Raw genomic sequence first — 108,027 nt, forward strand, 5'->3', positions numbered from 1 at the left:
AGGATTCGTCCCCATTCCCTGGAATAAGCAGGATACTACGACGAACTTCAAACTCAGGACGCACAGCGCCCCGAACCCGGTAGTGGAGCAGGAATAATGCGCGCGCGCTCAGCACCCGGGGCTCGCGGATCCCGGGAACGCGCCTCCCCCGCCCCGCCCGGTGCGCGCGCCGCCCGAGGCTCACGTGACCCCCGGCGCGTCGACAGCGAGAGAGGGCGGGGGCTGGGGCTGGCTCCGCAGCGCCGCGCAGGCGTCCCAGGGACGCGCGGAGCGGAGCCCCTCCTGCTCTCTCTAGGCGTCAAAATGGCGGCGAGGGGAACCTGGAGCAGTCCCGGAGCCTGAGCCACTGACAGGAGCGCAGAAGGCGGCAGCGGCGGCGGCAGGAGGAGGAGGAGGATGGCTGGGGGTGCTGGCGCCGGTGCGGACCGCGGTGCTGGTGGCGGCGGCGGCGGGGGCGACGGCCGCGGTTCCAGCGGCGGTAGCAGCAGCAGCGGCGGGAGGAGCCTCCGGGGTGAGTGTCCCTCGGTGTCTCTGAGGCTGTGAGCCGAGGCTGTGCCGGGCGCGGCGCTGGGCGTCCCGGCGAGGAAGGGGCTGTGCCTGGGTGGTGAGGGGGCCGTGCCTTGGTCGGGCCGCCGCGGGAGGCGCCGGACCGCCGCCGGGGAAGGAACAGTCGTCTGTCCGGGGGTGAGGCGACGGCGGCGTCGGCAGACTGGCCGGTCCCCGTGCCCTCCGAGGGGCGGGCTTGGCGGCGCGCCGCTGTCCCGGGGGCAGAGGCTCGAGGTGTGGCGCTCGGGGCGCGGGGAGCGGCCCTAGGTGGCCGCGGCGGCCGCCCCGCCAGCTCTTCTCGGAGGGGCTGGACCCGCCGCTCCCAGGACGCCGGGAAACCGCTCCGAAGGCTCGGGGGCGTGTTTACCCGGCTGCGGGGCTGCGACCGCCCGGGGTGGACTTGAGAGCGGCCGGCCGGAATTGAAGAGGGACCAGGCCTGTCGACGGCTGCTCCCAGGGGGAGAAGTTAGCTCGTACGGGTAAGTTTCTGTTTCGGGATCAGACTGGAATCGCGCTTTGACAGGTTGGAAGGGAGACAATGCTGAGTGTTTGATAAAGGAGTCTGTGCCTGGAGTACTCGAGTGGCTAAAAGCGTACCTTTTTCAGTGTGTTATCATTTGCACAATTGTTTATTATCCTTACTCCAACGATGAGAACTTTCACGCCGGTTTTGGGGTTGTTTTTTTTTTTTTTTTTTTTTGGTTTTGTGTTTGCTTTTTGAGAAGCTTTGAGTGTTGCTTCTGCTTTGAACTACAATAGCACGTCTTCACATTCCAGCACACATAATAAGTACTGTGCATTAGGCCTAATTTACAGAAGCAGCTTTGGTTATCTTTACCAGAGCACCATTCCCTCTGCTGAAACATCTTACCGTAACGAGGCCATAGGCATTTTTTCAGAATTACTTAGTTTTTTCAGCAAACACAGACATTTGTCTTTGAATAGCATCCATTTCTTTTAGATTGCTGAAATAAATTACTTTTTTCCGGAAATGTGGAAGAAATATTTGCAATTGTAAGAATCACTTTTTTTTTTTAATCCTCACCAGAGGATATTTTTCCATTGCTTTTTCAGAGAGAGTGGAAGGGGGAGAGAGAGAGAAACATCAATGTGAATGAGAGACATACAGTGGTTGCCTCCCGCTTAGGGGCACAGGGATGGAGCCTGCAGTTGAGGAACGTGCCTTTGGCCGGAATGGAAGGGACTCTTCAGTCCCAGGGCGGACGCTCTAACCATTGAGCCAAACCGGCTAGGGCAAGAATCACACTTTAATGGCAGCTGTGGTTAAACTTATCTTGGGATTTTGGAGTCAGGAAAACCTTTAGAGATCTGGTGCGACTTGTTTTAGAGCTGGGAAACTGGCACAGGTAGATGAGTGGGTCCTACAGCTCCTCAGGGATTGGACCAAAACTAGAATGTAGGCCTGTCTACACCCCATTTAAAGAACTCTTTTCACTACACTCCTGATCCTCTTGTTCATATTGCAACCTTCACCATTAGTACCCATCCCTAGGTCTTTGTGCAGCAAAGTTGAAAGCAGAAAAGAAAGAACCTTGCTCTGATTCTGACGGTTACCATCAGTTACCATAAGTAACTGATGATTTTTTTTCCTAACCTGAATTTAATAAAAACTGACAGTTCATTTAGAGTTTTCATAGGCCTGTGACTGCATTTTGCCCAGTTATAGCATGCATAGCTCATTCTTGCATGCATTTAGTAAAACCCAAAGGTGAATATTTTGTCCTATAACCTAACTACTGTACTGTTCTGTGCCCCAACACCAGCATTTAAACAAGTTTTTTGTATCAGATTCTAATTTTAGGATTTAAAACACCTGTTCTATGTTTGCTGCATTGTACCACCTAGTTTCCATGTGTCTTGTGTCACGGCAATTTCTTTGTCGTGTCAGAGGTTAACTTTCAGAAATACAGTAATGTCGAATGATTCTGACTTCATAATTTAGTCAATGAAATGCACACATCCAAAATTGCACCTTGTGTCCAATTAAACAGGTGGTCTGCTTTGTGTTTTGCATTATACTACAGGAAGAAAACAGAAAGTGTAATATATAGACTTTACTCTCAGGAAAGATAAGATATGTATCTGTGAGTCTAGAAGACAGTCTAGTAAGTTCTACCAATGCAAAGAATGCTGTTGGTGTTCTGGTTAGAGGGAGATGAATGAGGTGTCAGGAGTCTAAAGAACTTCCTGGAACACTTGGGACTTGAGCTAGCCTCTGAGGGTTTAGATTTACAGAGAGATTGGAGCAGTTACTTTGTGAGGTAAAAGCAAGAGTATAATGTGGAGATTAGTTTGGGAGGAGGGGTGTGAAGGGAAACTAGGATGAGCTGACTAAATTTCTTTGGGGAACTAAAAGGAAAACATGAGACAGTTGGAAGATTTCTGTCTGCATGAGTTTGAATATTGGATTGAGATTTAGATTTTTACCCTCTTTTGCAAGATCCGGGGAGCCTTTGAAAGTTTGGAGGCCAGACATTAATGTGATAAACCAACAAGATGGACCTCTCAGTTATCTACAGATTAAGTTAGAGTGAGAAGAGACTGGACTGAACCAGGGACGACGGTAGCTATTGCGATTACCTGGATGTGAGATGAGATCTTAGACTAGGATAGAGTCGATAGGAAGGATATATAGCAGATGTTGTTTTTGTTTTTATTGTAGTAAATATACATAATATAAAATTCCAGTTGTGCAATTGCCCTCACCAGTGTGGCTCAGTAGGTTGGGCATTGTCCTGTGCACCAAGTGATTGCCGGTTCTATTGGCTGGTTGACTCCTGGTCAAGGGCACATGCCCAGTTGCTGGCTCGATCCCTGGTAGGGGGCATGCAGAAGGCAGCCGATAGATGTTGCACTCTCACATCAATGGTTTCTCTCCCCTCCCCCATCCCTTCCTCTCTCTCTAAAAATCAATATTTTTTTTAAAAAAGAAAAAGATTGTTGCACAACCATCACCACCATCCATCTCCTATACTCTCTTCATCTTCCCCAACTGAAATTTTCTATCTGTGAAACACTAACTTACCATTTCCCTTTACCCAGTCTCTGGCAATCACCATTCTACTTTCTGTCTCTGAATTTGACTACACTGGGAACCTCATATAAGTGGAATCATACAATATTTATACTTATGTGACTGGCTTATTTCACTTAGCATAATATCTTCATGGTTCATCTATCTTGTAGCATTTGTCAGAATTTCTTTCCTTTTTAAGGCTGAATAGTACTCCATTGTACGTATATAATACACTCTTTATTCACACATTTATCTGTCTGTGGGTACTTGGTTTGCCCCCATTTTGAGACTGTTGTGAATAATGTTGCTATGAGCATAGGTGTACAAATATCTGAGCACGTGCTTTCAATTCTTTTTGGTGTAAACCCAGAAAGTTTTGCTTTTCCATCAGCACTGTATAAGGGTTCCAATTTCTCCACACCTTCCTCAACAATTGCTATTTTATTTTTATAATAGTCATACTAATGGGTGTAAAGTGGCATCTGATTCTGATTTGCATATCTTCTTTGGAGAAATACCTATTTAAATTATTTACCCATTTTTAAATTAAATTTCTTTGTTATTGTTGGTAGTTATTTATGTGTTCTGGATATCAGTCTCTTATCACATATATGATTTGCAGATATTTTCTGCCATTCTGTGCATTGCCTTTTCACTCTGTTGAGTGTCCTTTGATGCATAAAAGTTTAAAAATTTTTTTGTTTTTTTAAAATTTTATTTATTTATTATTGATTTTAGAGAGGGAAGAAGGGGAGGGAGAGAGAGAGAAAGAAAGAGAAGCATCAGTGTGAGAGAGAGACATGGATTGGTTGCCTCCTGTACACGTCCTGACCGGGAGTCGAACCCATGACCCTTTAGTGCCACCCAACTGAGCCACACCAGTCAGGGCCAAAAGTTTTTAATTTTGATGAAATTCAACTTACCAAACTTCACTCTAAAAAGAAACAGGCAAGTGAGTTTTTAAAAAAGAGGTATCTTAAAAAATGAGGTAATATTTTTCTTTTTAAGTTGATATTAGTGGAAGCAAGTTAATTATCAGAGTCCAAAATTTCAGAGTCATAATTAACTTTAGGTTTATATTGAAATTCAAACATTCAGTCCCTAGCTTATTTGCAAGAGAAATTGAAAAAATATTCAATGCAAATTGCAGTATTTTTTTTTTTAATGCAGCATTTTTTAAAATGTTTTTTATTTGTTTTAGATGGCGGGAAGGAGAGAGAGAGAGAGAAACATCATCAATTGGCTGCTTCCTGCACCCACCCGGATCAGAGATGGGACCTGAAACCCAGGCATGTGATCTGAGTGGACATCAAACCAGCAACCTTCCGGTGCATGGGATGACACTCCAACCAATTGAGCCACACCAGCCAGGGCTGCAGTGACTTTTAATTTTTTTTTAATTATTAAAATTTTGACAGTCTGTAAATTTGGCATTACAAATTGAGTTTTTTTTACATCCTTACTGTCTTAAATAATATAGAAACTTCAAAAACATATAATGTACTAAATTTTATAATTCACATTAAATCCATGTAATGTATATTATGTTAAGGTTGGAATAAATAGGAATGATCATAATGCAATACACACAATACCCTTTAGATCACAGAATTCAGGCCCTGGCCGTTGTGCTTAGTTGGTTGAGTGTCGTCCCTGTACCAAAAGGTCGCTGGTTCGATTCCTGGCCAGGGCTGGCTCTACCTGACAGCTGATCTGTGTTTCTCTCCCTCTCCCTTCCTCTCTCTCTAAAATCAATTAAAAATATATATATTTTTTAATCACAAAATTCAAAACAAGTCCCTCTTTTTGAGCATTGTTGGAGTGTTTTTAGATATAGTTGTGATGGGACACTGGGCTGGGATTCAAACCCCCACTCAGACTGTGACTACTGTTTATATGATTTTAAGCAAGCCATTTAACCTGTCTGAGGCTTAATTTTCCTCATCTGTAAAACAAAAAAAAGTGTGTGTGTGTGTGTGTTACGTATGTATATATGTATGTATAAGCAGTGTCTTGCATAGCTGCTTTGCCACCTTGCAAGCATTTATTCCATCCTTTCCCTCGCTGTTTCCACTTCATTATTAGTCTGGACTATTTATTGAACAGCCTACCAACCAAGTCTTGGCCAGTTAGTCTTCTGTTCTCCCTCTTTTCTCTGGCAGTTCTCTATATTGCTACCATACTTAACGTTTCTAAAAAACACTATTGGAGCATATTACTTCCCTACCTAAACATTTGTTAATTTTCCATTGTCTATAGGATAAAGTCCAAATTCACAAGAGTTTGAGACTGTTCAACCTTAGATTTCCCATCACTCCAGCCATACCAGCCAAACAAGCTGCTACTTGTTTTCTTCTGTTTTTCATGTGTTTATCCCAGTTTTTGGAGTTTTTATTCTTTGTCATCCAGGAGACTGAGAAAATGATTCATCACCTACTCCAGGGCTAGATTTTGATTATTCCAAGCCAGTCAACTCAAGGCATTTCCCTATAAACTGTTATTTGTCCCAGTCAGATTGAAGGGAAGGAGACATTCTGTTTCTGGGGGAGAGGATTTTTCCCTTTTTGTATATGAACATGTGATCCAAATTGCCACTGGAATGATGAAGCATGCCCTGAGGATGGCAGAGCAGTGAGGTAGCATGTACTTGGGTCATGATAACATTATTTTAGACATATATTGTACTGGGCCTGGAGCTTTCCCTACCCAAGGATTTCTCCTCATGACAGATATATTTGTTATTGGTTAAGCCAATTCTTTGGAGTTATTTGCCATCAAAAAATCTCTTGATTGATACAATCCTCTTTATTTTTCTAGACTCAGTTTAAACATGACCTTTACCAGTAGTTATAGTACTCATTCCATTAGTACTTTGGACCTGTCTTCCAGCCCTTACTGCAGTGTACTAGAATCACTTGCTTGTATGTATGCCTTCTCCACAGAACTCTGTGTACTTTGAGCCAAAGCCTATAGTATGTAGCACAATGTCTGGTACATTATAGATACTCAGTGAGTGAGTTGTTAGGATGAAATAACAACATGAAAAAGTACTTTGTAAATAATTTTTAAATAAACATAAGGTATGGTATTGTCTTTAAACTAAAGTGAAATGGAAAAATCAATTAGACAAGACATGCAAAGTGGTTTTTGCTTGCCCTTATTTTCTGAAAGTGTTCGCTTAGATAAAAAGTTTGACAGTCTCTTAAATGTTATGGAAAAATCTTACCTGCTAAAGAGGAATCCTGAAAGGAGCAATAAATGAATTGTGTTAATATACAATTCCCTCCCTTTCCCCCTCCCCTCCCCTCCCCTCCCCTCCCCTCCCCTCCCCTCCCCTCCCCTCCCCTCCCCTCCCCTCCCCTCCCCTCCCCTCCCCTCCCCTCCCCTCCCCTCCCCTCCCCTCCCCTCCCCTCCCCTCCCCTCCCCTCCCCTCCCCTCCCCTCCCCTCCCCTCCCCTCCCCTCCCCTCCCCTCCCCTCCCCTCCCCTCCCCTCCCCTCCCCTCCCCTCCCCTCCCCTCCCCTCAGAGGGAGACTTGAATGCCAGAACTAACTTCAAGGATAATATGTGTCTTTTTTCCCTATATTTTGAAATTATATTAAGCCTGTTTTATCTGTGGATTTTTTTTAGAGAAAAATTTCATAATTTGCTTCATAAGGCCTAGTTATTCTTGTCTTCAGACTTTCCCAAAATATTTTTTGCTTGCTTGAGACTAGACATGAGAAATTTTCTGGTAAGCAAAAAAGCTTTTGTGGCAGAACAGAATGAGTTTGTAGCAAATGTTAGTAATAGCTTATGACAGAGAAATCTCACTTAAACCTTAATTACTAAGTCAGAGTTCTGTCACATGCTTCAACAATAAAGTCTGACAAAGGAGAATTAAAATTCCCAGTTCCAAGGATTGAAACCCATCAAATATGGTTAAATCCACAAATACAAATACATAAAATTGTTTTTAAAAAGCTCTCTCCTCATACTTAGAGGATGATGGGAAGTTAATTGTTTTCAAAATTGGTAAATCTAAAAATTTATTTGACCTTTTCTGTGCAAAGTGTACATCAAACAATTGAATAGTTGAGTTTTTTTTTACAGAAGCATTCCAACTAATGCATAAAGAAGGAATAATAGAATATTTCCATGTTCCAACCCTTAATGAATTAATGACTGTAGTTGGTGATCATTGATAATTGTTAATATCAGACTGAGAAATAGACATTTTGTACCTATTTGTTTGTTTGTTTTGTTTTTTTGTTAATTCTCATCCAAGGATATTTTTTCCATTGATATTTTAGAGAAAGTGGAAGGGACAGAGGGGTGTGGGGAGAGAGAGAAACATCGATGCAAGAGGGACACACCCAGTTGGTTGGGTACCACACGCATCTCCGCCAGAGTCAGGGAATGAACCTGCAACCCAGATATATGCCCTTGACCAGAATTGAACCCGCAACCCTTTGGTCCACAGGCCAACACTCTTAACCACTGAGCCATGCCAGCCAGAGTTGTATCTGTTGTTGGAAGTACACACCACCACCTATGAAGCAGTCTTGGCAAAATAAACTTTAAAATACAACAATAATTCTGAATCTAATAAAGTCACTGGGTCTAATTATCAATTACAGGAAATACAGGAATCAGAAGAACATATTAAACTGCATCATGGTGATGTATTTGGCAAAATCCAGAAGCTACCAGATAACCTGACTTTTTCAAAAAGAAAATTACCAGGAGGAAAAGTATGGGTGCAGGGAGGAACCTGTTTAAAGAAGATTTAAGAACCCTGACCGTTGTGGTTTGAACATCAAATTACCGGGGGGAAAAGGATGGGTGCAGGGAGGAACCTGTTAAAGAAGATTTAAGAGCCCTGACCGTTGTGGTTAGAACTTTGGCCTGGGCATTGAAGGGTCACAGGTTCCGTTTCCAGTCAAGGGCACGCGCCTAGTTTGCAAGTTTGATCCCCATCCCTGATGTTGCATGCGGGAGGCAACCAGTTGATGTGGCTCTCTCACAGCGATGTCTCTCTCCCTCTTTTCCTCCCTCCCTGCCTTCCACTCTCTCTAAAAAAAAATCAGTGGAAAAAATATCCTTGTGTAAGGATTAACAAACAAAAAAAGATTTAAATGACATAGTTATCCAGTCACAATGTTTTTTGGAATCAGAACCTTATTTGAGTTCTGATTTTAAAAAGCTAAGAAAAAAAATGAAAGGGGAAATGTGAACACTGCCTGGGAGGTTCTTATTGAGAAATTATTGTTTGTTATTTTAGTTGTGATAATGGTATTGTAGTTCTTTTAGATTCTTTCTTTTAGAGATGCATAAGGAAATGTTGACGGATGGAATAATATGCTATCTGGGACTTGGCATCAAAATAATCCAGAGGGATTGGGTAGAGAGTGGATTGGGATATAGTGATACAAGACTACCACAAATTGGTAATTGTTGAAATTTGGTGATGGGTGGAGGTTTGTTTTACTGTTCTCTCTACTTTTGTGTATATTTTTTTCTTTTTTTACAGAAATTACAAAAATATCTCCTGCAAAGGAGGAAAAAACAAGTAATAGGAAGGAGTGAAAATAAAGAAGTATAGTCATAATTGCCTTTTCTGTTTGAATGCTAGGAGGCTGAATATAATTCACAGTCCAGAAACTTTTTATTGTTCATCAACAATGCAGAGCATTGGAGATTAAGATCTATTTCCTAACCTTAAATGGGGGTGGTAGAGGGGAAACTTTAGCAGTTTAAGACTTGAGTAACAAAAGCAGCAGTGCAGTAGACATAGAGTAGCAGAAGGAAGACATGGCTGTTTTCTTCAGAAAGATTGGTATGGAACTGGATGCTTTTGAGATGCTTTCTTGTTTAGGGAAGAAAACACTAAATTAGGGATCAAAATGCTTAGGATTTAGTTTTGAAGCTTTGCCATTTTACCACATATATTTTACTTCAGGTAAATCACTTCACATTCTACCTTAACTGCCTCATTCAGACATAAGAAAATGAAGCCTGTCCTACATCAAAGACTTAATGTAAGAATAAAAGGACTTAATGTGTAAAAAAGCACTTGTAAACTAAATATCCCTATAAGATACTTGCCTTACAATCATTAAAAGAACATACAAAACAGAAAACATGTCATTGCTTTTCTACCTATATTAGTGGGGATTTTAAATTATGGTTAAAAATATGTAACAAAATTTACAATTTTAACCAGTTTTAATTGTATAGTTCTATGGCTTTAAGTACATTCGTATTGTTGTGCACCCATCACCACCATCTATCCCCAGAACGTTTTCTATGTTCTTCAACTGAAGCTCTGTGCCCAATGAATACTAACTCTCCAGCCCCTAGGAACTGTCATTCCACTCTCTTTCTCTGATTCTGACTACTCTCGGTACCTCATATAAATAAACTCATATGATATTTGTCCTTCTGTGACTTGCTTTTTTCACTTAACATAATATCCTCGGGACTTATCTATGATGTAACGTGTCAGAATTTCCTTCCTTTTTAAGGCCTAAAAATATTCCATTATGTGTATAGTTAATGTTTTGTTCACCCATTCATCTGTTGATGGGCACTTAGTTTTTGTTTCTACCTTTAAGCTATTGTGAATAATGTTGCTGTGAACGTGTGTGTACAAATATCTGTTCAAGTTCTTGTTTTTATTTTTGGGAGGTATATAGCCAGAGTGGAATTGCTAGATTGTGGGATAATTCTGTGTTCAGTTTTTTGAGGAATTAGTGTTTTTTTAAAAATAATTACTTTATTGCATATGTATTTTTATTATTATTGATTTTAGAGAGAGAGAAAGAGAGAGAAACATCGATTGGTTGCCTACTGTACTCATCCTGACTGGGGATTGAACCCACAACCTGGGTATGTGCACTGACCAGGAATCAAACCTACAACCTTTCATTGTACAGAATGATGCTCCAACCAGCTGAGCCACACCAGCCAGGGCTATTGCTTATGTATTTTGAAACATCCCAACAGAGTCATATTTGAGGCTCTGATTTGTGATCCATGAGTCCCTTTTTTCTTTTCTTTTGGGAAACGTTTTCCCCACTCCCACCCCAAGTACTAGTGTAATTTTTAAATCATACTTTTCTAATAGGCTTTGACTATATACAAGGAATATGGATCCTGGGAAACAGTTTTTGGACTGAAAAGTTTAAAGAATGGTTACAAACAAGTCTTATTAAATGTGTATTTTTTAAAAACTGATTTCATTCAGCAGTTTTCAACTCAATTCCTCCTATGCATGAGGCACTGTTCTATGTTCTGAAGATTTAGTGTTGGATAAATGAAATTCTGGCTCTCATAGAGCTTACATTGTAGTGTGAGTCAGTTAGCAAGCAAACAGGAAGGAATATAATTTTAAGTGCTGAAAAGTGCTGTAAAGAAGAATTAGCTAAAGAAACGGAATAGAGAATTGTGGATGGGATGGAATAGGATAAAAAATTTTTTTTAATATACAGGATGATTAGGAAAAGCCTCTTTGAGGGTAGGACATTTGAGCAAAGACCTGAATAAAATGAGAGAGCGAACCATGTGAAGAATTTGTGAAAAGTCCAGGAGAAGGGAATAGCAGGCCCCAAGGTAGGAGCAGGATGCTTTTTAAAGACACAACTCAGGAGTGAAATGAAGACCTGTCTCAACTAGCACGTAGTACTCTCATAAGGATGATTTATCTCAGTAGAAAGAAAGGTAAGGGAAAAACTAAAGATTGGAAAAAATGTTAGGGAATTTTATTCATATATTTATCCTGTTAATGACTTTAGAAAACATTGTACATCTATTCATTTGTGGGGTGGGAGATGCTGGCAAGGTATTACTGCTGCCAAGATGATATTCCAACAATGATACCACATAGAACATACCCTCTTCCTGTGAGATGTTATTTTTCTTGGCACAGTGAACCCAAAACATATTTATCTTCTGTTCAGAAAAGACAGATATGAGACAACTGATGAAGAGAATCTTGGTTTCAAGAAGTGATCTCTAAAAATCTTAGTTAATAAAATACTTTAATATATATGATATCTTACTGATAGTATCTAGATGACAATACAAATACTGTTGGGTGAACACATGGACTCAGACATGTTAAATATTCGAGGAGAACTGTGATAGCACCTTTGTTTTGCCAGGCACTGTGCAGTAATGCAGAATTATGCCTAAATGGCTTTGTGCCTTGAGGAATGAACAGTATCCCTTCTTAGATCCTCCATTTGTCTTTTGCAAACATTGATAGGACATTTGTAAATAAAATCCTCAATCAGAAGTAGATGAATTATCATATTGAAAGAATGCTGTATTGTAATACATGTCTCTTCAGAACTGAAAATACTAGTATTAGGAAACTTGTTTTTAGATTTCTTCCTATGCTGTGTTTGCATTATTTCTTCCTTGGTATGTCTTTCTGAAACCTCAAACCCATTATCTTTATTATTCCCAGTTTACCTTCACATTGCATCCCATGTTTCTTCTTGGTTCACAGCATTTCTAACTACCCAGTCATGCAAGGTAGAGACCTCATCACCATTCCCTTCTCCCTCTCTATCACCCCCTCACTAATTTGTTGAACATTTACTAGTTGTTCTATGATAAGGGCTTCATATGAATTATCTTAATTTTTTACTATAGATATCCTCAACAAATGCAAAATGGTGTTTTAGGAGATGCAGACTTTCATTGCATAAACATGACCTAGAATATCTGTTCCACTGTCATATATTTTTACTGTAATATCCACTTCCTGTGTTTCTGCTACAGCAAGTAGGTAACACAGGATGAACAGTGGGGCTCAGGAAAATTTTTTTTATCATAGTTCCAAGAAAGGCCTCTAAAAATTCTTACTAGGTTAAGAGTTTTGTCTGATTTTCTACTTGTTTTGTGTGTGTGTGTGTCTCTGTGTTTTAAATATATCTTTATTGATTTCAGAGAGAGGGAGGGAAAGGGAGGGAGAGAGAGAGTTGAAACATGAATGGTGAGAGAGTTGTCATTGATCAGCTGCCTCCTGCACGCCCCCAACTGGGGATCGAGCCTGCAACCCGGGCATGTGCCCTGACTGGGAATTGAACCACGATCTCCTGGATTCTAGGCCGATGCTCAACCACTGAGCCACGCCCGGCCGGGCTACTTCTTGTTTTATGTAAGGTTTCATTGATGTCTCTGCAAGAGGGTTCTTCATAGTTTCTCAAAACTTGCTCATCATCAAACCTATCATTGCTTCCTTTACTAGGACCGCTGTATACAAAATTTTTCTAATTATAGACTTAAGAAATTTAGGAACACATCTTCATTTGATACGCTTACAAAGATTCTGTAGATATCTGCGGGTACTCTAATGGGCAGAAGCCCATCAGAATGGAATGTATGGCCATTATTAAAGCTAATGCCCCACTGGCCAGGTAGCTTATTTGGTTAGTGCACCCTCCCAATACACCAAGGTTGCAGATTGGGTCCCCTGGTCAGGGTGCATACAAGAAACCAGTGAATGCATAAGTAAGTGGAACAACAAATCATTTCTCCCCTCTCACTCTCTAAAATCAATAAAAAATAATTAAATAAAGCCAATGCCTCATTATATATAGCTTGTTCTTTTTACTGAAAATTTAAAGTACTGGGTTTTCCTCCCATGTTTGTCTGAACTCTCTTAGTCTGGGGGATGTGAGGGAAAATAGAATTTTAATACAGAGTTATCTCTAGCTCCCAAACCATTATATCTTCCCATTTATAAGAACTTGAATAATTCATGGGACCATTCACATGACTATTCCCTTGATCCAATACTTTGGAATTGGATGTCTTTATGAAAACTGCCTTGGATAAGGGTACTGTTGAGTGTTTGTATTCATGGTTCTGTTTTGTGCTTTATTTTTCTCTTCCCCACGTGCAGCCATAGTCTCAGGCTTACTATCAGATTCACTCAGCATGGTTTTTTTTCCTCTCCAACTCTGCCATGGAACCCTCAAAAACTCATCAACAAGAAATAAGCCCTTATATATTTTTTAACATTTGCTAAATAAGTTTGTATGAGAAAATGGGAATTTTTTGGTTTTGAATGGTTTATGAGAAATTTTGTTTTCTAAATTCAGTTTCTTTTAATGTATTCTTTGCTTTCAGTTCTCTGCAAATCCTCTGTAAATGCTAACCTAGACTGAGATTTCTCATTCACTTCTCTAAAACACCCAGAGTCACTTTTCTATATATCACTAAGCTAACAGTAGAAACAGTTGTCCCAGTTAAAAACAAGGATTTCATTTATTCATTCAAATAGTGTGTGTCTGACTTAAAGCTAGTCTTTCTATCATGAACCAAATGGCACAGTTGATTGGACAGGTTCTACCATCTGTCTTGAGCCTCATAGTCATTTCCACCTTCTGATTGTAGGCCCTTTTTCCTAGCTGTTGGAGAAAAAAATTTTGACCCTTTTAGAGCTGCCTCAGTTTTGGGGAATATACCTGTTGGAGAAGACAACAAACATTTTGGTGTTGGGGATGGCAGGGCCAAGCAGCTTCTGTTTTGGCTGCTGTGTTGGTCACTGTTCTGGCCCGGGCTTCCTTCCCCATCGGGTCTCAGCACTGCCAAAGGCTCAGACGGGGATAAGCAAGGCCCAGGGGCTAAGATTCAGGCTTCTGGACCTTTTCAGCCCTCTGTTTCCATTTTCTCCTGTTACTTCAGGAGGATCTTATTTTGAGGTTTTAAGTCTGGACAAAGCATTTTGAGTATGAGCTCTGTGGTAAAAGTGGCAGAGTAAGAGGTCTGTTCATGTCTCTCTAGTGTAGCTGCATAGGTCATTTATCCATCACTTTCTAGTAACTGGTCCTCAGCTTTAAGTGTCTAGAAACTGAGTTTTTCAGAATATCTGAACATCTCTAATAATGTATTTCATCCAGGCCAGGTCAGAGCTGGCACAGGACCAGGTCCCTCATGAAAACCCTTCTCTTGTGATGAGCTACTTCTGCTTTCCAGTGTCAATCCATATTTATTATCTTATTTAACTCTTAAGTAAAATCCTCAAATAGGTCTTGCATCAAGTATCTTCTGCCTTGAGGCCAGTTAGTAATTGTTCTAAAACACAAATATAGTTGGTGTTTCTCTCCTATTTTATACTTTGTTCCAGTAGTTCTTCCTTGTGTTGTTTTTTTAAAAAACTTATTGGGGTGACATTTGTTAATAAAATTATATAGGTTTCAAGTGTATAATTCTATAATACATCATCTATATATTGTATTGTGTGTTCACTCCATTGTGTTCTGAATAAAGACCCAATACCTTAGTGTGGGATTTGAGGCTTTTTGATCCAGCTCTTACCCATACATTCAAACATATGTACTCTTTAGGCCTTAGACACATTATTTGTCAACATTCATGATAATAGCTCGCATTTATTTACTCAAATAATTGTGTCTACTTTGTGTTCTGTGGTGATGGTGAGGATTCTAAGGTAAATAGGCTGAGTACCTACCCTCAGGAAACTTAACAGTTTAGTGGAAATGTAAGTAACTGTGCTGCAACATTAGTAGATAATAGAGGTATAGGGTTATGAGAACTGGAAGTGGGACACTGACTAGGACGAGAGGTATTCCTATTTATTCATCCTGTTTCTAATGCCTTAAATGGTCTTTCCTTTTATACTCAGTGCCCTCTTATCTTGAAGGTCTGGCTCTAAACTAGGAAGCCAGAACAGTCTTTTTCTTAATTTCATAAGAGATCCTGTTCAGCATGCAGTCACTGCTGTATCCCAGGGCCTAAGTGCCTACCAGATGTAAATCCTCAGAATTGGATGGATGGCGGGTGGGTACATGGGTGGATGATCAAGCATAAAAAAGTGTCATCCTGCCATCAGGGAGTGTACAGTCTACTGTAAACATTTGGAAAGGCACTTTTGCTTTGATTTCATGAGTTATCCTTTCAGTTAAGTCATTTTTGCTTAACATGATAGATCCTTTTAAGTAACAAAAGTCACACTGTCGGGTGTATACTCACTTCCCATTTTTGGAATGGAACTGTATTTGTCTGCTCTGGAAATTTTTTCTTCAAACATTTAGGAGGAAAACAATTGCAAAGATAATATTGTTCATCAGAGCCTGAATGCTAAGCCTGGTTTTGCAATTTACCAGCTCTGTGACCTTGGTTAAGTAACTAAGCCTTTCATGCCTCATTTTCCTAACTTTGCAGTCTCTCCTTGTGTAAAATGGGAATAAGCCATGGCTGGGTAGCTTAGTTGGTTAAAACGTTGTTCCAATATGGCAAGGTTGTGGTTTTGATCCCTGATTAGGGCACATACAAGAATCAACCAATGAATGCATAAATTAAGTGAAACAACAAATCAAAGTCTCTGTCTGTCTTTCAAATTAATAAATTTTAAAAAAGGCTTTCTTTAAAAAAATAAAGTGGGAATAACAGACCTACACCTCATGTTATTGAGAAAATTATAGGAGTTAATTCATGTAAACTGCTTAAGAATGGATGTCTCATATAGTACTCAATAACTGATGAGCATTGTAATTATTGTAATCACAGATTTTTATTTCTGTGAGAAGCTGGTAACAAACATTTAAATGCTAGCTATAAGCTTTACACATCAAATTTAAGCATTATTATGTAAGCCAAAGCAATTTTGATAATTCTGGAATCTGGATGATGGAGGTTTGAGGGCTCAGTATACTATTCTTTTTTGCATATTTTTGAAAATTTTCATAATACAATTTATTTTTTAATCCTCACCCGAGGATATTTTTCCATTGCTTTTCAGAGAGAGTAGAAGGGGGGCAGGGAGAGAGAGAGACTGGTTGGTTGCCTCCCACAAGCACCCTAATTGGGACTGGGGACGAGCCTGCAACCTAGGTACGAGCCCTTGGCCAGAATCACCCAGGACCCTTCAGTCTGCAGCCAACACTCTAACCACTGAGCAGAACCGGCTGGGACTCATGATAAAATTTAAAATCAGAAATATGGGGCAAAGGTGGGGGCTCCATTAGATCATGCTGAGTACTTCCTTTTGGAGATTTATAATGACCTTAGCACGTGAAGATAATGCTAACCCGTCCTGAAGTAAAGAAACCTATTAGGCTGTATTTAATCCTGCATTTTTCAAATTTTGGGAAGACTTTGGAAATGCTGGCCTAGGGTTTTTTTGAGGGGAGAGGTTTTTTGTATTTTAAAAAATTCTTTGCATTCAACATGATTTTCCTCCCTCAGGTCTGCTACAATCACTTATTTAAGCCGGTTAGATCATCTGATTGAGATTGGCCATGTCAGCTGTTAACAGAGGGAGCTCTCCCAGAATGGTGAATCTAAAAAAGGATTTACCAGCTTTCTAGGGCCATTGTATCCTGTAGGCCTTTCCTAGTGCCATAGGCCCTTCCCTTTCCTTTCCTGTCATATCATCCAAAAATTGGATTTCTTAATGCTTCATGTAGGAGACAGACGAAGCTTGCCTGGAATGAAAACATCCCTGGAGAGATTAGACTGTGACTAACTCTCATTTCCAGCATGTAAAGGCAGCGGATTAGATTAAGAAATAAATAACATAATACTGTGCTTCGTTTGGCATAGGGTTTTGGTTTGGTTGCCTAAGAAATAAATGAATTTGTTCCCTGAGAACTTGGAGAAATATGGCTTTAGTACTAGAACTGCACAGTCAAGGTTATCCCCAGGATTTGGAACTAGGGACAGAGGGTACTCTTTTTTTTTTTTTTTTTTTTAAATATATCTTTATTGATTTCAGAGAGAGGAAAGGAGAGGGGGAGAGAGAGAGAGATAGAAACATCAATGATGAGAGAGTCATTGATCAGCTGTCTAGCCCACAACCCAGGCATGTGCCCTGACCAGGAATCGAACTCCCATCTCCTGGATCCTAGGTCGATGCTCAACCACTGAACCATGCCCTACCGGGCGAGGGTACTCTTAATGGTTATATCTGATCCAGAAAAATCCCTCCTTTGTTTATTTTGGCGTTAGAGCTCCAGTAGTATGTATGAATGCCACCCAGATCAGTTCATCTGAAGGGGATTCCCATTGACTAGGAGCTACCAGGAAAAGACTCTGTCCCTAAGTCCCAAAGACACTTTTATTTCAAGCCACCCCTCCATGATAAGACCCCAGCTGTTCCTGTGGTGCTCATTATTGTGGCAAATGGCCAAAGCATCTTTATCTCAGCCTGTGACTTCCCTAATGCTTGTTGGCTGTTCTTTGTCTCCAGTGGGACTGATGATGTCTTGTAACCCTTATGTGGTTGTTTTAGATTCTCTAATTGTGCTCATCATAAAATTGAGTGCTTTTTGAAGGCATTTTTGATGAGGTTTAAATCTCAAAAGGACCAATGTAAAAGTGTTTTGTTTGTTAGTGAGTTTTTTCTGCAGTCATTAGAAATTACAAAGAAAAACAGGAAGCAGTATGGAACTTAAAGAGTGGGGAAAGAAGCAGGTGAGAAAAGGACTGCCATAGGAGTGACACTTGAGAAACACCAGCACTTTTCACCATCCACCATTCCTTCCAGAGTCAAAGGGCATCTTTTAAATCTTTTTTTTTTTTTTTTAATATATTCTTTGTAAATAACTTTATTTTTCATGTTTTTATTCTGGATCTTAATATTTTTCATATTTGAGAAGGTATTGTCTCTGCCATTTTTATGGTTTTAAATACAAATCTTTAGTGGCTGAGAATAGGATTTGACTTGTAAATGAGGCCACAGACTAGGCTTCCCAGGACCCTAATTTCTTTTTTTCTTTTTCAATTTATTGAGGTGACATTGGTTAATATGATCATATAGGTTTCAGGTGTGGATTTCTCTGTTACAAGATCTGTATATTGCACTGCATGCCCACCATCCAAAGTCAAATCTCCCGTCACTATATATTAGCCTAATTTATTTTAAAGAACCACTAAAAATGCCTGAAAAAACCTTGAAACTTTTAAGGAGCTCAATTTGAAAACAAAAATTTATTAGACTTACTTTTAAAAAAGGTTTGGACCGATATTAACACAGGCAGATTTAGTTTCTCTTTTATAAGAATTGACATTCAAAATGAGTTACAAAAGAAGGCAGCCTTTCCTACATTTCTGATATTTAAGAATAGAAGATTGAATTTACTTATACTAAGCGTCAGACTTTAAGAAAACTGACTGCTGGAAGAAGTAATTTTCTTGACCATTTTACATTTACAAAATAGTATATTAAACTGTCTGGATTCCTTGCTGGGTAGTTCTTGCAGAACGCACTGTCACATCTCTGGCTGCCCATAACCTTTTTTGACATCAGTGGCATGCACTAAAGTAAAAAGTCTAACGTGCTGTGTTTTCCTTTGTGGGCAGGTACATTTCAAATAGGAAATTTGCTTGATTGAAGTTACTGCTACTTTGCATAATACATAATTAGTGGAAAGTTTCCTAGCCTTCTCTTGGACACTATAGGTAGATAATTCTATGCTTAAATAAATTTTCATATGTATGGTGGAAAAGGATTGAAAGAAAGCATAATGTTAACAGTGATTTTCTTAAACTTGAATTCCTAAGGTTATGATGTGTCAGTAACAGAGATGAAAATAAATTCCAAGAATCTTGACAGTGTTCTGTTTTCCAGCAGGCTTTTTGTGATTATGTTTGTGTTTAACTGTATTTGTTAAGCTCTTTGTCCTTCATTATGAAACTAGATTAACTGCCTCCTGGTTAGTTTCCTAACAATTCCAATAATAAATTTTAAATTGTGTTTCTCTTAAACCGTTAACCCTTTTAGTCAGATAAATTTTATATATCTAGATGCTCTAAAGATTTAGAAGTATTCCTGTTAACCCTGTTCTCTCTTAGAGTTTTTTCTCTGTGGATATGTAGATCTCCTGCTAGCAGCTCTGAAAGTTAGGGTTCCAGAGTGTGGAAATTATTCTATAATTGTTAAAATTATCTCTTATTGGTACTGCCCTGTCCGTGTTAAGTCAAAATATCAGGTAGTAGAAAGCAGTGTTTTTATTTCAGGGCTTTATGGGGAGAATAGTTAAAGTTTTTATTTTTTTCTTGTGTCTCACTGTATTTATAATAACTTCTCTTAAAACTACTATGGAACAAGTAACCTAAAGATACTTAGTTTCAACTGCTCACCAGTTTCAACTGTTCACCACTGTTCCTTCCCCCTCTTTCAGTAAAATGCCCAATTTTACAGATTAAAGATCAATTTAAGCAGTTTTGTCTAAGGTAGAAAAACAACAAACTGATCACTTATCTGCTCTTTGTATGTGTACTGGTATCAACCTTAATTGTTTTGAGTGTCAGATTATAATAACTAGTGACTGCTTCTAAGGATTAAAAAATCAAAATTTTTTTTCTAGTCTAAATAACCTTTTCCTGTGATTTGCCCCTCCCCGCCGTGATTTGAATTGCTCTTTCTATAACTATTTATTTACATTAGTCTGATATGTTGCTTTTTACTGTCATAGAAAATATATAATTGGTATATTTTATGGCTCAAAATTGCAGCTAACACCGATTCATAATTAAAGTTTAACTATTTACATCTTCTGAAATTTTTACATATGAATTTGACATGTCATTATTTGCAAATAAAAGCAGTTTTCAATAGCTTGCTTTTTTTTTACTGTGCAATTTGAGGTACATTTGAAAATATGATTAAAATTATTTTTGTTTTATATCAAGAAATGGATGAAAAGAGGCTGCTGGATCCAGGGTTGAAAGTTCGTAAAGGCCTCTGGGATTATACTCTGAAGAGCCAGCAGATGGAATGCCTGAGTGACTGAAGAAAATGGGTGCTAATGCATCTAACTATCCTCATTCATGTTCCCCGAGGGTAGGGGGAAATTCTCAAGCCCAACAGACTTTTATAGGTAACTGTTTTAGTTTTTCTAACTTCATTTTCTTTTGTGAATATAAGTAGAATTGTGTTTTCAGTGGTCTTTTAACATGAAAAAAGATAATTGAGCTGTGAAAAAGTTATAGATAATAATTCTGCAGCATCCAAGATTTTTTCCCCAACAAATGTAAATCTTCTCTGTCCTATTCCTTATTTAATATAAAAAAAGTTATTTGAACTTTCTATCTTTATAAAAACAAAATCAGGGTTTTTTTAACGTTTCAGGAATGTCTATAAAAATTTTTTCATGAAATATGTGTTAATGCTGAAAATAAATGTTAAAAAAGAAAGACATTTTCATTTGTTTAATTTCCTTCTTAGGAACATCATCCTATTCTCAGCAAGGCTATGGTTGTGAATCAAAACTATATAGCCTTGACCATGGCCATGAGAAACCACAAGACAAAAAAAAGAGAACCTCTGGCCTTGCCACCCTCAAAAAGAAGTTTATTAAACGTCGAAAATCTAATAGGTCTGCTGATCACGCCAAACAGATGCGAGAACTCCTCTCTGGGTGGGATGTTAGAGATGTCAATGCATTAGTGGAGGAATACGAGGGAACTTCAGCCTTAAAGGAGCTTTCTCTACAAGCCAGTTTGGCTAGACCAGAAGCCCGGACATTGCAGAAAGATATGGCCGATCTTTATGAGTATAAATATTGTACTGATGTGGACTTAATATTTCAAGAAACTTGTTTTCCTGTTCATCGTGCCATTTTGGCAGCAAGGTGTCCATTTTTTAAAACACTGCTTTCCTCCTCACCTGAGTATGGGGCAGAGATCATAATGGACATCAATACAGCTGGTATAGATATGCCTATGTTTTCTGCTTTGTTACACTACCTTTATACGGGAGAGTTTGGAATGGAGGACTCAAGGTTTCAAAATGTCGATATCCTGGTTCAGCTTAGTGAAGAATTTGGAACACCAAATTCCCTTGATGTAGATATGCGTGGACTTTTTGATTACATGTGTTATTATGATGTCGTCCTTAGTTTTTCTTCAGACTCCGAACTGGTTGAAGCTTTTGGTGGAAATCAGAACTGTTTAGAGGAAGAGCTCAAAGCTCACAAGGCTGTTATCTCAGCACGGTCCCCATTTTTTCGAAATCTGTTGCAAAGGAGGATACGAACTGGTGAAGAAATCACAGACCGAACTTTGAGGACTCCCACAAGAATTATATTAGATGAGTCCATTATACCAAAAAAATATGCAAAAGTTATATTACACTGTATGTATACCGACGTGGTGGACCTCTCCGTTTTGCACTGTAGCCCCTCTGTGGGGAGTCTCAGTGAAGTTCAGGCTCTCGTCGCAGGGAAACCAAACATGACCAGGGCAGAAGAAGCCATGGAACTTTACCACATAGCACTGTTCTTGGAGTTTAACATGCTTGCACAAGGTATGAAATTCTGATTTTTAATTTTGCTTTCTAAAATTACACATTTGTCTCCCAGATTGAAAACACAACCAGTATTTTCCGTGATTTCAGTGTTTGGCATGTGAAAGGGTCAGTTTATTTTTAATGTGTAGTTATGACAGCTAAGACAGAATTTACAGTTAGTATTAATGTGGCACTTCATTTAGTATTAAAACCAAGCATTCAAAACTGGTGACTAAGAGCAACAGATAAGACTTAAGGCTCTTTCTTTCCTAATGTAAGACCATAGGTATAGGAATGTATAATTACCTAGCTACTACCCACCTACACCCTGTCTGCACCCAAGCTTTGAACTAGCCCTGTTTCCCATATTTCAAGGTTATACTTAATCTCGGACTTCTTGGATAATTTAGATTTTCTTACTTATACTCAGTGCCTTGTTGATGCTGATGTGTTTAGAATAAGAATGAAAGTTCATAATAACAATAAAGATAGTTATATTTGGATACAAATTTATTTGATTCAAAGAATTGGGCAGGGTTTCGGATTTAAAATTTAAAATATTCTGTATTTTTTCAAGCTCAACTTGTATATCAAAGCTGAAAAGAGATCCTCCACAGGAGAGCAGGGGGTAATTGCTGTCTTGACAGAGTGCATTTTTAGTTTTCTATGACCATATATTAAAAGAAAACAAGTTATATGACATAAAATTACATGAGAAGTTTAGCTAATGAGTATTTGCTAAAGGAACATTAGAAGTTGCCAGTTAGAAGAGAGTGTTAATGATTTGGGTAAAAGAGAAATTTATAAAGGAAAGCTAAGCACATTTTTCTAACTTGAAAATAATATATATTGTATGGCTAAATCAACAAATTAATAGGACTTTGAGAAAGAAAAAATAAAATGAAAGCCCCAGTTAGGATAACAGTGTCAACAATAAAATGAGAGGAATTGTACAGAAGAAGACTGATAAACATGAGTGAAAAAGTTATTTCTGTTACGTAAAAAAATTTTTTAAGTCTTATTTTACCATTATCTTTTTAGTAATAGTACTAATTCTGTTTAATGATCACAGTCAAAATGTAATTAAAATATTTTTCTATTAATCATTATACTAATAATAGACTATTTAGATGTCAGACAGTAGGAAAATACGTTATCAAAAATAACCTAGCCCTGGCGGGCATTGCTCAATAGTTAGAGCATCACCCTGTGCACCGGAGGTCTCGGGTTCAATTCCTGGTGAAGGGCACGTACCTAGTTGCAGGCTTGATCCCCGCCACCAGTCAGGGTGCACGTGGGAGGCAACCAATCGATGTCTCTCTCTCACATCGATGTTCTCATTCTCTCTCCCCCCTCCTCCCTTCCACTCTCTCTAAAAATCAATGGAAAAATATCCTTACTTCTTGGGTGAGGATTAAAATAAATAACTGGCAGCTTGACCTTTTATTCTATAAAACCAAATTTTTCAGAAAATGCCTCTACAGAAAAATTTGAAGGTTGCAACATTACCAAAAAGGTATAATCTCTCTCCTCAAATTGGTTTTATTTTTGACATGTTTAAAAAATAAGAAACTAAAGTATATCATATATACTTTGCTGTTTTAAAAAATGAGAAAGCATTCCTTCATACAGGATATACCATAAAGCATTCCTACAGTTTTTTTGTTTGTTTTTTAAATATGTTTTTATTGATTTCAAAGAGAGGAAGAGAGAGGTAGAAACATCAATGATGAGAGAGAATCATCAGCTGCCTCTTATACACCTCCCACTAGGGACTGAGCCCACAACCCGGGTATGTGCCCTGACAGAATCGAACCATGACCTCCTGGTTCATGGGTCAGCTCAACCACTGAACCACACTGGCCAGGCTGTTTTAAATTTTGAATGTAAAGTAAAATTATGAGCCAGCTCTTAGATCTTAGGTAATACTTGATCTAGAGTTCTTTTATATTAAGTGAGATAATTTTTTAAATCATTTAGCTAGAAATTGTATTGTTTTGTACCTTTAAGATAGAAAACAACATTCCCTATATTACCTAAATCTCAGTTACTTAAAAATTTTCCCTTAAAGTTTTGTGTTTATGTGGCTCTGTTTCCTTTCATTATTCAAAATACCGAGTTTGGGTTACTTGGCCATTTGTTTCTTGCACTCCATGTAGGCCTTATCCTTTCTCCATACCCGTGATACTGTTGTTAAGGTTTATAACAGACCATACTTCAACATAATTTTTACCTCATTTCCATGGGAAGGAGAATATTTGGTCACTTAGGAAGGTATTTTATACCATAAAACTTAAAAGCTCAGGTGCTGGAACCAGACAAACTGGATTTCAGTCCTCCAGTACCATGTTTTAACTTGTATAATACTCTGAGGCATCTATTGTGTGTAATGAATTAGCATCTCTCCTATGCATCCAGCATGATACTACTTATGAATCCTTTTGGAGAGAATCAAGAAAATAGTCACCAAAATTATTTTCTGTGATTCATACAGTCTCCCAGTTAAGAAAGGCTGTAAGACTAGCCCATTGGGCAATTTGAGGGTGGGACCATATTGTTCTCATCTTTGCATTCCCAATACCTGGCACATAGTAGGCACTCAGTAAGTGGTTTGGATGAATTAATGAAAGTTTAAAGCCCATTTTTTAAAAGGAGACAAATTCTATTAAGGGAGGCTGGGACCTTAAAACTAAATATGCCCTTCAAGGTGGAGAGGTGATTTAATAGTTTCAAGAGCATCATAAAAAGAGGCGTTATAGGCAGACAGCAAGAGGGGTTTGGCAAGTGGATAAAAGGGAGGCTTCCTGGCCTACACCGAGAATGCGCTTTATTCATACAAGTAGGCAGTTACTATTAGGTGAATTAACAGGTAATGGGGCTGGCATTTTCGGACCAGATTTAACTTCACGTGATTTCCTACATAACAGATGGAATATACATTTATTTCTTTTCCCTCCAAAGCCCTAATGTTACAGTACAGGAATAAAACAAGTGTAAACCCTCAAGGACAAAGATAACTGAGAAGAAAACAACAGTGGAAAAAAGGGTATAGAAATGATTAGAAGCTGGAAAGCAGATAAATAACTGATTACTTCTTTGTTACTTAACAAAGAAGAGAGATATATAACTCTATAGCCTATAAAGGGTCTACTGAAAAGAAAGGCAATTCACAGAGGGTACTAAGTACTCTGAAAATCAGGAATAAGCATGGCGTAGAACTAAAAAGAGACATTTAATTTTAAGTCACCTTTATGTATGGTGTTAGAAAGGGATGGGGTTTTGTTTCACTCCATGTGATGTAGTTTCTGAGTACTCTATTAAACAATGCATTTCCCCTCCCTAATTTGTACCACTTCTTATTAAGTTCCCATGTATATGTATGGGTCAGTACTTTCATTTTGTTTCAGTGGCTCCTTTGTCTGTTCTTAACCAGTATCACTTGTAGCCAGGTGGCAAATCCTGACCTGTCCTTTCATTTCCCTTCTCCACCCCCATGTCCCCAACTAAACACAAGAGGCCTGAGATTTGTTTTCTAAGGAAATTGAACTAGAAAGATTCCAAATCTGGAAATAGCTACAAAGGGGTGGGGTGGAGTAGGGTGGTGAGGTACAAGGTTGAAGTCTGGAATTATGTGAACACCTACAAACTAAGTAGTAAAATCATCCCCTTGCCTTCCCCTGTCTAGTCCAAGCCAGGCAGATACAAGACAATAAATTAGAGCTCTAGAAATGGTAATAGCCCATAGGTACTGGTGTTTTGGAGCTCCACAATAAAGTTATGTTCAGGAGTTACACAATGAAAAAGCCAGTTAGCCTCCTGTTCTACAAAGAAGAATACAGTAGTTCCCCCTTATCCACCATTTCAGTGCCATTCTGAGTAGTATAAAATACTGTTCTGTCCTGCTCCGTCCCATCCAGGACATGAATCATTCCTTTGTCCAGTGGCTCCACGCTGTGTATGCTATCCACCCATTAGTCACTTAGTAGCCACTTTGGTTATCAGATTGACGGTCTTAGTGCACAGAGCTTACATTCAAGTAATCCTTATCAGAGCCCAGTGCTGTCACAGAGCCTATGTCATTCACCTCACTTCATCTCATCACGTAAGCATTGTATCATTTCACATCACAGAAAGGGTGAGTATAGTATAATAAAATATTTTGAGAGAAACCACATTCACATAACTTTTATTACAGTATTCTGTATTATACTATACAGAATATTGTTCTATATTATTATAACTTGTTAATCTCTTACTGTGCCTAATATATAAATTAAATTTTATTACAGGGATGTATATATAGGAAAAAACATAGTATATATAGTGTTCGGTACTGTCTGGTTTCAGATATCAATTGGGGGCATCCCCCATGGATAAACGGGGGACTACTACAGTCAGCAATCCTGCTTGTGCAGCAGAGCTTCCAAATAACTGTTTACTGCGTCACTCTTAAATATGAAAACCCATATAAGGCTCACTGGACATTTGAGAAAGACTTCCCAACTGAGACAGATTAGAACAAAAAGAGCAAAGTACTAGAACTAAGAATCAGACCGTGACTGAAGCAGAAAAAGTATTCAATAGAATAAAAATATTGTTATGTAAAAAAACATTATACTGACTTGAGACATAAATAGAATGCTATAAAAGTAAAAATGGGAACTCTTAGAAATAAGGCAGCAAATATGAAGTATATAATAGGATTGAAAGGTAGAATTAAAGTAGGAAAGTAAAACAGATGGACAGCAGTGGGGGCAAATAAGAAAACTATAGTATTTATCTAGAAGGTATAACATCTTAACAGATAGTGGTTTTAGAAACGTACACCAGAGAAAATGGAAGAGAAGACAGTATTTAGCCCAGCCGGGCATGGCTCAGCGGTTGAGCATTGACCTGGGATCCAGGCAATCGTGGTTCAATTCCTGGTCAGGGCACATGCCCGGGTAATGGGGCTCGATCCCCAGTCGGGGGCATGCAGGAGGCAGCCGATCAATGACTCTCTCCCTCTCCTTTCCTCTCTGAAATCAATAAAGATATATATATTTTTTAAAAAGACAGTATCTGAAGAAGAATTCAAGAAATAATGCCCAAACTAAAAGAATATATTAAAAAGTGTCTTCCCTTTCGCTCGTGAACACCAGAAAAAAAGAAGATTCTGAAATGTTGCAAAGAGTAAAAAATTAGGTTCCTTACAAAGAAATGGGAATCAGAATGGTATTGAAATTTTCAATAGCAGCAACTGAATACTACAGTACAGTGGTATAGTGCCTTCAAAAAGCTGTTGGAAAATTATTTTAAACACAAAATTCTGTACTCAGCCAAACTGTCAGTCAAGTGTATGTCTAAATAAAGGCATTTTTCAGTCTTGCCTCAAAAAACTTGCCTTCCCTGCACCCCTACTCAGGAAGTTACTGAGGATGCATTTCACTAAGTGATGAAGTAAACCAGTTAACACAGAAGTACGGGATCCAGAAAATGGTGTCTAACACAGGAAAGAAGAAAGGGAAATCCTGCTTACTAGCTGTGCAGTAGGTCTAGTGGGTATCCAGTCTAGACTGCACTAGGGGTGTAAAAGGCTCCCTGTGGAAGAAATCAATTACCTGAATGCTGTTTGAATACTAAGTGACAAGTGACATTGAAAGATTTCATGGATCTTTTGGTGCCTTTATGAAGAATTAGCAGTAGATGTATAGAAAACAAAGTGGAAAAAGAAGAAATTAATATCTCCAAATTTTTTTAAAAATTACATATGGAAGAAAATGTAATTCTAGTAAATTGCTTGACTCAGCTGTAAGCAATATTTAAATAGTCGTCATAATGTTAACACTGAATATTGATTTAATAAAAATTATATGCAGAGAGGTAGATACCAAAGGAGGTAAAAAATTGACAGTAGTGCCTCTAGGGAGCAGGAATGGGACTGGAAAAGAGATAGGGGCAGGGAGTTTTGTTTTAAGATAAGCTTTTTATTACTACTAGGTATGAGACTTTAAATTATGAATCATATACTGCTTTGATCACAAATTAATTTTTAAAAAATATATCTTTATTGATTTCAGAGAGAGGAAGGGAGGGGGGGGAGAGAGTTGAAACATCAGTGATGAGAGAGTCTTCATTGATTGGCTGCCTCTTGCATGTCCCGGACTGGGGATCGAGCCCGCAACCAGGCCATGTGACCTGACTGGGAATCAAACCTCGATCTTCTAGATCCTAGGTCGATGCTCAACCACTAAGCCACGCCCGATTGGGCGACAAATTAATTTTTATGATAAACATAGGACATCGGGACTCAGAAGAACCAGAGAGACCTAGATAGGCCACAGTCTTAAAGAACTAGGGAATGGAATCATATCCATCAAGAATGTTAACTAATGAGATCATGCTTATAATTTTAATTTACAAAAGGGCTTTTACTTTCTCTCATTTGGTCATCCAGACAACCTATGAGTATGATAGGGCTCAGAGATTAATAACTAGCCTTTTCCCAAGCTTTTAAGTGATGAAGTTGTTACTCATACCAGCTCTTCTGACTCCAAGCCCAGGGATTGAGGCAAAGTGAAAAAGGAGAGCAGTATGAGAACCAGTTTCCAGGGATGAGGGTGGGAGACCACTATGGCCTCGTTGTAGAAACAAAACAGCAGGCTAGTGATTGAAGTGTGAACTCAGGAATCTCAGCCAGGAGGCTAATTTGTGCTAAACCACTTGGGGTGGTGGGGCTAAGCACTTCCGGGAGGGAAATGCGTGTCTAGCTAGGACCAGGAATCTAACCTTAGATCATAGTTCGATGCTCAACCGCTGAGCCACGCCAGCCAGGCTCAGCTGCAGATTTTAATTTTTCATCTTAATCTAAAGTATTTTTCATTCTAGAATAAGGAATTTATAACTTTAATTCCAAAATGAATTCTAATGCCTTGCCCATATTTTTAGTCATAATGCGTGTGATGTTTTATTTTATTGAATTGAAAATCTAACAGAGAACTGAAAGCAATAACCTCAGAGATTGAGGTTAGCAACTTTTTTCCGTTAGCAACTTGGTCAGATTCCAAGTGTGTGACTTGAAACAAATAGGAAAGACTAAGTGTCTTCACTCACTAATCCATTATGTCTTCCCATCCTCTCCATTATCCCCATGTTGACAACTCTTCCTTCTATCTTAGTTCATTGAACTGGCAGTTCATTTTACTTCTGTCTGTAACTGTTTCCTCTTCAGCAAATTCTGACTGTATATACTCCCCAGAGACTAATGGAGCTAAGTTAAAGACAATTATCAACAGATCAGAGTAGTAAATGTAGGTTTCAGTTAAACATGCAACATAGATGAAGAATTAATCTCAGTTTCAGGAATGGCATTTCAAATGACTCAAGTTATACATCTCAAATAATGAAATTTAGCACTTAATTATTTTTACTCAAAATTATGATGTTGTAAAGTATAATGTTTAATTGCATGTTTTATTTTAGAATTGGAATTATGTTTTATATAGACTACACTCCACCTCTGACCCCCTGCTCACACTTTTATGTTGGAATATCTTTGCCTTTGATCACTAAATGTCCAAATTCTACCCTACCCTTTAAAACTAAACTCATATATGACTTCCTTTGTGGTGTCGTAGGCATTCCAAATTATTTTCTTCTTCCTGCAAACTTCTGAAACACTTATTTTATTTTAGGTTTTTACGTCTTCTAACTTGTTTTGGAATGACCTGTGAACCTGTCTCATTTTCTCTCTCAACTAGTGTATTATATACTCCCTAAAGACAAGATAAAAATTTTGGTCATGTTTGAATCACCCTAAGAACCTAATACAGTGCTTTGCTCTTAGTAGACTCTCAGTTACATATTTTGAATTATCTTTAATACCTATGAAAACCAAGTAACATTTCTTTTTTTAGAATGGGAGGGGGTAATTAATGTTTAACCCTAGAAGTTGCAATATAATGAAAACACTGAGCCTAAATCTAGGAGATAAATATGAAGTATTATTTATAAAAGTAAGTTTAGATGTCGTCTAAATGGTGTATAACTCTCTATCTTTAAACTCAATTTTAAGTTAAGTTTAAAATAAAAGTGTCTCATCAACTCTTTACTTTGTTGATCCATTGATATGAAATAGAGTATCAATTGGATTTAAAATATTCGTCGAAGTCAGTCAAGGCTGTTTATCTTTGAAGCCAAAAAGGTTTAATCCAAGGACAATCCTTTCGTACTCATTTATAATTTAGATTTTAAAAACTAATTATGTATTTAAAATTTCAATAATAAAAATGTATTTATAGTAAAACATAATTTAGAATGTTAAAGTAACTTGGAAACTTTTATTCTAAATCAGGCATTTTTTTTTACTTCATTTTTGTCCTGTTTGATTGATCAAGGAAAAATGAAATTGTAAAAGGTTGCTGCCATTGTTTGTTTCTTGTCTATTGAAGGTACTGTATTTATTTACCCTTATTTGAAAATGTAAAAGTGAGTATAAATTAGTGTTACGGCTTGTTATATGACTTTGTAAATGTAAATGTTTATTAGGCACTTTGTAGCCATAGCAAGAAGTGTTATCTCTAAAATAGGTACAGTTCATTTAAAGTAGAGTCTATTAAACGTCTTTTATTTCTTTTTATTTAATTAGAAATCTCTCCACAATAAGCAAAACCTTTTCCTTGTTGTACTGAAATTCTAAGGATGGCAAAGGAGGAAAATAATGAAATAGAGGAAGACTTGTTCTATTTTGTTTTTCCCCCAGCCCAAATTGTGTTTATTATAGTTAAGGCCTGAGAAATTGGATTTAATTTGAACATGACAGACATTAATATAATCAGATAAAAGATGAAATACTATACAGTACTCAGGTCAGTATGGATATGAATACAAAACTTTGAACAACATAGTACTACTAATTTTAAAAAGTACATTGAGCACTGGTTATTTTCCATTGCTTTCTAGGGAGAGTGGGGGGGGCGGGGAAGGGAAAGGGAAAGAAACATCAGTGTGAGAGACACATCAATTGGTTGCCTTCTGCATGGGCCCCAACTGGGGCCGGGGATTGATCCTTCAACCGAGGTACCTGCCCTTGGCCAACATCAAATCCGGGACCACATAGTCCATAGGCATAGGCCAATGCTCTAACCACTGAGCCAAACGGGCTAGGGCAACAGTGCCCAAATTTAATGATGTTTTTATAAATACGAACTTTGGGGTCATATCTGTGTTTCAGTCCTGGCTCTGCCACATACTAACCATATAAATTCTACCTGGGTTCCACAACTTGGAGCTCATTTCTTCTTCATAGAAATGCAAGCAGCAGACATTATGCCTGGCTTATAGTTGGCAGGGCCTTAATAAGTGTTTTAAAAACTGAATTGCGTTAACTCCTTAGTAAAAAAATTCTATAAAGATAAGAACTGATTTATTTTCTTTATACATCATTTGAAAGCATGGATCAAAATTTCCAAAGTCTAAAAAAAATTAACCAGATTCAGGCTTTTTTTGTGTCTTTTTTTAAATCCTCATCCAAAGATATCTTTTCCATTGCTTTCCAGAGAGAGTGGAAGGGGGGAGAGGGAGAAACATTGTTGTGAAAGAGACACATTGATTGGTTGCCTCCCACACATACCCTTGGCTAGAATTGAACCTGGGACCTTTCAGTTCACAGTCTCACACTCTAACCACTTAGCCAAACCGGCTAGGGCAGGCCTTTTAACAACAAGAATGCAGGCCCTGGCTGGTGTGATTCAGTTGGTTGAGCGTAGTCCCATGCATCAAAAGGTTGCAGGTTCCATTCCCAGTCAGGGCATATGCCTGTGTTGTGGGCTCAATCTCCAGTAGGGGGCGTGAAGGAGGCAGCCAATCGGAGTTTCTTACGTTGATTTTTCTCTCCCTTTCCCTTCTCTAAAATCAATTAAAAAAATTTTTTAAAAGCAATGATACCTATAATTATAATTTCAGGGAACATTCAGTTTTAGATGGCAAAACAGGGCCATAAATAATCGTCCATAGACCCCTGGCTGGTGTGGCTCAGTTGAGCATTGTCCTGTGCACCAAAAGGCTGCTGGTTTGATTTCTGGTCAGGGCACATGCCCAAGTTGTAGGCTCAGTCCCTGGTAGAGCATGTGCAGGAGGCAGTCGTTCGCACATCAGTATTTTTCTCTCTCCCCCTTTCCGTTCCTTTTTCTCTAAAAATCAATAAAAAAATTTTTAAAAATATCCATAGAGCTTTTTTCCATGGTAGTGGACTATTTGGTCTAAACTCCCATTTTGATTCAATTATAGTCCCTTTTCTCTTAGAAACACTGACAAATGGCCTTACTGTTGCCTTTTCCTAAAGCCCAACTTATTTATATTTTTCTGACTCTACCATAGTCAAATTTTATATGTTATACCTTTCATCGCCAAGAAGTACAAAAGCTATGTAATCTAAGATGCAGGTTATTTGGTATAAGAAAAACAGGATTGGGGGAGGGTATTAGTGACTGAGGAGGGAAAATGGAAGACAGAGGGAAGACCTCTGGATTACAGAAGTAGCCAGGCTTTTCAAACTCAGTATTGAGTTTGAAGTTAAAGTTTCTGCCTTAAAACCAGATATTACACTTATCTCTTAAAATATCCAAAGTAGAAGGACTGATCAGACAAAAACATTTTGTCTACTTTTGGTTTAGGAGGTGGCTGGAATAAATTATTCTAAGAATTTAGATAGATTAGTAATGATATTATTTAGTTATTGCTGTGTGCAAGACACTGGGTTACTCTCTTTTCGTGGAATACGTCACTTAATCTTTACAGTAACCTATATGGTAGCTGCTATCATTTTTTCCATATTAGAGATGAGGAAACAATATCCTTAAGTTGTTACTTCCCCGAGGTGACTTCTGGTGATCCAAAGATGGACTTCAAAACAAGAATTTATACTCAGTAGCTAAGTTTTCTATATACTTTTTGCACTATAAAAGACTTTAGATAGTATGTTCGGTAGAATTCATAAACCATCTCCCATAGCAACTTTAAATTTGGATGAATTTATTTCAAAAAGCTGTTTATGTGCATTGAAAAAAGAGAATGATACAGAAACACAGCCCAAGGTGTATTTTCACCTCCTACCATTCCTTTCCCCAAATCCTTATTGATGATATACTTTGAATAGTTTGCGTTTCCTTACAAACCTTTATATGTGCCGAATGTGTGTGTATTTCACATGCATATCTTGTTCTTTTGTAGTATAAAGAGCACCACACTGTACACTTTATTCTGTGGGTCTTTTTCATACTTAATGAAAATATTGTCACCTGGGATTACATCCAGAAAGTGTTAAGGCCAAGATTTGAATCTCCTGTCTCTGACTCCCCCCCATTTGACAGGGGAGAGAATATGATCTTGGGGAAGAAATCATCTGTGAGATGCATTGTTTTGAAGGGAGCATATGATCACGTGTAAGAGATAACCAGTAGATACCAAAAAGTTTTCTGAAAACCGTAATATGTCTCTACCCACAAAAGCTTTGCATTTTTCTTTTATTATTATAATGGAATTAAGGATGCTAACTTAACTGTTTTTTCACTAGTGGGAAAGTGGTTTTAGGGTAGTAAACAGGCAGAGGTGTAAATGGATATTTTTTATTTTTAGATAAAGAGCTGTGAACCTCTGAGTTTTTCACATGCTAAGTACTAGGATCGTTTTTTATTGTACAATTTAATAAATTTTCTGTGAGAGGCAAGTGCACAATACATTTAGGTTGTCACTGACTGTTTCCTTTATGATCTTTGATTTGCTTTGCTCTCTTGACTACTCCCTTCCTGCCCTCTTCCATCTCCTGCAAATCCCAGTGCTTGCTTTTGAATCGAAATACACCAGTACAGTGGGTACCTCATTAAGGAAGCAATTATAGAATTAGCTGCTGCTTATTTACTGTTTATCATAAGTCAAAACAGTGTACTAATGTTATGTGTATATATATATATTTTTACCCTCAAAATGAACTGATGAAGTAAATTTTGAGGATTAGGAAACATTCTTCAGGTGAGGAAACAGGCAAAGTTATATACGTCACTCAGCTAAAAGGAATTGGACTTGGGCCTCTGGTCAGTTTGACTCTAGAGGTGTATTTTGCATGTCTTACAGGAGGGTGCCTGCACATAAGAACCTGTGTTCACTTTCAAGGAATTCAGGCATCCTGTAGGTTTCAGATCCCCTGAGTTACACTGTAGTGGAGGCTTATTTATGATGCCTGTGCCAGAGAACTGTCATCCCCATGAATGCTTCTCCTTTTCATTAAGCTGCTCTCACCTCCCAAAACGCTCAAGCATAAATATTAAAAATTCTGTGTTAGGGAACATTAATTTATAAAGTAAACATTAAAGAAATATAAATCTGTATTCAATTAAGAATCTTAAGGGTTCTTAAACTTAGTGTTTTTGTTTCCTTTCATGGCTTAAGAGAAATCTTCATCTTTATCAATGGTTGTCTTTGCACTTTGGCCTCCTCCTTTGTCTGCTAAGTTAAAAGTTATTCCCTAGAAGTTTCCAGCTTCTCTCTCATCTTTATCTGCTTTTCCCTCTCACACAGCTTGGGAAAAGCTCTAAGGATAAAGAGTGCAAGCAATCAGTGTAGATTTTCACACACAGGCAGAGTAAATCTCACTGATTGCTACTTTCCCATCAGAAGGGAGCAGTGTTCTCAAAGTAGAGAAACTTCTCACTTTCCAGTATTTGCTGGATTTTCTGGTCAGTGATTGATTTTATACTGAGCCCTGAGGGAAGGAACTCAACAGCAACTTCCATAGTCTGTTGTTTGTTTGTTTTTATTATTATTTGACTTTCTGACCAGTTAGTATATTCACATAGAACAGTATTCAAAAGGTATAAAAGGGTACTCAGCAAAGTCTCCTGTCCTCCCAACTTTTTGTCCTCCAACCACTCAGATCCTCTTCACATAGGCAACCAGTGTTATCAGTGTCTTTTATATTCATCTATCCAGAGAATTTCTCAGAACATAACTTTTAAAATATATTGAAAGGGAGCATAGAAAGATACTTGGAACAGATCTATCATATTAGTAATGCCTTCTGGCATTTCTCTGTTGCAAGGAAATCTTATAAGACTATTTAAAGGGGCAGAAATTTAAAAGATATACTTCCATGTAGATAAAACTGTGTTACACTTTGACTCTACCTCTGTATTATACCTCTCTACCCAACAGGGACAACCGAATTGTGAACATAATCCAAAAGGTATGAGAACTAAAACCCAGGAAAACTCAGCCTACTTTTTTTTCGTAGTAAAAACAGATTTAATCTAGGTTTCTTTTTTTCCAGCTTTATTGAGATATAATTAACATAATATTGTGTAAGTTTACAGTGTACAATGTAACTATATGATACATGTATGGATTGTGAAATGTTTACCATAATAAGGTTAGTTAACACATGCTTTAACTCATATAATATTTTGTTGTTACAGTGAGAACATAAAAGCTATACGCTCATAGTGACACTCAAGTGTACAATACAGTATTGTTAACTATAGTCACCATGCTGTACATTAGATCCCTGGACTTTTTACCACTTGTAACTGGAAGTTTGTACCCTTTTGACAATGTCTCCCATTTTCTCCACCCCTCAGCTCCTGTAAACCACCATGCTACTCTATTCTATGAGTTTGATGTTTTTAGATTTCACATATAAATGAGACCATGCAGTATTTGTCTTCCTCTATCTGACTTATTTCACTTAAAATAATGCAGTCGGGTCCATCCATGTTGTCACAAATGGCAGGATTTTCATTTTATGGCTGAATAATACTACATTTTATATATACAGGGTGGGACAAAAGTGGGTTTACAGTTCACATGAAAAATAATACAATAATAAATAATACAAAAATAAACACTATTTTGCGTGCTCATAACTGTTAACCTACTTTTGCCCCACCTAGTATAACACATTTTCTTTATCTGTTCGTCTGTTGATGGACACTGGGGTTGTTTCCATGTGTTGGCTACTATGAATAATGGTGCAGTGAATGTGGGAGTGCAGATATCTCTTTGAGATAGTGATTTTATCATCTTCTGATATATATATACACCTGGAAGAGGGATTGCTAGATCATATTGTAGTTCTATTTTTAATTTGAGGAACCGTCATACTGTTTTCTGTAGTGACTATCAATTTACATTTCCACTAACAGTGCACCAGGGTTCCCTTTTCTCCATATCCTCAACAACACTATCCCTTGGCTCTTTGATGATAGCCATTCTGACAGGTGAGATTATATCTCATTGTAGTTTTGATTTACATTTCCCTGATGAGTAGTGATGTTGAGCACCTTTTCATGTACTTGTTGGCCATTTGTATGTCTTTGGAAAAATGTCTTTTCAAGTCTTCCGCCCATGTTTTCAGATTGTTTGCTATTGAGTTGTATCAGTTTCTTATATATTTTGGATATTAATCCCTTATTTGATATGTGGCTTGCAAATATTTCTCCCATTCTGTAAAGTTGCCTTTCATTTTGCTGATTGTTTCTTTTTCTCTACAGAAGCATTTTTAGCTTGCTGTCCCATTGGTTGATTTTTGCTTTTAGTATCCTATCCAATAAGTCACTGTCAAAACCAACTTCAGGAAGCTTTTTTCTGAAGTTTTCTTCTAAGAGTTTTATAGTTTCGAGTCTTGCATTAAGTTCATAATCCATTTTGAGTTAATTTTTATGCGTGATATAACGATTCAATTTCAGTGGAGGGGATGGATTTGAAATAAGAATAGAGTGGTCAGCAATTGATGGTAGCTTGGATATGGGCTTTGGGAGAAGGAATCAATAATAGTGCTCAGGTTTCTGGCTTTGGTGACTAGGAAGAGAGATAACCAGTCTTTATTTTTATTTATTTACTTATTTTATTGACTTGAGAGAGAGAAATATCAGTTTGTTTTTCCACTTACTTATGCTTTCATTGGTTGCTTTTTGTATGTGCCCTGACCAGGGATTGAACGTGCAATCTTGGCATATCCAGATGACACTCTAACCAACTGAGCTACCTGGCCAGGGCTAGATATCCTTCTTTAAAACCAGGATTAGCCCTAGTTGGTTTTGCTCAGTGGTTACAGCATCGGCCTGTGGACTGAAGGGTCCCAGGTTCGATTCTGGCCAAGTGCACGTACCTTGGTTGCAGACTCAGTTGACAGCCCTGGTCGGCCCACGAGTGGGAGGCAACCAATTGATGTGTCTCTCTCACATCAATGTTTCTCTCTCTCTCTCCCTTCCACTCTCTCTGAAAAGCAATGGCAAAAATATCCTCAGGTGAGGATTTAAAAACACACACCCAGATGCTGTTTTTACATAGGTGGTAGTTAAGCTAACTCTCCCCTGTCATCTACTTGATTTTTTCCCTTACTTTTTTTATATAATTTTTTAAAAAATTCTCACCGAGGATATTTTTTCCATTGCTTTTCAGAGACAGTGGAAGGGAGGCTGGGGGGAGGGGACATCCGTGTGAGAGAGGCACATCAATTGGTTGCTTCCTGACCATGGAGAGAGCCTGTAACCAAGGTGTGTGCCCTTGGGCGGAATCGAACCTGGGACCCTTTAGCCCACAAGCCGACACTCTATCCACTGACCCAAACTGGCCAGGGCTAGCTGATTTTCTTTAAATATAGAACGGGGGGAAAGGGGGACTCCGAAAAAATGAAAAATAAATAAATAAATAAAGAACTTACTAATTTTCCTAGTTATATTTCATCTTCATTTTGACCCGTCATTTTAGGCAATTATAATCATGTTATCCAGTGTGGTGTTGACTGTTTCCCAGTTTTAGGGTATCTGGAGATTTTGAAGCATTCTTTCCACATCTTCCAAGTTCTTGATAAACATCACAAAAGCGGAGACTCTCCAGTCCATCCCCCAGCTTAATCAGTGCTACTTACAAATGGTTCTGTTAACCATTGTTCTGTCATCCATCTGCATCTCTTCTTCATATCTGCAAAGATCTCATTTTTACATTCAACAGATTTTTATTCAGCACCGACCATGTGCAAGCAGGTGCTAGAGATAGAGTGAAGACAGCAGTCCCTGTTTTGTGGAGCTAACAATCTAGAGATAGCAGTAAATATTTTGTTAAATGTTCTGAAGAAATTGGGTTACACGATTCTCTGTGTTATTCTCCTAAACTGGTATCATATCAGAAAAGGGAATAATGAAGCATTACTTTTTGCAGACTTTATATTGGCTGCTAATGAACTAGCATCTGAAAATGGGATTCATTACCTTTCTCTTTTCCCCTTTCATGATTTCACAGTAATTTTGAGCTTTGGAAGTTTTTGGAGTTCATTGATGTACTTTCTTTTGGCTGTATCTTTTACAACTCTGAGCTCATTAGAGAGCAGCCTTTTTAGCCACATTTTTGTTGGTGGTGGTATAAACACCACCCCCACATACAGACACACATTATCAGGGTCCTTTTTTATTTTTTAGTAAACTTAGTTATGAAGAATTTCTGTCCAAGTTTAGCCATTTTCTCTTCCACAATCTTTGTTGCTCAGATTTTATTTATATTTTATCTTTGTATTTTGAAATGATCTTTCCTAAGGAAAATGGCTGACTAGCCTCAGATTTTCTTTCCTTTGAGTTCTTAAGGTGCCATTGTCACTTTCTCCAGGATCCTGGTCCTTCTCACTTAAACTACTTATTTCCCTTTAATTCACCAGAATTAATCCCAGAGGAGCATAAAACTGCAAAATTTTAACGGTATTCTGAGGGATTAAACTATCAGAGTACAAATTGTTTTTTTATTAGAATGATACAAAGAGCAGATGTCCTCATAGGTCATAGGAGATAGCTCACCTGTCGCCTTTGCAAGTGTGGATTCTTATTATCAGTCATTTGTCATCCATGTCCTTCCTCTGACCAATTCCCACAACTGTATCATTTCTACCTACTTTTCTTTCCCCTTTGGTTCAATGGCCTCCACTATAGTGTCATATTCATATTGTGGGATTTTCACATAGATATTCATTTTCTTAAACAGTTGTGAGGATTCCCTATCTTTTTCTGTGGATCTGTCTCTGTGGAACAGCAGATTTCCTATAGAAGTCATAGTCTGTTGTTACTTATTATTACCCCATCCCACCAAATCTTGGTGATTTCCATGAGATTTTATTTATCTTCTTGTTCTTTTTTACTATTGCTACTTTTAAGTATAGTGTCTAACACACTAATGTTCATTAAGTAATTTTTATGATTAATCTCAAGAAGTATTTGCCTTCTCTTTTAGGCTGTGAGGATATCATTGCTGAGAGCATCTCATTAGATACCTTAATTGCCATCCTCAAGTGGAGTTCTCATCCATATGGCTCTAAATGGGTGCACCGACAAGCTTTACATTTCCTCTGTGAGGAATTTTCCCAGGTCATGACTTCGGATGTTTTTTATGAGCTCAGCAAAGACCATCTGCTTACTGCTATCCAGTCTGACTACCTACAGGTAATCATTTATACACCTCTCAGATTCATTGTCATTCATATGTGCACCAAGAAACCCATCTGTACTCTATTATTGTCCCATCTAGGGATATCAACCCACCCAGGAATGCCCTCTTCACGTTTGTACAACAAAGCCTTCTGCTCTCTGGCCCTTCTTGCATTCTGCTGCTGACTCAACATTGTGAACTATTCCTGGGTCCTGGCCAACCACACCAAAGGGATTGAGGCAGTAGGCAGGGTCAGAAGCATATCCCAACAGTGATTTTCTTGGTTTCTACTAATAGTAAATTCACTATACCAGTTTCTTATTTTTGGTGGAGTATGAGATACTTAGACTGTAGCTTAAGCAGCACAAAGTAGAATAATAATTTCTGATCTACTCCAGTGCTCATAAAAACTCTATATATGTGTACTGCCAGAGTACAATAATGTTTTCAACTACTTATTTTTAATCAGAAGCAGTTTTAGCAGATTCTGTGTTCTTGACTTACATATCCGTCTAATTTGGTAATTAAAACTAACAGTAGATTTAAAATAGGGCAAAAATATTTTTAGGTGAGATATGTTCAAGCTTAATTTTCTTTTGTATTGGTTGTATGAATTTTATACTGAAAATTATATAACAGTTTTTATGTTACGGAGACAAAAATCCATTGAGCCATTTCCTATTTTTTTTCATACTTGTACTAGGGAAGTTATAAAATGCTTTCATCTTAGTCAGAAGTGCAGTGAAGAGTTAAATAATCCACTTAGTATCTGTGCTTTGATTGCAGTATAAATGTTGTCACATTGGATTTGATTTATTTAGGATCTGTGTTTATTAACCTTATTTTACTGTCCTGATCCAGACTGCGTGCATTATGGGAGTTAGAATTTGTTACTGCTCTCAGATTATTGTCTTTAGAAGCTTTGTATTTCTTCTTAGAAAGTAAAAACCTTGGAGAGCAGCCTAGATTTGCTTTAATATTTTAGATAATATATGAAGAAATGAGCGGGCATGTTGGCATTTCTCAAATTGTGCTTAAAGGGTCTTTGACCAATCAGTAGAATACCTTGTGGGAATTGTTCCTGCAGGAGATAGTAGCCACTCTGCATCCGTATACTTTGACTTTTATTTATCTCCATCTTGTCCCCAAAAGAATGTAAGGTAGCTGTATAAAGACCATATAGTAAGATAAAATACATTTAAAATAGGTGAAGAGAACAAGATAAAGAAAAAAATAAAGATGGAAGTAAGAATAGAAAATATAGTTGGAGCCAAGAGTGCAGTTACTGGACAAAACCCATGTAATACAATCTTGTGTATTTGCTATTGATGGACAGAAAGTTTAACTTGAACATTTCAGCCAGCCAGTGTAAAGAGTGAAATGTGGTAAGTTGCATGTTGTATTTACTTTATGATATAGGAGAAGCCATTAATGAAATTAACCGTTTACCTAATTTCACCAAAATAAGTATAAACATTTTTTATTATAGGCAAGTGAACAAGATATCCTTAAATATCTGATTAAATGGGGTGAGCACCAGCTGATGAAAAGAATAGCAGACAGAGGTAAGCTCAGAAAACTAGCTGCACTGTTTTTCCCTGAAGCTTACTGGCATGATGCTACATGTCAGGCTTGACAATGGCCATTGTTGCCTGTTGAAAATAAAAATTTTTACAGTTGGCAAAATCCTTTGGCAGAGAGGGTATACTTTGTTAGAAATAAATATGTCACAAGCTTATATTTTGCAGCTTTAAAAGGATACTTTTTTAAAAAATGGATTTTTAGAGTGGAAGAGAGAAAGAAACAACGATTTGTTGTTTCACTCATCTGTGCATTCATTGGTTGATTCCTTTTAAAAAAAAAATGTTTTTACTGATTTCAGAGAGAGGGAAGAAGGGAGGGAGGGAGGGAGGGAGAGGGAGAGAGAAAGATCAGTAATGAGAGAGGATCATCTGTCAGTTGCCTCCTGCACACCCCCTAATGGGGATGGAGCCCGCAACTTGGGCATGTGCCCTGATCGGGAATTGATCTCCTGGTCCATGGGTCAATGCTCAATCACTGAGCCACACCGGCTGGGCTGATTCTTTTATTTATATCTAGGGTTGTCCACCCCCCCTGTACTCCTTTCATCATAGAATATTGTATTCCTATATAATGAGCCCAAAACAAAAAACTTTAATTAGAAAAATTAAATACAGATTTTCCTTCCCTGTTACTTTTCAACAGTTTTATTTAGATATAACTTACATACCGCAAAGTTCAACTCTTCAAAGCGTTCAGGTCAGTGGTTCTTAGTAATAAGTTTATAGAGTTGTTCTGCCACATTTTTAAATATGTAAAAATATCCAGCATGCTGCCTTCTTTTTCGTCCTCACCCGAGGATGTTTCCATGCTTTTCAGAGAGAGTCATGGGGAGGGGGAGACATCAGTGCGAGAGACACATACGTTGGCTGCCTCCCTCACAGGCCCGACCATGGCCAGGCCCTGAGCCTGCAACCGAGAGGTACGTGCCCTTGGCCAGAATCAAACCCGGGACCCTCAGTCCACGGATTGATGCTCTAACCACTGAGCACAACCGGCTGGGGCACTATACTGCCTTCAGACCTTTCTGTATATCCCTTTAATACACTACTACTCAAGTGCTAGGGAACAAAAGCAGTCTTCCTGTTTGATTTCTCTTAATTTATTTCTCTGTGGCCTGCAGAAGCCTTTAGCAAGTCTCAGATTTGAATTTTTTTTAACATAAACCATTACTATTAATTTGGGACATTTTTGAAATGCCAGTATACAGTCTGTCCCCCTTACTTGCAGATGGTTTATTTGCAGATTCATCTACTTGCTAAAATGTATTTGCAATTTACAAGTCTGTGCTCTTGGGACTTTCATGGGCATTTGCAGACATGTACAGAGTGACAAAAAATTTGAGTCCCCTGATGCGTATGTTTCCAGCTTAAGGTTAAGCAAGGTGATGCTGTACTTTCTTGTTACTGCTTATATTGTAAACGTGTCCTTTCACAGTGTATTTAGTGCCATGTTTTTCACATTCTTATGGGGTTTGGAGGTCATCTCTGTTTAAAATGGTCTCCAAGTGTAGTACTCAGTGCTTTCTAATGTTCCTAAGCACAAGAAGGCTGTCATGTGCCTCACAGAGAAAATGTGTGTTAGATAAGCTTTGTTTTCAGGTATGAGTTACCTGTTGGTAGTGAGTTCGGTGTTAATGAGTCAACATATATATTAATAAGGTGTCTTTAAACAGAAACACACATAAGACAAAGTTATGTCTGGCTAGTTGGCAAAAGTGTTGTGACTAGAGGCTCACTGTAACCTACCCCTGTGTTTCCCTTAGAAGCGGTGATTCAGTGTTCACAGTCACTTTATAGAATATAGCTGCCCAAGTAACAAGAATTGGGTGTATGTCATGTTACATAATCATTATAGGCCATAGGTTTTTTCATTGACATAGGTTCGTAATGTCATAATTATTTGGGACAGATAATAACCGTAATTGATAAAATTTCCCTTAAAATAGTGGCTCAGTTGGTTGGAGCATCACCCCATACACAAAGGTTGTGGGTTCTATTGGGGCACATACAGGTGGCAGCCTATTGATGTTTCTCTCTCATTGATGTTTTTCTCTCTAAAATCAATAAAAAATCATATCCTTGGCTGAGGATTAGAAAGAAAAATTAGTAGTTTCCAGACTGGCTTAGAATGTCAGGCTCTTTTACAGGGATGAGAATGAGGCTAAGCAAACAGGTTTCCCTTTGTTTCAGTCAGCCTCGTTAGATGAGCGTCCTGCCCTTACCTCTTACATGTTTGGGAGTTTAATGTAACATTTCACTTGAAAACAGGATGCCACTACTAAAGAAAAAAAATTTTGAAAGCAGTGCCTTGTGTAAGTGTGAAGCCAAATCATAGCGAGGCGAGGACAAACTCTCTTTCACACACTTGCAGTGATTTTATTTCAGACGACTGCAGTAAAAGCTTAGCTTCTCAAAAACAACCTCTTTACTTGTCTATCACATGATTTAAGGGAAATACCAGTTTGCCTACAGACTTTGCAAAATATCTAGCATTTATATTTGTAAATTATAAGGGTCTTTAAAAAAAAATACAGCCCCCCCTAGATTAAAGAAATGATTAAAGATTCCCAAAATTTATGTAAATTTTTCCCACTTCAGTATCATAAACATAAGTACCTCAGATCTTCCCCTTTTACTAATACCCAATAAGGAAAACCTTTATTCTCTGCCCTGGACAATGGAAATATATTATACATGTCAGAGATCAAAGGGTTCACTCATGTGCAGTAACATTCTCATTATGGAAATTTGGGAGACTAGCATAAAAGTCTTCGTGTGTACCTTATTTTGCTGCCAGGAGATTAATATCTTGTTAAGTTGCTGTTAAACAAATGGTAGCCTAATGAGTGCCATTAACCTACAGTGACTAGAAATAGCACTTGCCCTACAATGTCCTTATTGTACTAAAAACTGGTCACAGAAGTGAGAAAGCTTAAGAAAAAGCCCTGGGTCAAACTAGATTTTAATAGATTGTCATCTTTTTTCCTTTGAGTTAGTATATAGAAAAGAATCCTATTCTTCAGTGCAGAAAAAATCATAAAAGAGTATTATTGTACTGTTGACACTATGCTTTTCTCTGTCAGAGCATCTTTATTAACTAACCTTCCTAAGACATAAATATAATGTATAAACCATTTTAAAATAGATGTACTTAAGCCAGACTGGTGTGGCTCAGTGCTTGAGCATCGAGTTATGAACCAGAAGGTCAAGGTTCAGTTCCTGGTCAGGGCACATGCCCAGGTTGCAGACTCGATCCCCAGTAGAGGGCGTGCAGGAGGCAGCCAATCAGTGACTCTCATCGATGTTTCTCTCTCCTTCTCCCTTCCTCTCTCTGAAATCAATAAAAATATATTTAAAAAAAATTGATGTACTTAAGTATAAAGAATGAGACTGAAAGTGTACTAGAGAAGAAAGAAAGCCTTTCTCTGAAAATTTGGATTTGGTTGGAGACTTTTCATTTTCTGTCTCATAGAGCCAAACTTACTGAGTGGCACTGCTCATAGTGTGAACAAAAGAGGTGTAAAAAGACGAGACCTGGACATTGAAGAGCTTCGAGAGATCCTTTCTTCTCTCTTACCTTTTGTTCGAATTGAACACATCTTACCTATAAACAGTGAAGTCCTAAGTGATGCAGTAAGTGTCTGTCTTCATTTATCCCTTTCATGAAAAGAAGTGCCCTAAAATGTACAGGTATATCTTTATCATTGTAAATAATTTCTACTACTAATGGAGTATTGTGAAGTCAGAGACAGATGTCTGTTTTGAACTAACTATATTGTATGTCCCGTGTCTGGCGCACAGCACAAATAAATGTTTGGAAATGAGAGTTGAGTGGGTATATCATTGTTACTTTTGCAAGAGGATAGTTTCTTAGGGTTTAATTCAGCATTTGTCAGTGTAGATCAAGTATATCCTTATTAAAAAGGGAAAGGGTAGAAATTACCTTTGGAGACTCTTCAAGAACAGCAGTAAATCAGGAAACAGGAGGAAAGGAGAATGAATGGTTCAGTGTAAAAAGGATGAATGACTCTTTCAGTGGTATTTCAGTTAAAAATTAATGGAATGGATCATGTTAATTTTATAATTTTTTTAAGTGAATTTTTAAACTAATAGAATTGTTCAAATTAATGGATGGGAAGATAAGTATTAGTTCCTCATACATTGGTTTATAACTTCAGTGTAATGCTGTAAACATACAGTTTTTAAAAGTTCTCTAAAAAGAACGTAATTAAGGATGGATAACTCTTCCAGAATGTAAAGTATATTTTAAAACCCTAATATTTAATCTGTGATGCTAGCATTACAGGCCAGACAAAATAGCCTAGAAAAAGATCCTAATTAACAAAAGAATTAAACATAATAAATGAGCTATCACAAATCAGTGTGGTGCTAGACTGATGAATGGGGAAGGAAGGAAATTTGTTTAAAGTTAAACCCTTATTTCATTTGCACACAAAATTAATTCCTGTTAGATTGAAGAATTAAATATTAAATTGAAACATGGAAAACTAGAAGAAAACAATTAAATATTTATGGAATCTCTGATTAGAAAAATGTTCAGTCTCATTTGTAATCACACACCCCAAAGAAAGCAAACTAAAACCGTAAGTTCTCATCTTTTCACCTATTAGGTCAGTAATTTTTGAAATAATATTACTATCACATAGGAGGAGTATAGCTGGTACATTGGTAATGTTGTCATTAAATATTTGGAAATAGCCTAAATATCTAAGAATAGGGAAATAAGTGAATTATAGTACAACCACTCAACAGAATATTTTGCTGTCCCGAACAATGCTTATATCACTACTATAGCGACATGGAAAATGCTGACAATGGAATATAATTTTAGAAAGAAGGGTATAAAATGTGTATTTTATGTATTCTAGAATGCAGTTATATTAAAATTCATTTGAGAAAAAGAAGGAAATAAAGCAACATTATTACAGTTGTAATAGATTAGAGTTTTTCTCTAAATACATCTAATGTTATCTTTTATTAAAAATAATTTTAACTAATATAGCAATTAGACATTTATTATGTTTAACAAGAATAATATTGAATAAACAGTGTTTGGTTTTGTTTAAAATCTGGCACTCAAACCAAGTTGAACCCTGAATTTGATTTAGAAAAATATTTTAGAACTTGAGTTTAGTAGACTTAGAAAAAATATATCGATACTCTTAATTCCATGGCTACCACATAATAAGTCTCCAGTAAAAGTTTGTTAATAATAGCTGTTAACCAGAAGGGCTAAGCACTGTACCAAACCTCATTTAATCCTCACAGCCACTTTATGAGCTGTGGGTACTTGTTTTATATTCTCTTAGCAGCAATGAGGGAATAACAGGGCCACCACATTTAGTAAGTTGTGTGGTGTCCCCATCTCCAGGGCCATCTAAGGCCCAGATGAAAGGAGCTGTCCACTAGGGTTCCCTTTTCTCCACATCCTTCCGAGCACTTGTTATTTGTTAATTTGTTGATGGTAGCTAGTCTGACATGTGTGAAGTACACTGCTGCTGGGAATGCACACTGGTGCAGCCACTATGGAAAACAATATAGAGGTTCCTCAAAAAATTAAAAATGGAAGTGCCATTTGGCCCAGTGATCCCACTTCTAGGAATATATCCTAAGAATCCTGAAACACTAATCAGAAAGAATATATGCACCCCTATGTTCATAGCAGTGCAATTTACAGTGGCTAAGAAGATCTGGAAATGGCTCAAGTGCCCATCAGTAAATGAGTAGATAAAAAAGCCATGGGATATTTATACCATGGAATACTATGCAGCTATAAAAAAGAAGGGTCTCTTACCCTTTGAGACAGCCTGGAGGGACCTGGAGAGGATTATGCTAAGTAAAATAAGCCAGGCAGCGAAAGACAAATATCACATGATCTCACTCATATGTGGAATCTAATGAACAAAATTAACTGATGAACAAAACAGATCCAGAGATGAAGAAGCATGGATCAGACTAAGGAATCTCGGGGGGGGGGGGGGGGGAGATTAACCAAAGAACTTATATGCATATATGCATAACCCATGGGCACATGCAATAGTGTGATGAAGGCCAGGGGGAGGAACAAAGGAGTGGAGGGGGTCAATGGAGGGAAAAAGGGAGACATCTGTAATACTTTCAACAATGAAGATAAATTTTTAAAAAAGATGTTTACAGCCACAAGGCTGTTAAATGAGGAGCCAAGTCTCCCTTCCCCTAGAGTCACTGCCCCTAAGCACTATATACACCACCTATATCCTTGTACTGTAGATACAAGGCCCTCTAGTTCTTGTTTTGTCTTGGCAAGGAGGGGGCTGGGTTGGGGATGGAATCAGTTCTGGATGAGTAAGAAAAAAAACTAAGATTGGTTTTTCATTAAGAGTTCTGAAATTTAGTCCAATTCATTACATTTTTAATTAATACAGCTCTTGTTTAAAAACACCATTCCTCTATATAGAGAAAAAATAGGAAATTATACTACCTTTTATTTCCGAGTCCTTTAAATATTATTAAACATTTGAAGTATTTTTAAATTTCCATGTATTTCTAAATATTTATACAAATGGTAAAGTTTGGATATTTTGATTTATAGGTATAATTACTTTTATCTTAGTATTGTAGTGCTACACAAATCTCTTTATAAAAAATAATTTTTTTCCAAGATGAAAAGAGGCTTGATTAGTACTCCTCCATCAGATATGCTTCCTACATCAGAAGGTGGAAAGTCAAATGCCTGGTTACGGCAAAAAAATGCTGGAATATATGTTCGTCCTCGACTCTTCTCTCCCTATGTGGAGGAAGCAAAGGTAATGAAAAACATTTTCAGATATTAGACCACTTTTTTATAAACTGTAAGCACAAAGATATTTATTGTCATTATATAAATATTTGGAAATGGCGTACATGTCCAGTAATTGGGAAAGTGAACATAAATTCTAGTTTGACTACTCAGCAGAATACTTTTCTGTTTAATTATGAAGCATGTTTTTATAACTTAGGCCATGTTAAATTGCATTTTACATTTTTCTCATCATAGTCGGTCTTGCAAAATGTTAACCTGAAAGAAAGTTTTATTTTATTGAAATGGTTGTCAGTATTTTGTGATCTTCAGCATGGGAAAATGTCCTGAAAGGTGGTAGCACACATTTTGTCTTCCTTCATAAACTAAAGAAATGCTGCCATTTCTTGTAACACATTTCTGTGATGGCTGGCTTTTGGAAGTTGTGTTTAGTTTTGTAATAGTTCACACAGTAAGAAAAAATTTCTAGTCTATTAAGCAAATCAGCATTATGAATATTATAACAATTCTTCTAGAAAATATGGTAATGTGAAAATGAAATACTGGCCCGGCCAGGCGTGGCTCAGCGGTTAAGCATTGACCTAGGATCCAGGCAATCGGGGTTCGATTCCCGGTCAGGGCACATGCCCGGGCTTGATCCCCAGTGGGCATGCAGGAGGCAGTCGATCAATAACTCTCTTAATCATTGATGTTTCTATCTCTCTCTCCCTCTCCTTTCCTCTTTCTCAAATCAATAAAGATATATTTTTTAAAATAAATTAGTTAAAATAAAATGAAATACTGTAATTTTTATTAGATGTATTCAGCCTTAAGAACTTTGGGGTGGCCTTTTGAGGAATAGTCTTTGAAAGTCAGAAATCACAATTAAGCTTTATGAAATAAATTAACAGGCGAAACTGTGTGTTTGGGTATAGAATTACTATATTTTGTTACATGAAAGCATTTGTGAGTTTATTTTGTTGACTAGGTTGATAATCCTCCTCTTATTGACTGGTTGACATTTTAAATAGTTCTAAAACTGAGGGAAAAAGCAGAATGGTTGTGCCTGGTCTTTTTAAAATAAGTTCCATACTCAGACTCACTGAAGCAGCTGAGGCCTTTACAAAAGGTTGAGTCTGGTGATAAAAGGTCTGTGATAAACTAGACCTACCTCCATTCTGCTCTGTTTCAAAAAGTAAGCTCATCAGTAGTCCTCCTGGAACGTCCTGTTTCTCAGATGGCTGTACCCATACATAAGTAGATAATTGCCCCAGTAAACATGGAAAATGTTTATATATTATATCATTTTGACCGTTCTGCAGTTTAGTGAAATAGATTAAAACTGATTTTTAACAATTGGATTTACTTATAGGTCTGTTCAGTTTAATATCAGTTTTTAATACTTTGTCTTTTGAGCACTTTTTTTTAAATTGATTTTTAGAGAGAAAGGGAGGGAGAGAAACATTGATTTAGAGCAGAACATTGATTGGCAGCCTCCTGCACGCCCCCTACCAGGTAATCAAGCCTGCAACCCAGGCATGTGCCCTCACCAGAAGTCAAACCAGCAACCTTTTGGTCACTGGATGACTCCCAGCCAACTGAGCCACACCAGCCAGGGCCTCTTTTTGATCTGATGTTTAGCCCATGTAAACATGTTTTTTTTATAGTAACTTTATGCGTAATTTACTTCTGATTAATTTTCTATCCTTCCTTTAAATTTCAAATACTTCAATTAAAAGGAAACTTTTCAGAAGATGGTTATTTTTTTCCAAAGATACTCCAAAAGAACCTTTAAAAATTAAAGAGGTAGGGGCACTTTCTCCTTTCACCACTAATTATAAACTTCATACACTGAAAACAGTAAAGTAATTCCCTTTTTATACGATGAAAGTAATAATCTTTTTTCAAATGTGATTTAACAGAGATGAAGGGTTGACTAATTCTGTTAATACTGAATTGTTATTTCAGTCAGTGCTAGACGAGATGATGGTGGAACAAACAGATCTTGTGCGTTTGCGAATGGTTAGAATGTCCAATGTGCCTGACACTCTTTACATGGTCAGTAATGCCGTACCACAGTGCTGTCACATGATCAGCCACCAGCAGATCAGCAGTAACCAGTCAAGCCCTCCTTCGGTGGTAGCCAATGAAATTCCAGGTAAGGCAGTACCCTTGTTTTAGGCATTCATACTCACATAAGTAATCCAATCTTTTTGGAATCCCTTTATATGTGCAGCTCTCTCCGTTTACTATGCCTATGCATTGTTCTCATTAAAGAGTAAATACTTATAAGCTGAGCTTTTTGTTTTGAATTTTATTTTATAGTAACAGGTATATACAATTTTCAGTCTCACCCAGGGTTTCTCAACACTGGCCCGGTGCCCGGCCGGGCGTGGCTCAGCGGTTGAGCATCGACCCTAGGATCCAGGCGATTGGGGTTCGATTCCTGGTCAGGGCACATGCCCAGGTTGTGGGCTCAATCAATGACTCTCTCATCATTGATGTTTCTCTCTCTCTCCCTCTCCTTTCTTCTCTCTGAAATCAATAAAGATATATTTTTAAAAAACACTGGCCCGGTAGACAGTTAGGGCCGGATAATTCTTTGTTGTGGGTGCTGTCCTGGGCGTGTGGGGTGTTTAGCAGCATCCCTGCCCTGGACTCACTAGATACCAGTAGCATACATGCACACACATCCCTTTGTAACCTTTCAGAAACATTTTTATGTTTCTAGACATTGCCATAGGGTATTTCTCACATTATAAGACCCATTAGGGAGAGTATGTCCCCCAAAAATGTGATTACCATTGGTTTCCTGAAGATCCAGTTTCCCAAGATCTGGTCTGTGAATTTTATTGTAGTGTAGTCTTAAAACTCTGAGGAAAGCTGCCATAGGTAGGGGTATAGCTGTCAATGTTCAAAAACTTATGAACATTGATTGATGTTTACTTTAACCAAAGGGCCCTAATGTCATTTTCTAAGGTAAGGAAATTAACAGCACAGATTTTTTATAAATGTCTGGGGTCAGAAATTTATAGCTCTTGCTAGTTACTATTGCAAGATTTATTTTTTTAATCAGCAAACTATATAGCATTATTGGAAATGGAAAATTATTCATTTTCTGCTTTCGGTTTCAAGTAAGGATAAGTAAAAGACATAATGACAGTTTTTAATTCAACACGTACATTTTGTTCTGGGACTAAAATCTGATCTGTTGTTGCCTTATCAGGTTTGTCAGCTACGTGTTTGTTTAAAGTATACATTGGATTACAGTATGAAGAGAAGTATTTCTGTAGCAATTAGTGCAGATTTTAAAGCTTTCATAATTAGCACTGTTTTTATCGGCTTGAGTTAATACTTGAATAGCAACACAATTTAATCTTAGAACTGAATCTAAAAAGCCCAAACGTACTCACAGTTAAGTATGCTCACAAAAATAAGACTTGTCTTGTTTAATTATTTTCTGTTGTTTAACCCTGTTCTGGTGTCATCCTGATTCTAACGTGCTCACCATGCTCTAATGAAAGGCCGTTTATCTTATTGGCTCATATTCTGGCTCTGCCCCTTCATTTATATGACTTTGGACAAGCTGTCTACTTCCCTGCACATTAATTTCCTTATCTGCAAAATGGGGATATCTCCTTTCTAGGGTTATTGTGAAGACATAAGCAAGTACCATGAGTAATATGCTTAGGAGTTTGCCTGGCACAAAGCAAGCACTCAGTAATAGCTCCCGTTGCCCTCCAAATAATAGCCAGTTTGGCTCATAATGTTTATGGGCCTCAGTCCTTCTTTCCCAGCCCTCTACTGCAGCCTTACTCCAGGTTCCTAACCCATGTTCCTGCCTCTAACCTTGCTCACTCCCCTTCTGGACTTTACACCAGGGCTCAGCAAAGTTTTTCTATGAAGTGCCAGATGGTAAATATAGGCCTATGGGTTATGCAGTTTCTGTCACAGCTACTCAACTCTGCTGTTGTAGGCCAAAAGCAGCCATAGACAGTACCTGAACAGATGGGTATGACTGTGCCAGTAAAACTTTAATTTTTAATTTTCTTAAATGTTTTCTTAATTGATTTTAGAGCAAGAGGAAAGAAGAGGGAGAAAAAGGTAGAAACACTGATGACAGAGAAACATCAGCATTGATCGACTGCCTCCTACACACCCCCTACTGGGGATTGAGCCTGCAACCTGGGCATGTGCCCTGACTGGGAATTGAACTGGTGCATGGGTCAGTGCTCAACCTTTGAGCCACACCAGCTGGGCAGTAAAACTTTATTTACAAAAACAGCCAACAGGCTTGATGTAGCCTACAGTCCCTAGTTTGCCGACCCCTGCTTGATACTACTCTCAGAGTGCACTTACCACATCATGGTTCTGTTCCCCTCATTCCCCTGCATAGGTGACTACCTGTCGTACACAAAATACAATTTAAATCCCTTTTTGTGACATGCAGGATCGTTCATGATCTGCTCCACCCATCTTTCTAGCCTTCTCTCTTAATGCTCTTCTTCTCTCTTAATGCTTGTACTTTTGAATCCTAAGTTCTAGCCATGCCAGCTTCTTGTGCCACACTGTCTTTCGTTTGCATATTTCACACATGCCTGGTCCTTCTGCTCAGAAAGCCTTCACTCCATATTCTTTGTCTGCCTGGTTTTCTCTCATTATTCATGGCTGCACTCAGGGTTCACCTTGTCTAGGAAGCCTTCCCTGCCTGCCTTCAGTCTAGGTTGAGGGCCGCTTCCTTCAAATCCCTTAGGTATTCTTTGCAATATTTCTCTCCATGACCATTTGTGGCTCTATACTGTACTGTCTTACTTGGTTTACTTCACTAAAACTAGAGTTCTTTAAGGACAGGGATCACACCTTTGTTCTGTGCATCCTAATACTTGAGTCCAATCCCTAGTGCATAGTCAGGACTCAAAAGTTATGTGAATAAAAGAATGAATACATTTTAAAAACTTAGGAAATAGCCCTGGCTGGTGGGCTCAGTGGTTAGAATGTTGACCTGTGCACCAAAGGGTGGAGGGTTGAATTCCTGGTCAAGGGCACCTGTAACGGTTGCAGGTTCGATCCTGGGCCCGAGTTGGGGCACATGCGGGAAGCAGCCAATCGATGTCTCTCTCTCACATCAGTGTCTCCCCCTCCCCCCCCACCCCATTCTCTCTAAAAATCAGTGGGGGGAAATCCTCGGGTGAGGTTTAACAACGAAAAAACTTAGGGAATATCCTGAAATTTAGAAGAAAATTATGCAAGTGAAATTTTATTAGGGCATGAATTAATAATACAGCTCAGGAGCTGTTTGGTATTATTAAAAGTTTTGGGCACAGTGAAATTTTAAATCCTTAAAAGATAACTAGAAGTAGCCCTGGCTAGGTAGCTCAGTTGGTTAGAGAGTCGTCTCCATACGTCAAGGTTGTGGGTTCAATTCCCAGTCAGGGCACATACAAGTATCAACCAGTGAACTCGTAAATAAGTGAACAACAAATCAGTGTTTCTCCCCCTGTCTTCCTCCTCTCCTCTCCCTCTCCCCCTTCCCCTTCCTCTCCCTCTCCTTCCCTTTCTCTCTAAAACCAATAAATAAGTTTAAAATTAGAAGTGTATACAGCACTAAGTTGCTAGGAAATTAAAATAAGATTCTGATGTAAAACACATGCTTTTTTTCTTGTGCTTAATGGTTGGTCTTTTGTGTAGCTCAGGTATTTGCCTACAAACAGTTTTCCTTCTTCCAGTTCCTCGTCTCCTCATTTTGAAAGACATGGTCAGGCGTCTGCAGGAGCTCCGACACACTGAGCAGGTGCAGAGAGCCTATGCGCTGAACTGCGGGGAAGGCGCCACAGTCAGCTATGAAATCCAGATTCGGGTACTGAGAGAGTTTGGCCTTGCTGATGCTGCTGCAGAGCTCTTGCAGGTGGGGAACTGCATTACACTGTTTCAAATCGGGAGCCTGGATCCTTCTTCAGGCAGTATTGTAGATGTGGCGGGAGCTCTCACAGCACGGGTCTTTTTCCTAACCCTCTCACTGCCTCTAGTGTGTTAACTTGCCTTGAGGCAGTGGAAGCATGGATGTAGCAAGGGCTCTGGAATAAGAACTGGGTTATATCCTGGCTCTGCTGCTTACCAACCAGTTAATTAACCACTCCAAGCAGTTACTTAACCACTCCGAGCATCAGTTTCCTTATGTGTCATATGGATTGTTGGGAAGATAAGAGTTGCATTATTATAAAGCAGCTTGTCTCTTGTATTGTAATAAACATATAAATGGTGACTACTAAAAGTTCGTGGTATGTATGTCGAACAGAAATGAAAGATGAAGTAGAAAATTCTGGCCCTCCGCTGCTCTCCCTCCGGTCTGGTCACTAGATTTCAGGTTTTGGCCCCTGCTGTACTTGGAGGCCTTCCAGATGCCCCCTTTTTCTCTCCTCCCCTTCCTGCAAGAAATCTTTTGCATGATGGTTCACACCTATAAGCACTGGAATCAAGAAATGAGTTGTGTTTTTAACGAGCAGGAAAAACTCATTTCTAGTAATTATTGCAATGGCATTGGTTTTGCAATGAAGATAGAATTTGTAAAGTACAATAGTGTTCCCCCCCAATCTTATCTACAGGGATACATTCCAAGTGCGTGCCTGAAACTGGATAATATTGAAGAAATCCTATGTATACTATGTTTTTTCCTATACATATACATTGCTGTGATAAAGTTAGGCACTGTAAGAAATTAAAACAATAAGTAATAATGAAATAAAACAATTATAACAATATATAATACTGTAATACAAGTTATGTGAGTGTGGTTTCTCTCAAAATATCGTGCTGTATGTACAGCATGGAGACCCTGGACAAGGATGATTCACATCCTAGGCAGGACAGGGTGGGATGATACCAGATTTCATCATTCTGCTCAAGATCGCTCACAATTTAAAACTTGCAAATTGTTTTTCTAGAATTTTCCACATAGTTTTTTTGGACCTTGGTTTACTGAGGGTAACTGAAACTGAGGAAAGCAAAACCTCTGACAAGGTGGGACTACTGTAGTCTGCTCAGAGCCACTAAATCAGAACCTAAAATAAAATTTAATTTCATCTGATCGAGTTGATTGAATTGTTTTCTTGCCACAGACTCCAAACCCCTTTAGCCTAAGTCTTCAAAGGGGAACATGGTATGTTGTTCTTAGGCAAGACAGTCGGCCATTTGTGGATTCCTGATTTTCATTATTTGTTATGGTTTCCATCCCTACAAAGAGAGTCTTATTTTATATTAATTTCTCTTTCTTTTGCCATTCTAAATGGTATCTTAATTTTACATCTTAAATTATATAAAAGTTTTATAATTTAAGTATTCCCTTACAGTGTTTATCAAAATAGTAGTCCATCTTATTTCCATATACTAGGTAAGGAGTAGTATTTTGTAGTTTTAATTTTAGACTGAGAGTGTACATGTGTTGTCAGAAAATTCTAGCAGGATCCTCACCTCGGTCTTTTTTTCCTTTGGTGTTTATTGGTCATTTTATTTTCTTAGCAAAGACAAATTTGAATAAGATTTTATTTCCTGTTTTTTCATTATTACATAATCTTGCGAGAGATTACTGCCCTGCTTGCTGGAATCATCAGTGAAGCAGCTCTTTTTGATAGCTGTATGGTAGGCTACAGAGGCTACACTCTCTCCTTTTGTACTATTATTAAGGTAATTTTTTCTTGGAAGCTTGTGGCCTAGAAAAATATGTTATGCCTTTTATTGTTGCTGAATGTGGTTTTCTTAGGTCTTCACTTAACTCAGCCTGTGAATTTTCATCTATGAAATCTGCTAATCTCTTGGTTTTTTTCTCTTTAATCTTTCTTAGAATCCTCACAAGTTCTTTCCTGATGAACGTTTTGGGGATGAAAGTCCACTCTTGACGATGAGACAGTCTGGGAGATGTCGTGTTAACAGCACCCCCACTGCAGAAACCATGTTTACAGATCTAGACTCTTATGTGGCCTTCCATCCACCCTTGCCCCCTCCACCACCTCCGTACCACCCCCCAGCTACCCCCATCCATAACCAACTCAAAGCAGGCTGGAAGCAAAGACCTCCCAGTCAGCATCCTTCACGTTCGTTTTCTTATCCCTGTAATCATTCGCTGTTTCACTCCCGAACGGCTCCTAAAGCCGGCCCCCCTCCAGTCTACCTGCCAGGTGTTAAAGCAGCGGCACCTGACTGTACCAACACCGCGGGACTGGGGAGACAGACGGTAGCTGCTGCCGCCGCCGCCGCCGCCGCCACCGCCACCGCCACCGCCACCTCAGCAGCATCTGAGAAACAAGTGGTAAGTTAGCACTCCAGGAACCTACCTAAAAATAACAGTTTGTGGAATATTGGAAAGTAATTCCCTTGGCCCCAAGAGCCCTACTGGAACTCAGCAATGCCCAGAAGTGCTACTGACAAGCTGAAAGCATGGACTGAGCAGTATAGAAAAGAGAGACAATGTAGATGAGTGAGAAAAGACAGAGGAGAGACCTCAGATGTGTATGGTGGGCATCGCCAGGTACTGCCAGTTTCTTAGTGCTCTCTTCAAGCACGTGTCTAGAGTCTGTCCCTAACGTCTGCTCTGTAGAATCTATTATTCTACCAAATTCTTTGATGGGGCAGAAAGTATCCCATCAGGAACAATGTGACAGAAGACTTCCCATTAAGGAAAGCAGTCCTTCTGCCTGTCTCTGCCTCTAGAGGGCTGTCATCAGAACCCTCATTTGGGAACCACAGTAGCCAGCGCTAGTAGGTAGTAAACTCATCAAGAAGATTTTGCTTGATTTTTCTCTGCATTAGAGGTTGAATTTGTTTTATATATTTGAAAAAGCAAACAATAATGCTTTTTAAGTCTTCCTGCTCAGTCACACACTGTCAGTAGCATTTAATATAGAGAGAAATAAAAGACACATGTATTAGTCCAGGAAATCTTCATTAAAATGGGGCTTTCTGGAATCTAGGGGCTAGTGTACACCTTGGGTCACATTGTGATCGTTCCTCACCTTATGCCCTTCTACACACTCTCCTTGCTGTGCCTTCCCCCCAGAAAAGAAGAAATCACAAAGGTGGATCGTGTTTGATAAACCAAATTCCCATCCTGTTGGCCTGGCTCTCAGTTCTACAATTACAAAAGTTCTACTACTTTATGTTTTAAATAAAACTCCCCTTGAGGGTAGAAGAGGGTAAAGGGGGGATAAATGGTGATGGAAGGAGACTTGCCTTGGGGTACAGATGATGTATTGTAGAATTATATACACTGAAACCTATATAATTTTATTAACCAATGTCACCCTAATAAATTCAGTTAAAAAAACTCCCCCTAAAGGTAATTTGTTTGTATGTTCATTATCGTTTTAATTATAATAATGAAAAATTGAAAACAACCTTAATGTCCAACAGTGGGAAAATGATTAAATAAGTCATCAGGACATGGAATATTACACAGTAATTTAAATAGTAATCTCAGAGAAAATTTGGTGACAGAATTATATATACACTAAATCTTGTTATAATTACTATATATGCAAAGAAAAAAAGGTGAAGGAAATACCTCAAAATGCCAACAGGTGGTTATCTTGGGGAAGGTTAGGGTTATTACTATTTTTTGCCTTTAGTTGTCTGTATTTTTATCATTCTTAAAAACAAGCATGTATTAGTTTTACAATGAGGAAACAAAACAAAATCAGTGAACATCATTTTTACAAAGGAGTCCTGGGCTGTATTCTTTTAACCCTCCCCTCTTTGTTTCTGTTTGCAGTGTACACAACCTGTGCTAAATGATCTAATGCCAGATATCGCCATGGGTGTGTCCACACTGTCACTCAAGGACAGGAGGCTTCCAGAACTTGCTGTAGACACAGAATTAAGCCAGTCAGTTTCTGAAGTAGGACCAGGGCCTCCCCAGCATCTGTCGTGTGCCCCACAGAGGCATATACACACGTCTCGAAAGAAACACACACTAGAGCAAAAAACAGATGCTCGAGAAAATCAGGAATATCCAGATTTCTATGACTTCTCAAATGCTGCTTGCAGACCTTCTACTCCCGCTCCTGGCAAACGTACCCCTTCCCCTTCACAAGGTGGATATTTTGGTCCTGATTTGTATAGCCACAATAAGGCATCACCAAGTGGCTTAAAGTCAGCCTACCTACCTGGCCAGACCTCTCCTAAAAAGCAGGAAGAAGCTAGGAGAGAATATCCACTTTCCCCTGATGGGCATCTACATAAACAGAAGAATGAGCCGATACACCTCGATGTCATTGAGCAACCTCCCCAGCGGTCAGACTTTCCTCTGGCAGCCCCAGAAAATGCTGGCAGTGGTCTAGCACATGTCAGGGGACGGACAGCGGTAGAAACTGACTTGACTTTTGGGCTGACTCCTAACAGACCTTCACATTCTGCATGTAGCTCTGAAGCTCCAGAAGAGCGATCCAATAGAAGGCTAGCAGACAGTGAGTCCCTGGGCCACGGAGCTCAGCGCAATACAGATTTGGAAAGGGAGGATTCAGTAAGCAGAGGAAGGAGGTCACCAAGCAAACCAGACTTCCTCTACAAAAAGTCTGCCCTTTGAGAGCAACCTCCAAGTCGCCTGTGCCTGAGATGTGAAACATCCCATTTTATGATGTAACCCAGCAACTTAGAGACCAGTTGATTGATGCCAGCTGATAACTCAGTTTCACGTTATTTTATTCCAGTTTTTGTACATACATGTTTATTAGACATGGCATGCTAAGAGGGTTATTTTGAATGCTGCATCTGTCTATTTTGTGTTTGAACAATTGTGTGGGGAAGCATTTTTAAGAGCAAGCAAGCTGGCACTTTTTTTTCTCTCTTTACAGATGATGAAATTTTTTGCACTTGTACATTTATTTTATCTGTATTGATTTTATATCAGTATGTTAAACTTTATCGCCACATTTAAAGGACTATTTTCATACTTTTTGCATTTTACCATTCATCTACCAATTTCCACGTGCATTGGATTGCACACGAAGATGTATTTTCTTATGAAATAGTTCTGTGTTTATTTTTTAATTATAGAAATTCCAAAGAACAGCACATCAAAATGCTCCTCTCTTTTCAATAATTGTTTTGGTTCAGAAATCTTCCTGCTCAGTTCCTATTAATCTGTTGTCATTTTTTTAATAAGCCTTGGGAGCTGGTCTTCGTTTCTTCAGTGGTAATCCAATCAGGATCCTGGAGTTTTCTAGTTCAGTAGAGAACAGGAAGGAAAAAAGCCTTTTGTACCCAGGCTGAAAAGCTCTTGCTGTGTTCACAGTGTGGACTCTGTCCGAACCACTGCAGGTTCTGGTATATGGATTAGAGGATCTGAGACGAGATTCCAAAGAGATCAGAGTTTTTGGAATCCTAAAGCCGTGGAGATAGTAAAATAACTTACAGGTTGCACTACGGGATTTCTGGTTCTGAGTGTCATCGGCTCTCCAGCTGACATGGGGAAATGACTGCTTGCTGCCTTCAGTTGTCTTGCGCTCTGTGAGAAAACAAAAAACAAAAGGGCTTCAGTCTTACGGATGTCACTTGGTGTTTGTAAGCATATGTTTTCTTTTAAATGTTTTTTAAAGTGTGTCTGAATTTTGGTGTCCTATAAAAAGTTGTATGATGCATAATGCTTCATCACCAAAAGAGAAAAACCATATTTTTCAGTGAAACACTACATGTCCTACTTGAACTCCACCGGGGACGCTGGTTTGGGATTTTACTGAACCACTGAGCACATGGGATCTTTTAAGATCCTCTCCCTTGGAAGGGCAATGTGTGAGCTAAGGACTTTCTTTTTACTCTCCAATGTAAATATATTAGTATTTGAGTTTTTAAATCACTTCAACATTATTTGAGCTTTCACTTTGTATTTTTACACACACAGCCGTAGCACTTAGAAGAAAAGAGACTTTCTGCACATTCCCTCATGTGAAGGATGTTTGGGAGCCTCTTTTATGTGTATGTGTGTGTGTGTGTGTGTGTATATATATATATATATATATAACTATGAATCACTGACACTCACTCTAAAACTATGCAGGGCTAGGGAGCCTTTACAAGCTACCATATAAATGAATTACATGCACTTTTAAGTCAATAGGTTTCTATTGGGTGTAAACAACTCTGATTTCTCCCAAAACTGTAGATTCCCTTACAGTCTTTTCCTACTTTACCCTGTGGTATACACTCAGGAATAATCTGACATTTTAAAAAACCCGAGCAGTAGGTCATCTCAGAGACAGGAAACATCAGTCTGCCTGTGTATGCTGGCACGCTGCTGCCTCCGTCTGTTCCCGACTTGTTAGCTGCTGCTGGTGCGTCGTCCTGTCGTGATGTTGCGTACTGAGTGCCAGAGTTAACACTAACCTACTGTAAGGTCGGCCGTGCATCGCCTTTGAGGCTCCCTTTTTTAAAGATAGACAAACAGGACTGACTCTGTTCTCATTTTTAGGAGGTTTGACTCTATAATAGATGATGGTGTCTTTTGAAGCCAATCTCAGTCTGTCTCTCAGAAATGAAAATTGTTAATTCCATTATATTCCTTAATGTGTGTTTATATACCTGTGCTGACATGAATTATTTTGATGTAGTTTTAAATGTCTATTCTGAATTCAGACTGTACTTCAGATAAGAGTAAGTAGAGTTAATTTGGATGGGAAAAACTTTATCTCTTTTTTTTTTTTTTTTAAAGACAAGAAGTATTGGTGGCACACATGTATTTTTCTGAAAATTCATTGAATATTCTTTCATATCCCCAAAGTGTAATTATAAAAATAAGTGGCCGCTGTTCATAGTTTTAATTTATGAAGTTTGCTTTGAATCCTTTAGTAGCTTACCTGGGTAAAGTACATGTATAAAGAGAACTTGCTTTAACTAACCTATGGGATTGTGGACTGATGTGACTTGCAGAAGGTAAACAGATGTGGCTGTTGTGTGCGCTCCGGTAGGTGTTAGTGGACTTTCAGTGTGTCTTGTGAAGTGTGTTAATAGGGTAGGTTGAACAGCTCTGTGCCTCTGGCTTTTGAACCCATGTAGTCAATCTTTTTTAATGCCTACTAAGCATAAAATCTTTTCATGCAGCCCTAGCCAGTTTTGCTCAGTGGTTAAAGCATCGGCCTGCGGACTGAAAGGTCCCAGGTTTGATTCTGGCCAAGGGCACGCACATCGGTTGCAGGCTCAATCCCCCGCCTGACTGGGCACATGTGGGAGGCAACCAATCGATGTTTCTCTCTCACATTGATGTTTTGCTCTCTCTCCCTCCCCCCTTCCACTTTCTCTGAAAAGCAATGGAAAAAAATATCCTCAGGTGAGGATTAAATAAATAAAATCTTTTAATGCTGTACTAAGATAAATGTGAAGCCTGAGTAGGATTGCTCTCAGAAAAAAAGAACATGTATAATATAAAGTTTGGCCACAGGACCTGGCATTTTAGTCGGTGTAGAAACTTCATAAGAACCAAATCTCAGAATAACAGATCTTATCTGGAGGCCCCGGACAATCAGGCCGTCAGACAATCGGCACCTTGGGTGCCCACTTTGTTTAGGTTAGAGAACTACCATTTGGTCCCAGATCAGAAAGAGAACATCGGCTTTTCTTCAGGATACTGTTGGTCTTCTTATATTTTTCTTAGTTTTGTGATTTTGATGAATAATTTAAGTTCAAGGGCACCTGTTACCCCTAAGGGAAAAAAGCAGGAAAGGCAAAAATTATTCCTGAAAAATGATTGTTTGAATTTTCCACATACCATACACTTTCTCACATGCCCTTCAGCCTTTTCTAGGTACATGTCCCTAGACCTAAGCTCTCCTGACATTTTGATAACCGGTTAGATTTTAAGGATTTTTAACGAGGTCCTTTTTATTTGAATAGCTTTTGTATAACTCTCTAAAACTTCACCTAATTCTTGGTTTTGCTCCCTCAAAAACTCTGCTTTTATTATAATTGCTATCCTTCATTGGGTTTTCTTTTGTTCAAGTTTTAGCAATGGGCAATACTCGTCCACTGAATTAAGGTAATGATGCAAGTGTGAGGGAAATAGCATGTGCGGCAGCTGGGCCTGCATGTGTTGGTCTCTAGAGGGGAAGGGGTAACATTTCTCAGTAACTACTCAGCAAAATACGTATTTTTGTAATGTTTAATCTGCCTTTTAGGGGAAATGTGTTCCATGAAACACTTGTAAGATACTTGTTTTGCAATTCTAAGGCATTCATGTTTATATCTTAGGACTGAACTCAAAGGGAAGTGTTTATTTGACTTTTTAAAAATTATTTGATTGATTTTCAACTTTCTGTTGAAAGTTGTTATTAAAGCAGCAGTGATGGGTGCTATTCCCAATTCTGCAATGGTTTACTTCGTCTACTAAGCAATTTACTTTCAAACCTCATTACAGATAACCTTACTGAAAGAGTTACCATCACACCCTAAAAGGTATTTTTTTTTTACTGTTTTCTATCAACACTGTTGTATGAGCAACGTTTTATGAATGTTCAGTTGTCTTTTTGTCCGATAAATTGTAATAGGTGTTATGTAATTGTTGTATTGGCAAGCCTTTTGATTTTTTTTCCTCTAGAAAACTCAGACCGTATGGCAATCTTTCATATTCTGAATATTATAATGCTGTGGCCGTTTTCTATAGAAAGATTACTTGCAAGTGTGTGTCTTGAAAATAACTTCTTGTGTCTGTGTGTTTACGTGGGTTCTAAGAGATGAGATGAGCTCTGGAAGCTTCGTCGCGTACCTGCACATGACTGTGTTCCATGGGCAGGTGTCTGGAATCCTGCTCTTAGATGGGGTGGCTGAAAGGTAAAGGTTCCTGAACTTCACTTGCTGTTTATGTGCCACGCCTGAACTTCAGAGAGGTGGTACTTCTACAACACTGCATTTCTTGTGGTTGTGCTGTTACTGGTATAAAGTCAAGTGCCTTCAATGCTAAAGGCTCAGAAATTTTTCTTAAACTGATTTCATGTCCTATGCAAGTGTTTTCTACAACCTGCATAACCAGTACTTTGTAAAACTTGTTTACGCTTCAATTGTACATAGTGTTTTTTAAGGAAATATATAGTATTTTTATTTAGGTACCTCCAAACTTGAATTTGTCTGTGTGAAGCATTGTAAAACGATACATCTCTCTTTTGAGTATCATTACCGTTGTACAAAGGTTTTCACTGGTTCTATTTTTCTACTGTTACTGATAAGCATGTAACACTGACTTTATCCTACATATAGTTGGCATTTCAAATAAATGGCTTGTATAGAACCTGCTGAGTTGGATAGTCTGTTTTAGCAGTGTGGCCTGCGACCTTCAGTTCCAGAAGCGATTGTACCCTCTAGGGTAGAACCGGGAAGTTTTCTACGTGACCTCCCCTCTGTTTCTAGGATTTCCGTTATTCAGAGGTTTTTTTAAAAATTACTGTGGTTTTCTTGGAAATATGTTTTCATCTCAAGGTCATTACATTTTCTACTTTCTCATTGGGGCATTTATGAGATATTTTATTTTACAAATTTGAGCAAAGTTACTTGCACAGGGGTCTCCAGAGGAAGCTCAAAATCCACCCATGTGGACCCAGCACCTGGAATTTGCCAAGTGCCATGGTCAGAGATCCAGGTGGATTCCAAGATTCACAGGCCTCAGAGACCTGGCTTAGAGTCTGAACTTTTTCTCTTTCACGCTCAGGCTTACTAATATTTTTCTATTTGAAAGGGAAATGGAGTCATGATCTAGAGTCTAGGTTTCTGAAAAAACATGCAAAATAGAAAGTTCTCTAATTTCCATTTTTTAATTGCTATAAAATAGCTGTTGTTTAAATTTATTTTAATGATTTCACTAGTAAGTCCCATCCTAGCATTTCGCCCTTCATGCCTCACTAAGGCAATTCTTATATTTTGTAACCATCTTAGATTTAACTGTGGAGTATCGAGATAAAATAAAAGCTAAGGTTTTTGTGAGTGAGCATCTTAAAAATCTGAAAAAGAAAAGTCAACTTTCATGTCTTTACTTGTGGATTTCGCCTGGCAAAGTGAGTTCAGGCTGGCTTCCCCGCCACCTTAGGCCTTCTGGGTGCCTGAGGGAATGTTTGAGTCCGCTCTTCCCAGAGTCTGGGGCCATGGAGCCCCAGACAGAGCAGACAGGATACCCATTCTCAGAAACTTCAGAGTGTTGCTGGAAATGACTTTGTCCTGGAAACAGTCAGAATAGTACATAGCAGGAGATTATCACCGCTGAGGGGAAGGCCGGCTTGGCATGGCCCCGGAATGACTGAGGAGAAATACGCTGGTTTCAGAGCTGAGTACTTTTTTTTTCTTCAATCAGTGAATTAGGTACTATTTTCTCTAATTCTTTGTGCATTACATACTATTTTTAGTGCCATTTTACAAATGAGACAACCAAAGCACAGAGATATCTAGTAACTTGTCCAAGGTCACACAGCTAACAAGTTGACCGAGCCAGCTCTGAAAGTCTAGTGGCCCAGGCAGGGGGAACACGTGCGGGGGTGGAAGTGCGTGCATTCGTGGTACTCCTTCGTCCAGCAAACACTCATTCACCTTATAAATAAGCAAGCAGTGTCTACCTGCCAGACTGCTGGGTCCTGAGGGACGGTAGTGAACAGGACAGTCACAGTCCCTCTGATAACAATTTTAGGGTCTCAAGAAAGAAAAGGCATTGAATAATTACTGAGGTAAGGCCGTCCCAGGGTTGGGGAGACTTCAAAATGCAGGTCAAGGAAGGTCAGGACCACAGGGCAAAGAGGAGCGGTTCTGGGGAGGCTTCCAGAAAGAGACGGAGCCTGAGGCAGGCGGGCTGAGCACTGGGGGGAGAGCTTTGTGCGGTCAGAGGTGGGTTGGACGCACCTTGTCAGCCCTCAAGCCGTTGATCTAGCAGCAACGGGAAGCTGCTGGGGGTTTTAAACAGGCACAGTGCAATTGGGTTCACGTGGTCCGTGTCACTCGGCTGAGCAGGAGGGGGTCAGGAAATCAGGCAGGAGGCTGGCGGCTCCCCAGAGAAGAGCCCCAAGAGCTCAAAGAGCCAAGAGGATGACTTCAAACATGAATCCAGTTCGGGCGCAGTATCTATAGGACTTGGTGGCTGGGGGCAGGGAGAGAACGGAGGGCATCAGATCCAGGGGAAGAGCAAGGGTTCAGTGCTGGTCTCCATCCCAGTCTCGCTTGGGGAGACTAAGCAGGATTCCTTTCTTGAAAGATTTAGAAAGCCCTCCCTGGAGTGGTTAAGATGCTGGAAGAGGGTTCAGTTCTGTCATTGATGTCAGCTAATTTACCAAAACAAAAATCCAAGGAAAGTCAATGTCTCTTTTACCCCAGGGCAAAATACAACATCCTGTGATTCAGCATCGTCTGTCATTTTTGTCCTGAGATTAACTGCTCACAGGTGCCCCACTTTAGTGAGGCCAGACTGGTGGAGTAAAACAAGCAGGGAGGGCCTGGGATCAGGTGGGTGTGCATTTGACCCTGGACTCATCAACTAGCTGTGGAACCTCAGCTTCTTGGAGCCTCAGTTTCCACATCTGTGAAATGGGGATGGACAGTTATACCCCTAGGATCACTATGGGTGGAAATGAGATCATGTACACAAAAGCTTGCGGCTCGTGCCTGTGCTCAGCAAACCTTTGGATGCATGAAGGAGCGCTCCCATTCGTGTATTTCACAGACGGTGGCGCACCCATCGTGTGGCAGGCATTGAGCCAGGATCCACAGTGGGGAGGGCAGATATTAAGCAAACAAACTCACAAATATTAATATATGCTCTTACAAAGTGAAATAGTGATTTGAACATGACCCACAACATGTCTCAAGTTTTTCCATTCAGCATGAAGAGGTCATTGGGGGGAGGGGATGCCAGGCAGGAAAGAGCAGGAGAGCCCCAGTCAGCAGCATTTGGTGGGCAGATGGACCAGGAAGAGCCTGGGGAATGAAGTCGGTGACTTGACTGCAGCTTAGTAAATGAACTGTGGGGAAGGCGCATTTATTATTCCAAAGCAGCCCTTTATCCCAGGTGCTATCCTGTTTTATTTTTGCTCCAGGCCTGTTAGCCCAGGTGAGCTTTCCTGAGGGAGCTGAGACGCCCATTCCCCTATACATGAAGTGCTGTGACGCTGACAGCCACCCCACCAATGTGTCCCTCAGCTGGCCTCTTACAATGAGAACAGCTGAGTGCACCGGGGGTGAGAGGGTATAGCAAGAGCACAGACCACTGTTCATCCCAGCGCCAGGGCTCTCAGCACCCACCAGACCCCAGGAAGGGGCCTAACTTACCCCCAAGCACTGCTGGGGGTGGAATGAGGCTCAGTGCCTGGATCGCCAGAGAGCTGGCTTCTTTCCCTCCTTTTTGTCTGCCAGGGTGTTGGCTTCCTCCTAAGCGCGGCTTCCCCTGCTCGCAGATTTGTGCCCACAGCTGGGAGACGGACGTGGCCAGTGCCCCTCAAATCACATGGCAGGAAAGTGGAGGAGCCAAGAGCTAACTGGAAATTGGGGCACGGCCACCAAGAGCATGGGGACATGGAAACCAAGTGGCCAAGACTAGCATGTGTCCCCTGTGAAGATCACCTGTGAGGGAGGGACTCTTGTTTTGAGAGGCGGTGAGGCTGGGTGAATTTTCAGGTCCCTTCCAACTTACAGATTCTGTGACTTAAGTATGAAGCACACACCTATCTAATGCCCAGTGGCCTGGGGACAAATGAGGTACCAGTATGACTTTGGCCCAGTGCCAAATGCCGATGCCCACTCAGACCAAAGCTTGTGTTTGGCAGCTGCTCTGACCTGACTGGGAGCCAGCCCCACTGGCTCCTGGGAGCTCTGCTGGGCTGTTTTCCTGTACTTCCCACATTCCCCTGAACACACTCTTCTTCCACGGGGAGCTGAACCGGGCTACTGCCAAGGTCCGATAGGCACTTGGATTGCTTTTAATTTCCCTCTGTTCCACTAGGGACCTCAAGGGGAGCCGGGAGTGCAGTTTTCCCGGCACTGCCGATTGCATAATCCTGCGCTTTCAGATGTGTGCGCAGCTCCGGGGCTGCAGAGAGCACTTCCCTCACTTAGTGCAACTCACGGGGCCATGACCGTGAGTCTGAAAATTTCCAAACCAAGAGCTGGGGGAAGGCCAAAGATGGGCACAATATTGGTTTGTTTCACATTTGCTGTTGAAATAATGGCGTTAGGGGGACCTCCTCTTCTGAGACTGGGCTCCCAGCCCCCTGCACAGCAGCACCTGCGCAAACTGCAACCACTCACAGCCCAAGTCCATTTCTTTGTGCTGCTTATCTAGACCCCAACAGGGATTGTGGAGCCTCCCCCGATGTGGTGGAGCCAGGACCTCAGGCCAGCCACACCCTGGGAAACAGCAGAAGTGAACCAGTCCCCTACTTGACCAGGACCCCGGGCAGGAAGAGCTGTCGGAGTCCACTCATGTTACAACCTGCAGAGAGAGACTGTGTACACTTAAATGACTAAAAACAATCTGAAAAGCCACTATTTTGAATTGGTTTTATTTAATTTTACAGAAACCTGATTGGAGTTTAGTATGTAATTTAAGTCCAGTAACAATTCTACAAAAAAGGTCATACAATGCCGGAATTCCTTCAAAGCAACTAATATACTCTTCTTTTGCATAAAACATGCATTAATTGCCACATGTTGGCCAAAATCGGTCTCTACGAGAAGGTCCAATAGTCAAGAAAACTAGTTGTGAATAGGTATAAAAAGAGGTTTTCTGGTTAATGTAAAAGGAGGAACTGGCCTTTCAGAAAACAAGCCCTTCAGCACTGGGTGATCTGATTGTGTTGCACAGTAATGCATCACTTCTGAGACCTGGTCCTGACCTGTCATAAGTAAGGAACTTCCTGGTAGTTAAACATTTGGGAAGATAAAAACTTTCAGGCTAGAATGGTCCACTACTTACACAACCTTGCAGAGGGGGTGCAGAAATCCTGACTTGGAAGAATTCCCAAGCTGGGGACTGGAAGCAACCTCAAGTATGCCCTGAGCTTTCCAATCTAGCCCAGTTACCCTTTCCCTACAAGGCCAGCCCAGGCCACACAGCATCTCCTGTGGTCATAAGACCTCCAGCTCCGCACTTCACTTCAGGAGGATCTGTCATTAGGTGGGATGCAGAAAAACATGGGACGGACCATTTCTTTAAGGCCTTGACTTTCTGTAGTTCTCGTTCATCTCATCCAGGGATCAGTGGGATTCGTCTACGTGGTTGCTGAACAAAAGGAATATTAATAAACACTTGTAGCCTGAAAGCCTCAAATGGTTATAGTCACATACCTCAAAGTGTGTCATCTATTGTCAGGACACACCTTGTGCCTCGAGGGAGAGAGCAACTCCGTTTATCAAAGGGTGTTTTCCACATAGCCTGAGGGGCTTTAAAGATTTCAAACCAACTGAAAGATCTTCCCCTCAAATATGGGGTTTTATACAACATTCCATGAGGTTCTTCAAAAGATCTCATAGTCATGAAGGAACCAGCTATGGGCAGTAACGCCTATATACATAAAGCTCATCATTCGCGCAGCCTAGGGCCTTGTTTGGAACCTTTCACACAGTCAGCCTCTTCCACAATGGGGCACTCACTGCCCTGCTCACTACAAGTAAGCTAAGCCAGTATCTTTTTTCCGTGAGAACAATTTAAAGGGGGAAATAATTTACTGGGGTTCTAATAACATTTTCATAACAGAACAATATCAAAATAGGTTTGTTTTTAATATATGCTTATGAATATCCCTGATAATATAAAGAAATCCAGAGGACTTTGTAAACCACCGAGATTTCACAGGGTAGTGCCGGTCTAGTTTCTAGGCAGCAGAAGAGGGACTACTGTACTGGCACATTTTCTTGGGAAGCCCTGTGAGCACCACAGCACTGGAATTCTAATATGCTAGTGCCAGTAGAATTGTGAACGAAATTTTCACTTTAAATGTATTAGTAAAATTCCTATCAAAGGTTGGCTTCCCCAATCCTGCCATCAGCCAATCTCCTGCCTGTAACAGATATCCAGGCCACAAAACCATCAGTCCTGGCTACTCCAGAGGCTGGGCCCAGAGGAAACAAGTTCTGAGATCCCTTGTAAGCCACGACCAAACCTCAGAAAGGCGGAATGTGGGAGAAGGCGCAGACCAGGTTTGAGGAAGCTTTGACCCAAGGCACCACGATCATAGGGGTGAGGGGACCTAGAGGTTCCAGCTGGCAGGAAGATGCCCCCAAAGCAGGTCCTGGAAGACAACAGCTCTGTGGCAGAGTAGACACATTTGGGAGTTAAAGACCAAAACATTAGAAAAGAAACTAGTTTACTTTCTCAAAACCAAATCAAACTTCTTAAAACTTAGAAGCAAAAAACCCTGGATAGACTGGGGGTATGGTGGGGGCTGAAGTCTGTGGAATGAGTTGCTTTTAGCTGAGTCAGAAAGAACGCTGGTTGTGAAATCAGCATAAACACTGTGGCTACCGCAGTTAAGGAGTGAAGGAAGCTCAAGGTCAGAGGAAGAGGCCTCTCCAAGGAGATGGAGGAGCAGCAAATGTGAACAGGCTTTATTCCGGGGACAGGAGCGCACTTCCAGCGGCGGGGCGGGGCGAGAAGGCTCCGCGCTCCCCTCTAGCTGCAGTAATACTGCATCCCATCCACTCTTCTTCTCTTTTTTGACTGAAACTCTTCAAAGAACTGCTGGATGTCCTCTCTCTTCACAACCTGTTGATGAAGAGCGAAGATCAGGAAAGGGAACTACATTACAGAACAGCAGTAACAGGTCGAAACATTCACAAACAAGTCGAACAATACTGCTGATAAGAATTATTTTAATGGGTGATTAATTACACTATCTCCATGTTATAGAGTTCATCCAGGCTCAGAGAGACTGGCCTGTTCACACAGCTGGCAGAACAGCATATGGCGCCAGGCGTAGGTTCCACCACCTTGCTGGGTTTCCTCATACAAAAGGATATAAAAGCAGCACCTATGTGACAGGGTCATTTGAAGAGCAGGGGAGATGTAGTGCTGTAGAGCACTCCTAGCACATAGTAAGTTCTCAATAAATATTAGCAAGAAGAGTGGCAGAACCAGCACAAAGACAGAACCGGAAAGGTCTCCTCGACCACTGCTCCCTCATTCCTGTCTTCTGGGGATGTCCTTTAGTTCTGCATAAGCATCCACCAAAAAAAGTGTTTTGTTTTGAGATTTGTGCTTTCTTCTTTCCTGAAAAAAAGGAACCTAGAAACTTTTCCCTCTTCAAGAGTCCAAATTTAAAAATGCTTGTACATAAACAGAAAAGTAACTGGCAAAAAGTACAGAAGCACCACTCTTAGTAAATGGATATCCATTTTAGGCAGTAAAAATGAGAAATTTATCTTCCATTTTATTGGAAAAAGGATTGGAGCATGATACAAAGGTGTTTACGATATAAGCAAAATAAAATATTAAAAGTAAGAAAATAAGACAAAGGGAAAATATGGGTAAAAAGTAAGCTGGGAACAGCCCAGATAAAGCCCCTGCACACCCAAGAGTGAGTCTTGCCAGTCATCTGCTCTAAAGCTGTCTAAGGGCCATCACAAGAGACAGGTTTATTAATTACTTTTAATTACAAAGGTAGCACATGCTTATTGTTATGAAGAAATGAAGATGGGGCAGGGAGGAGGGAGAAAGTAGTGAATGCATGTGAGCAAGGTGAGCAAGAGAAAGGTAAAGGACAATTACTTTTATATAAAATGAAAATCTCCTCTTGTTCACCAGGGGTAAAGTGCTGCTAACATACGCAAATGGAAATGCTAACCTGAAGAGCTTTCTTGGGGTAAGATAAGATATTTATGCCCTGGCCAGTGTGGCTCAATTGGTTGGAGCGTGGTCCTAAACACCAAAAGGTGATGGGTTCAATTCCCAGTCAGGACACATACCCAGATTGTGGGTTTGATTCCCAGTTGGGGCGCATACGGGAGGCAACCAGTTGATGTTTCTCTCTCTCTCCCTTCCTCTCTCTAAAATCAATTAAAAAAAAAAAGAATGTATGTTTGGCCCTGGCCAGTTTGGCTCAGCGGTGAGAATATCAGCCGAGGAATGAAGGGTCCCTGGTTCGATTCCAGCCAAGGGCATGTACCTCACTGTAGGCTCAATGCCCAGCTCGTCAGGGTGCTTATGGGAGGCAACCAGTCTATGTTTGTTTTTCTCTCTCCCCCCCACCACTCTCTCTGAAAAAGCAATAAAAAATATCCTCGGGTGAGAATAAAAAACAAAAGAATGTATGTTTGGGGGGAAAAAGACACTTATTAATCCTCTAAATGAAAGAACGTAGCATTCTGCAGTACTCTACCACACACCAGTAGCTGATATGCCAGCTGCACAAGCACTAAGAGTGAAATTGCAGGTCAACCGGTGAGGAATCAGAGCCCCTAACAGATTCAAGATCTAGACGCTAACACTGAGATAACAGCAGCTCGAAGCCCCAGGGGATTCTCCCAAGCTACAGCCACTCTCTCCCGATCCTGTGTGAAGCGCCCTCCCTCATTCCTTCTGGGCTAGGGCTGCGAAAGATGCCCACTGTGGCTGGTCTGTGGGCGTCTCACCACATCTTACTGATTTTTGTTAGCTCTTCCTGCATTAAACTCTCAACTATCTAGTTTAAGATGCATTTTTCCCCCACCAAATAAAGTTTATTCAAAACACGCAGGGCTACGATTAAAATTCATTAACCCAACATACCGTGCCTTCATCAGCAAACCTCCTGAGATAATCTTTAAGTTCAGTCTTCAAGTCATTATATTCTAAACCAAAACAAAACAGAGAAGGCATTGGCTTTTAGAAACAAAATCTTTCCTTACCACTGACTTTTGAGTATCTATAGTTTAAATTTTAGTTAATAGTTTCAATTTTTTAGTTAATAGTTTTGATTTTTCTTTAGATGAAACCTGCATAGAAATTTGTTCCCAGTTTTTCCCAAATTCCTTTTGATATCAAAAATGATACTTTTTTCACCCTGGCTGACATGGCTCAGTGGTTAGGGTGTTGACCTACACACCGAAGTTTGATTCAGGTCAAGGGCATGTACCCGGGTTGCAGGTTAGATCCTCAGCCCTGGTTGGGGCGCCTGCAGGAGGCAACCAATCGATGTGTCTCTCTCATATCGATGTTTCTCTCTCTCTCCTGCCCTTCTCCCTCCCTTTCACTCTCTCTAAAAATCAATGGAAAAAATATCCTCAGGAGAGGATTAAAAAATAATACCTTTTTCATTAAAAACCACAGCAACAACAACTCAAAAACCAAAGATAGCCTCTCTCCCAAAAGGATTAGTTAAGGATTTTTAAAAGGGCTTCCTATCTCCCGGGAATTCTAATATCTGAAATCACCTCAGATTTGTCAAATACTATGTTTTAAAACTTGTTCACTCCCTCAACAGTGTGCATTATGTATGGAAGCACCCTGAGGGCTACAAAAATCATTTAGATGCAGCTTTCAGCCTCGAAAAGCTTTTAGTCTAATGAAGGGAAAAGGAAATTAATCAAATAGTTACAAATAAAAGAGAGAAACGGTCGATGCCACAAAAGGGGCACAAAGGTGGTGGCCCCCTGTAGAAACTGGCTGGGACAGAGACCAATAAAATAAATTGGGCATGCTGGGGGGAATGTAAAAGCTTGCAATTAAGAGTTTGGGGATATTTTCCCCTCTGGGCTTCCTGTGAACCACTGAAGCAACCTCAAGAACTGTCAAGAAGATAACATGCATGCTCAAAGAAAATCATTTTTCACTGGATGAAAAAAGACACTGACTCTCTAATATTCTTTACTCACACATCTACCCTCAATCAAAATAGCACAAACTGTGGCTTCTCTAGCATGTAACGCTGACTCAATGATAGTAGTAAGTAAATACCCAGCAGCATTACCCTTAAGCAAGTATAGTTGAGGTCTACTATACAATTCCAAATTTAAACTTTCTTTGTATTAAATTAACACAATAGGTATAAACTGTCCTCCATATATATATATGTTTGTGTGTTTTTTCCCAACAGCAAAGAAAACTTTATGAACTCCATGAATTCTCACACTCAAACAGTATTTACCACAAATAAGTTCCACTTGTTGGACTCTGTTCATGCTGTTAAGTGTGTCCATTAAAGGATCTGTCCTGTCAGCCGCCTGGTCAACCTTGCCCTTGTTTTCATAAGCCAGAACCGTGTCATATTCATCTGTCAGGAACAGGACATCTAGCTCTCCATACATTTTCTTTAAAAAAAATAAAACCAGTTTCCCCATTAGAACAGCATGCCATTCTCAGAAAGTCAACCTCATGAGAATCACTAAAAATTTCGTTTCTCTAGATTAATGTCCAGGAAAACCTGAGCCTTTCCCCACAGAGTTGCGTTAGTGATTTCTTTTTGCCCAAATCTCTTTCAGAAATCTCCCAACTTCCTAGTAGATATTATATGATCTAAGAGATCTTTGCTTAAAAACCACTGACTTACTGTAACTCTCAAGCAATTTGTGTTTCCAAGAAGTTCTACAATATAAAAAGGCTAAGAGTTGCTATTTTTCTACTAATATGAAGTAAATAAAAAGTAATGCATAATTCTTCATTTCTTCCACAAGCATTTAGATTACAAATACTGTATCATAATTTGCTTAATATAAAAAATTTTTGTGAAAGAGAATATTAGGGGGATAGTTATGGAAATAAGTAATAAAATAAAATAAAATTTTTAAATTTCTCTGCACTCCTAACATCAATTCAGAAATATACTTTCCAGGTGTTCTTATATTAGGTAGGCATCAGTACACAAAACATACTAACATTGAACTTGATCAGGTACTTACCATACAGTCTTTACAGGTACATAACTTGCTACGCCAGTTCAGGGGCCAATAGGTGGCAGTGTCTTTCTTTATAAAATGCTTAGCTTTAAGCTCCTGAAGTTTGCAGCCAGACTGTGATTCTAATGTGGTGAGACGTTGATTCTTAAACACTGTCTGAAATAACAGTAAGTTTTAAAGTGTGTATTTTAAACTATTGTGTTTTCATAGTTTAGATTTGTAAGACGATTTCTTTAGGCAAAGTATGCAATTGAGATCCAAAGCTATAGAGCTTACATAATTAATTTTGTTTAAGTTTTATTTCTTTTATGGCTCCTACTTCATCTGTTACCTGGAGATCAGATTCAGAACTAGAGCTGGTACATGGTTCATTAGTTTCCTCTGCTTTAACTTCCTTGACAGCATCCTTTGCATGTTGCGGAACATCCTCTTTGAGGGTACTATCTTGATGATCTCCATTTTCAGGTTTGATAACTTCCTGATCACCTATTCCATCCACATTCAGCGCCAACCCATCATCCTCGGCAGACACTTTGGTTACTGTAGGTTCAATGGAAAAAACAACACACGCACATATCCACAGACCTATTAGGCAATGAAATCACTTCACCTGATTAAAAATATTTCAGAATCTAGGAAAGGAAAGAGTCAATCTTAATCTCTGGGAAAATGAGAAAGGAAACATCAAAAGTTTTTTAGGTTATGCCTGCCAATCCAAAGAGTTCAAATAATTGAACATTTCACTTAAAAATATAATCACTACTTAACCACTTTACATGAAAAGAAGAAAGAAAAATACCACAGCCCGGCAGGGCGTGGCTCAGCGGTTGAGCGTCGACCTAGGATCCAGGCGATCGGGGTTTGATTCCCAGTCAGGGCACATGCCTGGGTTGAGGGCTAGGCAATGGCTCTCTCATCATTGATGTTTCTATCTCTCTCTCTCCCTCTCCTTTCCTCTCTCTGAAATCAATAAAGATTTTTTTTTTTTAAAAATACCACAAATGTTAAAGAGAGATGGAATACCTTAAGAAGGAAGAGATTGTAGGAAGAGATTTAACTGCAGACACAGGTGACAGGGCAGTTTTGAAAAGATAACCAGCTTTTCTTCATGAGGAAGAAATAAAAAAGGATGGGCAAAGAGGCAGGAATACTGCAAAGGAGCTCATGGTACTTGATGGCATTTCAACTTAAAAGGAGATGAAGCCATCTGCTCACAGGGAAGGAAATGAAGTGGTGGTGGGGAGATCAATTAAGAAAACCCAATGAATGAGAAATACATACAGGTCCGGTGGAAAGTTAGAGAGAGAATTGGGAAGGGTATGAACACAAAGAGGGAGCACCAAGTTTAAGAACTCTGAGACAAATCACAAGTGTAGGATAAGATCTTAGGTATGGCTGCTGCTTGTGGCTTATAGGGAAAGTGAAATGCTCCCTAAGAGTGAGAAGGGCAAGAAATCAAGAGGCCAGAGCAGCAGATACTGTGAATAACTGCTACTTAAAAAATAAAGTAATACACATGCCAAGACCAACAGAATAACATACTTAATGACTCAAGACTATTCATTGCTGATTAGTTGTTTTGGGTCAATTTCTTCGTGTATAATGAAAACACTAGATAACATACCCACCCTTCCACCCCAATCAATAGCACATCCTACATTTAAAAACAACTTATTTGGGTTCTATTTATCTTTCAAAGTTCCATTCAAAAACCACCTCCTTCATGTTCTCTGATTGTGGTCTCATCCATACTCTGCATCATGCCATTTAAGGACAAATTTGTTCTTGGAGGTCTCCTAAACCAATCAATAAGCACTTCGTGGAGAAAGAACACATCTTATACTTTTTTCTATACCTCAGAGTCCAGTTAAAAATAGTTGCTAAAAATTATGGGCTGAACAGACAAGTTTTCACAAGCACAAGTTTGTGGCACAACTCCAGAGACACTTACCTGCCAATTGTGCAGCATAAGCCCACAAGAAAGAGCAGCGTTTCATACAGGCCTGGCACACCATCTCCTGGAAATCCCCACTCTCAGGGGGAATGGCACCAAGATGCTGTGAATACAGAAAACTAAGTATTTTTCTTGTGATCTCCAAGTTGTACAAAATGCTCTGTTATTTTATAAACATATATTACAATAGTACACTGATCAGATCTTCATAGGGTATTTTTAGAAGACTAACTATAATATAAAATATAACACAATTCGGAAAGCAAAGACGTTTCCTCCTTTTACGAAAACAATGGCTTTTCAAAGTAATAGTTTTCCTTACCCTTCCATGGAACCAGTCTTCACAGACTACACACTGGATCATCTCATCTGGAATCTAACATGGAAAAGCGGTTTGTACATTAATGATTACACTGAATTCAGAGACACTGAAGTAAATCTGGCACACAGTAGAATTAGCTATTAAATAATTCTCTACTAAATCTGTAAGACCGCTATCTACAGGGACATCCAAGGGGACAGGGAAGACAGCAGATCAAGGGGCCAAAGAGAAGTTAGTTCTACATGAACTGGTGGTAGAAAGGGGTTACAATGTAATATACACTTTGCAAGCAACTGTCAAAGCTCTTTCACATCAGTTACTTAATATGTGATTCTCACAAACATTTGTGAGTAATGTATTCTCATTTTACACATAAACATAAACCCAAGCCCCAGGGAAGTAATATAAACTGTCCAATATAGAATGTGACAACTGGGACTTTTTTACACCATACTGCCACATAAATGAAAAATAAATGTTACAATCTCTTGATAATATAAATAGTAACAACTTCCCTAATTTGAATAAATTAAATTACATTATGGTCTAAGAAAATTATATATCATAGGGCATCAACTAATTTTAGAATGATTTTCCTTTTATTTCCAGGCTTTCACATCTACTGATTAACATTCCAATGTTACTCTGTCCTTTCTCAATTATGGGTTCTTACAGGAAAAAACCCATATATATCATCAGTTTTATTCTTCTGCCTTGATCAATTTATTCATCATCTTATTTTTTCTCTTTTGACACATACAAAAAAAGTGTTGTAACACTTTACTCCATACCTTAAAATATCCAATTTTATCTTTATTAACTCAAAGATATCTTTAATTTTTTTCCTCTAAATAATTTGGTTCAATAATTACAATTCCAAGACAAAAGAAAGGAAGACAGCAAAAAGCTAATTTCATTAAATACAAAAAGACTCCTTTCAAATCAGTAAATACATAAATAAAATCCAACCCAATAACAGTATGGGCCAAAGATATGAAAGGACAATTCAGAAAGAAAGTTATTACAAATTTCTAATAAACTCATGGAAAGATGCATAACCTCACTCATGAGCGAGGAAAATTTTTAAAAGATACAGTTCTTCATCTACTAGGGTGGCAAAATTTTAAAAGACTGGTAAATATGTAGGGATGACAAGTGTTGGGGAAAAGACAGTATCATGCTGTTGGTGGCTAAAACCTTTTCACAGACATGATCACAATTTTAAATACAAATATTCTTTGACCCATCAATTCTACCTTTAGGTATCCGTTCTATATAAATCCTGCAGAAGTTTACTTATATTACTATATAAGGGTCTTCACTGCAGCTTTCTTTATAATAATGAAAAAATAGAAAATACCATTCTGCTATAGAATATTTAGGTAACTAATTTACGGCTTGTCAAAGATATACTGATAAGTGAGAAAAGTTGCAGAAGTGAATGTATAGAATTTTCACTTTTGTGAAAAGGAAAACTATCAAGTGAAACATACATCCACTCACTTATATGTGCACAGAAAAAGGTCTAAAACATATACACTGAAAAGGTGTTAACAGTGGTCATGTCCAGGAGAGAGAAGGTACAGGAGTGAGGAAGAAGAACTCTTTTTAAGTTTTGTGTATATTTCTAATTGAAAATTTTAAGAGGATCGTTTGTACACACTATTTCTTTCCGGGGAGGCAAGAAATTGAAGGTTATTTTTGGAAGCATTCAGGGGAGTAGAGCAGGCAGGCAGGCAAAGAGGGGCAGGAAGACGTAAAGTCCTGGCCTTAAGAAAGACCTAATCAGTATCTCACTCTCATGATGTGAGAATGAGAACACTTGAAATCTGTACCAGGTAGAGACCCGGCCCAGATTCATCAAAAAGGATAAATCTAGAATCCTTTCACCATCCCCCAATTCCACCTGAACAGCTACAGAGGCCCAGATATGACAAGAGGCTGAGGAGTGAAGGCTAGAGATGACATAGTTCCAGGTGTTAGCCCATAGTGCTCTTACCTCATCTTCAGGATCAGGATAAGGTCTCTTACAAATGCAGTACAATCCAAAAAAGTTGTCATTATACTTATTGCCAGAATTTATCTTTGCTTTGTCCTGAAAGATATTAATTTCAATATAAATGGTCTTAGTTTAATTATAATTTCATGCGTCCTGACATTTCTGTATTCAACAAATTTCTGCATTAAATACATGAAGAAAAAGAATTCACTCCTGTTAAAGGGATACTTTTTCCAGGATACAGGGAAAAGAGAAAAATCATTTTTTTGTACCTTCTTTGTAGCAATTGGGGGAAACTGAATATACCCATTTAATAAGATAACAATGAGCCCCAGCTGGTTTGTCTCAGTTGTTAGAGCATTGGCCCGTGGACTGAAGGGTCCCAGGTTCGATTCCAGCCAAGGGCACATACCTCCACTGCAGGCTCAATCCCCAGCCCCTGACTGGGCACATGCAGGAGGCAACCAATCACTGTCTCTCTCACATTGATGTCTCTCTCTCTTCCTTCCACTCCCTCTGAAAAGCAATGGAAAATATATCCTCAGGTGAGGATTAATAAATAAATAAGTAAATAAGTAATGAAATTTAATCATAAGTATTAATTATCAACCTATGTAAACTGACATTGGCCTAGAATATCAAAGTACTTAACAGCCAGATGTAATAGCCAAAGCCCCCAGTTACTAGGATGTAAAAATAAAAAGCAGACAAGAAAGTTGTCTAAAAATAATCTTCAAAGGAGATTAAAGCACAACAGTTTTAGCAATTATGATTGAACAACATAAAATCCTTTACTTTCTTTCATTTCTGTTATTTCATTTAAAGTTATTGTATAAGCATAGTTTTTATTAACCAAAAAGCAATAAAAACTCTTGCGTGCATCTAGCCCACATTCATTATTACCAAGTATTATTTATCCAGTTTTTATAGTCATACCCTTTGCTTTAAAAGCCTAGAGCATGAGCACAACCAACATAATTAAGACTGAATCATTGCAGAGAACATTTCCCCAAAACCTTCATATTAATTATAATCTATACTGTAGGCTCTAAACAGGTTACTTAGTTTTCCAACAGGGTAAAAAATTGAGTCTAATATTGATTTGCAAAGAATAAGCATAAGAACTCCGTTTTGGAAAATATCTGGTTTTTATCCACTCTGTCAAATATCAATCTCAGCTATTTTCTTTCCTTTTTGGTTAATCATCACCTGAGGATATTTTTTCCATTGCTTTTCAGGGAGGCAGAGGGAGGGAGGGAAAGAGGGGACAAAGAGCAGGGGGCAGAGAGAGAGAAACATCAATGTGAGAGAGACACATCAACTGGTTATCTCTCATACTAGCCCCAACGGGACGGGAGCGAACCCACAACTCAGGTACATGCCCTTAGCGAGGAATCAAACCCGCAACTCTTCGTTGTGTGGGCCGATGCTCTAACCACTGAGTTACATGGCCAGGGTATATTTTCAATGCATTTATAGTTACAATGCTTACTTACAGGAAATAATTTGCACTCCAAGTTTTTAAATTTGCTGTTTCCACAATCACAACGAAAATTTCTGAAACAAAGAAAGAGCCAATTTTAATTTTTATTTTAAACCTAATGAAGTTTTAAAATTCATATCATAGCCTCTTCCCTTTCAACTCATTTCTAAGATTAAAAAGTGGCCTTGGACGCTGCTCATGTATCCAATTCAGAATTTCTCCAAGCATAAACAAGAAAAGATTTAATAACTCTGTAGACACACAAGTAAATTAATGGCAGAGAAGGATGAGTAGTTTGAGTTTATACCATAATTATATTATAAAAGGCCCTCTAGAAAAACTAGTCTCAAATTATATAAAATAACTATAATAAATTTACCAGTACACTGCTACTTTGAATGCAAAAGCAAGATAAAGAAAAAAATGCAGCTAGGAAAGAATCTAAACATTTAAAAAGCATTCAGCACCAACCTCTGACTGTCTTTACCTTTTTGTGTATAGCTCAAATAATTTATGACTTCCATGACATTCATAACTGCAAGCTAGGCAAATTCCTGCTGGTTCTTCTCCCTCAGGGGTGCAGGTACTACAGGCATATAGTGCCTGTCTCTTTACTGAGCTCTAAAAGACAGCCCCAAAATGGAAAAAGAGAATTAATGAAATATGGCATGGTTACCTAATACCCACACTGTGATCTGAGAAATAATTGAAATCAGATTTTCTGTGGTCAGGATCTTCCTGTAAAAGCCACTAAGACTAATGACAAAGCTTCACAAGAGAGTGCCATAACACTGCTGCATGTTTTGTATCACTATGTATGCACTATACTAGTGCTTGTTTTCATACAATTTTTCTTAAAGTGATAGGAAGCTTAATATTTTCAATCAGCTGTGAATAAGCTGGTCTGCTTAATCATTTTAACACATGAAAATGTAAAATGTGTGTAGGTTGATGTAAGTAATAACACACTTTAACTTTGGAAAATGCTTGATTCCATGAAAGACAAAAATCAATGCATTAAAAAAAAAAAACCCTTTGATTTTCTTTAGGAGATGCATGCTGAAACATTTAGAAGTGTAGTGTAGTGACATCTGCAACTTATTTACAAATGATTCATCACAAAAGAGAAAGTATATTATAAAGAAGAGGAAAAAGATAAATGTAAAATGCTAAAAAATAAATATATGTAAAAGATACACAAGTGGTGATATTATTTTTTCAACTTATTTGTAATTTAAAAATGTTTCAAAATAAAAAGTTGATGGAAAAACAGGCAAAACTTGTAACCACCTTTGATGATTACCCTCCTGTATGAAGGAAGAAGACACAGGGGAGCTTCAGGAATGCCAGGAATGCTCTATTTCTTGATCTGTGTGGTAGGTACCTGCATGTGTTTGTTTTCAAACCCTACGCATGATCTGTGCAATTTTCCACATATTTTACTACAATAAAAAGAAAATTTTAAGCAGGTCCGTTTTATAAAGCTAACTACATTTCGAAAATAGCTTACCTACACACTTTTTTTTTTAAAAAAAGCAGAAGATAAGTTGTTCTAGTGGTGACCAAAGGTTTTAAAATACCAGCCAACATCTGGCACTATCTCTGGATACCAGGTGGATTTAAAAATCGAACCACTTTGCAGTGTAAACTCAACTGGTCAGAGACAACAACTGGTATTATGATCTCAGCCCACACCACATAAAGACCCCAAGACTCTCTCCTCACTCCCCAATGCTCCATTGCACTGCCCTGGAAGACAACCTTCTTCATCCTACCAATTCTCATCCCTTGTGAGTTTTCTCGTACCCACCTCAATCCATTTCTGTACCTAGAAATATACAGGATGAGTCACCCAACACTGCATCACGCCCCCTCAAATTCTTGTTCACAACGTCTTCCAAACGCCAAATTTCCTCTTCAAGCAGATCCTCCTCTCCCCTCCCCCCGCCCTCTTGCCAGTGCCATCTGCTGTTCTGGTTCCTATCCCCATGAGGGGCCGGCTGCCGAACGACAAGGTACTTGTTTCGTCTCGCCAAAGAACTACCAGCTAAACTACACTGCAGAGGAACTAGCTGTCAAGGAGCCCAGCCCATAAGGGGAGATTTTCAAACCCAGGGCTCTCTCCTTTAACTCTGCGTTGACTCTCCCATTCGGTTCCTAATAAAAACTCTTAGGACAGGAAAAGTAGGGACAAAGATGTCTGAAAGGTCACGGGGATGGTTTCGTGAAAAGCAGCCGGGCACCGAGAAGGGACAGGAGAGGAAGAATCGAGCAGCTGCTCCAAGGCCGAAGCCCGGAGGACCCTGAGTGGCACGAGGGCGACCGAGGGAGGAGGGGACCCCTGGTGGACGCTGGCTGAGGAAGGCGGCCCAGGAGGCTGAGGGTAAAAGGGCAGTGGGCCTGGGATGGGGAGGCCTGCGACAAAGGGCGGCCCCGGTCCACCATGGGGAAGACGACCGCGCCACGCGGGGGTAGGGAGAGTCCGGCAGGGCAGAGAAGGTTCCGCGGGAGCCCGAGGGAGGCGAGGCCCCCGCCGCGCGCCCACCTGCGAGTAGGAGCACTTCTCGGAGTCGCTGCCGCCCAATACGGCGCACGCCTCATTCTCCAATTCCTCATCCTCCTCAAGCACGTCGACCAGCGACACTACGGGCTCCAGCTCTGACTGCCGCCCCGCCGGACCCTCGGCTCCGGCCATCCTCAACTGTCACCGCTCCGCAGCTTCGCCCCGGCGGAGGCGGGAAAAGCGACCACGGGAGGCGTGGCCGGAGGAGGCGGGTCCTGAGCGCCAGGAACCAATCCCCAAAAGAGGAAACGAAGGAAGGGGGCGGAGCGACTTCCGACAAACGGAAGTCACTCCTCTCCCTTCTCCCGCCTGCGCCCGCGGCGGGCTGGTTTCCGCTTCCGGGTGGTACTTCTCCCGCGGAGCGTTCTGGAAGCTCAGCGGTTGCCATGGAGATTTCGGGCGAGTATATTGCGCTGGGTGGACAGCCGCGGCAGCTGCGGGTCCCCTGCGAGGCGCTGGGCAACGCCGACCCTTTCCAGGGCCTATTGTCGGGCGTGGCCCGCATGAGGGAGCTGGTGGCGGAGCTCCTGGACCCCCAGGTACAGCGGGAAGCGCAGGACGGGGCGGCGGCGGCTCCAGACGAGGCCTTGGACGGTGAGCTCGGAGACTGGAGGGCGGGGAAGGGGAACCCGGGGAAAATCTGTTGGAGCAGCCGGTGTAGAGGAGCAGACTTGAAAAACGTGAGCCGCGAGGGAACAAAAATTCCACCTAAAAACTGTTGACGCCTTCCGCCCTATCTGAGCGGAATCCGGGCTGACTGATCTGCGCTGCTTCTACCCGAGCGTTTTCACGACTCTATTTCATTTGTATCTCACGCGCACACGCACAAACAAGCAAGAAAACGTGCTGAACGCCTGCTTTGTGCCAGGCATTGGGCTGAGCTCTGGCGAGAGAGTGAGGTGGGCCCTGGCCGGGTAGCTCAGTTGGTTAGAGCGACGTCCAGATGTGCCAAGGTTGAGGGTCCCAGCCCCGGAGAGGGCACACACAGGAATCGACCAGTGGGTGCATAAATAAGTGGAGCACCATATGGATGTTTCTCTCGCTCACTCTCCGCCTTCCTCTCTCTCTCAGATCGAAAGAAAGAAACAGCCTGAGGTGAACGTGACTCAGTTGCTGTCCTTGGGGACCGGCCTTAGAGTGGGGAGGGCTTAAACAGGGCAGACACTCTTATTAAAAAGTGGAAGTATCACCACAGGCCCATGTGTAACTACTGCACGTCGAGAGAGCCTGGGAAGGCTTCCGAGAGGGCATGACTTGAGCTGGGTGTTGAAGGGTGAAAAGGAGTTTTATTTACCACGTGTGAAGTTACAAACGTGTGGAAGACTGCCACCTGTCTAAGGATAGAACAGGTTCCCAAGATTGGGACAGACTTCAGTTTAAGGAGTCTTAGGACTCCAGGCACTACTCTCCCACATCCCAGTTTTGTAAAGGTGCAGTTTGAAAGTAGAAACGTGAAATTGAACTGGGTTAATATTTTTTTTTAAAGCTTTTCTTGAATGCAAAAATAGGTAGGTACATTTTGACTGCCCTGAACTGAAGAACCTATGAACTAAATATTGGAGTCAGGGCTTAACTTCTTTCTGTAGTGTAGCTTAAACTCTGTACTTTCCTTTTCTTTCTTTTGCATCTTGATTACATCTTGATAGTTCCAGATAATGTGAAGGAGCCAGTTTGAAACATTACACAGAGTTCAGATAATAGATTGTTTCCATGTCACATATAAGGAGAGTGAAGTCCTGTTTCTTGGCTCCAGAAGTATCTCTCTAATCTGTTGAAAATGTTATCATTGGCATAGATAACATTTTTTAAAATCTCTCATTACTTATTGGAAAAATAACTGCCACCTGTTCTGTTAATGGTGGGTCAAGCTGCATTGATTAATGACAGACCAATCAGTGGAAACCACGACCCTGAAAGGATGCTCCTGGAAAGCTCATGAATATTCTATTGAGATCCTCCCCTGGGACCCCCCCTAAAATCCTCACCTTTAAAAACCCTTAGGACCTAGGACCCAGTCTGCCCCTCTCTATGGAGCAGACCAGGTGCCTTTCCCCACCCCCTTCCCCTAGGCTTGGTTTCCTTGCCTCTCTTTCTCCTAAGCTCCAAGGGCCCTTCTTTTGCCTCTCTAACTTTTTCCTGAGCTCATTTCTTCTGCAACTCACTTCTTCTGCCTCTGTGACTTTCTAAATAAACTTTCTCTTATAGTCTGAAAAAAAACCACAGTGGGTCAGTAATATCTTTAACATGTTTTTTTATTATTGGCTTAATGAAATCCCCATAAAGCTTAGGTTTGAATTACCTTTGTTAAAAGTGATAGAGATAAGAATAACTGAGCCAACATGCTGCAGAATCTGCTGGCTCTTTGTCAGATTGCCCAGAGGACCACAAGTACTGCTTTACACAGGCAGTTTGAAAATAAAGTTCCAGGGAAACAAATCATATTTCAGGAGGACAGTGGAATTCCAGTGCATCTGAAGGGTGGGGTAGCTGATGCCTTCCTGTATAGAGCTGCCGTGATTCTTACAGTTGGTGGCACAGCAAACGCCGTATATCAGCTGGCTGTGGCTTCACTTCCCAAGAAGCAGGACTGACTTCAGTTATACTCCCAGCAGTCAGCTGGGTCAGTTTCACTCAGCTCTCTATGGGCCAGTAAGCTGATAAATTACTGAGTTCTTCTTTGGGGATCAATATTTGTTGACTTGTACTAACTGCCACCCTTAAAGCAGTCTTTCCCATGGGGGGAAAAAAAAGTGTTAGGGACAAAATGGTGAATTTTATGTTATATGAATTATATCCCCAGTTAACAAATAATGTATGAAATAAAAAATAAGTACTAAAGAAAAGTGATAGAACTTAACACTAAAAATACAAGTAATCCAATTACCAGATATAAAGGATTTGAATAGACAGTTCTCCAAAAAAGATATGTTCGGGGAGGAGAGTTGGGGGTAGAAGAGGGCATAGAGGAAATAAATGGTAATGGAAAAAATAAAGTTGAAAAAGGATATGTGGGGCCAATAAGCACATGAAAAGATGTTTGAACATCATTGGCCAGCAGGGAAATGCAAATCAAAACCACAGTGAGATACCACTACATGCCCACTAGGATGGCTATAATCAAAAAGAACAATAGCAAGTGTTGGCTAGTGTATGAAGAGATTGGAGCCCTCATACATTGGTGGTGAAAATGTAGAGTGGTGCACCTTCTTTGGAAAAGAACTTGGCAGTTCCTCAAAAAGTTAAACATAAAGTTACCACATGACGCAGAAATCCCACTCCTAGTTTTCCCAAGAGAATTGGAAACATCTGTTCAGACAAAAATTTATACAGTAGTGTTCATAAAAGCATCATTCATAATAGCTAAAACGTGGAAACAGCACAAATGCTCATCAAGTGATGAGTGGATAAACAAGATTTCACAGTGGAATATTGTTCAGCAGTAAAAGGGAATGAAGTACAGATACGTGCTACAACATGAATGAACCTTGAAAACATTATACTGAGTGGAAGAAGCCAGTCACAAAAGGCTACATATTGTATGATTCCATTTATATAAAATGTCCAGAATAAACAAATCTGTAGAGCTAGAAAGATGAGTGATTGCCAAGGACTGAGGGGAATAGGAAGTGACTGCTAATGGGTATGGGATTTCTTTCTGGCATGATGAGAGTGTTCTGGAATTAGATAGTGGTGGTGATTACACTAAAAATCTATAAGCTGTATACATTATAACAATGAATTTTATGGTTATATGAATTATATCTTCAAAAAAAGTGATAGGAAAGGTTTTAAGCACCAAAATTACTGAAATTATTTTAATGATACATACTTCAGATCTGGAATATGCATGGTTTTATTAATCCTAAAGTGAAATGGTCACATTATCAACCATTTTAATTATATTCCTTTCAACTGCTGACCATGTTGTCATACAAATATTTATTTTAAAAGGTGATGATGAAGATGATGAGGAAGATGAAAATAACATTGATAACAGAACTAACTCAGATGGACCATCTGCAAAACGGCCAAAACCACCATGTTAACAGTAGCCTTTATGAAATCTAAGACTGTGACTATGCCCTCTTCTGCAGCCCATATGCTAAAATTGGAATGACACCGAGAAGATTAGGATGCCCCCGCGCAAGGATGACGTGCAAATTTGGGAAGCGTTCAAAAAAAAAAAAGACTGCAACCATATCTTAGTTATCACACACTGACGTTTAAGGAAGACTTCTGCTCTACTTTGGAGAAGCATTTGTTTTGTTCCCCTGGGACAGTTCTGTCAAAGAAAAAAACCTCTGTTTCCAACAAAGAAAGATGTAATAAATGTTTATAAATGAATCTGTTTTCTTGAGTGAGAAATTTCAGACCATGGAAATAAAGAACAGAACACTTAATAATATGTAAAATCCTCTAAGTTGGCAACTAAATTTTTATTTTTCTACTTTTTTTTTTAAGATTTTTTACTGACTTTTAGGAGAGAGAGAGGGAGTGAGAAACATCAATAGGCTGCCTCCTGCATGCCCCCCACCGGGGACTGAGCCCACAACCCTGGGAATGTGCCCTGACTGGAATCCAGCCAGCAACCTTTCGTGCACTGTCAACTCCCAGTCAACTGAACCACACCAGCCAGGGCTTTCGTTGAATTAATTTGTGTGGTATCTGCATCTTTTCTGCTTCTGTTATAAAAAGTACATGTCATGGTTCATGGGCAAAAACATTTCTAAGAACTGACGTGAGCAAGTGATGAAATTGGGTATTGAATATAAGAAAGGCAGTCTGGCCCTGGCTGGGTGGTTCAGTTGGTTGGAGTGTTGTCCCAGACACCAAAAGGCTGTGGTTTGATTGCTGGTCAGGACACATATCTGAGTTGCAGGTTTGCTCCCCGGTCAGGGCTCATACAGTAGGCAACAGATCTGTGTTTCTGGTTTCTTTTTCTCTCCCCTCCCTTCCTCTCTCTAAAAAATCAATAAAAAAAACTATCCTCGGGTGACCAAAAAAAAAAAAGAATGGCAGTTCTCATCTTAATAACAACAATGCAATTAATAATAACCTATATACTTTTTTTAACCAATGTCACCCCACAAATTTAATTAAAAAAAAAGAATAGCAACCTGTTTAAGTAGAAGGAAAACAGGAATAGAGAGAAGTACTGAATGAAGATAAAGAAGAGCCCTTGAAAGAAACCCAGGGAAAGCTTGAATCTACACTCACACCCAGTATACAGACATCCAGAGATGACACCACTCAGCAAATATACAGGGCGGTGCAAAAGTAGGTTTATAGTTGTGAGTACAGGAAACAGTTTATTCTTGTTTTATTATTTATTAATTATTGCATTTTCCATAGGAACAACTGTAAACCTGCTTTTGTCCCACCCTGTATGTCTACCTTGTACCTTAAGAGATCCAAATGGGGTGTTCTTTTATGCTGTGATACGTTATATATAAACACAATTATAATCTTTAAGTAAACAGTCTGTGTTGACTATAACTTAGATAGCTCCTCTCATCCTGTAGCCACACCAGTTTTGCTTAACAAAGAACTATTGTAAATCCTTTAAATATGTGTGTGTGTGTGTGTGTCCCTTTTCTGCTTGTCAGTGGAACTAAGTTTTATTTACTGTGCATGTTTCCTGATTCATTTGGGTAGCTAAAATGCAGAGAAATCAAGTAACATATACCTAATGAAATACAAGTAGTCATAGATTTTTTAGAGTTGAAAGTAACCTTATATAAGTATTATATGATTTATTTCAGAGATAAAGTGAATTTTAGAATATATGTTTGCCCTAAGTTACAGAACTATTGGCAGAGCTGGGTTATATACATAGCCTTAAAAAGATTAGTGTAGTACTATCCCAGTTACATATTCTGAAATCTATAGCTTACAAAGTACATGCTACTAAGGAAACTGAATTTACATAGCTTTTCATATTTTTAAGGTATTGTTTTACTTGGAACATCAGCCTTCCGCAAAGTACTCTTATGTAATCAAAATGTTAACAACTAGAAAAGGTTTTATACAGATGCTTCTTGACTTACAATGGGGTTTACATCCCAATAAATCCATTATAAGTTGAAAATGCATTTAATACACTTAACTTACCAATCATCATAGCTTTGCCTGGCCGACCTTAAACATGCTCAGAACACTTACATTAGCCTATAGTTGGTCAAAATCATCTCCATGTCACTGTCCAGCATCACAAAAGAGTAACGTACCACATATTGCTAGCCCAGGAAAAAATCAAAATTCAAATTTGAAGTAGGGTTTCTACTGAAAGCAAATTGCTTTCACACAGTCATAAAGTCAAAAAATCATAAGTTGAACCATTCATTGTTAAGTCAAGGACTGTCTGTAAATGGTCAGAAATCATCTTGTTTAGTTTGTGATATCTCTAATATTGGGAACTCAATTCAGTGACTTATAATAATCCTTCATATAATCCGTAAAAACAACTTACTTGTATAGTTAAAATAGTCCATATATATTAAAAAATACACACACACACACACACACACACGTGTTTTTGGTTGTTATTAATCCTCACCTGAGGCTATTTTTCCCATTGAGAGAGAGTGGAAGGGAGGGAGAGGGGCAGAGAGAGAGAGAAAACTTTGATGTGCATCAATTGGTTGCCTCCTGCATGATCCCGGACCAGGGCCAGGGAGAGAACCCACAACCCAGGTACGTGCCCTTGACTGGGAATCGAACCAGCAGCCCTTCAGTGCACAGGCCGATGCTCTAACCACTGAGCACACTGGCCAAGGCAAATAGTTTCTATTTTTAAATTAATAGCTGAACTTTGCTCCTGAATATTTTGTTTCCTTCTTTGTTTAGTAAATATGTTTATAAAGGAGAAATTTCAAGATTCTTGTGATTCAGTGCTTTATGCTCTGGGTTATAAGGGTTTTGTTTTTTTAAATATATCTTTATTGATTTCAGAGAGGAAGGGAGAAGGAGAGAGAGAGAGAGAGAGAAACATCAATGATGAGAGTCATTGGTCGGCTGCCTCCTGCACATCCCCCACTGGAGATTGAGCCCGAAACCCGGGCATGTGCCCTGACCGGGAATCAAACCACAATCTCCTGGATCCTACGCTCCACCTCTGAGCTACACATGGCCAGGCTATGTTACAGGTTTAATTACTCTTTTCCTTAACTTTAATACTGATTTTAATTCTAATGCTGTCTTCTTCATAAACAAGCCATATGTGTACCAAAAAAGATCAGTTTGAGGGCCAGTATAAAGAAATGCCTTGTCTGGTTTTCTAATCTGCTGCCTTGTGAGGACACAAACATTAGCCATAGGCAAGCAGAATACAGTCTAGCTGCCTTTCAAATCCTGGGCCATGTGGCCCCATTTGCCTGTCTAGCTTGTCTCATCCTTTAGGTTTCAACATAAACATTTCTTCCAGTAGATCTTTCCTGGCTTCCTAGACAATGTTAGGTCCTCATTCTATGTAGTTCTGTGGTACCGAGGCCCGGTACTTCCCCATCACAATATGACATGTAATATATCAGCATTTTCTTCAGCTACTCAGAATTTTTTTTAACTTTTATGAAGAAGGCCTGGAATTTTAAAGGAAATAAAGTTTATGTTTTCTTCCAAATAAGAAAATCACTTGGAGCCTGGCTGGTGTGGTTCAGTGGTTGAGCATCAACCCATGAACCAGGTCGTCACTGGTTCAGTTCCCAGTCAGGCACATGCACAGGTTGTGGGCTCGGTCCCCAGTAGGGGGCGTGCAGGAGGCAGCCGATTGATGTTAGTGTTTCTATCTCTATTCCTCTCCCTTCCTCTCTCTCTAAAATCATTAAAAACATTTTTAAAAAAAAGGAAAATCAGTTAGAGGCATCTGTGGCCCTCAGTTTATTATGTAGTACTTTCATCTAGTTCCTGTTTAGCCTATTAAAGAAATACCTGTCTCTCAGTGGAATTGTTCAATCTGTACAAGTATAGAATATCATTTCTTATATGGCTAGAAGAGCCATACCTACGACAACCTGAAAACCTATGCTTTTTAACTCAATTGTCAGCCACTATGTGGTAATAAAATGTTTACAAGAAATTCCTGTTTGAACTGATTATGGTTGAGCACTGCAAAGTTTAAAACTGTATTACCATAAATGCAGCTAGTGATGGTTTCAAATAAAATTAACATGTTAATTAAATTATTCTGCAGTCATTTGGTGGTAATTATTTCTTGGATATCTAAGTATATAGTAAGTAGAGTGTAAAATTCTTATCAAAATTGAAGAATACAGGGGTGGGCAAAAGTAGGTTTCTAGTTATAATACAAATAAATAATGCAATAATAAAAATACAAGAATAAACTCTGCATTTCATGTACTCAAAACTGTAAACCTACTTTTGCCCACCCCTGTATTTGTAAAACAACACTCAGTTTTATTTTATAAATGAGAAACAAATTGATAGTTTTGTGATGAAGTTGGGTTCTTTTCTCACTATTTAGAACATAATAAATTTCAGATATATTCAAGAATTTTAGTGTAAAGAACAAAACCATAAAAGTACTAAAAGAGCCCTGACTGGGTAGCTCAGTTGGTTAGAGTATCATCCCGATACGCCAAGGTGGCAGGGTCCATCCCCAGTCAAGGCACATACCAGAAACCACCAATGAATGCATAAGTACATGGAACAACAAACTGATGTTTCTCCCTCTCTCTTTCCCCTCCTCTAAAATAAAAAAATAGAAGTACTAAAAGAAAACGGGATAATAGTTTTTATAATTTCAGAGGGAAGTTTTCCTAAGCAAGAACTTTAAAAATCCAGAAGCCATAATAGAAAAGATTAGTAAATATGATTATAGAATAAAGCTTCTGAACATCCTGTGAATAGGTTAAAAGACAAAGAGGGTTAAAGTATTTAATATTTTCAGCACAAATGACTAAGAAATAGTCCCCCTTATGGATCTCATGTGTACCAGTCAGAAAGACAATAGAAATGGGCAAGAGAAAGGAACAGCAAGATCACAAGAAAGACATAAAGTTTTTAAATGAAAAAGAAGTTCCACTTCCAATAAATGAAAATTAAAACCACAGTGCAATACCGTTTTTTACTTTTCAGACTGAAAGATCACAAGTTTTGATGCAATATTGAGCTGGAAAGGGTGTGAGGTCTATAATATACTGATGGCAAGTGTAAACTGGTATAAGCTCTTTGAAAGTCAAGTTGACGATTCTGTTAAAATGTTAAATGGACATGCTCATTGATTCAGCACTTTCTCTTTTTTTAGTATATTTTTATTGATTTTATAGCAGGAGAGGGAGAGGGATAAAATCATCAATGCTGAATGAGAGTCATTGACCAGCTGCCTCTTGTACACCCCCTGCTGGAGATCAAGCCTGCAACCCAGGCATGTGCCCTGACTGGGAATTGAACCACCATCTCCTGGATCCTAGGTCGATGCTCAACCTCTGAGCCACGCCGGCTGGGTGATTCAGCAATTTCACTTACGGCAATTTATCCTTCATGTAACAGCAACATGTGCACAGATCTTTTTATAAAACTCTTCACTGCAACATTATTAGTAATAAAAACAGTACACAACCTAAATAAATGTCCATCAGAAGACCCTGGTTAAATAAAAATAGAACGTTAGTGCCCTAGCCAGTTTGGCTCAGTGGGTAGAGCATTGGCCTGCGGACTGACGGGTCCCAGGTTCAATTCCAGCCAGGGGCACATACCTCGGTTGCAGGCTCAATCCCCAGCCCTGGTTGAGTTACGTGCGGGAGGAAACCGATCGATGTGTCTCTCACATCGATGTCTCTCTCTCTTCCCCACCCCCACTCTCTCTGAAAAGCAATGGAAAAAATATCCTCAGGTAAGGATTAAAAAAAATAAAAATAGAACATTAGTATATTGGAACATTTGTGCAGGCATTAAAATGGCAAAGGTATAGCTCTGTGTGTTGTTAAGGATCAATCTCTAGGGTATGATGTTAAATGAAAACCAGCAAAATAGTAGAGCAGCGTGTGCAATGCTGCTATTGGAGGCTGTCGGCCTGGATATGCTCACAATTTGAAAGGGTATCGGTCTGCTCCTAGAGAGAGTAGGGGTTGGGAGTAAGGGGGATTTTTCATCTTATACTCATTTTGTTCCCTTTGCATTTAAAAAAAAATCATGTTACGTATTTTTATACACAAACACAGAAAAAGTTCTTGTGGAGTCTGCCACCACCACCACGGCTGCCACGGCCACCGCCGGGACAGCTGCGCCGCTGAGCACCCCGGGCAGAACGTTGGAGAGTTCAGCTCTAGCCAGGCTTTGCGGAATACACCTCACTCTCCTCACGCCCAGCGGCAGGCCCTCCGGGCACCATGGCGGCCAAGTCTCACTGCCACTACTGCAGGGAGTCCCTGCAGGGGAAGAAGTACGTGGAGAAAGATGACCAGCGCTGCTGCCTCAGCTGCTTTGACAAGTTCTGCGCCAACACGTGTGAGGAGTGCCACAAGCCCATCGGCGCAGACTCCAAGGAGGTCCACTATAAGAACCGCTACTGGCACCACACCTGCTTCCGCTGCTCCAAGTGCCTGCACCCCTTGGCCAACGAGACCTTTGTGGCCAAATTTGACAAGATCCTGTGCAATAAGTGCATCGTACTTGAGGATTCCCCCATATGCAAGGGCTGCCAGAAACCCATTGTGGTAGGCGATGAGAACGTGGAGTACAAGGGGACCGTCTGGCACAAAGACTGCTTCACCTGCAACAACTGCAAGCAAGTCATCGGGACTGGGAGCTTCTTCCCTAAAGGGGAGGACTTCTACTGCCTGACTTGCTATGAGGTCAAATTTGCCAAGCATTGCACCAAGTGCAACCAGGTCATCACATCTGGAGGAATCTCTTACCAGGATAAGCCCTGGCATGCCGAGTGCTTTGTGTGTGTCACCTGCTCTAAAAAGCTAGCTGGGCAGCGCTTCACCGCTGTGGAGGACCAGTATTACTGCGTGGATTGCTACAAGAACTTTGTGGCCAAGAAGTGTGCTGGATGCAAGAACCCCATCACTGGGTTTGGTAAAGGCTCCAGTGTGGTGACCTATGAAGGACAATCCTGGCACGACTACTGCTTCCACTGCAAAATGTGCGCCGTGAATCTGGCCAGCAAGCGCTTTGTTTTCCATCAGGAGCAAGTGTATTGCCCTGACTGTGCCAAAAAGCTGTAAAGGGATAGCTTCTGTCTTGTAAAATGGGATTGAGTCTTGTTTTTTGTGTCCTAACTCTCTGCCCTGCACTGTCCATAGGGAAAAAGTGGTCTTTCAGCTCTTCCTAGTTGTTCCTTCGGCCTTTCCTCCCATTTTACAGTATTACTCAAATAAGGGCACTCATATTAGGACTTAGTGAAGAGCAGCTCCACAGCAAAGTTAATTTTGTGGTGGCTGCAGTTAAAAAAAACACTACTTAAGATAGACAGACTCTTCTGCATGTTTATCATAGAGCAGAAAAGCACCAACCATTTAGCTGCTTAGTGATGTGAGCAAGAAGCCTAAGAGATAAAGCCCCCACTGAGATCCCTTCCTGGCTCAGCTGGGACCCACCATGTCATCACAGGACACACAACAGTTGCAGTGCTGCTCCAACTCACCACTCACCCTGTTCTGTGAGTAGAAAGAACTTACCAAAATGCATGGTTTAACTTCCTCATCAAAATCGTCCTCCTTTTGTGCTTTTGATTGACTAATACAAATGTCCAGAAAAATTAACATTTGAACTTAGCTAGGATTCTAAGCTGGCCTTTCCCCCATACTGAGGCCCGAGGCCTGAGTTCCCCATGTGCCGTGCTTTCTGAACGCTCCTACTTCCAAGCATGGAGCGTGTGGGTGATGTGGAAAGTGCGGGCAGAGCTGAGAGAACGGCCTGCAGAGAACAACGTCACAGTGAATACTTCTGGAGGCTGAACAAAACTAACCCAGCTGTCCTTGTTCTTTTTTTAATTAATATTTTTGTTTGAATTAATAGCAGCATAGTTTATGGGTTTGGAGACTTGCATGAAAATATTGTAGCCCCCTCAAACGTCCCTGCAGTTTTGAAATCATCCTACAGAAGTAACCATGAAACTCTAGAGGGGTAGCTGAGCAGGTGCCAGGACTGTCATTGACACAGATGTGACATTTCCAAACAGTAGCAAGTTGAATCCCATGTAACAGTAGTTGTCTGCTCTTTGTCCCTGTGTTGAAGAGGCCCACCAGCGTCCCTTCTCTTGTGATTCTTAGGACTGTTCCTCCAAACTTTAGCTGGACCTCTGGGGGAGTGGGATGGCCACCATCCTCACAGGCAAAACCAGATTTCCATGTAGTGCTTACCTGAGATGCAGGATCACCTACTTACTGTAGTCTAGCTACATTGTTATATTACATAGTAGCATGAGATGATGTCAAAGGGAACATGTAATGACAACACATATTAACATTCTCATAGCAGTAGTTAGAGAGGCTAATGCCTCATTTCTGCCTTTTGTCATTAGCTATTATCATCTAACTTTTCAGGGTGTCCTTACAGAAATAAAGCAACGTATAAATTTTTTAAAAAAATTATTTTGAAACTTTCTAACTTTTACTTTCCAAAAGTCATGCTTTAAATTTAGGAAGAACAGATATCATTAAGTAATTCAAGGCAAAAAAGAACCAATCCAAACTTAAAAAACAAAAAATCTACATTTTCCCTCTGACTGCTACTTTCTCAGAAAGGAAATACAATGTGATTTCTAAATAGATTAGGAAAAAGAAAAAAAACAACCAACAAATGAAGAGGTTAAATATGAGGTAGGATACCACAGAAAAAGGTAAGAGGTGTTTCTAAAACTGATGTACCTAACCTTAACCTTGAAGAAACTGCCCTCTAGACAGTGCATTATTTTTTCTTTAAATATGTTTTTATTGATTTCAGGGAGAGGAAGGGAGGGGGGGGGAGAGAGAAACATCAATGATGAGAGTCATTGATCGGCTGCCTCCTGCACTCCCCCGACTGGGGATCGAGCCCGCAACCCGGGCATGCGCCCTGACCAGGAATTGAACTACGATCTCCTGGATCCTAGGTCGACACTCAACCGCTGAGCCTCACCGGCCTGGCAACCAGTGCATTATTCTTAAACTACTGAAAGTGTTGCTGCGACTTTTCCATTCTCAGTTGACCTTTGGGATCAGAATTGCTCTATTTAAGGACACAGCCCAGGAAACAGTGAATGCTAGACAGTAAGCTTCTATTTAAATCTTTTAAAAAGTAGCAGTCCACACTGGGGCCACTGGGGTACACTTTTTTTTTTTTAATATGTCATTATTGATTTCAGAGAGGAAAGGAGAGGGAGAGAGAGAGAAACATCAACGATGAGAGAGTCATTGATTGGCTGCCTCCTGCACGCCCCCGACTGGGGATCGAGCCCACAACCTAGGCATGTGCCCTGACCGGGAATCGAACCTCGATCTCCTAGGTCAGAGGTTGATGCTCAACCACTGGGCTAGAAAAACATTACTAGTTTAAATGGATGCTTTACGGGGCCAGGATATTATCTTGAATGCTAGAATACTGAAATGTGGGTTGTAGCTGTCAGAAGTCGTCATTATACTTGGTGCATGTTAGGTGGTTTAGGAAACCATTATCATGATTTGTAATGAGAATTTCTCAAGGCTCTAACCATCACTTAAAACATACCACTTGTTTGTAAATGTGGTGTATTTTTTTTTCTGCATCAAGAGGGAAATTCCCAAGACAACGAACAAAACAAGAACTGTTGGCAAAAATAAATTGGGAGACTCATTTTAAATTCTGGCCTTGAAAAGAATATATCAGCCCATGCTGAAACCTGAAAGAGTTTAATAACCATCTGCAATAGTGTCAACAATTTTTTTAAAAAGAAAAAAAAAGTTTATAACCACACTTACCTAGCATGTGTGACGGATTATGTGCTGCACTTAGTAGTAAATGTTAACTTGAACTTTTACTCTCTCTGAAGGGTGAACTATATTGTTTTGCAGCCTAGTCAGAGAGGTATTTCAGTGACACTAATTATTCATGCAATAAATAATTACCGAGCAGCTACTGTTCTAGGCACAGGGCATATAGCAATGAACAGACAGAATCCCTTTGCTTATGGAGTTTAGATTCTGACAAAACATATAACACATCATGTGGTAAGTCATGTGGTAAGTGCTGCAGAGAAAAGCGGGAGTGGGAAGCTGGATTTTCAGTAGGGCGGTGAGAGGCAGCCACACTAAGCTGACACCTGAGCAAAGGTCTGCAGATGGTGATAGAGCAGGCTAGGGCCAAGCACCCAGGCAGAACGTACAGAGTGCAGAGGCCCTGAAACAGGTTTTTCTGGTGTGTTCTAGGAGCAACAAGAAAACCAGTGGAGTGCAGTGGCTCAGACAGTATTAGAAAAGGAAGTAAAGGTCAAGGGCCGCTTATTTATGACTCTGTAGGCCATGTTAAGGGCTTTGGCTTTTATTCTGAGAAGGGAAGCTATAGGAGGATTTTTTTTTTTTTTTTAATATGTCTATTGATTTCAGAGAGAGGAAGGGAGAGGGAGAGATAGAAACATCAATGATGAGAGAGTCATTGATCGGCTGCCTCCTGCACTCTCCCTACTGGGGATCAAGCCCGCAACCCGGGCATGTGCCCTGACCGGGAATCGAACCTCGATCTCCTGGATCCTAGGTTGATGCTCAACCACTGAACCACACCAGTCGGGCTACCAGAGGACTTAAAGGACCCCTCACCAGTTGTTTGGTAGCAGTCTTGTAGGAGACTTCAGGAGATTTTGGTCGGTGAAGAAGAGATCAGCAGCTTGGCTTTGGACATCTAGTAAATACCAAGTAGGCAGTTGGATATTCAAGTCTGGAGCTCAGGAGAGAGAGACAAGATAGTAACATAAATGTGGGCATGAAAGCCATGAGCCTGGATGAGATGATCAAGGGAGTAAATAGAGAAAAGGGAACAGGAATGCCAACATTCAGAAATTGAACAGATCCCCAAGGAGGAACCAGCAAAGGAGATGGGAGAAGATGGTAAGGAAGAGGAAAACCAGGAAAGTATCTGGAACTGGGCTAATACATAGCAGCTACCAGCCACTTGTGGCTATTTAAATTATAATTGGAACTTTAAGTCCAGTTCCTCATTCACATTAGTCACATCTCAAGGGCTCACTTCCTGTGGCAAGTGGCTCTTGATTTGGACAACACAGATATAGAACACTCCATCTTCGCTCAAGTTCTGCTGGGCAGTAATGATCCAGAAGCCAACTGAAGAAAGTACCTTAGAGAGAGGGAATGTGTCAGAAGCTGCTAATAAGTAATTTGAGGACTGAGACTTGATCCATGGATTTAGTTCTGTATAAGTTACCAGCGACCACTTGACAAGAAAGCAGTTCTGGTAGAGTGGGGGGGGGCAAAAACCTGATAAAATTGTATTCAGGCCTGGCTGGCGTGGCTCAGCAGTTGAGCATCAACCTCTGACCCAGGAGATGAAGGTTCAATTCCCGGTCAGGGCACATGCCCGGGTTGCGGGCTCGATCCCCAGTGGGGGGCGTGCAGGAGGCAGCTGATCAATGACTCTCTCATCACTGATGCTTCTCTCTCTCTCCCTCTCTCTTCCTCTCTCTGAAATCAATAAAGATAATTTTTTGTTTTAAATAGCATTCAGGATAAACTGGAGGAGTTGGAATCAGAAAATATAGACACCTCATTTCCAGACTTGGGCTCCAGCTGGCAGCTGTCTGCAGTCTACTCGGTGTGGTCCACTGCTGAGGGGCCTGAAAGGCCCAGCCCTGGGCTCCTGGTGCTGTGTGCTCAGACCCATTCCAAGCCACTGCAGGAGCAGCTCAGGACCATGGATGTTACCATTGGGCTCATCTCCTGCTTCCTGTTTTCTCCTGCTGTGGGGCTGGGTCTTGTCAACCTGGAGAGCTTCAAGAAACAGGAGTGAAGCTGTCCTCTCCCTCACCTTTTGACCTGACCACCCCAGCCTGTCCTGGTGGTGTCTGCTGCATTCCTGGCTCAGCTCCCCTGGACCGTGACCTTCAGTTAGTGACTCCCTCTGCAATCATAACCTGATTTCTCCATGGTGAAACCCTGGGACTACATCTATCAGTTTATAAGGCTCTTCTCAGTAGGACTCGCCCTTGTAATAATAAAGTCTTATTTAAATCTTAGCGGGGGGAGGAAATATAGACACCTCTTTTAAAGATTTGCAATTCAAACAGCTGGGATGAAGTTACTGCAAAATATTTTTTGAAGCTGTTCCAAAGATAAACACAGATCTTATGACTAACAGTTGAGTATGGTGCAGCAAACCCTGATAGAATCATTTAAAAACCTCCTTCTAAAAACAGGAGTGCCTGGGCTATGCCCCTAGAAATTGACATAATTGGTTGGGAAGGGATGCTGGTATTGTTCATATGAGTTTGGCATTTTTATTTCTTTCTTTGGGTGATTCTAATACATAGCCACAGTTCAAGACCCCACTCACTGCCTTAGACCAAAACAAAATGACTAATGCACGATGATTCCCAATCATGGTCCAGAATTACTTGGAACTTTAAAAATATGTTGTAGAATTTATAAAGTGACGCCAAATGTTTGATGCAAAAATGAGTCGTCCTACTGTGGCAAGCTTTTCTGCCAGTGTTTTGGAGACTGAAAATGTTAAGCCCATCAAGGAAATCAACACTAGGTAATCTTAATTAAAACTTTAATAATACCCATGGTAAACAAAATATACCAGTTTGATTACTTTATAGGTGGTATTCTCTTGGGCATACTTTATCTAATGACTCCACTTCCCCAAAGAAAAGCTTTTTGTTACCACTGTGGGATAGCTCTATTTTTCTCATATCTGGAAGCAAATATTGACTCGTTATGGATCCTAGGATGCTTGTCTCTTCCCTAAAATCCCTGAAGCACTTCTCTTATTTGACATTAATCTCACTACCTAATCCTGTAGTCACTGCTTTTTCTTTTTTCTTTTAATCCTCACCTGAGGATATTTTTTCCATTGCTTTTCAGAGAGAGTGGAAGGGAAAGAGAGAAACATTGATGTGAGAGAGACACATCGATTGGCCAGATCACACATGGGGGATGGAACCTGCAGGAGGTATGTGGCCCCCAGCCAGAATTGAATCCGCTACCCTTCAGTCCTCGGGCTGACACTCTAAGCACTGAGCAAACCAGCCAGGAAGTCACTGCTGTTTTGTACTGTGATAACAATATAAAATAAATGGTGACCTGCTATAATTATAGGTCTCCTACCCATCAATTTTAACCACCTCCTCAGTCTAACAGAGCTAGGAGATAAATTCACCTTTCCCTCTTTACCAAAAGAGTGCTTTGAACTCTTAAATAGTCATATACAAAATAGTAACAATCCAACTTGGATAATTAATTCCTAAATAAATCAAAAGATTAACTCTGCAATCTGAAACATTTAGAAATACTGCATTACTCCTACTGTAATCATTTTAATATTTCTATTACCAAGGCAATATCTTGAAAGACAGAGATGAGCATTTACTTACCAAATCTCAAAATACTAGAATTTGAAAAGGCAAAGGGTACTTCAATAAAAAGGAATTACAAGTGACAAATTCACAAACCTTGCATTACATCAAACAATTATAAGGCAAAAAGTAACAATTTTCTTAAACCATTTCCAAACTATCACTGCTTCAAGACTAATTAAATAAAACAAGAAACTGCTCAAGGATTGTCCTCAAATTATCCTTTTTTGAGAAGCAGTATAGTGGAATGATAGAGCTGGAGATCTGAAGCCAGACATCCCGGGTTCAAGTCCTGGCTCTTCCACTTACATGTTTTGTGACCACAGGCGGGTTACTAATTCTCTCATTTTCCTCTTCTGTGCGTGGCACTAGGACCAGTACGTCTCTGCCTCACAGGGCTGTGGTGAGGAATGAATGCAAATCACTCCAAGCAGTGCCTGCAGCATGCAAGCTGCACTGCTCCTTGACTTATCATGGTTACTCTCACACCCATCTGCAGTTGAAAATGTAAGTCAAAAATGCAATTAACACACCTAACCCACTGAACCTCAGAGCTTAGCCTAGCCCACCTTAAACGTGCTGAGCACACTTACATCAGCCTACAGATGGGCAAAATCTCACTGCTGCTGCCCAGCCTCGAGAATCGTATTGCATATCGCTTGCCTGGGAAAAGATCAGAATTCAAAATACAGTTCCTAGTGAATGCATATTGCTTTCACACCATCATAAATTAAAATAGAAAAATCCTGTCAAAGGATTTTAGTTAATGCTAAGTTGGGGACTGTCTGTAATTAGTAAGTATTCAAAAGAAAAGAGTGATTGGATAATCTGACCCTCACAGGAACGCAGGTTTTTCAAACTACCACTTACTTTGCAGATTCAATGTACTGTAGCAGAAGATAAACCATTTCAGGAACTAGACCTATGGAGGCAGTAAAAGAAAGAAATGAGCCCTAGCTGGTGTGCTCAGTGGTTAGAGTGTTGGCCCTCACACCAGTGTCGTGAGTTCAATTCCTAGTCAAGGGCACATACCTGGGTTACAAATTTGATCCCCAGCACCAGTCAAGGTGCCTGCGGAGGCAACCAAGTAATCTCTCTCACATTGATGTTCCCCTCTCTCTCGTTCTATACCCCCCTCCCTCCTACCCTCCTACCCTCTCTTCTACTTCCTCTAAAATCAATGGAAAAAATATCCTCAGGTGAGGATTAACAACAACAAAAGAAATGAGGCTAATTAGAGAAGAATCTGATCTTGCTGCTTTTGAGTTGCAAAGAAACCTGCTTTATCTTTCACGTAAAAGATTGCTGTGGAGTGTGCAGCCTTCCATTCCAGTCAAATCAGACCTAGAGTAAATGCTGAGGTTGCTAGAAACTTTAAGATTTTCAGTAGCTCATACAAATTGAGGAAAACCTCTCTCAATGCCATTTCCATTCTTTAGCATGGTGAGACAGACAGCACCCAGCGCTGAAACAGCTGTCATTTGTGAGAAGCACTAAGCTGTGGTTAGGAACAAAGGCATCAGATGCCTTGTTTTTACTGGCTGTGCCACCTACCAGCTGTGTGACTTCTGGCAAGTTACTTAACTGCTCCACCTCAGTGTACTTATCTATAAAATCTAGATAATCTCATAGGGTTGTTGTATTAGGTGAGTTAATTTATGCAAAGTTCCTAGAACAGGGCTCAACAGAGTAAGCACCAAAAAGTGTTATAAAAATCTAGCAGTGTGAAACATTTCTCTGGTATCAATGACATAAGTGAATAAAAATATATCTTGATCTCACCCAGAAAAAAAGAAAAATAATCCTAAAATCTAATATTTCCACTTTTTAGTTATTTGTATTGGTACCAGACATGAGGTAGTAACTACAAATGCACAGGAGGAAATACAAGGATCACATCTTCATGCAGCTATCGCCTAAAGACCTGCCCTTAGGCTAGAGGTGAGTGTCAGGATGATGACCTGATAGCATCTTTCAGAGAGCTCTCACACATCTGACAGGCACTGGACCAAATATTTTCACTGAACACCTGTTACCATATTCTATCAGTAAGTTAGATTTCTCAACTTTCAAACATTTAGTCTCTTCCCGAGTTTTTTTTTTTTTTTAAATCAGTAGCATTAATAATAACACCAAGAGCATTACCAAAAGGAGGAACAAATTATGCATATCAGGACAGCAATCACCTCAATAATTTTATACCAATTTTTCACAAGCTGATATCAACAGAGCATAAATAGTTGGCTTACTCAGAGAAGGTTGGTTTTTTAGTTGGAAGAATTTTAAAGCAAGCCAAGTAATTGTATAAAATTTAAATTTTATGACCATGTTTGGACCTTTTTACATATTAAACACAATGGAAATGTTCATATTCATTTTTTTCCCCAAAGGAAAAATTTCTGAACCATCACTATGTTGCACAGTAGAATAAAAATAAGAGTTTAGGAACTTATTCAAGTTTCTAAAGAATGCAAATAACAGACATGATTTTACTTCCAAAATCTGAAGTCATCAACATGATTTTGTAGTACTGTATCTCAGGCTTCACCTAAAAACTCATTACTCAGAGAGAGCCCCCTAGTCACATTTTTTAAAAAGCCTCTGTCCCACCACAACTTCCTGAGATCTGTGAAAAAAAAAACACTGCAGTCTTGTGATCAGGTTCCATACAGTACTGGCAGTTTCATAATCAGAAGGGGAAAATGGTGACTGAGTTTATGTGTCAATCAGTTGTAGTCTGCTGATCTGATTAGAAGCCTTGACAAATGCCTGGTGGCGATTGCAAATAACTGCCAAGCATATGGGGATAATACAGTAGCCCACCGTTTTGGGGTCAGCTCTTGTACAAGAATATAGGAACAAAAACATCTGTAAGTAAGGTATCAGAAAAACAACTGTCCAAAACCAAAATGGCAGGGAGAGTAATCGAGCTTTCAAGGAGTGTGTCCATGTGGTTCCTTCAAGGGGTTCCTCTGGGTGCTGCTGAATGTGTTCCAAGGCCAGTCTGTTGTAAGTCTCATTGATTTCAAAAACATAGTAAAATGCTGCTGCACTTGCTAACAGATACAATCCCACTCCAATCCATCCCATCCGCTGACGGAAATTCATCATTCTCCATGCTCTGTGCCTTCAAAGTTTAAAAAATAGAAAATACAGTTAGGGTCTACTAATGCTGTCACAGCAACTATTCCAAATGCACTTGCTTTATTTCCAATGACTTCTAAAATACCCCATTGCTGCATTTACAGTTTAAAATAAACTAAAATTACATTAAGATGTAAACAACTTACAGACTGTTGTTTTATGGAATAGTTATGAGGAAGTACAAAAAGTTTCAGTGTATATTAAATCTGGTTTTTTGTGAATCCCACATCATAAATCACTATAAATGGCTTACATAGGTCCAGCACACCTTCCATTAAGAAGTTGGGATCAAGGTGGTTTCCTACGGAACATTTAACTTTTACAGTTCAAATACTTTCTGATTTAATAGAACTGCTCCAGAGTGACCACTCGGTTCCAGAAGGGAAACCAACGTCGGGGCCCCCGATCAAGACAGTAACTCTTAAACACTTACAGTGGTCCCGAGAATCTTCCTGTTCCCACGGCAAGCGCTAAAGAGTCACTCAGCTCTGAATAACCGGGCAGCTTTGGCATGTCAGAGCGCCACCATGCAAGAAATCCCGGGGCCACCGGCCGGGAGGCGGCTGAAGGCGACCCGCCCGCAGCACCGGCTGCCTGTGATTAAGCGCGGCGTGACTGCGGCGGGTCACGCGCGGCCGGGCCGCCGCCGCCGCTCCCCGAGCCCCCCGCCCGTGTCACCCGGCCCGGCGGGGAGACTCCCCAGCCGGCCCCGCCCCCTGTCACGCTGCAGGGCCCGCCGGCCGCGACCGGGGCTGCGCGGGCGACGCCAGGCGCGGGCCTCTCCGCCTCGCGGCGCCGGGAGCCCAGCGCCGGGCAGCCGCCAGCGGCCGAGCCTGCAGAGCGGGGCAGGCCCGGGACCTCACCTTCCTGTCCGGGTTGGCCCGCCCGCTCGCCGTCCCGGAAGCTGCCACAGTCGGGGCTTCCGGCTCGTCCCGGAAGCGCGCGCGCCCCGCCCCGAAAGGCCCGCCCCCCGTGACGTCTGCAGGCGTCCTCGGCGGCACCGCCTCCCGGGGCGGGCCCCAAGCAGCTCCTGTTGGCCCTGGGGTGGGACTGGGGGCGCCTCGGGGGGTGGGGGGTCTGTTCAGGGGGGCGGCCGTGTGGGCCTGGCCGCCGGTGCTCTCGGGCGGTCCTCCGGGCCCTCCATCCCCGCGACGCGCTTCTGCGCGCGGCCCCCGGCATCCCTGTCCCGTGCCCGGCGGGGCGGAGCGGAGGCCGCCCTCCCGCTCGTCGGGCCTGGCTTCCCGGGAGGCGCCTCGGCCGCCGGCGGGGGACGCGGCACGGACGCTGGATCGCGGCAGGCGCCTGAGGCGCGAGGGGTAAGAAGGGCTGCTGGCCGCCGCGGGCCGCCCCGGGAGAGGGGCGCGGGGCCCAGGGTCCTGGCCGCCTTCAGCCGACCTGACTGCTCTGTCCTCACGGACCTGGAACTCGGGACGCTGACGGGACTTGTACGGCGCACTTCGGGGGAATACTGTGAATTGCGGCGGCATCACTGCCCCCAACGAGTTGGAATTTAAATATATCGTGTTGGGCATCCTGCCTCTGAGGCTCTCAGAAGACTGGTGTAGGGGGATGGGTCGCCGCCCCCCCCCTCCCCCCGCATGCGGCGGAAACCGAGGCGGCTCCGCGGGCGGCCTGGCTCCGCTGGGCGAGCGGACGCGCGGGAGACGTTCCGGGGGGGACCGGAACCGGAGTGTGGGCTGAGTGGGGCTCCCTGGGGCTCGCTGAGGACACTAGTGTCGCTCTGGTCCCTAAGGAGATACCTGGGAAAGGGGGCATCTGGAGAGTGATCTTTAAGCCCCCTGACCCAGATAATGAATTTTTAAGCAGATTAACCGAATTCTTAGAAGGAGAGGGCATGACGCGGGTTGGTTGACCAGAGCTTTGGGGTATGGAAATGACCCTTTTGACCAGAACACGATCCCAGAAATACGGCCCCCATGTTGGCCCAGGCATTAGACGAGGCTCGCCAGCCTGCCCTGCAATACCTGACCTACAGAAGGCTGAGAGTATTCTCGGGCAGTGATCCTCCAGAACCTGAAGAAGAAAAATGTGAACCCTGGCTGTTTCATGCTAGTCAGGTGATGAAGACATGGCAGGTGTCAGACGCTGAGAAAAGAAGGTGATTGCTAGAGAGCCTTAGAGGTCCGGCATATGATGTTATTCGTGTCCTCAGGATAAACAATCCTTTAATTACAGTCCCCGAATGCCTGCAGGCTCGTGAGCAGGTTTTGGGGGTTATTGATAACCCTAGGGAACTGCAGGTCAAATATCTGACCACTTACCAGAAGGAGGAAGAAAAGTTGTCTGCTTACATACTAAGGCCGGGGCCTTTGTTACAGAAACTGGTGGAGAGAGGAGCAGTTGAGAGAGAAGCTGTGAGTCAGGCCCAACTCGACCAAATCGCTGCTCAGCAGTGGACGGAGCGCAGGAGGCTCGCTCTGCCCAGGACCCCGGCCCCTGGCTTGCTGGAGTTACTGGCACTGATGAGAGATGATGAGGCAGCTGAGGAGGAGGAGGAGGCCCTTCTCCAGGCAGAATTATTAGCAGGGTATTTCACCTGAATCTTAGGAAACCAGAAAGGGACAGTGACAGCAAGCAGAGCTTGGAGGTAGAAAATCCATATACTCCAGTGATGGACATTGACTGGGCCCTACCTTGTGATGCCAAATAATGCATTTTTGCACAGTTCTCAGTACAAATCCATTGTTATTCATGTGCCTATTGAATATCTCCTAAATGTGTCTGAGTAGGAAAACTGTAGTTCTGTACTGATATTTAGATATTTAAATTCACTCCTGTGAATTTTTTATCATACAAAACTGTACAAAGGCCTATCACTGCGTTTGTGTACTGCTCAAAACTGTGCAAAAGGCCTATCACTGCATATGTGTACTGCTCTGAGAGGAAGGCAAGGGCCAGGTGCCTCTGCTGACCTGATCTTGTGGAGGTGTCAGCTTGTGTGGTAACAGGTGCAAATGTGATCATATGTCATAGTTTTTAGGTGTGTATTGCCCTCTGTTTATCATGAAGATGGTGAGCAGTGGTTAAGGTATTTTTTGTGTGAACCAGAATTTTATTGATTCTGTGCAATCAAAACAAAAGACAGCTACTAAATGCCATGGTTAACTTTGCAGCTGCCATCTCTAACCTCGGATTCCTAATGTACATCATCAAAACATCTAGTTCTGAATATCATTTTAATAGGTGTTATAAAATTGTAGGTGTGAACTTATAAAATAAAGGAATGCTGATAAAATGACCTCTTTTATCTGTTTGGTTTATATCAAGTTTCTAAACTAAACTATTCATTGAAATACATACATACATACACAAAGCAAATAACAATTGACCTGGGATGCCAGCCAGTGAAATAAGTGACTAGGGAATGAAAAACTGAAGGGCCACCCCCTTCCTAAAAATGGTTATTTATCCAAAAACACACACACACAAAACAAAAACGGTTATTCATCTAAAGACCACTAGGTGGCGGTAAGCACACAGGTTAGGCCTCCACCAGGCCAATGCAGGGAAAAGGGTTATTTCTTAGTAAGCAGCAGCATACCTGCCCCCCTCAAAGACTGGAAAATTTCTCTAGTCTTTATGTGGAAAAATATTGAAGTACTCGCTCAATGTAGGACAGTGACTTCCTCTTTAGGTCCATGACACTTCTAGAATCTTCTAACCAGCTTGTCAGAGAGGCCTGATCTTGGCAAAAGGACTGATCTGTCTATACAAGTGAGAACATTCTTAGCGATTCCGCTTCACTCCCAGCCAGAGCACTGAACAGTGGGAACTAGATGGTTTCAGAGATCATCTGAAAGTCTATTATTTCAAGGAGAATGATATTTAGGTCAAAAGTACTCTTTAGCCATCACGGCTTTCCCACACACTCTCCTGCCTGACTCTGCTTTCATAGGTGTTCATTTTCTATGCACATGTGGATTGCCAAATAAACTGAACCAGTGTATTAAATAATTTAATTCAGCGAGAGGTAAGTTGGGAGCCAGAAGGCTGTGGTCTAAAATAATAGAATATCACAGATGAGCCAAGTGAGGCTCAGAGAAGGTAAGTGGCTTGCTCAAGGACACACAGCCAGTTAGTGAAACTCTAAGTTCTGAACATACCTAATATTTGTCACTTAACATGTGTTTCCAAATATCAGGATATCTTTTGATGAGTGTGTGTTCTAACTCCCTAACTAGATTCTGTTCCCCTTGATACCAAGATGTATTGTATCCCCATATAAGCCCAACGCAGCGTTCTACATTGGAAAGGTAATAAATATTAACTGATTAGTAGTGCTCTGATGTGCCGCCTTATATATAATAATCATCACAGCTTCCATCTGTTAAGCTCTTCCATTTAGCCAGGCATGTTGCTAAATGCTTTACATATATCACTTCATTTAATTTTAACTACAACCCAATTAGAAATATTACTACTTCTAATTTCAAGTAAGGAAACAGACCTTTGGATAGGTAGTGGCTTGCCCCAAGTCACACAGCTAGAAGCAATGAAGAGCTGTCTGGTTGCGGGGCCAGTACCTTCACCACTGCACCAGACAGCCTCCAAGTGTATCTTGGCTCTGAACCAAACCACTTCAAGAATAGGCCTGAGCACGTGAATATAATCATTGGTGAACCAGTTTCTGACTATATAACCTGAAATCCTATCTATCACCACTCCCCCTCCCCGCTGTCTCCCTCCAAAAATAGTAATACAACCCAGATTATGCTGCCGTGGAGGCCACACTGTGAGCCCCCACCCAGCAACCCTATAGCTCTCCTGCTCCTTTGTAGCAAAAGCCAGATTTGTTCACCCACTTTACAGAACTGTGAATTTCAGAGAAAACCCAGCCTTGCCCAGCCCCTTCTGGAAGTAGGGGTGGTAAATCTTAATTAGTTTAAGATGATTCTGTACCCTTTGCCAAGTCACTTGTTTGAGGCATGGAAAAATTATGCAATTCTAGCCAGAAATGGGAGCCACTATTTTTTATCTTTATTTATGGGAGTGTGGCTCTGCTGCCAGAAGCCTGGATTCAGATTCCAGCCTCACCATTTTCGAGCTGAGTCTTCCCACAAGTTTATTAACCCCTCCTGAGCTTCAGTTTCTTCAACAGAAGATGGGGATAACAGTGACACTTCCTTATGGTCATTGTGAAGAGCAAATGAGTGAATATCAAAGTGTGAGAACTGTACCTGCTGCCTACTAAGTACTCAACAAACGGCTATTGCATTTGTTCTCTATTGCTGAGCAGCAAGGTACCCCAAAACGTAGTAGCTGAAAACAAACAGTCATCCCTCCGTTCCTGTAGATCAAGAACCTGGGAGCGACTGAACTGGGAGGCTCTGGCTCTCTGGCAGGCTGCAGCAGAGGTGTGCGCCAGGGCTGTGGCCTCTCTCGGAGATCTCCCAAGCTCACCCACCGGGCCTCCCCACGGCGCTGCCTAATGGCAGGGAGCTGATTTCCACCAGAAGCCAGCAATCCCAGAGAAAGTGGGAGAACACCCAAGATGGAAACCGTAGTCTTTTATAATCTTAAAAGTGACGTCCCATTACTTCTGTCATATTCTATTCATTAGCAGCAAGTCAATAAATCCAGCCCAAGGGAAGGAGATTA

General features: G+C 40.3%; 4 protein-coding genes, 1 non-coding gene and 2 pseudogenes across 7 annotated transcripts; 5 read left to right on the plus strand and 2 right to left on the minus strand.

Moving 5' to 3' along the window:
- Positions 1-440: 440 nt before the first annotated feature.
- On the plus strand, positions 441-62,887 carry BTBD7 (BTB domain containing 7). Of its 2 annotated transcripts, XM_087818467.1 has the most exons (11): positions 441-511; positions 20,232-20,419; positions 20,767-21,846; positions 39,073-39,281; positions 40,757-40,832; positions 44,323-44,483; positions 47,513-47,656; positions 49,597-49,786; positions 53,355-53,533; positions 55,466-55,930; positions 57,389-62,887. In XM_087818467.1, exons 2-11 carry the CDS (start codon positions 20,338-20,340, stop codon positions 58,199-58,201), a joined length of 3,399 nt encoding a protein of 1,132 aa, XP_087674593.1. In that variant the 5' UTR covers positions 441-511; positions 20,232-20,337; the 3' UTR covers positions 58,202-62,887. The 2 variants fall into 2 exon arrangements, with proteins under 2 accessions (XP_087674593.1, XP_087674598.1); XM_087818472.1 differs by lacking the exons at positions 39,073-39,281; positions 40,757-40,832.
- A 4,224-nt stretch (positions 62,888-67,111) lies between these two features.
- On the minus strand, positions 67,112-81,902 carry UBR7 (ubiquitin protein ligase E3 component n-recognin 7). Its single transcript, XM_016212497.2, has 11 exons — positions 81,738-81,902; positions 79,680-79,813; positions 79,206-79,266; positions 77,710-77,805; positions 75,711-75,764; positions 75,386-75,491; positions 73,766-73,974; positions 73,438-73,590; positions 72,687-72,849; positions 71,330-71,391; positions 67,112-69,328 (listed from the first exon to the last, which is right to left on the minus strand). Exons 1-11 carry the CDS (start codon positions 81,885-81,887, stop codon positions 69,236-69,238), a joined length of 1,281 nt encoding a protein of 426 aa, XP_016067983.2. The 5' UTR covers positions 81,888-81,902; the 3' UTR covers positions 67,112-69,235.
- A 209-nt stretch (positions 81,903-82,111) lies between these two features.
- On the plus strand, positions 82,112-86,099 carry GON7 (GON7 subunit of KEOPS complex). Its single transcript, XM_016212498.2, has 2 exons — positions 82,112-82,349; positions 85,707-86,099. Exons 1-2 carry the CDS (start codon positions 82,142-82,144, stop codon positions 85,799-85,801), a joined length of 303 nt encoding a protein of 100 aa, XP_016067984.2. The 5' UTR covers positions 82,112-82,141; the 3' UTR covers positions 85,802-86,099.
- On the plus strand, positions 84,008-84,707 carry LOC148094009 (cytochrome c oxidase subunit 7A2, mitochondrial pseudogene; annotated as a pseudogene).
- LOC148094010 (U6 spliceosomal RNA) lies at positions 85,836-85,939 on the plus strand. Its single transcript, XR_015716345.1, has one exon. It is a non-coding gene; the product is annotated as a U6 spliceosomal RNA (small nuclear RNA).
- A 5,960-nt stretch (positions 86,100-92,059) lies between the features above and the next one.
- Positions 92,060-94,312, plus strand: LOC107536656 (four and a half LIM domains protein 1 pseudogene; annotated as a pseudogene).
- A 7,134-nt stretch (positions 94,313-101,446) lies between these two features.
- On the minus strand, positions 101,447-103,032 carry LYSET (lysosomal enzyme trafficking factor). Of its 2 annotated transcripts, none has more exons than XM_016212474.2 (2): positions 102,842-103,032; positions 101,447-102,391 (listed from the first exon to the last, which is right to left on the minus strand). In XM_016212474.2, the coding sequence occupies exons 1-2, from the start codon at positions 102,919-102,921 to the stop codon at positions 101,980-101,982; spliced, it is 492 nt and encodes a 163-aa protein (XP_016067960.1). In that variant the 5' UTR covers positions 102,922-103,032; the 3' UTR covers positions 101,447-101,979. The 2 variants fall into 2 exon arrangements, with proteins under 2 accessions (XP_016067960.1, XP_087674628.1); XM_087818502.1 differs by lacking the exon at positions 102,842-103,032 and adding an exon at positions 102,662-102,834.
- Between the last annotated feature and the right edge of the window lie 4,995 nt (positions 103,033-108,027).

This window comes from Miniopterus natalensis, chromosome 1 (genome assembly GCF_054644295.1).
Source record: "Miniopterus natalensis isolate mMinNat1 chromosome 1, mMinNat1.hap1, whole genome shotgun sequence".
Classification (NCBI taxonomy): Eukaryota; Metazoa; Chordata; class Mammalia; order Chiroptera; family Miniopteridae; genus Miniopterus; species Miniopterus natalensis.

Excerpts from the sequence above, each read along its gene's own strand:
- BTBD7 (XM_087818467.1), top strand. The coding sequence starts at position 20,338 with ATGGGTGCTAATGCATCTAACTATCCTCATTCATGTTCCCCGAGGGTA. Across the intron at positions 39,282-40,756 it reads TCCAGTCTGACTACCTACAG|GCAAGTGAACAAGATATCCT; the intron begins GTAATCATTTAT and ends TTTTTATTATAG. Across the intron at positions 44,484-47,512 it reads GTGAAGTCCTAAGTGATGCA|ATGAAAAGAGGCTTGATTAG; the intron begins GTAAGTGTCTGT and ends TTTTTTTCCAAG.
- UBR7 (XM_016212497.2), bottom strand. The coding sequence starts at position 81,887 with ATGGCCGGAGCCGAGGGTCCGGCGGGGCGGCAGTCAGAGCTGGAGCCC. Across the intron at positions 79,267-79,679 it reads TTTGAGCTATACACAAAAAG|AAATTTTCGTTGTGATTGTG; the intron begins GTAAAGACAGTC and ends TCTTTGTTTCAG. Across the intron at positions 73,975-75,385 it reads TTATGCTGCACAATTGGCAG|TAACCAAAGTGTCTGCCGAG; the intron begins GTAAGTGTCTCT and ends TTGAACCTACAG.
- GON7 (XM_016212498.2), top strand. The coding sequence starts at position 82,142 with ATGGAGATTTCGGGCGAGTATATTGCGCTGGGTGGACAGCCGCGGCAG. Across the intron at positions 82,350-85,706 it reads TCCAGACGAGGCCTTGGACG|GTGATGATGAAGATGATGAG; the intron begins GTGAGCTCGGAG and ends TTATTTTAAAAG.
- LYSET (XM_016212474.2), bottom strand. The coding sequence starts at position 102,921 with ATGCCAAAGCTGCCCGGTTATTCAGAGCTGAGTGACTCTTTAGCGCTT. Across the intron at positions 102,392-102,841 it reads GGAAGATTCTCGGGACCACT|GCACAGAGCATGGAGAATGA; the intron begins GTAAGTGTTTAA and ends TAAACTTTGAAG.